This window comes from Nyctibius grandis, chromosome 9 (assembly GCF_013368605.1).
Source record: "Nyctibius grandis isolate bNycGra1 chromosome 9, bNycGra1.pri, whole genome shotgun sequence".
Lineage (NCBI taxonomy): Eukaryota > Metazoa > Chordata > Aves > Nyctibiiformes > Nyctibiidae > Nyctibius > Nyctibius grandis.
In genome coordinates, this window is record NC_090666.1 from 34,118,174 (window position 1) to 34,262,352 (window position 144,179).

Consider the following 144,179-nt stretch of genomic DNA (forward strand, 5'->3'; position numbering starts at 1 on the left):
TCACGGGCTGTGCTCTGAATAACAGTACTAAATGCTCACCAACTAGATCAAAAAAGCAATGATTACTGATTTCTACCTTACTCTACATCCACAAGTCAAATAGCTGGTTAGTATATACGAAGGAAGGAATGACATGTAGATGGAAGCTTTTACTAGCAGGCAATCGACCCCCCCACCTCCAAACTCACCATTGCCAGCTGCCTGCCGATATTGCCCATAGTTATTCCACCAGCAAAAAATATACATGGCAACCAGGAACGAACATAAAGGAAATCTGGAGACGTGTATCTGGAAGAGAACACACATTTTTGAGCTCAACGTTGTGTAATACATAGAGTCCTCCAATCAATAAGACATCCACAAATTTAAATATTAGGACATTTCAACTAAAAAAGACATGTATTATTGAAATTTAATTACTTGCAGTAAATAACAAAGAAAGCTTCTTATCGATTATAATCCCATTTGTTCAACTAAAAAAAGCACGTTACATTGTTGGTAAGGTAGCAATTTTATTGAAATAAGCAACTTCCAACTAAAAGTCTCACTTACCAACACATAAAAGCTTTCATGAATAGTCCAATTTATGTAACACTCAAAATTAAGCACTGGCAGCTTTAAAAATTATGTCAAATTCTACCCTTGCAGGTATTCTGATTTTATAGTATAGCTTCAGGATACTATCATTTAACTTTAAAGGAGTAAATACTTACTGATAGACTCCATTGTAGACCAGAAGTTGTGACACCAGTGTAGCCAGGAAAGCAATTCCTACTCCAAGACCAAAGCCACTTCGCGATCTATCAAACGTCCACCACAGTCCAATTGACAGGGCTGCTAATGTGAGAGACAACTGGATATTGTTGGCAAAATCCACTTTCTGTGTTGACTGTTAAGGATAAGCTTGGAAATACCATATACAAGTGTAAAGCAGTTTTCCTCATTCAGTTTATCATATTTTAGCACAACATAAAAAAAAAAAAAGCACTAGCGGTACCAGTTATAACACAGCTATCAGGTACAAGGAAATAAGCCTTGTAAGTGCTGCCAATACATCAGGAAACACTTATGACACTTCTTCACATTTTTAGGGTCTTGCCACTGCATGAGAGAGAAGAGACTAGACACCTACCAGATAACGCAGGCGTTTTATACAGACGTACAATGCACATGTTACTGTTCAGAGTAAGGACATCTCATCTTTACCTGGTCCTTTATTACACTAAGCATGAAAACATAAATCTAGCATTAGACTCCTCTAAATGACAAGGATTTACTGAAAAAAGATATTTGTCACTCTTACTTAATTTCAATTTTGTTTAATTTACATGCTAGTTTACATTCAGCTAAATATTAAAAATGTTTTCTATAAAACAAAATGTAAATAATACTACCGTGAAAGAATTCATGTAAATCAACATTGAAAATCAGTTTTGTCAACTTTGTGATAAAAGTATGAAGTCACTCAAGATACCTTTGTCGTGTTTCACATTCTTCGATACTAACTCATCCTCACCACTCCTGTCCAAAACAGATTATTAAAAAGGAGGCTGTCAAGTTTCATAAACCTGAAAGCAAATTTATGGTATGACAACATAAAAACACTGCCCTATTTTCTCCCAAAGACCTGGAGAGAGACCTAGAGGAAGTGAGAAAGAAGTTCAACTAACTGAAATAAATAATTGCAGGATAAAAATCAATAGCATCAGAAAAAATGTCAAAGACGACCAAAAAAGACACCAAATATGGTAATGTGCAGAAATAGTAACAAGCTGAAAAGAAAGCAGTCGGGAGAGCTACCAAGGAGGAAATACAGACAGTACATTCATGATGTCCTGGAATATGTGTAACAGTGCTAAAGACTGCAAGAAGGTTTGCTGTAAATAATCTGACCCATGCAGAGAGAAGCTGTCAATCCTCTTGTAATTCTTAAAAGCAGTGAAGTTGCGTGTGCTTACACAATGGGTCCAGCCCAGGTCACTCATAACCACAGGACCAGATTAATGCATCTTTGGCAAGGACAGCAAGGTTTGTGAGGGACAGTGGGAATGACTCTGAACCTTGGCAGCTCCGGCTCATCTGGCCACACTAGATAGGATGGCTGGTGGGAACAAAACCAAACAACAACAAAACCCATCTGAGGGCCAAGCCACCTCAGTAAGAACTCAGCCAGCTCTCACATCTTTCACTTAACTTGCCCTTTTTCCCAGAAATGAGGAGATTCAGCAGCATGTGATCAGAACTTCTTAGCATGGTTTCTGCAAACTGTGTTGGCGCTGACACTGAAGGAGATGCAAGTTCCAGAGATGATCAACTTACTTTCTAATTAGTTTACAAGAACTCAATTTTCACAGACAGATCCTGATTTTACCTGACAGAGGAGGCACTAGGCATGACTACACCAAACCACTAAGACTCACAGCACTGCCAGTCAGTCCACATGAAAAACACCCTGTCCCCCAGCATGTCCCCAGCTGCTTCAGAGGGAACGGACGCCAGTTTTGAGCACACTTGTGCAAGGATGTATCTGAATAGCTACACAATTAGGAGGAGTATAATGTACTGCAACGTGCTCACTGACTTTTGATTGCTCTTACTGAATGACCACAGAACAGTAACTATACTCTCAGCATCAAGGCATTGTTTGCAGAATGGGGTAACATTGCTTACTTGCTTTTTGTAGTCCTGGGTATTACCTGATCCTGAGTTTTCCCCATTCTTTGCAAAGTGCGTGTGCTTCACTGATGACCTCAAGACTGGGCTTCAACCTCTTACTACGGTGTTAAAAGGATATCAACCCTTGGAATGTCTTCAAGCACTCTTCTATAATACCTACCACATAAATATTTTCCTGTGCTTACTTTAATTATTCAAAGAAAATAAAGACTATAAGTAAGACAAACCCCTACATTGAGACATTTCTAATGAAAAGATTTTTCAGAATGAAAAGATGTGAGACTTATCACCTCCAATACCGCTATGACAGTTTAACACTAACACATATTCTGCATTTCCCTTGCAAAAATGCTGCGTGTTACATCTTTAACAACAATTCACCATGACTGACTATGTGAGCTTTGTTTTAGTGGAAACCCATTTGTTATCGCCAATTTCATTAGAATATAGGATACAGCGCTGGCATGATTTATTCCCACAAAGACAGCTACACATCGCATTACACTGGACCATTCTCTCTTAAATTTATGTGGCTCTCCCAGATGTCTGTCCATGCATGGGTACAATAACCCAATCACAGCTGTGGAGACAGGAAACAAAAAAGGCCCAGAAGTTAAAGCACTGGCAATATTTAACTAAAATAAAGACTATCTAGACTTTGACAATTATTGTAACTACAAAAACGGATCTTTTAAGGATAAATAACACAACAGATACATTGTAAAAGAAAAGGAATTTCACACAATTTCATTATTTAAAAAAGCCCTGTAAAACTTCAGCCGCATCTTCAATCACCACAGCAGTAACCTGGCAGAAGTAGCAAAACAGAGACAATGCAAACTAGGGGCAGAGGATAAAAGCGCTCTGCACCCTACCAAAATCTGCAGTCTCACACTGTAGTTCAAAAAGAGCAGCAATAGCTTGCAGGCTGGCACTTTTGAAAATCCCACATATCAAACACACTCATTTAAACAGCTGCAAAACAAACACACCACAGTAAGGGCAGAGTGTGGTTTATAACATCAATATTTTGTGTCTTCTTTTGTTGTTGTTACAAGCAGTTTTTGTTTGGATAATGTTTTTCTCTTCTTCAACATCACTATAAAGGCTCACACAGAAAAGAGAAAGCCAAAAGCCTACTGTAGCTGTTGAATACAGAGAGCAAACAGGACTTTCAACCCCAGGGAACTGCTATGCTCTTTGAATATTTCTTCATAAATTTGTTCTGTACTGCATCTGCAGCTGAAAAGACTGTTACCAACACGGCTGAGGAGTAACACTGGTGCTTAATGTTAAACTGGTGCTGTAGGAGGGGGACAGAGTCTGAGTCACTGGACTCCAGTGCCCTCAGGCTGGCATGCTGGTGGAGGTATGTTATGGCAAATGCTCTTTATTCTGCCGCAGAGGAAACTGATCTCCAGGATTCAGGAAAATAAATCACCAGTAAAACTGGAGAGGAAAAAAAAAACTCCCTGAGCAATTTCCTTGCCAAAGGCATTGGGCCAAACTGATGACTAGTAACAGTGACAGATTAAAGGACTTCTCTGAAAGCAGACGTGATCACCACTGATTATAAACATGCAAAATACCTTTATTCTGTTCATAATAATAAACCATACTGCACAGAAATGTTCGTGTCAGTTCCAGGAAGGCTGCGCAAGAAACGGGTGAATTATCAGCCTTTAACACAGAGGTTCCCTGTATGTAGGCTAGCAGAGAGGATAAGGAAAGAAAATGGAGAAGATAATGAAAAAGAAAGAACTCAAACACCTCATCAGGGGTCACTCCCACTAGGAAAAGCCAATTAAGGCAGTAATATCTTTACATCAGGTGGCTTAAAATCAAATAGTGCAAATACCTAGCAGATGACTGACTACACTTTACAAGCCATACGCAGTCTTTTCATCACAACCACTAACCCATCAGAACCAGAAAGGTCCACAAGTCTCTTCCGAGATGATGGCAAGACCTAGCCTTCACGACTTCCCCACAGGCAGCTGCAGACAGTGTTCTCAGACGGCCTGTAAGAGCACAAGGTGCAGCCTGATGCAAACAGCTGACAGTGCCAACGTTACAGTGAACACTGCAGACCTTATGCGTCGCTGCTCCAAGCTGGGATTCTGTCATTTCAACCCCCACTACTGCGCATACAAAAGATCAAACCTTTACCAGACATGTTTGTTAAGATAATCAGTTTAAAATATGAAAGATAAATACAGCAAATGCAGGATACAATCCAATAACTAATTCACAATCCCAGCACAGGTACAGAAAGAGGACTAAGAGAACTAGCAGATAAAGCAGATATGTAACTGCCACTGTAATACACCAAATACATTTCCACAGTAGAACATAACTGACAGGTTCAGAGAGATATTTGGAGTTTCCTTTCAAATCAAGCTCCTCTATGACATCTGGGGTGTAGTATTTCAACAAGGTATCAAAAAGAAAGCAATTAGACAACTAGGAAAAAAATAGACTTAAATATTATCATTAGTAAAACAGTGATGCCAACTCAAAAGCTAGTTTAGTGACTCATACTAGTACCCAGAAACATGAGCTTCTCAATCTTGTTAGAGCTGACCTCTGGGAAGATACTGCCTTTATGGTAAAGGTTCGCTAAAGCAGAATCCTCCAGTACTGGCTGCTAAGAATATTCCCTTAGTAAAGCATAAAACTGACCCATGGGATCAGTGATCTTCACAGACAAGTAGAAAGCCAAATTCCATCAGGCTTGTAACACAGAATACGCCTTGATACTTGAAGATGAAAGAAGAGGAAAAAGGGATATTTCTTACTACCTACGGTAGACATCTCACTTAAACTAGCTAAGCACGCAAAAGCCTCAACTACCTACGTGGTCACAGGAGAAATGGAACATGTTCATATCATCTGACTTGATACATGAAATCAACCAAGGTGTTCTGTTCTGCAACGCGCACTACAGCTGCAAACTGCGTGCCTTGCCTCAACTCCCTGCGACAGAGTCAGGTCTCCCAGCTTTACAGAGCTAAAGCAACACCTTGAACTGAAAATAGGAGCAAACGGAAAGCTGGACCACAAAAGGGAGCATAACTCAGCTCAAAACAAGGTACCGTGTGCTGCACCGTCTGGCACTTCCAGGGTATTTTCAAGGGCTGTCTGCAGAGCACGCTCCTGTAACCCAGCCTCAAGGTTACAAGTGGCACCACCTTCTAAAGTCTGCTAAACTTGTACTCCAACCCAGCAGAAAAAGCAAAGGTTATGGCTTTGCTAACAACATCACAGTATAACAAGTTAGCAGAACAACAATTTCTGGACACATGCAGGCATATTTGTGTATACACGAGGAGGTCAGGACAGTAATAGCTCGAAAAGGGCAGTTATGCTGGAAGAGAATTTATCTTCACACCTTTCATATAGCTTCTTGTAACTATATAACTAGCTATCCACCCTTTAATCTCCACGTCAGGCATACGTACATGGCTGAACTTACCTGACGCTGTGCCACAGCAAGGTGGTACCCACCAAGCTGAGGAGAAGATGCTTGTGATCACATCAGGGGGGAAGAGAGTAACGTTTCTCTGGATCTGAAGCAAGTTTAATACTAATGCAAGAAATACGCCAATAAAAAACAGCACTATACCACGAATTACCAAATTCATGCCACGGCTGGTTACAGATGAAATGTATGGGCCACACTTTTTTGATAAGGTTGGCATTGCATCATTTTCTGCCATGACGTCTTAGGTTCTCAGAGACATCCAACAGGCTGACTGAGGAGGATTCACTTGCAATCAGTATTTTGACTCTCCTCAATTAGGAGATACCCAAGTCCTGAAAAATAATCAAAAAAGGGTGAAAAATGTAGATATAAGAAACATTAACTATATTTCTCTTAAATAAATTGGCGATTGGGTTAAAAAATATGGCTATTACATTTTTCTGAGGAGGCAATTAGTCATGTGAGAGCAGAACCAACCACAGCTGAAAAAACGCCTTAGAAAGAAAACAAGTTTTACAAATAGCTTTGTCGACTGGCAGACGGGGGAGGAGGAAACATGTGGGATGGGACAGATAGGAATGTGAAACCACAGAGAAAAGGTGAAGAAATAAAACCGGTATCAGATGGAAGAAAGGCTTGCTTTGCAGCAACAATAAATTGTTTTTCTCCCCTCCTTTAAGCAACAACTGGAGATTATGGAATTCAGAAGTAAGTAAACACAGCCCTTAGTTTCACGTCAGCCACTGAGGTTCACAGATGTCTCTTTGTGAAGAGATGCCAGAAAATATTTCTCAACTAGAAAGTGAAATCTGAGAAATATTTTTCAGGATAGAGTCAGAATTTCAGCAATCCCACAGCGCATCCATTTTATAACCCCAGATAAGAGCAAACAACTCAGCAAAAAGTAATCCCCATACAGAAAAATATTTACCAAAGTAACACGCTTTTGGTGAACACCGCCATACATTATTACAAACTGTAATCAGGCACAAAAGAACCTGAAAGGGAAGGGAAAACGGAGCTTCCCCCCCCCCCGTGCACTGGGTAGCATCCTACATGAGCAACTGCCAGCACGACAGGAGTGGCAGAGCTCCCATCCCAATCACTCTATTCAAAAAAACCTGTCCGTCAAGAGCCTTGTTATACATGGATTCAGTGCCACGTTCATGTGTAACAACCACCTTGATCGACGGCTTAGCCACCTGGAACTTAAGAAAAAAGCCCTGACATTGTTTTTAAATTTGAAACTGTCAACTGGTGGTGGCTGTCATTAACTCTTACTTATGGCCACGTGGGCACAAGGGGAGCCAAACCAGTGCATCCGTCCCCCTTCCACCTCTGCTTCAGCAGATCCCGAGGAAGCTCTCTGAAGACGCAGCAGCAGTGCAAAGGACGCAGCATTCACTTTGTCTGATCGAAAGCCAAAAGGGAAGTTAAACACATCCAGGCTAGTTAAGACACTACACGTAATGCCACAGAAGATGCAATGCCACACTGCGGCATCCTCCATCACTCAGAAAAAGTTCCAAGAGTCAAAACAAAAGAAAAAAAAAAGTTCTGATCACATGTAGCTTCCTGCTGGCAGTTCGGGGAGGCAGCAGAGTCCTCCCAAGAATCTCGTAATCACAGAATCAACCAGGCTGGAAGAGACCTCAGGGATCATCGAGTCCAACCGTTGCCCTGACACCACCCTGTCAACTAGACCATGGCACTAAGTGCCATGTCCAGTCTTTTCTTAAACACATCCAGAGATGGTGACTCCACCACCTCCCTGGGCAGCCCCTTCCAATGTCTAATGACCCTTTCTGAGAAGAAATTCTTCCTAATGTCCAACCTGAACCTCCCCTGGTGAAGCTTGAGGCTGTGTCCTCTTGTCCTGTCACTAGTTGCCTGGGAGAAGAGGCCGACTCCCACTCCACTACAACCTCCCTTCAGGCAGTTGCAGACTGCAGTAAGGTCACCTCTGAGCCTCCTCTTCTCCAGGCTAAACAAGCCCAGCTCCCTCAGCCATTCCTCATAGGTCAGACCCTCCAGACCCTTCACCAGCTTGGTCGCCCTCCTCTGGACTCGCTCCAACACCTCAACATCTTTCTTGAAGTGCAGGGCCTCTTCTCTTCTACAATTATTTGTAATCATGAACATGTCTTGGGTGGAACAAGGCCAACCACAGTGTCTGGCTTCTTAGTCAGCTTCCTGACTCACACTGAACACCGAGATGTCTTCGTCAAGGCTGCACTGGCACTGCATACTTCCCTCAAGCAAAAAGGAGGAGCTCCAGATTTTTTTTTCCCTCCTCAGATGGCGTGGCTGTGGAGCTTGGGTAATACATTTTGCCTCCAGGAAAGAAAGCATGGAGTAACAAATACATCACTATTTCAGCTGAGAGTCTCCCCTGTCCCTGGGGGCTTTGCCCACCAGGTGATCACAGGAATACCCAGAATTCACAATAAAGCCTTTTCAATACATGGCATCAGAAACTGTAGGTCCCGCTCACAAACTCTGTAGGAATACTGTATCTAATGGGGGCTTTTGAACTGTCACCTCCCTTCTTAGTTTTAGCTTGTCTAGGGAAACAAGCTAAACTCTTACTCTCCACTTTCTTCACCATCCCAACAGCTCTTGGCACTTCCTGAAGTCTGCACATCCCTTGTGTTTTTTCTTTTTTTAATGCATGACCAGAGCTGATGCATACAATCCCAAATCCAGCTCTCACAGCCTTGTACAACAAAGTTCACATTTTAGTGTCTCTCTTTAAATGAGCTCTTCCACTGCACACCGAGGATTACAATTTCTTTTTTCACTGTTACAAAGGGATTGCTCACGTCCTGTGATCCATTACTACATTCAAGCCTCTCTTCTCTCCTGTTACTGAACTCCTTGTTCTTTGGTACCAGCCCCAAATTTTGCATGCTAAATTTCAGCCCATGGGTATTACTTTGACACTCAACTGTAGGATATCTCAGCCCGAGTCCCTGTCTTTGATGAAATCTATTAATAATTTCCCTGCAGCCATTATTCCCCATTTTATACTATCTCTTGATATGTCCCTCTAACAAGATTCTGCTTCTTATAATTCTTCAAGTACAATAATCTCCAACTTAATTAAGAAACATCAACTGTCCCAACATGGCAATACTGACGTAAACACCAATCAGATCTTGCTGCTTTTTTTTTTTCTAGAAATGCTGATAACCAAAGTCCAATTTTATTCTGGCACATACTACTTTCATAATATAAAACCTGCATTTACTCGATTTCTATTTACTTAATATGCCATTCCACAAATACATGATATTTAATTGTGAAGGCTTACCAAAACGTAACAGGACTCTGCTATGCAAGGAAATCACGCACTGCTTTTATACAACCACTGTAGCTTCAAGTCATTCAAGGCACCAGCAACAGATTTTTACTAGGAGGTAAACAGCCTGACCACAGCAAGGGCACTGGGGCGGGTACACGTCAGTGAACGTTTATAACAAGTAACATGAGGTCCCAAATTAGCATGATGCAGTAGCTTCCATCCTGGCTTCTCACCCTACACATATTGTTCCTCTCTGTTTTAGCTCGGTTTTCAAACTTTCTCCGCTCATTGGCTCCGAGACCTTCTGGCACGCCACAAGCAGAGCAATGAGGGAATGGAGCAAGGTGACCAACACTCACGTAGATTCTTCAGTGCCTCGGGCAGCCTGGGTTCACGATGCTCAGGCACCGCAAAGCTCTTTACTATCATCACCTTTCATGAAAATGGAAATTTAGATCTCTAAGGAAGACATCACCTCCATCTTCTGGACTGGGAGGCTAGGGCCCCGTAGACAGAGGAGATGATGTATCTCTCCTTTTAAGCCTGGCATTTTACTGGGGGTTTCCACTCAGATGGGAATGGTTCACACATTGAACCAACACTACTTCTGAGCCTTCGTCCCTTGGGAATGCACATTCAAAACTGTAACACCACACTGAAAGCTACAGGCTTGGCACTGCCACAATGTCTCAGCTGCACTTTCCCTCCTTGGTGGCACACAGCTTCAACCCAAGCTTTGTCACATACCACGCGAGAGCTTTATATACGATTCGCAAGACAACCACACGATGTCTGGCATTGCGCAAAAAGTTAACAAGTAAATTATCACCCTAGACATTTTCAAAACACTTAGTCACTTAACTGTCTTCTAAGTAGAAGATCCATCCCGCAAGTGCTCCCCAGCGCTCTTCACACTCATGAAAAGCCTTCTGCTGTGTGCGATTTACAACTTCTGACACGATACAGACACATTGGGGACAACAGTGTTGTGGGGGCCAAGAAAGAGAAGATTTATTTAAGCAACACGGCGCAGGAGATGGCAAAAATGGTGAAACGACAAGAAGCCATCTGTCTTCTGCGAGGCGATGCCAAAAGCAAAGCACCCCACTTCTCTGGGGGGCAGGGCGGCTCTCCAGTCGCTCTGCTCCGGATCCCCGGCTCGGAGGAGCCCTACCCGCCGGGGCGTCCAACACTCGCTTCAGGCCAGCGTCAGCGCCTCCAGCCCAGGCCGGGCCCGTTAAACAACCCCCGCGCCGGGCCCGGCCCGCAAGCAGCCGTCCGGGCCCCGCCTGCCCGGGGGGAGCCTCGCCAGGGGCGAGGTTTAACGCTGCCGGGGCAGAACGGCTCCCGCCGTCCCCTCCCTCGCCCAGCCGCTGCTCCCGGGGCACAGCGGGCAGCCGCCGCCGGCCCCCCCGCGGCCCAGGCAGCCGGGCCATACGCTGCCTGCGCCGCGCCCCCAGCACAGCAGCGCGGGCCGCGGCTGGGCCCCGGCGCCACCCCCGCCCCCGAGGCAGCGCGGGCCGCGGCGCTGCCGGGGGCTCAGCCGCCCGCGGGGAAGACGGGGGCCGGGGAACGCCGCTACCCGCCCGGCCCGGCTCGGCCCCCCGCACCTCGCACAGCCCGCGCCCCCCGTGCTGGCTGGCCCGCCCGCCCCCTCCCCACGGGAGCCGCACAGCCCCTTGACTCACTCGGCCTCCGCCATCTTCTCCCTCCCCACGCCAGGCCCCGCCCCGCGCAGCCTCCGCAGCGCCCCGCCGAGCAGCTGACGGGGCCGGGGCCTGGCCGGCCGCGAGGGACGAAGGGCCCGTGAGGTGGCGACCGGGTCCATTCGGGGCGGCTCGGCCCGCACAGCCCGGCGGGGCCGTGCGACTTGGCTCTCAAAGGTGCTGGCCCAAAGCAGCAGATTGGAGTCACTGACAGGAGCTTCGGTGGGAGCCTGTTCGATCAGCACAGCGCTCTGGAAAGGGCCTTGCGCCCAGAACAATAAAAGGACACACGCCCTTAGTCTTTCTGTACCGTGCTTGTGCTTTCAGCTGAGTTGGGTTTAGCGATGTAGGGGTGTGTAATGTCCCCGTTACGCGTTTCAGTCACAGAAGCGCAGAAGATGAAATACTTGTTTCCCAGCTAAAATTGCCAGCCTGGCCCTGGCTCTCCTGGGCACCTGGTTCTGCAAGGGCTTCCACGTGCGCTTCACATTATTGATTGGGGCAAAAATGACACAGCTCGTTACTCCAGAAACCACATTTTCATCACTGGTCTGGGTGAACGTACAATGTGAAGCAGAAAACACTTCGCTTTAACCTGTCTTAACGAGTAGCACAGGCATAGCAAAAAACCACCCCAATATTTATTCTATATATATCACATATGCATTATAACATTATATTCAGTATTCTTCTATTAATGAACTTTTTCCATTCTCATTGCACTGATAATGAATACAATTTATTAAAAATTTTTGCACATTGCATTCCCCCAAGCTTAGTATTTCATTGCAAAGACTTTGACAGAGCTTTCCGTACTACAGGGTCTGCAGTGATTCAGTGCAGATCCTATTACAATTCCCAGAATAATGATTGGATAGGATGGAATTTGTTACTGTATTTACTATAGTGTCATCTTTAGTGATAACTGTGGTTTCTTCATGCTGGTATGTTGTGAACAACAGTGTCACCAAACATGTATAAACTCAGAGGAGAGTATATGGGTCTGTAACAGACATATTAAGAATGGAAAAGGGAGAGTTTTACAGCAGCAGAAACCCATTGTGGTTTAGATGAGCAATAAATGAATTTTCAGATCATTCAACTTTGCTTTTCGTCACACAGAAACAGTCTTTTTATTCTCAGTAATTCCTACTGAGCTGCTTGCCCTGTCTGTGGTTTAGATAGTTACTTTGCTGTGCTCGAACTCCAAATTTTGGGTCGAGAAAGACAAAAGGGTTTTTTAATCAAATAAAATAGTTTTCCCTAATGTCAGATAAATGTCTTTGGCCAGCCACATGCCTGAGGCAGAGCAAAGTGCCCTATCTTTTTATGCCTTAATGACTAGGACCATCAGAAAGCCTGAAAGCAGAAACTTTGTGAACACAAAGTGTGTGCATTAGAGAGGAAAGAGTGGCATAAGTAGATGAAGACTGCAAATGATTGCTTCTAGACACGTGTATATATAGTCAGGTAATCATTTGTCTATAAATAAATTTGGATTAGTTATAGTCAGGTCTGCTGCTGTGTTTGGTACTATAAAATTATAAGAGCTTATTTCCTACAAAAAATAAACTGATCATATGAGAAATATTAGCTATATTAGTAGAGGGGTATTAAGGCTAATGTGTGAGAAAATAAATAGCCTGGTTTTGTGTAAAACAGTGCAACTCCAAGGACTTCATAGGCATTGACAATTTACACCAGATGAAGACTTGGTTCTTACACCCGTCTGGTTATCCTAGAGGGTACAATGTCCTGTTGCACAAAAATGGGAGGAGCATGAGGGAAAAAGCATACAAAAACATATCTGAATTGGAAATTGTCAAAATAAATACATCAGCAAATAGCTTTGCAGACAAAGGAGACAGACATATGACCTGCAGAGAACTGTCACTTGCTCCGACTTTGACTGGAATTGCTATGAAACATCATGGGAGAAGCATTTTTTTTTGAAAGCAACACAGAGTTTTTTCATTGCATTGGCTGCAGAACAAGACAATACAGAATATTCTAGATTTAGTTTTGGGACATAAATATTGCTGTGGATATGATAAATCTGGCAATGAAAAACTCGGCAAATTTCATAGAAAGCAGAGGAGACTAGAGCAGCCACATACTTATAGAAAAAGTGGAATTGTTCTCATGTCCATAACAGTGGCTTTTTAAAAGTTGTATATTGTAAAGGCCTTCATAGCTGCCTGGTACACTGGTTGCATGAGCCAAGGCCAGTCAGCTTAGCTGAATGTGTGTCCATAGCAGGACAATAAAGGAAGGGTGAGAAGATGATGGATAGATGGATGAGAAAGAGAGAGATAGTAAGAGAACAGGTAGAAAAACCTAACCTGAGTCTTTCTGTGGTGATCCATGATAAAATGACCAGGTGTTTCTGAAACTGTATGCATGTGTAACTTGGGAAAAGCCTATATGTATGACAAGAAAAGTGTCATATGTCACTTCTGTAGAAGTCTGGAGCTGATTCCTGGTAGGGCTTCTGGAGTTTATATAGATAAAGTTATTGTTCTTTCCCTAAGCATGCCTTTACTGTGCAGAGTAGTGGGGCAATCACAGAGTGCACTCAGTGTAAGCAGACCATCTGGGCAGGGGTCTTGTTCTCAGCGGTTAGGCCAAGTTTGCTTTCTGTTAAGTGTATGAATGAACGTCAGTAGAGGTCTTCAAGTACAGTCTGCACATCCTGGATATCTTTGGCATCCCTTTAGCAGGAGTTCTGAAGAAGCCTGTTTGTGAACTGTGCTGAAGGATGGCTGATGACCAACAGCCATTTTACAACAAGGAATGCCTGTCCCTTCCTCATTCCACGTCTCAGACAACTACATCAAGTACTTCTGTTATCTGAGGCCTTTAGCTAGTATTGTAAAGAAATATTGTAAATGATAGAATTTTCTTTATCAAAATATTCTTCAGGAATATAAATCTCCTTCAAAGCCTTCTTGGAAGTTCTCCATGCGTACAGAAGGCTTCTGGAAGGCCTTCAGAAAGGAAGAATTATAGAACTGGGCACATTTTACACAAATGCCTTTTATTTCACCAGCTGAGGCTGCTGTCTTGTCTCTTTTATTATAGGCATAGTAGCCATCCTAGTTAGCACACAGGTGGGTCACAGACAAAGATCAGCATGGCTGACAAGTCCTGCAACATATGGGGAGCTTGTCAGGCACAAAGAGGCAGTGTCCTGTGAACGAGTCTGGGGTCTTGGCAAGAGCGTAGTGTGCAGTGGAAGAGTTCTATAAAATTGATTTTCCAATAGAGTTGGCATTTTAGAGAGCGAAGGAAAAAGAGACAGCAGCAATGTGAAACCATCAGATCACATGCATTCTTACACATGAAAAGGGCTTGTGCTTATCTCAGGTTAGCAACAGGATACACAATTCTAGGGCTGATATCAAAGGCATTTTTGTTTATTTGGCCACTTGCAAAAGATGTTGGGTTGTCAGCTCCAGAGGCTAAAGTCCTTTATTTATTTACTGAAAGGTGCTGCTTGGACAATTGTGTGGCTCAGCCCTGATCTAGTTTCCATACTCATTCAGTACTTGCTAAAATAGTTACCTAGGGAGTAAACACTGCCAACCATGGTCGTGGTTTCTGAGATATGGAGTCCAGCCCAGTCAGAAGTTTACCAAGATAACCTCATTGCATCACATGGCAAAGAGCCACAAACAGCTGTAGTACCGAAGGACTATGACATTTAAATAAGATATTGAAAATGCAAGGTAATCATCGTCATGTTAGAATACATCCAAATATGGGATTTAGAAATTAAAGTCTTCCTACTGTATTTTTATAGCGCCGTACAACATCTAGATTCAGTGGACAGACTAAATAGCTGGGACACTGAGCTTCATTAGGGCGTATTTTATTCAGTGATAAATTCTGGTGGGAAGCAAGGACAGTATGGAGCCTGAAGATACACAGAGAATGTATATGAATGCATTCCAGTCCTAGGTGTGTGTGCATGTGTCGTACGTGTGTCACTTGCTAAGAGTCAAAATAAGGTCGCTGCAGATGAATAAGTATTGCGAAAGGGCAGGAATGAAATTCATGTCAAATCAAGCTAAAAATAGGTGGCTGAGTGGATGAGAAGAATGGCATAAGAAATGCAAATGGAAAAACTGCAGTGTCTGAGAAGGAAAGCAGCCTGGTGCAAGAAGTTAAAATATTTTCTGAACTTGACTGAAAATATTTTAAATATATGTGTCATTGAAGATAGAAGGAAGTGGTTTCTCTATTAATATATTAAAGGTTTGGAGGTTCACAATTTCTTTGCTTTTTCTCTCTCTCTCCCTTTCTCCCCTTCTCCCTTTCTTTCTGTCTTTCTTTCTTGCACGCTTTCCCTCTCTCTCTCTTTCATTCCATTTGTGGCATCTCAGATCCACAAGGAAGGAAAAGATACAGAGTGCGAACCTCCTGCAGAGTTTCCAGTCTAGAGAGAGCAGCAGATTCCTCTGCAGGTGGTAGAGAGAAAAGCACATACGGAGTGATCTTCTGCTCATTTGATGTATCTATTTCAAGTTTAAAAAATTGTCTTCTGGAGAAGGCTGTTTCTTTCCTTCACCTGTTGCAGATGGAAAAGATGCCAAACTTCATAGACATCTAGCTTTTAGGGCTCAGAATACAGAGATAATGATGTTATCCTGTGTAATGTGTTCAACAGCACAGGTTATCTGGGTCAGTGTTGAGGAATGTTTGTGTTGCAACGAGTCTCGGACATGGCTGTGTCAGAGCAATCACTGCTGGCATTGACATTGCTGGGAAGGACACGTTACAGAGCAGGCTGAAAAATGTCTGTTTCTCTTAGCCAACGGAAATCTGCAAATTTACAGCGACAATTCAAATACCAGAAGTTCTTGTTTCCAACAAATATTTCCGTTTTGCAGCATTCACCTTCCTCTCGAATTTGACCTTTCCCTCAGAAAGCACACAATGCAAAATACAAAAATAAAGGAACCAAGAACTCACTTAGAAACACAGTTTTAATGAAATCTATTCCATCAGCCTTAGTTGCTTTTGACAGTAAGTAAGTGATGCCTAAACATTGGATTCAGGGTCTATCTTAGAAACACTTCAAGGCATCCAGGACACCTGCATTGGGCTGGGGGTGATAGCCATGTGCAAGACCCTTACCTTCCTGAGGCTGCAGCTGTGGCTGGCGAAGGACACTCTCAGGCATCTACAATAGCATTGCACACCCTCAGTTAGGCAATTAGTCTCTGAATCGCCACAATTTCAAACAATAAAACATCCCATCTGATATTGTTCTTAATGGTCTGTCAGAGCCTGATAAAGGGTTATTACATGCCTGCAATGCCGAGTCCTAGAGCAAGAGGCAGGTCGCAATCCAGGCACCTGTAGCAAGAACCGGTGCTCTCGCTGGGAACCCTCCTAGCACATGCCATGCAGCCCAGCAAGCTTTGACAAGAAAAAAAAGGGAAGCCTGGTGTTTGGCAACCTGATTGTGCAAGGAACATGGGGATAAACGGAGCGATAGCTACCAACCGACTCCACGGAACAATCCCTGAAGCTATAAAAAAAATAGACAAGAAGGATTAATTATTGTCTGAGTCAGCACTATTATTTTTTTGAGTTGCAGTATCACAGAGGCAACACTGGGAAACCATATGCTGGACAAGGAAAGACAGAACATAATATAAAATAATATAAATGGAATTTGTGTTGTAGGGTTCTCCGGCCTAAAAAATGGAAACCCTTTTCCTCCTTCATAAATATTTTACTGCTTTGGCTATAATATTTGTGAAAATACAAAGAATTGCCTCTTTTTTCTATAGTGACCCACCAGTTAGTGTCAGCAAAGAGTTATTAGGCTGTCCTGGGTTTCTGGGCTACTGCTTCAACTTGCCCTTTCCTGATGAAAGCAGGGCTTTAGCTGTGTTGTGTAAGATTTGATGTTACAACCAGAACACGAGGTATGAACCTTCTGAACTTAAATTTTAATGTGATGGCAAATGGATCTGCTAACAGAATTAGTTATCTTCTCTTCTACATATTTTTAAGGTTTAATGAGGAAGATTTTTTTAAATTCTCGTCTGTTTTAGTAGAATTATTGCACACAAGTTGAACCAAAGTACGCAGGACTTTACATGTACTGAGAAACATGTACCAAGGTGCATTGGTGATGTGGATCACTGAACTGTGACCAGCCTAAACCAGCTCCTGGATTTTGTCTTATCCCTTTACTCCTAGGCTACACATTTTGGACCTGACTTTCCGCTGGCATTGTAAAGAATTTGGCTTTCACATTGCAGAGAGACAAATTAAACCTCAGTATTGTGTTTGTGTTTGGATTGTTCCTAGTGGTTTTTCTTTTTTAGTTTTTTTTTTCCCTTTCTTTTTGCTCCAGTGATTCATTTATGAAAAAAGATGATGAGATTCAGGCTTCTGATGGTATTTCCATTACCCAGCAATTGAAGTACTCTGAGCAGGCCAGGACTTGCATAAAGATAAACACAGGTACCCAAAGTGAATGCAAATACTTTAAATACAAAAAAATATTACAACTTGTTCCCCATGCTACTTACCCAGCAGACCTTCTGCTGTGGATTTATGGCTGTTGTCACAAACTTTCTTCTCTGGCTTTTCTCGGAAGAAAGCTTTTCCAAGAACTAAATTAATTAAATTCATAGAGAGTGTTAAAGTAAAAATATTGTCCGTACAGATACGCACATATATACATGCATATACATATAATTATCAGTCAGTTCTTATAGATATTTAATCTAAATCCAGCAGATTAGATTATCTGGTAATTACGGTTTTTTGTGTTTGGATCTCCAGAGTAGATGCTGGATTCCAAATAACATAATTAGTTTGCGAAAGGGCACCAGCTTCTCAGCAGTTCACTGTCGTTTTCTCAAATGTGCTTCCTGAGAGTCGCATGAAGATCTTCCATTCCAAATAAATTCAAAGCCATGTGTTTCCGTTGCCAAATACATTATTAAAAAATAAGGGAATTACATGCACCAGTCTTTTTGAGAGTAATCTGCTTATACAATTTCTTGACTCTTAGCTCAATATTTTCCAGCATTTGTGGTGCAGCAGAATAAAGATCATGTTTTATTCTGGTTATGAAATTTTAGCTATATATTATTAGAGACTTTAGAAGTAGTTTGATGTGCTTGTAACTAGAACACGGGCCAAAATGAGTAAAGTTTTGTCATCAGTGAATTTCTGCTGCTTCAGAAAAAGTGATCTTACCTTCCTAAACAGCAATGGTCTTACATCTTATATCTTCAGATGAAACTTGGTCTCTTGTGGCCGTGCTAGAAAAGTAATACATTTTCTATTTGTTCTGTAAGCAGAACTTCACTTGCCCTGGCTTTCTCTTTTGCTGCATAATAAATAAGGAGTGTTGAGTTCAAGTTTTATTTTTGCTATTCATAAATAAGAAATCTTATTCTCATTTGGTGTAGAGACGCTTCAGATGCTTTACTAACATTTTATTGTCTGCCCTCAGTAACAAATATGCTGTCCTATCCAGAAGCACTGTTGGCTTCCATTAGACTGTTCTATCCATTTGACTCAAGTGGACAATAAAACTTGCTGAATGACAGCGTGTCACTGATGACTACAGAGCTTTTAAAGAAAAACCATTCTGCCTCCTGCCCTTTTCATTGCTTTTTCCTATATCTGAGTGTGGCCCTCGTCGATTGTATTTTAATGGAGGCATGGCCTTGTTGATTATATTTCTATTAATTTTTAGTGATTAGCCCAGTGTAAAGCCTTGTCAGATAAAACTGATTACATTATTTTTTCCAAAGGGGAAAGTGGGTACTAAGATCTCAAAGATTAGTAAGTGCCCTGCTGGTGGGAAATGTTGGTTAAATGTATATTTGGCAAATTATTCTGCAATACTTGAAAAAAATTGGAAAACTGGGTGAGGTCTTTTAAACTAAAGTGTATATATGTCTCTCTGCTCTGGGCATAGGTGGAAGAGATGACTGAGAATCAGTGATAAAAATGGCTTGTCTGGGACTCATATTAGGGGTGTGAATTGGTGGAATATTTGGTATGGTAACAAAAGACATTTCTTCGACTCAGGTTGGAGTTTACCACGTTGCAGAAGCCTGGTACAAAGCCAGCACCACTTATGTTCCCATTTGGCTTACACAATGCATGTCTGTGCTGCACAGGGATGGGGTGTTATTTACATTTACATTTTTTTTTAGTCCTCCTAGTCCAGCAGAAGTATAAGTGATGTAATCCTTCTCTCTATTAACTAGACATGACACTTCAGCAACTTCTGCCTGACATGCATCTGGTTTTGTGGAGTCCATCAGAGGTCCCTTATCCTGAGGGGTCAACTGGACCTTCAGATGCCCTTCAGATATTAGATATCAATATGTGATTTTCAAGGTGACCCAGGAAATATTTCTTTCTGAAATGCAAGTAGAGATTTTTCCTGTTTATCACATATTTCTTCTATGGGGAAGGAGTATTCCAAAGTGTATTGTAGATACTTCCTCCCTCTCTGAATACTTACATTTCATTCCTTAGAGTCAGCAAGTGGCTAGAGGCTGTAACTTGGATGCACTGGCCTTCTTTCAGGAAATCGGTTCTTGGAAACGGCCACAAGCAATCACCTAAGAGGGTTTTCATGTGTGCTTTTTTTAAGATGGAGGACCTAAAGCAACATTATTACAGAAACACACAGTGCTCCAGCGAACACGTCCCTCACACTCTACGTTGTGCGTGCAGCCATGTGGACCCCAGCCTTTACCTTGCGGGGGTAAGATCTGTGGGACAGCAAGCTCTTTGGGGGAGGCAGCATCTTTTCATTACGCGTGAGCGCAAGACATGGCATAATTGTGACATCTAGAAGCCACTGCAACATTTCCAAGACCAGACTGTGAATCTCTTAACTTGTAATAAGCCATTGCTTACCCAAATGGTAACCTCTGTGAAACCAGTACTTGCAATATGGATCATCATAGACAATAATGACAGAAATAATAATAACAGTGCACGTCTGTGGCTGCCTTCCTTTTCTATTACATGGGAGACATTCAGGTACCACAAGATGGATACGGTATAAAATATAGATGTATTGTATTTGGAAGTAGTAATAATGGCAGCACACGCGAGGTAACTAAATGAACTATCTTGGAGAATGATGATAGTCTATGCTCAGAACGTTACATCTGTCCACCTCTTAAAATTACGTTCACTATTTACAACATCTCTTGGTCGAGCAGGGATCTATTTATGTTGCTCCATGTCCAACTAAATGTTAAATATGACGTCATGCAGTACTGCTCCATCTGGTTGAAGGTACGAGTGGAAAGACATACAGAACTTTCTTCTGTGACATTCCCATCTACAGATACGTATGAATTGACAGAAATAACCTTTTGTAATACCCACAATTTTCTGTAGTTCTAATTTTTATTGTGCCTGCTGCCTGAAAGATGATAAGACTTATTCATAGAATTCACACTCCAGTGGTTTGATAAATATATAACAGTCTGAAAAGGAGTTTCTTGGTGCAGTGCATGTTATTCATCAGGTCTCAGTTTTCCTTGGTTTTGGTCCTAAGGTTTATTCTTTTTTTATTATTTTTTTTTTAATTTGACATTTTTGGATGACTCCTCTGATCTTCTTCCTACCAATACCCACAAGGAAAAATTGCACTTGGAACAACTAAAACTAAATATGGTGTGATGAAAAATAAGTTTATATACCTTTATTATATTATCTCTTATTCTTTATCTGACAAATGAGGAGGCGAGAATATTGTAAAGTGATATTCTATAGCAGGCACAATGCTTATCAGTTATTTTCCTTTGACCTTCTGCCTTAGAAAATTAATTCACTTGAACTGTTCCTACACTAGAACATTAGGGAAAAAATAATGTTAGCACTAGTGAATATAATCTCTGCAGGAAAGCTGGGCAATTATTCAATGGTCTAATCTTATCTCTTGTTTCATTTTTATATGGCAAGTCTACATTTAAAGTATTAGATATACTGTGCTTCTGCTCAGTACCATCAAACCACAGTAAATAAACGCCGCTAAGTGCACCATGAGTGAAGGAGCTTATAATGAGAAGTGTGAGTAGACGTGTGCGCCATTCATCATTCTGTTCAGCCCGATATTGGGGCTCTTTTTATCAGCAGTATTCATAGCAGTGTCATCACCTCTGGTATAAATCTTCTGTCAGTGTCTGTCGTCCCCGTGCCCTATTAAACTCCTGCTCTCACATAATCACTGAATGACCTTTGGATGTCTTTCATTAACCTCTGACCTGAACCCTGCTGGCTTCTTGTTGGTAGGTAAATCTATAACATGACATTTGTTTATGACTCAACCTTTATCCTTGCTTAATAGTCGTGCCTTTCAATTTTTTTTTTTGTTCTGGAGCAAAAAAGATAGTTACAATCTTAAAGCACAGCTTGGATTTCAAGGTTGGATCACAATATTCACCTAAGTGTCTCCTAATAGACTTTCTAACATTTTCCACTGCTGCTTACTGAATCTTATAAATTGTAAATTAGTGCAGGACATTAGCCTCACAAATATTTTTGTTTCTGACAGAAGTTTATTTTCTCTCAGATATTTTCTTCTTGCTCTGTTCCCCTAATCAGAGAATAGGGATTGATTAATTAAAATTCAATTATGCAGCTGTGCCACAGCTTAGCCTAAAATTTCTGGTGCTGAAGATGAGGGTAGCTATTACATAGCAATAATAATAATAGTAGTAGTAGTAGTAGTAGTAAAAATAATGCAAGATTTTGTTCTCATGAGGATCAAGTGGGCTGGAAAGTAGTTACTCCAGTGCTCTATGTTGCCGATGTCTTACTGCAAAGCCTTGGTCAAGCTACTTGCTTTTTCTATGACTCATTTACCTCACTTGTAAAACTGGCTGTGGTAAAACTGTGCTCTGCAGAATATAACATGAAAAATGGCTTCTATTTGCCTCTTGTGTGCTCGGGAACCAGACTGATACTCTTATTAATCCTGCTCAGCTAAGTGTGTGTACAGAGTTGAGAGCGTACTGAATTCTATTTCTCCTCCTTCAGCCCTGCCTCCCCCCTGTGAATGTGCCCCTAATTACAGTTAACTATAATTAGTACCAATTAACTAAGATTCTTAGTGGTTGTATTCCTGCAAACCCATGGATGAAAGCGGCTCTCAGCCGCGAACAGGATAGTAAGCGGTTAGGATTTGTGCGGGCATTGGAAGTGGGGGGTTCGTGGGAAATTGCAGGGCTGGCTGGTGCTCCCTGGGCGAGGGGTTGTGGGGATGTGCCCGGTGTCGGCAGGGAAATGGGAGAGAGGGAACAGATACGGCACTGGAGGGAACCGGGGAACGCGAAACGCAGGTATTAACTGTGAGGGAGGTTGTGAGGAGAGAACAGGGTGGATGGGTTTGATGGGGGTCTGTCTGCAAGATACTGTGGTCCTGATTCAGTCTTTTGAGTGACCACAGAAAAGAGCAGGGACTTCCTGCGGGAAAATGAAGGTAAAAGCCTCAGTGAATGTAGGTGGAACGGCTTTTGCATTTTCTGCTAAAGCGCTGTAAATCATCCTGAAGCAATGTTGAAATAAGAAAAGATTGGATGAAGTTATCTTCTCCTCAACTTTATATATACCTTTAATAAGGGTATTTTAGCAGACTTGTGTACTTATAACACTTTCAACTAACTTGTGTAATAGCAACAGTGTTTCCTGAACCACATAACTCACATAGACTCATTAAATCCATGTCTTGATGATTTTGCTATCTGGAAAGCTAAAGCAAAATGCCAGTAGTTTGTCCCTGAGTTGTTCCTCTCTCCATTTCTTTATACTGTGTTCAGGAATGGCAAGTAGCTATACATCTCTTTCCTGTTTCGGTATGAGGCCGTCTCTGCATGGTTGGAGGGCCCATCTCTTCTCACCTTGTGACCAAGCACCATCAAAATAGGGAAAATTTCAGGGAATTGGGAATGCACAGATAAGCAGTTTGTCTCTTCTTTAACTTACTGTGTTTTGATATAGCATTCCTCCCTGTTTTTATCAGTGTTGTCCTCATTTCTCCTTTTTTGCTCCTCATTTTCTTCTATGCTTGGGTATGTCTCTTTTGATATCAAGGGCAAAAAACCTAGTGTTGATATTTTGCACTCATAAAATACCTGGAACAAGTGACATGGATAGCAAAGGAAACTGTAACAAACCACAGATGTCAACACATACCCATCCCTGGTGTTGGCTGACTGCCCGAAGTCCTTTACCTCTCTGGAAAGAGAGATTGTTCTAGGCATCAGCCATCTCCAAGGCATCAGCTATCTCCACCAGAAGGTGACACCACTACATGCGCTTGGGACCAGCATCCTGTGAATGACTTGGACATCGTCTGTAACACAATCAGCGTCCTTGTGGTGTCTGAACTCTGAATACGGGAGATATCGAGGGATGTGGCTGCAGCCCTTTGGCAGGGAGCAGAGATGACAGCATTGGCATGTGCTTCAGTCCTTAGGATGATCTTCCTCATTTTCAGGTCACCGCAGAGAAATCTTCATGTCTTATGAATGTGGAACAACTGAGAACTCATTTCCTGACCCCAGGCTCATTACATGGATGGTGTTATCAAATGTAATATCACTTATCTGTAGATAGTTTGATAACACTATGCCTTTTAGCCAACATGTACTTTTTTTAATCTTCTGTTAAATCAAAATGAGAAAGGATAATGATAGGATAAGGAAAGAAAAGATTTCCATTCATGTGTGATAACCCATACTTGCCCACTCATTTGTAAGCACCTTGCCTTTCCCAGTTTAACAGACAGCTGTTTTGGAGCTCACGGGCAGCAGCATGGGGTAAACCTTGAGCAGTGCGATGGGACTGGTGGTAAGTTAAACCAAGAGATGGTTACATGCCAGTTCCGAGAGAGAGTGTACAAAAATGTCCTGGTAAGAAGCTGTTGCCCAGGCACTGTCTACTTTCACCGACAAAAGGGAAAAAAACAGGGCAACATGCTGTGTTATACTAATCCCTTGGCCCTTAAGGCCTATCAGTGTCCTCAGGGCACTGACACAAAATCCCGCAGTGGCAGGGAGATAGGGGCAGACAGCAGGGAGCCATGGAAAATGTGACGGAAAGGTCTTTTCCCCCAGAAGTGCCTAGTGCCAGTGTTCACTTGGGCCCCAGCATCCCTGGAGGTGTCCGTGATGTGACCTGGTACCTGGGCACACATTCATCATGTTACTGGACAGGGATCTGTTATGTCAGGTTTCGTCAGAGATGAATGTTATTATTATGAATAATGGTAACAATAATGATAATAACAATAAGATACTAGAGTAATCCCAAACTCTAGCTATGGATCAGGACAATATTGTGCTAGGCACAGCAATGCCCTTCCATCACCACTGGAGAGTGAGATGAATAAAGTCACAAAATCATGGGAATAGGATGGGAAAATAAAGAATTGTATGTCTCTACTTTTTATTTGATTTGCAGAATACATTTGGAAAAGATTTTCAGGGTGGAATTTGGCAGTGAAGTTGAGAGCCTTTGTGAAAAAAATGGATTTTGAGGAGAAACATATAGAGCAAGGACCTGTCCCTTAGGCAGCTCAGTCCCACAGATCTGAGTGGGCTTTTTATCTGACTGGGACAGAGCAGAAGATTTTCAACTGATGACGACAACCGAGTGGACTTGGGATGATGGCAGCAAAGAAGCACAAATGGGTGGTTAATTGTGTGACCCGCGGGGAGCCCTGGAAGACATTAATGGGTATAAAGAGGCCATATTTCCATAAATGACCATTAGTCTTCTGCAAATGTTCCTTGAAATGTAAAGGAATGATTTTCTCTCTCCAATTAATCATCCTGGAAATCCTCCTTCGTGTAATCTTGAAAACACGGGAGAGGAATTAGTATCAGCAAATGTTGCCAGGTGTACAAAATGGCAGAGTAATGTGTTGTATAAAATGATTTTGGGTGGCAGAAACTGGATAGGAAGCCAAGAATACTGCACCAATATTTGAGCTTTTCTGCGAGAGGCGTTGCCAGCCTCAGGAGGGAGGCACTGGATAATTTATAGGTTAACATTTCTTTTTATGTGAATAGCATTTTTCTCATTTATAGTTAATTAGGTTAAGCATGCATGGGGAGTGAGGGAGGAAAGACTCTCAGAGAGAATCTAAATGATTAGTAATTGAATGAAGTAAAAGAATCTGCTAAAAGATGTAGCTCTGGAAGTTAAATATGTTGCTATAACAAGTGTAAGTATCAGACAGGAATTTTAAAGGTTCTTACATTAATTATAGCAGCAGCATAAAAAGAGGCAGAGCGTACTTACAGATTTGGCACGTGTATTGTTTTCACAAGTAGCTGCTGTTTCATTTTACTAGAGGAGGGGAAGCTATTTGTCCCATCATTTCATGGGTTTATATCTTTTGCACACATTTCTTGTCTCGGGGTTTTTGGCTCACATACAGGATCAGTTAAGGTGAACTACAAAGTAAAATGAACATTGACTTAACCACTGAGTTTCTTCAAATCTTTTTTCCTGTATAAAATCCTCTTGACACTTCCTGGTTGACTGAACATTTTTTTGGCAGATTCTGTGTGTCCATCTATACACAGGGAGTGGATCAGTTTCACTAAGGCCCATCTAAAAATGCTGCACTGTATCTGGACTGGGGCAAACTTTTATGCAGACATTCAGAATGGTTCAGGGCATTAAAATCACCTGGGCTGCAGTTTTATTAATGGTATCCAACCAGCCGTATCCTGGGCTGCATCAAAAGAAGCATGGCCAGCAGGTTGAGGGAGGGGATTCTGCCCCTTTACTCCGCTCTTGTGAGACCCCACCTGGAGTACTGCATTCAGCTCTGGGGCCCCCCAACATAAGAAGGACATGGAGCTGTTGGAGCGAGTCCAGAGGAGGGTCACGAAGCTGATCAGAGGGCTGGAGCACCTCTGCTATGAAGACAGGCTGAGAGAGTTTGGGGCTCTTCAGCCTGGAGAAGAGAAGGCTCCAGGGAGAAGCTTATAGCAGCCTTCCAGTATCTGAAGGGGCTACAGGAAAGCGGGAGAGGGGCTTTTTACAAGGGCGTGGAGTGACAGGACGAGGGGGGAACGGTTTTACACTGAAAGAGGGTAGATTTAAATTATATATTAGGAGAAATTCTTTTCCTGTGAGGGTGGTGAGACACTGGCACAGGTTGCCCAGAGAAGTTGTGGCTGCCCCCCTCCCTGGCAGTGTTCAAGGCCAGGTTGGATGGGGCTTTGGGTAACCTGGTCTAGAGGAAAGGTGTCCCTGCCTGTGGAAGGGGGTTGGAACTAGATGATCTTTAAGGTCCCTTCCAACCCAAACCATTCTATGATTCTATGATATAGACTTGTTAAATCCCGTATGTTGATAGTGAGGATCACACAGTGTGCTGTCATCTCCCATCTCCCCACCACGAGGGCTGCACATCTCTCATTGCCGGCACTGCACTGCGGGCTCTCTCACCGTCTCTGTGCCCCATCTGCCAGACACAAGCTGGATGGTTTCCCCCACACCACCGGTTTCTTTTGCTCCCTCCCTCCCTCCCCATTGGGTGATACAGCGCATGGCTGTCCGTGGCCAGAGATATCACATTCTGGGACATCTGTGATACGCAAGACAGAATTTTACAAGAAGAAAGACATTTATGAAAAATTAGTTTAAACACATTTCCAGCTGGAATGCCTTCCACTGGGTAATTTTTGAAAATGCTCAGAACTGTTTTAAACTAATTTTCAGTTTCCTTTGCAGATTTACCCTTAAGTGTTGGGTGGGAGTTTTTAAATGTAATCATGTAAGCTCAAATTTAAGCACTTCTATCTGAGGGATTGATGATGCAAGGTTCTCCCAGCTGAAGAGCGTGCAGTACTTCTTGAAAATCAGGCAGGACTTTGAGTTAGATACTAAATATAGATTTAACAGTTTATCCCCTGACACTCAAATAATTCAAGAAGTGAATGATTTATGATTTCAAGAAATGAGTTATTATTTATACTGGAAAACACCACCATTTTTATTGAACATGAGCAGTTCCACATGGAGAGTTATTCAAAGTAGTTTAATGTTTCTGCTGTGCCCATTAAAAAACAGTTTCTTTTTCTAGACAAAAAATAGCCTAGAGGAAATGAATGCTGAGCCCCAGTGAAAGTCAGGGAGAGATAAGCACCTAATTCCCTTACACCTTTTAGAAAATCCCAGTGTCTGTTGGCTTACCCTCAGCTGTAAGTTAAGCCCAAACGCGGCACCGGTTGTGCCACAGCAGTAGTCTGCCGTCCGCTCTGTTAGGTGACTCAAAGGAAAATGCATCCCGGGCTGTTCAGATTTATGTGGGCTGGATGATTTTTTGTTTTTGAAAAGAAGAAAATAGAGTACGCACAGGTTGTGTGTGGCTGTTTCATGTGTGTGATGTGGTCGAGGGGTGCCTGACTCTGGCCAGAAGTAGAGCGAAGCTCAGTGGAGCACAAAGCCCAGACTGGGGGATCCAGGTCCAGAGCCGGCCAGGAACAAATGAGTGCAGCCCTGAACTGCACTGCCTTGTGCTACGCTGCACTGTGCTGACACAACAACCTCTTAGAAGCAATTTTGGGTTCCTCTGACATGACACGTGTGGTGCAATGAGTTTAAATGCCTTGCCTTAGGTCATGTGGTAAAGCAGTAGCAGATGTGGTAGGAGAACAGGGGCGCCTGACTCAGAGCCCGGTCACCTTTTGAACCGCAGGCCTTCTGTCACAAGCCAAAGGGAATGCTTTCACACACGCAAGGAGAAACGTCAGAGAAAACAACAGTTCATCCAAGCTCTTAGTGAACTTGGATACTATTTTGGTCGAGCAGCCAGAGTTGAGGACCAGAGCCCAGAAGTTTGAGTTCGGCTCCTGGCTAACTGCATCTGTGCCTCTGGCAACTCCTGCAAGTCCTTGACTTCCCCACCAGCCCACAAGGCCAGTGCAGAAATGACTTACGGAGTGATTGTGAGAATTAGCGAATGAACACTAGGCAAAAGCTCTGCCAGAGAGCTGCTCTGCCCTCAGTGGAAGAGACTGCGATGTGTGCTCTGTCCAAGGGTCATAGACTGCTCTTGCAGGGTAGGATTTAATTGCATGAGCAAATATCTGTTGCTGCTGTGATCACTGAGAGGTATTTTGACCAATAAAAAGGGCTTTTTTAAAATATATTGGTAGCAAAAGGCAGGCTAGAAGTAACATTGGCCCATTACTCGACGAGCATGGTCACCTCACATACAGGGACATAGATAAAGCAGAGATGTTTAATGCTTTCTTTGCCTTGGTTTTCAACAACAATGATGGGCACTGGGACCCCCAGAGCCCTGTGCCTGAGATCCATGACTGTGAGAATGATACACTCCCAATCAACCCCGAACTTGTGTGAGATTTGCTGCTCCAGCTGGATCCCTACAAGTCAATGGGGCCCGCCGGGATTCATCCAAGGGTACTTAAAGAACAGGCTGACGTCATAGCGAGACCTCTCTCAATGATTTTTCAACGCTCTTGGGAATCTGGGGAGGTCCCAGTTGACTGGAAGTTGGCAAACATTGTCCCAATCTTCAAGAAGGGCAACAGGGATGACCCCGGTAACTACAGGCCTGTTAGTCTCACCTGGGTGCCTGGCAAAATTATGGAGGAAATTATTCTGGGAGTTATTGAAACACATCTCAAAGACAATGCAGTCATTGGTCCCAGCCAGCATGGGTTCATGAGGAGAAAGTCCTGTTTGACGAATTTGATTTCTTTCTATGACAAGGTTACCCACTTAGTTGACCAAGGGAATCTTTTTGGATTTCAGTAAAGCTTTTGATACTGTCTCTCACAGTATCCTCCTGGGCAAAATGTCCAGCATACAGCTGGATAAACACATAATGCAATGGGTGAACAATTGGGTGACAGGTAGGGCTCAAAGAGTTATAGAAAATGGGGTTACATCGGGCTGGAGACCAGTCACTAGTGAGGTTCCTCAGGGATCCATCTTGGGGCCAGTGCTTTTCAATATCTTCATTAATGATTTGGACGCAGGACTTGAAGGACTACTATCCAAGTTTGCTGATGACACAAAACTTGGAGGAGCTGTTGACACTCCCGAGGGCAGAGAGGCCCTGCAAAGAGACCTAGATAAATTAGAAAGGTGGGCGATCACCAACCGCATGAAGTTTAACAAGGGAAATTGATGGATTTTGCACCTGGGACATGGCAACCCTGGAATATATACAGACTGGGGAACGAGAGGCTGGAGAGCAGCCCTGTGGAAAGGGATCTGGTGGGGTCCTTTCAAGACCTGGACCCCACCATTGTCAGGTGAAACACTTCTCCTTGGACCAGTTGGTTTTCCCATATTTGGGAAAGGCTCTTTCCCTTGCACCTGGGCTGTGTCTCTTCTCCAGTCCTCTACCTGACCATCAGGGCAGTGGGAGGTGCTGGGGCGCAGTAACGTACTGCCTGGAGAACGGCATAGCTCTGCACAGCTTCTGCTGTTTCCTTGTGGTATCAATCCTGGAGCCTCTGCCAGTGGATGTACCAAGGCTTGGCTCATAGTAACGTTTCCTTGAGAAATAATGATTTCACTGGAAGCAGTTGCCAGTATGTTAAAAATGTAAGAAGGACGGCATTTATCATGCAAAAACTTGCTATCAATATGGATAATGAGCTATCTGCTGCTAGTTTCCTTCTTTTTGGGGTGGGAGGCAAAGAAGGAGAACTGGACTTTGTGCTGAATGGATGGTTGTGAGAAGCCGGTACTATTTCAGCCAATTTGCGAGCAGCTTGCAGACATCGGGAGTAAAGGTTTGTTACATCTCTCATTTTTTTTCTTCCTTTGGGCAGGTGGCCTAACAGCCCAGCAGCTGATCCTACTTTTAAATTTAATTTTAATTGAATGCACTGCTAGAGATCCTTAAAATTGACTCTTTTTGTTTGAATTTCTTAAGGGAGTTTGCCCCAAAACCTCTATCCTAGTGATAACTTATTCTGGCCAATGGAGCCGGTGTGTATTTATTGTATATCTCTCTGTCCCTTCTCTGGCTTCTGCTACCATGAACACTGCAGTTGCTGATGACTAGAAAATTACTCAAGTGTGAACTGTTTCACTGTCTGTCACTTTCCTCATTAGGCTAGTGAGAAAATGTATCTACGACTCTGTCACACACAGCCCTCATTAGGTTAGCAGCACATTGAGATCATTGCCTTTTTTAAAGATGGCTGCAGGAAAATGGCTGGGTAGTTTGATGCTCCTCAGTAATAAGTGGAAGTAAAAAACTAGGGCTGACTGCACTCTCCTCTGAAATAATTGCATTGTTTGCAGAGTCTGATCAATGGGATGAAGTGTTACTGCTGGGGAAGTCAGATGGCAGTGCATAATCTTACTTCTTACTCTGAGCAGAGGGGGCAGAAGATGCTCGAGGTAAGGCTAATTCATTGCGCAAAAGAGATTTAGGACAAGAACACTATCCATTTTTGGCATCTGCTTCTCCTTGTGCCTGTTAAATTGGAGGAACTCTTATCGAAGGTGGTGTATTTTCTCTTATGTGTCAGTATGAGCAAATTTAAGTCTATCAGCTATAGCTCTAACTGGTAGCAATGCGGGCTACCAGTGTGTTCCTAATTCCTACCTCGAGCAGTTGGCCAAAGTAGCACTGATCAATACAGGCCCGTTTTAGACATTCCCAGAAGGCTGGATTTAGACACTATCACTGCCAAATGGCCAGGCTGAGCTTCTGCTAGAAAAGATGTGCTAAATGACTGCATGCCTTCTCTCTAACTAGTGCTACTTTCTTTTTAGTTCACTCCTTCTTTTCCTAAGCAAAGAGTGCCACTGCCTTCCACATTGGCATTTCCCCTGAAATTGGTCCATTAACTCCCATATGCTCTAGAAAGACAGGTAGCTACTATCATGCCTGGATTTCTTTATTTGAAGAAAGCAAAAAAAAAAAGAGCAAGAGTAGCAATAGTAGCTATAATATACTCCAACAACCAGAGCAGCTACATAATCCTACTTGCAGTAGGGCCAAAGTCTTGAATGGAACCATGGTATTGATGGGAACTGCTACTTGCTTTGCTGGAAAGGGTGCTGCTGAAAATTGCCGTACAGCCGAGTCTGCTATGGCTGTTACATGCTTGAATTGGTGCAGTCCACTAGTGCACCAGTTTGGTGCGGACATAGTTTAGCTCACCTACTTGCTAGATGTTGTTGGCATTGGTAGGTGAAAGTTTGCATGTCATACCACATATAAAATTGCTCAGAAAAGTAATTTAACAGGAGGAACTTCTTTTATGCTCTCATTATAATGTATTTCTACTGATGTTTGCTTCTGCAGAGTGATCCCAAAGACCTGAACGACAGTTAACACAAAAACTTTTGTGCCCACTGCATCTGGATAGAAATGTGTAGGGCAATGTCTGGTAGCCACATCAGACCTGCAGTGCTGATGCTCCATCTCCATTCTGCCATGTAAATGTTCATTCATTAGCACTGGTGTAGAGGATCTGTGATGTCCTGCCGTTGATTAGGTTCATAGCAGATATGTATCCCCTAAGGATACAATGATGAAAAAAAACTTATGGCCTTTTTGCTTATTTAAAGTTGATATCCAACTCCAAGTTAAATTGGATATCAAGTACTTGACTTGCTCTGCAAATATTCTTTTCAATTCCATATACATATGAGTCTTCTCATTATCTGCATTTACACATTCAAAGGCAATTAGCCCTGAAATAGCTAGAAATGTAGAGAAAGAAATGTTTGAATTTATATTTCCCATAAAGTTCATATTTTCTTTTTCATTTAAGTGGGACTTTAATTTCTTTTGAAGACGAGAAAACAAATTTAAAAAAAAAAGAAGAAAGTCCCTCAAGGGACTGGAGGCTGAAAAGGACTGTTATCATGAAGTAGAATATTTAATTCCTAGACTGGTGATTCAAATATTTTTTGAGAGGCTGAGTCTACACTGGCAGGTAGAAAGCAGCCCCTGATCTGCCATCCACATGTCGAGACTGCCAGTGCTGGGATGGCTGGGCTCTGGTGTTGTGGTTCTTTTTCTCTGGGCAGCTGAAGCTCGGGCTGTGTACAATGCTGAGTATTTCTAGAAGGTAGTCTGTTTTTTCTGCTCGATACAAGCCTGCAATGTCACTACAAAGCGTTGACAAACCTGCACCACACCATCTGTTGTGTCCAGCCTGTCTCTGCGGTGGGCTGGCACGCAGCTGGCTCCACACTCAGTAGTAGGAGCTCAGATTTTCATCCAAGCCAAGCTTTGGAGCTACTTATACAGGAGCATCTGAGTGGATGTTAAAGAACACGTGAACTCAAGAAAAGGCTCAGACTTGCATTTAAAACATAATCCTGGTGTAGCCTGTGTGAAATAAGCCATTACAATTCCAAAGGAATAGTTGCCCTCATACTACGAATGAGCAGACTGAGAAGGGTCGGCTCTCTTAAAATCCAGTCACCGAGCAGCCATAGGATAGGAGCCAACTTCTTGGATTTTGTTCCAGAATCGCACCACTTTGGCCAACAGGAAAGCCTGAGTCGTGACTGCAGTGCCTGGTTAGGAGGGCAGCTCTGGGAACCTCTCTCCAGCTCTCTTTGCCATCCGTATATTCACTGCAGACCAGGCTCTACACCCCTACGCCCCAAACCAGGCAGTATTTCACATGGCTCGTCCCAGCTTACCAGTGTGAATAACTCTGCGTTAGCTTCATAATTGCCTTCAGTTTTATACTAGCAATTAAGTTTCCTTTCCACATATAACTCGGCTTCAGACACACCAACTTTTCAGGCAAATACTTCATTTACAGCGATATTACTTAGTTCATCCAGCTTGCTGGTTGTGCCTTATTAATGCCTAGGTACAAGACTGGGTTTTTTCTTCATTCTGACAGGGATTCTTGGAGTCTCAATGAGCAATTAGTATAAAAAAGCTGTCCTGGGGAGACAGAATTCATATTAAAAAAGCCCAAGCCCAAACCTGTAAATCTTCAACATGCCTGGAATTTTGCATTTTTTTTTATTCATTAAAGTATACATTATTAACTAACAATCTTCCCCAAAATACATATCAGCTGTTAAAAAAAAAAAAGACTAATAGCTTTTTCGTAAAGGTTTTACAAGTTAATTTTAATAATTTTCATTTAAAGTAAAAATACAATGTCATATTCCAAGAGACCAAAGAGTGTCCTGTTTAACAGATGATGCTTCAAGAGCTGTTGGTTTCTGTTTGTGTTGGTTGGGGTTTTTTCTGTAGAATGACATTTTCATAAAGAAATTTCCCAAAGCATTATTATGACAGGAGTTTCCATTTGGACTTTTGAAGAACTGTTGGCGGCATCAGTTTCTTCTTTTTATGAGAGCTGTTGGAAGCCAAAAGTAGATTATTGGGTTTTTAACATCTGTAAACTATGCAATACCTTCTGCAGTAGGAGAAATAAATAAGTAACAGCAATGCATGAAGACATTCTATGTTACATGGCCCAAACTAGTATCTCACTAATGTGTATATAACCTGCTTTATAGAACCATATCTTAACCAGGCTAAGGGCTTAATTATTATTGATTAGTTCTGCCCACTGTTCCAATATCAGTCGTTATTGAAGTAATCTCCATATCCCTCATTAAACATGCGTCTGTTTCCATGGGGATGCATTTTTAAATAAGAAGTGCTATTTGAATATTCCTGGTTTCACTGGTTGTTCAGGCACTTGGTACTGCGGTCGCCCAATCTGTCATAGTTAATCAACTCTCATCTCTTAACACTGGCTGCAGTTATCAATGAGTTGAGGATTAATATTCTGGGCGAAGCAGATGATAAATCATTTGTATATAATTAGTGTACAGCAAGGTTACAGCTGACATGAATTTTTATCTTAATTATGAGAGAAATTTGTTCCATTAATTTAATTTAGTTTGCATGAGTGGCTACACACCTAACAAAGTTAATCTTACACCTGTCATTACAACATTAAGGAGAGTCTCATTTTCAAGCTGTAGACACAGATACTCCAGCATATAAGGATAATGTTGCTCATTCTGATGTGAAAATAGATGACCGTAGACAGAAGATAGAGAGCCTACTCTTTTTCAAGTCTTCCCAAAGGATTTATGTGCGAATATTACAGAGCTTCAAATCGGTTGCCACTGTACTGAGTAGACTAATTTTCCTTCAATCTTCCTTCTGTACTTCCTCACGAAAGAAGCATGCAGTACTCACAGACAAAGGGAAGGATTTTCCCTTTATTTTTATAGATATGTATTTTAATTACTTTAACTATATACATATAGTTAACATGTGACAATGCCATAGCTCTTGTATGACATGATATCTGCATTAATGGCAATGGGTGAGGAAATATGCGCTGCCTGCAATCCAGCCTTCATATTTCCGTGAAAAAGAATTATTCATAACTTCATCTACAACACAAATGGCAATTATGCAGGCTTTTCTGAGGTTTCAGCACACTGAGTAAACCTAAATTCTGTGTTAATTATCCAAGCAATTATCAAGTCTGATAAATCATACATGATTGATAGATAAGGTGGGGCTGTTTGGGTAACAGGATATGGTGTTAGTTATTTTGCTGATAATTAACCAAGCACCTAAATGAAAGAAGACTATTTGTGGCATCCCTTATAAAAATGTTTATCTTTATAGATTTGTTGATTATAGTTATTTTATTCTGGTAGGATGACTTCGGAAAAAGAAAAACCAATACCCGAGTCTTTTTACAGCTAATGAGATGAGACTGAATACAGTGGAGACAGAAATATAACTGAAAATTGCATTCTGCACTAGCTCAAGTCCAAATACATATTTGTAATACAAGCCACAGTCTCCTTCACATTTGTGGCGTAAAAATAACCCTCGAACAGAAACATTAATTGAACAGTAACTCAGATTAATGTTTTGTAATATTAGTTCACAATTATTACTCTCATCTAGGGTCAAGAAGTATATAGTAGGATATTCACAAAGAAATGACTGATTTAAAAACAAAGAGCTCTAATGGAATTCAATAGTGCTTTTCAGTCATTCCAGTTGGCATCTCTATTACCTGAAATGATTCACAGTCCATTATGGGAGCTTCCATGCTAATAGAATGTCTATCTTCTGTAATACAGACACATCAGGGCGCTAACTGAGAATCTGTCACAATGAATTTCATCTAGATTTCACTTCATCTCTTCATGGACTGTAAAATTTGCTCTTGTACAATGCCTAAATTTACTGTGGGTAATTGAGAGAGATCTATAGATGCAGCACACGGTAAAAAGCGGTTTTCCAAAGATGTATTGTAAATTGTGCAGATTTGGTTCAGCTGGGAAAAGATTATGAGGTGCTGAACACCAATCTCTGCTAATTAAATGTTTTCGGTGAGCTCTGAAAATATTTTGAATGGATCACAGTGAATAGAAAAGTGAAAACAGCAGCCTGGTTAAAATGCCTCTCTTGCAGTTAGAAAGGCAATGAAAAAGCTTTTGAAATTTAAGAAACCCCAAAAAGAGGTAGGCAAATGAGTGAAAGTAGGCTCCATTACCCCTGGTAAGACTTATGGATCATATCAAGTAGACCTACGATATTTTTTATCAGTCTTGTGTTTACATAGTGCAAAGTGGGATATTACCCACTTCATCTGACTTCCTCTAGTTCTTTAGAAAATCCTCCTTAAACAGTGCAGGTAACTCCATTTTATTTTTGCGACTGAGATTATTCATCCTAACTGAAAACGTTGCTGTTAAGTTCTATGCATGAACTGTTGATAAAAAATTAAAATAACGTTTAATGCGTGGCTCATTTTTTTCCCCAGCTGAATACTTACTGCTCTGCTCATGAAATAGATATGCTGAGCATTTTCAACCATTTATTTCTTTTCTCTCTTTTTTTTTTTTAATTTTACTTGTTCCCATTAAAAGCTAAAAGAAATTATTGGTGTCCTTACCCATCACAGACTTTAATATTTGTTAGCCAATTGCAATTGTGATATATTCTATAGCTTTTTTCCTAAGCCACAAACAGAATAATAGCATCACGCTCCACTGCAAGTGAAGTGATCTCAGCCATTACATTAGGAGAAAATCAGAATGGTATGACTGCAGTTCATTACTGAAATAGGTAACTGATGAACTGAAAAGACAAAGGGCATTGTTAAATGAAATGTCATTATTAGAGCTGCTCATGTTTAACAAATGTACTGTAAGTTAATTCAGTGGTGTTTTCTCCAAAGTTCTCTGTAGGACGTTCACCATTCATGCTTATGTTCTTTACATGTTCAAAGTATTTTCATTTTCTTCATGGAAACAATGCTAACTAAACCTTAAATAAACACCACTTAAATTGTTATAAAAAATGTTACATCAACATTTGTCCAAGGTTTACCTTCGGAGCTATTGCTCACCCAGTGATCTCTGAAAGAGAAGTTTTTCAAATGTTTTTAAGTGTTTATTTATATCATGTTTTAATAAATGCCTTGTTTTCCTTGAAGGAAAATGGAAGGTAAATTTTGAGTTTCATGGGAAAAAACCTTCAGCCTTTAGGCTCCGATTCAGCAATCTATGACTATGCAACAACGCACTTTGGCACGTGTTTAATGTCAGGACCTGAAGCATCTGTTTAAATATGTTGCTGAATTGGGGCCTTAGAGTACGAGCAGAATCTTGGACCTCATATTTTAAAATCTGTGTAAAAGTGGTGTTCTGATATTAAATAAAAAACATATCATACTTTCAGCATCTGTGGGAAACTGTTTGCATTGCCCCAGAGGTGATAAAAATAATTTATGGACCTCAGTATTTTTCACAAGGAAATGACCTCAGCTTTGGCAATCTGAGGTAGTTAGTGAAGCTTTTCTGCTACATTTATGGATTTACTTGCGCTACATATTCTTTGACCGGTATTTTAGATTTATTGGCAGATACATAAGTCACAGTAAATAACCTAAAAAGGAATTGATGCTCTTTGCATTTTGTGCATGGACTGATTGACAGATTAAGAAGCGCTGCTTCTTCACAAGTGATTGAAACTTGTGCCCTTGCTTGTTATAAATGTGTCTACTGGGGTGTCATGCACATTTTTTAACCAAAAATTCTAATATAACTGGAACATTAAAAGCATATTCAGACTATAGTACGTGTAAATACGAGCTTGAAAAGAAAATATGTAGTTATGGATGCTACGATAAGGGCAATCAAACTCTTGAGAGCAGCCCTGAAGCCCTTTCTTCTCTGAGCATTCCTACTGGCTTGATACCTCTCTTAGGAACAGGGCTGCAGAGTCCACATCTGCGTTGTAGAGCTTCAATGGTCCAAAAGAGGGGGACAAGAAAGGTTCCTCTCCTTCTGCTGTCACAGTATTGACATTCAGGTCAGCACCATTAACAGCTGAGGACTTCAGCCAGAGCTTGCTAATGTCTTGAACAGGTTTTGAAATGAAGACCTGGGCCTTGAGTGCCTATGCAAGGCACTCTTGAGTGCTTTGCATAATCATACAGGATTGAGTAATTATCTAGGTATGTGATGGAGGGAGAGCCTTGCTGGGTTTCCTCAGGTGGATCAAGCACTGAGCAGTAAATAAGGGAAACAGATACTGTATTTGATGGTCAAGCATCTGACTGGAAATCACAAACCACACAAGCATGTTTTTTTCATGATAGTCCTATGGAACTAAGATATTAATGATATTAAGTAGACATTCCTAGTATCTTTTCATCCCTTTTTAATTTAGGTAAGGAACTTAAAAGTTGCAATCAAATATCTGTACTGATATCTCCATCACTTGCCTGCTGGAAATTGGAAAACAAACATCCCCCTCTCTCATCTTTCCACCAGAAATCAGATTAATTTAAAGTGCGAGGCAGGGCTGCAGAAGTTTACTCTCAGTCTCTTCGTTCTTGAGGCTTTAAACTGAGATCTTATTAACCCTTTCACACAGTTTTTTTGAGGTAAAAAAGAAATATTGGCATTATAAAAGTTTTAAAGCAACCCATGGTGATACATCTTAATTCTCTCAGATGTAGCACAAGATAGGTAATAAAGAATAACAGTTTACTCACTTGCAGCTGAGCTTCATCCTCATCTGTTCAGCTATGCATAGGTTTTAAATACGGATGTAAGAAAGAAATGATAACAGAGTCTATCTGTTCTACTGTTTCTCTGACCAAAGACATCACAAACAAAATAAACGTGACTTGGATTACAAACAGCTACGGATGAATTAATATTTTCTGCTACCTGAATGTGCCACGGGTGATCTGTGCACTGGAAATGAACCTTGCACTGTCTGAATATGCACGGAGCTCTAGAAGCTCTCTGCAGCAACACCATCCAGCAGGCAAAACGCATCTTCTCCGTTTATTTCCATCCATTTGTTTAACTTCACTGCCACCTGCTGTTAAAGGAGGGAGCCCGTACCGCCGGCCCGGGAGAGCTCGCTGATGTGCACAGGTATTGCCACAGCACTTCTAGCTCTTACACATTTTAATGTGCTGTAAAGGACAGGAGGGAAATGTTTGCCCATAAGGCTTGTGTCCCACAGGACACTACGTTACCGCTACCATTGCCAGGAGTTCTTCTGATAGACTAGAAGATGCTGTGTTCCTACTAAATTAAGTGTTAAAATGGCCACTGATTAAATCAGAAGCAAGCCTCGTCCCTAGTACAGACTGTTGCTTGATGCCTTCCTGTGCATGCTTAGACCCTGCTCAAGGGAGCATTTTAATCACATCAAGACTCCAGCAACACCAGCCTAAGTCATGCCATCATTCATTGTGCACATTCCCCCTTCAGCATCTTCCTCCCACTTCTGCTCTAGAGAGAAAGCCTTCCTCATGTTCCTTTTCCCAGCACTATTGCACTAAGTTCGTTCAGACAGATCCTGGAAAATCTTGTCTTTTCCACCTAGCTTAAAAGAACCTCTAAGAAGAGCTTGAAAAGTAATCAGTAATTATAACGTCTCTCATTCTGCGCCATGGAAGCACCAGCAGTTTATTAGGCAGAGAGGATGGGAGCAGATGGATCATCAGCTCTTGTCATTCAGTATGTCAGGTAGTTCCTTCCAGTCTAATTACTCAATGCTGGCGTTTTCACTGTATTTAACAAATAGAAGTACACTCAGTATGGGTAATGGCATGCACCCAGCAAAAAACAAGGGCTCTATGTAAAGACTATGAATTCAAACAATAGAGTTCGATTATGGAAAAGATGATAAAAGTGGAAAATATTCTGTCATTGCTGGGTGCAGTTAGAGGTAGGAAGTCTGTAAAAGCATGGCATTTTCTATTACTTCCTATGTATGCTTATCCAGCTTTGACTCAATGGCTTAATTTTTGTCCTGATTCAATATAAAGCAACAGAAAACTTTACTTTGACCTCAGTAGGCTTTGGCTGAGATTGTCAGTAAAACTACTGTGCAAGCTAAAGTGATATTTGAAGATTAACCTAAATATTGTTTAGATAGTTAATCACATGGCCTTGAAAGGTAAATGATGATATTACACAGTTATATACATTTATTACAAATAGTTTAGTTTTCCTCTGCAGTGCCAGGGATAAGCTATTGTCAGAAGCAGGTTACTACTCTAGTATTAACTCTTTCCCCATGGCAACACCTACAATCTCCTTGCTTTTCTAATTTTTTTTTTATTACTAAAAAGCTTGATAAACAATATAGTTGTAGAAAAAGAAAGATACAGTCTATCTCCCCATATGCTTTAGCAATAAAACTGCAGTTCAGTCCTGATCTCAAAATATTTGTTGCTATCAAAGCTAAGTTATGGACCATATGGCAGAAAAAAAAAAATGTATCTTGATTTTCAGATACTCTGTTAAGTGCAGACATAGCAGTTAGAAAAATCTTATTTTGCCTTATGAATGGAGGGAATTTGATATGGAATTCAGTGAAAAAGCATCAGAATGGACCACCAACATGCCAGTTCCCAAGTAGAATAACATCCCTTGGGGCAACCAGCTTTGTATTAAAAAGTATTATCCAGCATTGAGTTACCTGTTAGCACCGGAGTGTGTTCTGGTGGACAGACTATACTAACAGTCACGCTCACATCCAGATCTCCTGAAAAACCTCTGTATGAAACATGGAACAAAATACTCTTAAAATGAAAGAGTTAAGTAAAACACTTTGGAAAGAGTTTGGTCTAGAGCTGACCGAGGTCAAAGACCAGAGATGTGGTGTTTTTTTCTTAATGTCTTATTTCTCTATAAAGTGTTTAAAATAATTTTTCTGACCCTCACCCTTTCCCCATGCTGTTCTTCTTTTCTTTGGTTTCTCCTATGAAACAAGTGGATGTTCTCCTATGAACATCCACTGTTGCACAACCATCCAGCATATATAGAGACAGACTTGCGTAAACCAGAATCTCTTCAGAACTGACTCAACATTTGAAATTCTGCCTCTGATGGCAAGTTCGTGGGAAATCACTGGTACTTCTGACTTACTGCATGGCATGAGAATCACTGCTTGCCAGCTTACTTTGGAACCCCAGTTCACTTTGTCTTACTGAAAGCAGACTTGGCTTTTCTCTCTCTCACAGATCAGCACAGACCTGTTTTCTCTGAGCAACCATGAAGCATGCTGCTTCACTTCATATACACTTCCAAAAATAAAGGCAGGCAAATCCCGGTGTCATATTCTGATATAGTATATGCAGCTCATTTCATCCTACTTTCTAAATTGAAAAATTGCAGGATATTTTCTGCTATACAAAGGGAGAAGTATAGCAGAAGGACTTACTACAAGGCAGCCAGATAGGGAAGCAGAGACTGACAAAAAAGAAAATGCATTGTCAGGTTTTTCTTTAAATCTGCAGTAGAAAGGGAGCCAGCAGAGAGTCTATCCAGAAGAGGTGAAGACAGAGAAGTGTCTAAGCTCAGCAGAACAACAGTCAAGGTAAAAGGTTAGTTATTCTCTCTGTGGAAGTTACAGTCACTGAATTAAAGGGGCAACTGCATTTCCCCTTAGAAGCAGTTACTGGATTTGGTCATTTTTGCTCCACATGGATTATGCTGAACTGCCAATTTACCGCATTGCTCAGTGCTCACTGCTCAGCTTCCCACCAGCCCTGGGCTTCCCGAAGTGAAAGGAAGGAATTTCTGCTCAGTCCACATGCAGGGAATGGACAGTTGTATAGGATGGCATTTTAGTTTACAAACAGTGTGAATAAGAGAAGCAACATGTCTCTGCAGTCACAGGTAATCACAGCCAGGGGTGTGGTGCTAAAGGAGTACCAGTAAGTTCTAAGAGTGGGGCCAAGAAACAGGAAACTGGAAGAGGTTATATTCCCTATGCAGAAGCAGATTTAGGAGAGAAGAGGTAGTTGCACATCTACTTTTTGTACTAAGCAAAAGTAATATGGATCCCAAGAAAGAGGGCAGCAGCAATGGGAGGCAGGTCTTGCTGGAGCTTTTCATGCTTGCTTTGTGAATAAGCTGGGATTTTAACAGCTAATCTGAACAAACTAGACTGGACATCCTATGACATAGCCCAGGTGTTTGTGTACTTGTAGGAACTTTCTTCCTAATTTCAAAAGTCATGGAAGTTAGAAGGTATCCTTTTCCTTCTTTGGTTTCGAGAAGGCATAGTCACTGATAAGAGGGCATTCTTTGGGGATACGCAGTATAACTCCTAACACGTACTTCCAGCCTTTCAAACTCACAAGAATATGAACTACTGGAGACAGTGGAGAAATTGCTAGGAGAATTCTACAACAAAAAGACCTCATTAGCTTTGAACTATAAAAAAATCCAGCAGAGTCACTGGAGTCAGCCAAACTGCTGCTTTTGAGTTGACTGATAAGAAAAATGCTAACAATCTTGGAGGTAAATCATTGTCCTAAGTGGCCCTGCACAAAGGATGTGAAGATGTGCAATAAGGCATTGCCAGTTCTCCCTGTTTTTATTATGGGCCTTGCAATATTCAATGTTTGTTTAAAGCCCAGCTCCCCGAATCAAGAGATTAGGTGAAAGTCTCTGGTTTAATTAAGAAACAAACAAGAAAGGTTTTCTTCATTTTGCAGTTGCTGGAAAAAAAAAACAAACTCTCCAAGGGTGCAAAAGCCAAAAAAAGCAGATAGAAAAACCTTCATATTGATATATGATTTAGATATATTAAATCACCTGATTTAAGTTGATTACATTATTTATGGAGACTGAATTTTTAATGGTCATTGTTTAGTAACACTGATGATGCCAAATGCAAGAGGAGGTTTCTTTTTTAAATGACGCATCCTTTAATTAGCAACAAAACAGCTTCAGAGAGGAAAAAAAACCCCAGGTAGCACTGATAGCTGATGTTGCCTGTATGACTGCAACTAAGCAGGATATGCAGTATAAATGATAGAGCATGCATCCATGGCTGTTTCCAAACCGAGTTGTCACATGACTGACATTAGATGCACAAGATAATGGCAATAGCATCGCTCTGTGGCACACAGAAAAGGAAACAATCTTATCTGGAACACGTAAATCTGCCAAAGAGGAATCTTCCCCTCCTGGTATGTAACCTTAGATCTTTGGCAAGACTGAACTGCAGATATCTGATTCTAAAAGCAAGAGTTAGCACATTTAGGTTCAATTTGTGCTGAAATTAGCTATGATTTGCAAATAATAGTCATGTTAAGATCCATCCTTTTTTCCTTACCTCTGAAGAATTAGAATTGAAAAAGATAATTCATTTTTCTCAATAATTGTTTCTGTGGAAAAAGAAAATCTTTGAAAAGACAGCTAAGCCAGGTTTCTTGAACACTGTAAGAAAATACTTGGATCACACACAGAAAAACCTTGAAATGTCCAGTGCAATAAAACCTGGGACTGCATTTCATGGTGCCCATGAAATCTGCTCTAAATCCTCATAAAAAAATGTCTCAGAACAATTCAGAAAATGTTTGATTCAAATTACAAGAACTTCTCAGTGATTTAAGGGACAGTAGAGATAGGGTCACTGTCAGCTCAGATTGGTTTGCAGGAAGTTCACTCTTGTACTCATGCATAACTGAATAATGGATTAAAACATTAAAAATCATTGAGACAGGCTTTCCAAAACACAGGCTGTACACCACGAATGTATTTTTCTAATGGCAGCAGAATAGTGATGTGCCTGGTGTCACCAGATGGTGCTCTTCCTCCATTTCTCAAAGTGTTTGCCTTGGTGTAAGCAAGATTTGATTCTTAAAAAGGTATGTTGTTCTCTTGGCAGTTCTGGATTATGCTAGAATCCACTGCACAGAAGTAGCTGGAAGATGGAGGGAATGAATGGTAGCAAAGGTTGCTTTCATTTAGGGTTAAATTGCTGTCAGGCTAAGATTCCTAAAAACATTGCTCTGTAGGACCATTTCATTTCAGAACAGATTAATCAAGTTAAACTTGATGTCCACCCAGACAGTGTACAGCTAATTTCTTCTGCAGGGAAGCTGCATTGTAAAGCAGCTGGTAAGTGGTCCTGGATATCTTAAAGGTGTGCTATTAGTGTCATAATGAGATATTAGTGTAAGAAGAAGATGGGGGATTTATAAATGTTAACTTTTTTCATACAGATTTTTTCATCAAGAAAGGCTGTAGATTATTTTAAAGTCCACGAAGTGAAATAATTGGTGATGCAATGCTTATAATTCACAGAAAAGGCAAAGTCCTATTTACTTGAATAAAACAGGAATCAGATAAGTGGGACTGTCTTTGTTCAGTGCTTCACATACCTTTCCACTCACTCTTCAGCCTATTTTCCTTTTTGGTTAGCTCTGTTCAAGGGTACACTTCAAGTGCTCGCCTTGTATCTTTACCTTTCTCTCTTTTCTACCTCTACATCACCGAGATTTTCTCTTGCACCTCTTACTACTTCTCTGCCTCTTCAATTCTCTTTCACAAAAATTGACATTAAAGAAGAAAACCCAAAGACCCTCCACCTTAGATCGTCTTTCTCTTGGGAGTGAGATGTACCTGTGAGAAGTCTGTTAACAGTTTCAGATTATCTGACTCCATCGGAGAACTTAACTGTTCATTCTTACAACTATTTTAAGTGAAGGATGTGCCATACTATTATGACACGTAGAAGGTAAAGTCTAAAACCATATATTTTGCCTAAAAAAGCCACAGTGAAAATATGTAACTCTCTGCCCCTTTGTAAGGATTTGTTCCAAGACAGCCAGTAATCCAACAACCTATATTCTTCTGTTCTTTGAACATCATATAAATCTTAAAGCGTGATTCTGTTTGGAAAAGTTTTATCTTTTAAAAGTATATTATAAGCTCCTGGGCTTTTTGTTTTCCAACAATTCCAAATCAGATTTGCTCAGTCTAAATATAAAACCAAAACAGAACGTTTCTTCCCAGTGCCAGCATCACAGACACAGCTGCGATCTGAAATTTAATATCCTGGCCCAAATCGAAGGCTGTGTGACGCACTTACAGTGCAATTGTTCTCATTTTCTTTGTACCTTCTCAGGTAAAGGCTCGATGACTCAGTCTTAATTAGTTGTTCCATGGATAATACATGAGTCAGAAAACCCCACTTCATTCTCCTGTAGATTAATTTCTCTTGACTGTAACAGCTACAGATGCCCCGAGACTTTTGGAAGAGATGATGTGTTAACAGCACTGTCCCAAACAAACTTCACTATGGGTAATTACTCTGTGTCAGGGTGTACTGTGCCTGCCCTTGCCTGGACTTTGCGATGTGTACCCACGTAGAAACCAAGAAACTCCTCGGTAGCCTGAATTTCAAAGAGGACACAGGAGGCACCCTCTGAAAATCAAGTCCCTCATGAAGTTTCTCAAAAATCCAAGTACCCAAAATGATTAGTTACTTGAATATTCTGACCACAGTCTTTGAGTGATGTGACCAAAATCATGACACTGCAAAAGAGAAGTCTGGTAAAAACTTTAGTATTGATCAGATACTTAGTTATGATACTCTCTTGTTCTCCAGACAGGCTGCTATGAGAGATCTTTCATGGATGAAATTGTAGAGAGGATCAGCCACCAATTTTACCAACGTCTGTCATGTAGACCATGAGGGAGCTGTGGGTTTTTTTCTTACCACATCAGCATTTTCACCATTGGACTGTCTTGTCCGCTACAAATTCCACAGGCCATAAATTATTTCCTCTTCCTCTTGCTTAAAAAAGGAACTATTCTGTGGCCCTTTGCTAACTACATCACCAAGAAGGTGACCATAAACAGGTGCTTCTTCTGTTTTCTCATCCAATACTCCCACCTGTTTTACCTGTGTTTCCCTTGGGTTTGGTTGGGATGAACTAACGTCTTGGTAAGTAAGCTAAAAACGTTCATGTTAACTTTGCCAATCTTAATAAAACATATTAAAAATTACACAAATATAATTTTCAAGAAAAATGTTTTCCTGTCTCCCTGTACGTTTTAAACTATTAAATGCTGAGAATAGGAGTCATTCAGAGGAGAGAATGAATAGGATTTTGGCTAGACTGTACCTTCTAGATGTATGTGATAGTGGGCATGTTTAAAACATCACTATTTAACGTCATATGTGATTGCTGAAAGGGCACTATACCTTGCAAAACATATCAGGCTGTTTGATGGGATGTAATGGTCTGCTGCAGCCTCTAATGCCACGGCTACTGTAACAGGTCTGTGACTTTTTCATTTCACAGTGCACAGAGTCTCACTTCCACTGATGATAATTGGGAATTTGAATTTCCTACTGAATGGTTCCTCATGCCTACTATATCTCAAGCAATAGATGAAGGGGGGCTGAATAACTGTAAGGAGGTGGTATACAACCAAGACAACAAATAAAAAAAGAAGACTAAATGCATACAAAGGAAGATACTGCTGCTGTGCCTGGCAGTCTTGCTAATTCCAGAAATCTAGATGAAAACCTTCATGGCAGGAATCATTTCATTATGGATCAGGATGGAAGTGATCTCTGTGCTGGAGCTGCCAGGCAACAAAATGGGTTGAAAACAGAGCTCATCCAAGGTGTGAGCCACAGAAAACAATGCATTAATCGCTACTGACTTCGGAAGGCTTGGGCTAGTCCCCTACAGTTGGCTTCAGCTTCTCCTGAAATTAGGAATACAACTCAGAAGATGCAGTCATGGCATTATTAAGGTCCATAGGCCAATGCAATCACTGGGATCCTTTCCATTTACTCCAAGATCTGATCATGACACTTTGTTTTATGGTACACATAAAAGAACACTGTACACTAACAAAAAGACCCTGTACAACGGACCATTACGCAGGGAGTCATACTTATTTTATCTTTATTTTATGTATCACGCAGAATTTATGGAAATAACTCTCTTTTAGGCCTCCTCAGCATAGAGAGCATGGGAAAATTACCTAAGTCTATCCATTTATTTATCTAACTGTGCCTGCCCAACAAAGAGTGGATCCCTTGCTCTTGCTGTTATAACCCCATCTCACATTTTAATTCTTGTTACGAGAAAAACCAAATATGCACTAAAAGATACAGTGAAACCTATGGCTACATTTTCAGTGGTGACCAAGTCTGATGTTGTCAGAAGTCCAGGCTGACCAGTGAAATAAATCATGTGGTTACAAAAATGGAGGAAGCTCTTTAGGTCAGCTTCATGGGGTCAAGATTAATGAAACTGAAAAAATCAAGACAGGGTTGTTCAAAGCAGCTGCACCAAGAGCAAGAGCTTGCTTACCTTCACAGAGCAGAAGAGAGCAGGGAAAGGGAAAACGAAGACTGAAGCTGAACCTGCTCGAGATTTGCAACACAAAATCTAAATATCTGAGGGAAGGGAGGTTTTTCTTTTTGTGATGGTATCCCTCTTGGGACTTTTTTAAACCTAATTGGTATTTAGAAGATTGATTATCCAAATGTCATAGGGGACAACAGCTCTGACTGGGTAACTGGGTGAATTTGCATCACAATTAGGTATTGGGAAGCAATGCCTTTGTGGAGTATTTTATTGAGGTTCAAGTCATCAAATATGAGTTGTAATGACAACAGAGATACATTTCTGTATTTTCATGCCTTGCCTTTTCATTTCCTAACCATATACCAGGTGAAGGAAAATTCCAGCCTTCACTGTAAAGGAGAAAAATGTTTCCCATCCATGAGGTCGCATAGACATAAAGCAAATTAAAAGAAGCTATTACATTTCTGTAAGTATATAATTTCAAGCCAGCTTTGTGATTTTGGGCGCCAGTTGCGTGAGTTTTAAAATCCATAGAGTTAATTAGCCCTGTCTCCCTCCTTTCCTTTACTATGCTTTAAAAAGCCAGAGAAACAATTTAAGATTTCCAGGGTTTGATCTCTCCCTTGTCTTTTTTATTTATACTTTTACTTCAACCTGTTTCTTTGAAAAGGAATTTTATGACCATATGATGGCTCAGGAAGTTTTTTCCAAGTTGATGTTTCTTTTCAGTAGTTATCTTACAACCTGCACTGGCCACTGCCTCTCAAGGTCACGTACATCCCTTCCTAACACTCTTCTGTTTCAACCCTTCTTCTTGCCCCTGTTTTTTGTTTGTTTGTTTCAATCATCCTCTCCATGACAATCACATTAGAGCCGACCAGTTCTCCGTGAGGAGAAGGCAGACAAAAAGCAGAAAGCCTGTATTGCTCTGGTGAGCACGTTAGCCTCTGGGGCTGCATAACAGTTTTCTGCAACTCTAATTAAGACGTGGCCTGTGGTTACACCAGTACGTGGCCTGAGCCAGTCTGGCTTATTTTTGCTTTTATTATTATTGTTTTGAACACTCTGTCAGGGCAGCAGTTGGTACGGACTGGCTCGTGTATGCTCTGCTGCCCTCCAATGGATGGAGATGATGCTCTCATGTGGCTTTTCTTCATCTCCGAGATGTCTCCAGTTGCAGCCTAATATAGAGTTTATTTTTTATAATGCTCTGTGTACCGCAAAGAGCCTAGAAACTGAATGCCTGGGGTAGACTTGAAAAGAGGCCACTCTTAGGTATTTCCAAAGCCATCGTCAACAAGAAAGGCTGCCCAGCCTCCAAGCTGCGGATTAGTTTACCACCAGGCTGCTATCACCCAGTAAATCCTTGTGCATCGGTGCAATTTTATTCACGAGTCTGAAGTGTGTTAGCGACCAACCGGTGTCTGGGCACAGCTTTCCAGCCCCTGGCCCTGCCAACACATCCCCACTGTGCTGCGGGGCCTGTCTGGTGCTGGCAAACCCGGGATGGCAGGCCAGGCTCCGGCACACACAGCCCTGCCGGCAAACAGCCGCCCGCCTTCCCAACAGGGCTGCGCTTAGACATGGCCCCACGGCGCGCCCGCTGCCAGGAGGCAGAGGTAGCACCGGATTTAAGGGGTGCAAAGGTTCCCGAGCGTGGGGCCCGTGTGCAGGCCTGAAAATATACGGGTAGATCCCCTTCGGGTGTTAGGTCCCCAAACGAGACCCAGCTGTTAATGAGCAGTGTCAGTGGGGCAGGAGAGGCAGCGAGGCACCTCTCAGGTCATGGCACACTGAGTGCATCGTCCTCCATGCTGGTGCGAGGCCTCAGGTCCCCTTGCGAAAGGAAAAAAAAAAAAGAAGAAGAAAAGAGAAGGGCGAACACCAGTAAAGCAGAGGGGAAGTGCCCGCCACCAGCGGGTGCGGGCAGGGAGGAGGCCGTGCGTGAGGGGACGCCTCGGCGGCCCACGCCGCGGTCCGTGAGGAGACGCCGCCGCCCACCCCGCGGCCCAGGCGCGGCCGTGGGCACAGAGGCACCCGGGGGGACCCCCAGGGGCGCCGCCCGCGGGCACTGGCGGGCGGGGCGTGACGGCGGTTGCGCTCCGTGCAGTCAGTCACATGAGGCGCCGGGGCGCCGCGCAGCCCCCGCCCTCCTTCCCCCTCACCCCTTTGGCCGCGAATGGCACGGCCCGGATGCGCTTGTACGCAAGGAGGGTGCGGGCGAACCATTGAGCGGGGGCGGGGGAACCCGGCAGCCGCTGGCTGGGAACACCCCTTCGCCCGGGCGTTGCGGCGGGGGGAGCGGACGTGACAGGCTGAGCGGCTGGGCGCAGGCTGCCGGAGGCGGAGGGCGATGGTCGTCCCCAGGGGACAGGAGTACCAGGCTCCCCAGGAGGTACCGTAACGGCGTCTCTCCCAGTCCCCTCCACCCCGGGCAGAGCGGCGTTGGCGAGGCGCGGCCGCCCGCTGTTCCCCCGGCCCCGCTGCACTGGCTTCCCCGGGCTCCCTGCCTGTTCCTTCCGCCCCTCGCCTGCCCGTGGGCTGCGGCGCTGACCGCCCCTCGCCACCGCTCTGGGGCCGCGCCGGGAGCCGGGGGGTGGCTGATGTGCGGCGGGCTCGGCCCTGCAGCCTCCCCCGCCCGCAGCCCCGTGAGGCGGGGTTCCTCGGGGCGCGGGGAGCCGGGCCCCTCACCGCCCCGCTGCCGGGGGAGGCCCCGTGGGGCTGCAGGCAGGTCACCTTCTGTGCACCATCGCGTTTCCGTGTCCCTTCTCCTTGCGAGGCTTTTCAGGTTTCCGTGGGAGGGAGAGGAGAGGAGAGGAGAGGGCTGTGGAAAAGATTTTGGGGAAGAGGGAGGTGGGGAGGGTGTGTCGGTGGGTCCCTGCAGCCCCTGAGGGGGCGGCCTGAAGCCCTGTTAGCCGTCCCTCAGGCCTAGGTCTGGGGTGTTCGGGTGCTCTCTGCCTCTGTTAAGGATGTATAATCTTGGAGCTGTGGGGTTTCATCCCATCACATGGGGACAAAAGCGCTTTTAAAAGGGTGCTGTGCTGATGAGGCTTTGGAGCACTGAAACTATCCAGGCTGCCCATCGGAGTTTACTTGTTACTGCCGTGCTTTGTGTTACCTGAAAAGTGGAACTCGACAAGAATTTCTCCTCCTGTTTTTGTAAAAAAGATTACAGAAGTGTTAATGTGAAGTGTACGATTTTGTGAACCCTGAAATTGAAAGAAATGTGCAAAATGGAGAATAAATCAACTGTCTTCTGGCAATAGGAGCAATCTGTCTAGCTGGTGGCAAGCAGTGGACCAGGAGTTTGAACAGCAGAAGCAGATTAAAGTATTTAACTGAGTGAAAAAAAAAGTGTCATGTTAAATCCATGTAGAAATGCATTACCTATTTCTTTAATGTCTTTCAAATTAACAGCCAAGTTGCTAGTAACGGAAGTCATGGTTTCTCCTGACATGTGGTCTACGTTAACATAAAGTTTGAAAAACGTTCATTTGAAGAATGAAAGAAAAACACTGAATTGGTGTGTTGTTCATTTGTCAGGTTGAAACACGAGAAGATGAGGAGCAAAACATCAAGTTGACTGAAATTTTGGAACTGTTGGTGGCTGCTGGGTATTTTCGAGCAAGAATCAAGGGGTTATCACCCTTTGACAAGGTGAGACCAATACAATATTCTTAAAAACCTTTTTTTAAGTATATGAGGATTACATATTTTTTGCTAGTTAGTTTAGCAGTTCTAGGTGACTTTAAAAAAGAAAAAGACACTTGCAACACATGAGGCTTTCCTATGTAAATACTTCTGCAAATGACCCAGTTTCAGACGGATAGGACCTCCTCAGTCTTGAAAAATGATTTTATGCAGCAAGGCCTGTTTTAAAGGAGGCGATTGGATGTAAGCTAATTGCTGGTGTGCTTTTTTTGTGGGTGTTATGGCCCAAGTTAGAGTCATATATTTTCCCTCTCTCAACTGCAGTTAGAATAGCTAGAAAGACTTGATACTTGGAGATAGCATAGTAATTTTAAAAAGAAGTATTCATTCATGAGAAATGCAGAAATATTTGTCTTGAGATGCCCTGTGTAAGAATGGAACAGTTAGCCTAGTGAGATTATTTTGGAGCTGTTTTTACATATCTTTAGAATGTCATGTATGTTAACCTTCTGTTGTCCTGGACAGGAAGTAGGTGATACTGACAGTGAGCAAAGTTCAGGTTGAAAAAAAACTTCTGAATTGTTTCAGTGCTGACTCTGTGAGAAATTCCTGAACCAAGGTTTGAAAACACAGGGCTACGGCAGTCTTGAAATGGACTCTTCTATTTTCTGTTGTTTCTTTGATCATAGCACAGCCCGACTTTGCAGTACAGTTTTAGTTTCTTCGGACTGCTTGGTGTTACTGACCTTTAGCTGTTCAGGAGGGTGTGCACACAGACACAGGGTGGTTTTAAGGAGACTGCCTTAGGATGTAGTATTGTTGCATTTATGTGTAGAAATGGATGCATCAGGTTTATACTTGCCTAAATACAATTGCAAAGTTACCATTTCATGACAATGCTCAGCCTTTACAAAAGTGAGCATTACTATTGAAAATGATCTAGCTGCTAGTGTAAAAGGGATACTGGTTAACTGTTTCAGAGGGGAATGTGAGAGGAGTAATGTGTTAGAAAACCTTGTGTAGAACACCCTAGTTTGCTGTGTGATGTTGGTAAGTTATTCCACATTTTAATCCCTTTTTTCTGTTCTTTGCCTTTGCATACATTTAGGTTATCTTGCGTATGTTTATGCAAGGTTGTCTTTAAATATTTATGTTTAAATATGCCTAAGTATCTGAAGGAATAGGGCCTGAAACAGAAATTTCTACAGAGCTGGGGATTTCCATTACTATGTTGATACTGTGCCTAGCACTTGGTGCCTATAGCATATGTCAGCAAGTAAAGAATAACAGTAGCAAAGGTATATGTAAAGGTAAATGTATGAATACAGAAATTATGATCCTTGATAAAATTTTGATATGGTCAATTTTTAAAAATCATGGCATTTAACATACTGTCATGGGTTATCTATTGTTTGTTTTTAATTTGAGAGCTGTTTCAAAACTAATATATAAAGCTAAGAGAGGTATTTAGAATGTCACTAACTGCTCTGGGCTTTTTTCTCTTCTTGTGTATGTGTATTGTATGTAGAAGTTGATATATGTATTCTGTTGATAGGTATTTTAGTCTCTATGTAAGAATACTGAGGATGGAGAAAATACTAAGCTGTAGTTTCTAAAATAAATAAAGCCTTTAAGATGTGTTTGGTTTTATCTCTTCAAATTAAAATGGAACTAACCATGCTGTTTCTTCTTTGCTAGGTGGTAGGTGGCATGACATGGTGTATCACTACTTGCAGCTTTGATATCGATGTTGACTTGTTGTTTCAGGAAAACTCTACTATTGGTCAAAAAATGTAAGTTGATTAAATGGCAGGTGGTATTTTTTTTTTCTTCTTAGCAAAGAAGAAGCAGATGGGGATGGGGGGAAGTTACGTGATATTTGCTTGTTTATAAGAAGGATTTTTATTCCAAGTTTTCTGCTTTTCAAGACCACCTGTTTGCAAAACATTTCACTGGTTTCTGGGTTTCTCAGACTGTAGTTCCAGAAACTCTAAAACCAGAAAGCAGCTCACTCCAAAAACGGCAGCGCACTTACCTCTGGGCTGCCGTGTTCTTATATCCCTTCTAAGCAGTGAAAGCGTTTGTGTGGCTCCACATTGAACTGGATTGGGAACTGATCGAGATCAAAACCTACCAAAAGGAAAAAAAAAAAAAAAAAAAAAAAAAAAAGGAATAGTTTTAAGATGAATCAGGTCCTGGACCCAGTTCTCTATGCAGCTGCACAGATGCTTGTGCTGGCACAAGGGGATGATGCAGAGGCCAAAACAAAGGGTAGAGGGAGACCACGCTGCTGGAAACTGGAGTGCAACATTAGAAGGCCTTCCTTGAGTTCTGTGTCTGCAGTTTTGCTGTGTAAATAACGTCTGATTCTCCTTTATGGTTCTGGGTTGGAATTGCAGGCATCAGCAAACAGAATTTAAAGCATGACACTGTTGCTGAAACAGTTACCTGCCCCGTGCTGAGGAGGAGTTCCTTCCTGATAGTGACCCAGTGAGACATTTTGGTTTGAGTCATTTCTTATGCATGGAATTTGCTCATAAGCCAGCTAATTCCTGTATTAGGGAGGTTGTAAAAATTGTTTATGCTGAGAAAAGGAGTACATTCTAAACTACAGTATTTCTTTATGCATTTCTGAGATAAAAGAGCCATAATTCAAATTTGCAGGAAGTAAGAATAGCCTGTCAAGTTACAGTTGCGTGAAGAGACTTGTTTTCTCAATGGAGTTGAACATCTTTCTGTGCTGTTTTCTTGAAAGTCATTTAGCATCGGCAAGACTGTAACGCATTTAAATATAAAGATTTGTGGCTATTGCCATTACATTTGGAGATGCTCAAATCATCATAGATAGCTAACTACAAAAAGCATTGTTAAGTGCACAGAATTAAGTAGAGACTAGGAGTGAAGATGGTGGTGCCAGTTTTTATAATTGCCATCTTTGTTATCCTTAATAAGAGCAGGTTAGGAAATAGTTAAGTTGTTCTGAAAATGTTCTGTCATCTTTCCAGCTGACTGGATGCAAAACTGGCAAAACATAAACCAGGCTTCTCTCCCAAAACAACAACAGTGATTTGTTTGTAAATCTAAAGGGTTCAGAGTCACACAAGCATAGGCTGTTTTAATGTCCATGTAATGTTTATATTGGTGGTGGCTCAGTGCTTCTGTGATGTTCTTAAGATAAGGAAAAGTTAAGTTGTGTTTTCTCAATATATTCTGCAGGCATTTTGATGAAGTCCTATTATTTAATTCATGGATTGAAATAAGCTTGAAAACATACATTAGGAAAGGATCTCGCATCTGTCGGATAAATAACTTTTTTTTTTTTTAAATTGAATTTGCTTTGATTGTGCTGAGAGATGCTGCTATTTTCATGTTGTAGAATATTAGTACGGTGCCATAGTGGAAATTGCCTTAGAATAATTATGTCAAAGTTTTCACTTCTCTGAAGAAGTGTAACTTTTCAGGCTCTGTTCCCCGACTTTGGTCTCTTGTCATATATCTCATGTTCCACTTCTGTTCTTCCAGAATATCAGTTGTCCATTTGGGCAGTACTGAATATCACTGAGGTCAGTAGTGGACCACTTATTTGTTTTTCTTCATGGAAAAATAGCTTTAGTTTTCCCAGTACAGTGTTCATCCTCAGTGCTGACACCTGCTTTAAAAATGTGCTTGACAGCATTGGCAGCAAAAAAATACCTTGCCCTAAAATAAGGCATTCAGTGGAAGCAGGATGATGGTCTTGTAGGTAAATCCCTTGTGTTAGGGTAATCCTTTCACTTTACCAGCTCTTACCTGAGCTGTAGAACGAGATGGTTGCCAGCAAACTCAGTTTTACTCACTTCAAAATCATGTGACGTATACTGTGTATTTAGCTTTTAGGTGTAGTATATGTTTAAACTCATGAAGTTTCAGTAGTCTTGTCAAGATACATTTTGGGAGTTCTGCTAAGCGAATTTTTAAGTCCTTACATTTGACTCTGAACTTTCTTTGAGTGCATATCTTTTACTTAGTGTAACTATTCTTAAAGCTAGTATTTCTTCATGTGTACGTATATTATAATATGCAAAAGTGTTTGTAGATAGATCTTACATGGGCATTTCATCTGAGCAGACATGCAAATCTTAAAATTTTATGTGTAGTATAGATGAAATCACAAGCTAGGAGCCTGCAAGAGGGATTTAATCACCTCTTCACAGGCTAATAATATATATAGTACAATGTAAAAGCTCTTTTGTAAATGAATGTTCGATTGCTTTTCACAGCTGTATACAATGGAAGCCACTAGAAGGAATCTTCTAACTACTGTGTTTGCAAAAATAATTCGCAATTTACAAAAGAAAATTGTAGCATAAATACATGTATGTTTTTGTTTTATAATAGTGCCTTAACTGAAAAAATTGTGTCAGTATTACCAAAAATGAAGTGTCCTCATCGTTTGGAACCACATCAGATCCAGGGACTGGATTTCATTCATATATTTCCTGTTGTACAGGTAATAATTTTGTGATATATCTGTACTTTGCTAAAAAAGGCCATAAAACTTGCATAAAAATTTTGACAAATATCTGTGTTACTGCTTGGCTCTATTTAACTTGGGAACGAATAGTCACAGAGAAGTAGTTTAAATGAATGTTTTTAAAGAATTGAGTGACATTACAGATGATAGAATTCTTAAGTATTGTTTGATCCACATTTAAAAAAAACACAAAACAAACTCTAATTTCTTTGAAATGGAGTCACATTCTTCCTTTTGTGGAATTCGTCTGCTTAAAGAAACTAAAGTTTAAGCTTGTTTCAGAATCTGATAATCTGCTTTGGCAGACTAGGAAATAGAACAAATATCTTAGGAGTCTATGCTTAAGTTTATGGAGCAAGTTCTGCAGGTAGTCAATCAAAAGGATATGAATAAGGTGAAAGCCGGTTGGGGTTGTTTCTTTTAAGCTTAATTCATCCTTCATTCCTATCACTTAAAAACTATATGGGTAGAAAAATAAATTGCTCTGATGTGTTATCCGGTTACTGTGTATTTGTTGAGGAACACTGACCATGTGCATGCTTATAGTTCTCCATTTTATTAGGGTTTAAGCTAACACGTGATGTGTTCCAGTTACGTGTGGTATCTTGAGAATCCTTGGTATGTTGTTACCCTTTTTTGATTTTACTTTCTTCTGCATAAATCTTTGATAAATAGGGAAAATGAAGACTGTTAAGCATGCTTCTTTTTCAGTAAATATCTCCTTACCTCCTGTCTGTGAAAGAATTTAGCAAGAGTTTAATCTAAACTCCACTTTGTAAGAAGTGGGGAAAACCTTCCTGTTGTCTCTTTCTTGTTACCTCCTAGTAGGAGGCTCTTGAGGAAAACCACACTTAACTGCACTCCCCACAAAAAGTTGTGTGGTGTGTGCTACTGTTATACAGCTTTCAAGCTATGCTTGTGCTGCCTAAGGTGGAAAGTTTGTGTCTTGTTAATGTGAGTTTTTACTTCTGAACTTGTATTTTGCTACCAAAAAAAAAAAACTCCCAACCCAGGTTAATTTCTTGCCCTGGTCACTTGATGATGATGGTAATGATAATGAATGGTTACATTTATCAAATATAAGACTTATCTCACAGGAAAAATAATGCCTCTCCTAAAGTGAGAACATATACTATTACTCCTGCTGTAAAAACTATAGCACTAGGTATTCTTTGCTCTGATCGGCTTTATCCAAAATCCTGATTTGGGATATTACCTCTGAAAAGGAGAAACATTAATTCTAAGCAGGGAGGAAATTGGCTTCTAGATTTCTCTGAGAGCAGTGATTCTCACTACTAGTAGTTGGCCAGTAGATGGTATGTCTAATCCATACTTGGTGAAGAAGTCTTTCTTGATGAGCTTAGTTTTTTCCATGTAAAGGATCTTTTTTAAAAATAGTGGCTTTCTGTCAGGTCCCTGTGAAGTTCTGCCCGTTCCAGATACTGTTGGTTCTTCATTTTGTCCCAACCAAGACACGCTTTCAAGAAAACTTCTGTTGATGTCACAGTATACTGTGTTCTGAAAAAGACCATGTAAGAGCTATAATAGGCTGACCACACTATGGCATGTAGGAATTATGTGTTTGGTAATGACACTCTACTCAATGCCCTGTTAAATTCAAGATTTCACTTGCTATCCATAAATCTCAAATCAGTAACCAAATAATAGAGAAGCTCTTTCCTCCACCTGACATTGTGTCCCAATAGCTCTTGTATTGTGCAAGCTAGTCTGGTGAACTGGATGGGAGGAATTCAGATGAATCCTTACCTACAGGAAGAAATTAGATTGATTTGGCTTACTGCCGTAGACTGTAGCAGAACTTTAAAAAAAGAAAAAAAAAAAAAGAAAAATACTAAAAAAGATTCAAGTGGGCAGAAATGGCACTGTTCTTCCTAGCAAATTCCTGCTTATGTTCACAGAGAAAAGTGTGTACACAATCTTGTGTTGAGATGTGCTTTGCAATTAGTAGTCTGCATTTTTGTCTCGGTGTCATCGTCTTCCCCTCACTTTCCAGGGGTTCATGGTTATAGCACAGAAAACTCTTGCTGGTTCAAACTTGGATCCCAAGATTGATCTGATCTCTTATGTGACCTCCTGCACAGGCTGTCAACAGCCCACAAGATTTGCCTTCTCCAGCATTATTTAAAATATACTTCAGTCTCTTGTGGCTTTTTGTGTGGTCTTGTAAATGTCAGAAGAAGTCTTTTTTCTTATATGGGCATGTGGTTTTTCTTGAACACTTCATAGGCTTGAAGATGTGTCTATTCACAGTGGAGCTGTAGTTTTTGAAAACAGTAAGTGATCTATAGTAGGAAGATTTGGTAGAAATGCATATAACCTAGCTGTAATGGCTTCTGCCTGGGGTACAGCCAAGATTAACGAGATGAGGTTGTGCTCCAAGTGGTGTCTTCTGTCAAAGTATAATGGACTAATGATACAAGACAGGTTCGGTGTTGGGTCCCGGCATTGAGAGCCCAGAACATTTTCTGTTCAGTTTCTAATTGCTTCAAATTCCAGCAGAGCTCCAGCCCATCTCATCCTGCTCAGACTAATAGAGATGGGTGCTGTGAACAGATCAAGCTTGCTTTATAGAAGGATGACCGTACCATAGCCCACAGATTGTATAAAAGCCACCTGGACTATCCGTTTGTTTTAAAGTATGCTGCCAAGGGCTTCTTTGGAGTAGAGAGGGTTGAACCTGTATGTGGACAGAGGATAAATCAAATTTTTGTACATGTGCTGTAAATCCAACGCTTCCTAGAACTGAAGAGATTTATTATTTATTCAGTATGGCCTGCTTAGTAGCAGGACAACATTGATAGCTTTTAGAGTACAGTAGAGTTTTGAGTTTTTTGAACGTAGAATAGGATGTATGTTGTGCAGGCTGGTGCAGCTGAGCTCTTGATCTGGTGAGTGATGAGGTGTGCTGGCTATTCCATGGTACAGATGAAAACAAAAAGCCAGAAAATTAATGTTCCTTTGTTTCGTGAACCGCTGCTGTGTATTTTTCTGTATTATGTGTTATTCTGTATTTTGATAGCATACTGTTATTAATATTTAACAAGTAATAACAATGAATAATATAGATAATATAACTACTTAGCGTGGTGAAATGTACTTTGTTAAAATGTATTTTTAGCTTAATTAGTAGATTTCTTCTGCGAGGATGTAGGGTTTATGCAACTCGAATATCTTTTTGGGAGGGTACTTTAGGGATTGTTTTTTGGAGAGGGGGTGTATTTTTTTTTTCTCCTTAAAGATGCAAGCCGAAAGAATAATTTTTAAAGTGGCCCACATCATTTCTATTCCACAGATGCTCTTCATTTTCCTTTTTGGAATGATTTTATTGAAGATACAAATATTTGGATTACAGAAATTCATTTGGCAAAATTCCAATGAACTTTGCTTGTGCTTGTGAAGATTTCTGGTTTTGTTTATAAATGAATTTGGCAACTAAGAATTCCTAATACTTGAAATTTGCAATACAATTTTCTTTCCATACTTACTATAAGAAATTAATCAGAATATAAAAGCAATTCAGCATATGAGAAGTTACAGTGCAAGCTAAATAAAGGAGAAATCATGCAACAAAATAACTAATTTTGCAAACACTATTTACAAAACATTCAGAAAAGTGGCTTTTTGGGATATCAGGCTCTGCTCCAAGGAGCTTATAAGGGAAGGCAGTTTGACCTTCTGTGGACTATTAAATCCCACTGTAGGCTGAACAGTGTGGCTCACTGAAGTTTGGATGGTTCAATATAGTTCAACAGGATGAAGAATATTTAGGTTTTTATATGTAAAACTTTGATTATAAGGAAAGCCATGTGGTTTCTTAGCTTATGCGTTATCTGATTGCTCTACTGAGCTTTTTAGTACACAGAAGGAAGAGCAAATGTGAAGTTCATAAAATAGCTAATGTTGAATCATTTTGTTAGGAGGAGGTCCCTGAGTTACCATGTTTACAAATAAATGTTCTTGTTTGTGTGCTTAAAATGTGCTTTTAGCTTTTATCATGTATTAAAACTAATTATGCAGTAGTTTGGTGTTATTCTTCCCCTTTCCACCGATACAACCTTTTTTTTTTCCAGTGGCTGGTGAAACGTGCAATAGAAACAAGGGAAGAAATGGGAGACTATATCCGTTCTTACTCTATATCACAGTTTCAGAAAAGCCATAGACTACCGGAGGTAAGATCAAGCCAGTTCTTGTTTCTGTTATAATGTGCCAAATGCTCAGGTACAGTACCAGCTTCACAGCTCTGCAATCAGCACAATATAACAGAGTTGCCTTTGCTATCATTTTATTAATCAGTCCTAGAGGAATTCATGTACAAATTCAGCTGGGAAAAAAATCAAAACATTATTATGACAGAGATAGTTCATGCATACTGGTTAACTTTTGCTTAATAGTTACCTTAGTTTTTCTGCAATATTTGGTACTTCTCTGTCAGTCTGGCTTGCCAGGTGGCTTGCTTCTGGAGGGAATGTAGAGCTCTGTGCAGTGTATCCAGGCTAACCATGTGACTGGAGCTACATTGCCTGAAATGTGTCCAAACACGCGCGGCGTGCTGTGGAGAAGCTGATCTAGCTAAATGAGAATTGATATGCTCTTAATGCTTTATAACTTGGGTTTTGTTTTAGAGTGCTCAAAGTCAGCTCTTGTCTCCCTGTATCCAAACCCCAAAATTTGTTCTTGAAAACTAGATACCTAAAAAACTTCATTCAGAAACTGAAATTGGGGAAAGACAGAGGGACAGGTTTGGGTTAAAAGCAAATACATTTGTCTCTGTAAAATACGCTTGCCAGAGGAGCAAGAGGTGCAGTTTTATCTGGAAGTGTAGTGGTACGGGTACTTTTGCACTATTTGGGATACCTTGATCACATTCCTTCTCCTCCTGATAATAGCCAAATGCTGCCCACTTTGAAGCTGCATGCTTAGAACAGTGTTGTGGTTGTCTCTTCTTCCTGTTCTGCAGTAGTGATATGAAGTTTCCTTGGTGTAGGAGGAGAGCTGGAATGAGCTTGGATTTGTGCCTATAGTGCAGAGCCATCAGTTCTGTTCACACTCATCCCAAGGCAATTCCATATTTAAAAAGTAGAACCTAAGTTTTGTCTCTAATTCAGTAACAGCATTAAAGGTGGATGTCCCTAGTGTTGGGAAAGAGATGGATTTTATTAGCTTGGGGTGGTTTGGATTTTGTTTTGGTTATTTTGGTTGTCTGTAATGCTTAGAAACTAAAGTAACAGTAGGGGAAACTTCTCTTTTCCACATTAAGGCCATCCCAACTTCATTTCTTCAAAGTGTAGTAATGATTGGAGAACCCAGTAGTGGGCTGGGATTGCATTTGCATTAGGTACTGTATAAGCAGAGAGCAGAAAGACTGCTAATCTGGCTACAGTTTTAAAGACCTACGTACCTATCTGATGAGAGAAGCAAATACTTTTCTGTGTTTTCTGTTTACTAACACTTCACCAAATAATTGGGCAGCTCAGTTAGAAACTATTTGACAACTTTGTCAACTAAACTCATTACAGGGGTTGAGATTTAATCTCCATTCCTGGTATTTTTAATCACCTCTGTTAATGTCTTGCAGGATGATGAATTTATGCAAAGAAAAGAGAAGGCTGTCAAAACTGTTACTGATATCTATGTAAGTATGTTAGATTTTTGTGATCAAGAAGCAAGTGGTTTTAGTAATGAAATAGTGGTGGTTAATTCTGTTTAATGCAGCCAGTCCTGGGTTTTCTCATGAGAAGATACCAATGAAGTTACATGTTGAGCTTCATTCTTAGAACAGGTCTCAAATGTCAACATACCAGATTGAAAGACTTTTAGGTGTGCACCGTATGAGTAGATAAACCATATCAACTGTCTGCACAGAGAGTGTGGAGTTCCATGCTGTCAAACAAAAGTCACAAGGTAGCTTACAGGCTATTAAACCCTCCGCACACTAAGTGTTTGTTTGAAGCTATCGGCAGTTGGACTATTTATCTTGAAATAATCAAACTGGCGAGGATCTCAATTTAAATGTCTGCATTTCAGAACTTGTCTTTTTAGTTCTTGTAATTAGCAATGAAAATACACACCTTACTTCAGAAATGTTTTCTTCAAGTAGCAAATGTTGGTGGGGAAAGGTGGTATCACTTGTGTTCTCCCTCTTCAGATGCAGATCTTCTAACTCTTGGATAAACTGTTTCTTTATATTTTTTGAAAGCTTGCTCATGAACGCTACCAGGAGTGACATGTAAAACGCATAGGCTATATCACTGTCTCAGATGCCTTGCTAGCAACTTGAGTTTCTGTCCTTGCTTTCTCTCTAGTTTCCCTGTTTGCTTGTGACTGTCAGTTCACCATTTCTGACTCCAACAGTTCCCTACCTTTTTTTTTTTTTTTTTTTTTTTTTTTGGAGCATCTTGATAAATTCACAGGCCAGCATTTGAGAAGGGATGAGAAATCTGGGTATGCTTTGAATAGGACAATTCCAAGGCTCTTGAATAGATGGTGAAACCCTACTCTTATGAGAAAGTCAGTGCTGTTTCAGGGAGCTCTAGCCAGACATCCTAAACTCTTCATCTATGGACAGAGGTGTTAAGTGCCAGTATAACAAGCTATGTGATAGCTTGCATAACGGACCAGACGAGTCATCTTACTCATGTCATGTTTTGGACGTAGTTGTTTTTCCATATTCGGCCTCAGTGCTGCTGAGCCTAATATATGTGGTTGAATTACATTGTATGTTTATAGAAAGACATTGCTATGAAAGTCTCCAGGTGATGACGAATGCAAATCCCTTGTTAATCTATCTGAATAATTACTCTTGCTTTGAAAATTTCAATTACAGTCTCTCATTGTTGTTCACCATGGTTTGGTGTGTTTTTTTTTTTTAATTATTAGCAGACTTACAATGAGTCTTGTACTCCAACCAGCAATACCTATCTTTCCAGTGAGATCTGTTTTCCATTTAACAAGTAAGCTCCCCTTGTAAATGGATATTGTTTTTTTTTTTGTTTGTGCACTGGTATAACCCTTATTGAGAGAGAATACAAACCTGTGTAAGAAAGCAAAATCCCAATCTGTGTTGTATCAAGTAGCACTTGAAATTCATTGAGCTTCTGCTTATTTTCAATTTTCAGAATAATTGTGCTAATTTTTTAAGTGTTTCAAGTGTGGCCATTTTCTACCTGCATTGTCTTTAAATAGCACTAAAGATTCTGTATCCAAGTGGCTGATACCAACTGTGTCACTGAAGAGACAGTAACGAAGTAATCACGATGCTGTTAGGAGACACCGGTACCTAGTGTCATTTTTAGTGTCATTTAAAAAAAAACAGAAGATATTTGATTAACAGTGATGAAGGGATCCCTTTGGTTGCTGAGCAACAGAGATGGTTTCAAGGCTTAGTTTTTATGTTCTAATAATTTGGGTTTTAAATTTTATTCTGTTTCACTAATGCATTTATTTGGGAGAACTCTGAAAAGAAGGAATGCAATCTACTCTCAGTGTGCAGTTACCTAGTAAATGTCAGGTCCATTCAAGTGCCTTGTCCAAAGTCCCATGGTGCTTGGTTGAATTTCTTTTACGTATCTACTTGCATGTTTTCTGAAATTGCTTTTTAGAGCTTGAAGAAAATGACATGGCAAAGGTGAAACAGGTACATGTATTACAGGTCAGGTGTTTCTTTGCTAGTTGAAGGCAGGGAACTGGTTTTCGCTTGCCTACTGTATTAGAGCTATTACTTTAAAATTCATAGGTTGTGGTCCTGGAATCAGATATGCATGTGTCGACTTGTGCAGCTAAGGGAATAGTTCCATATTCAGGGTCCAAGAATTAAACAGATAATGGAAGGCAAGGAAAACAAGGTACAGTCTTTAAAGTGTGATAGTTTTTCGCACCATTCAGCTCGCCTGTCTGAATATCTCTGAATATCTCTATCTGCAGGGCTGATAAAGGTGTATTCTGTCTTCTCCTCTGGATCACATATCTCTAGTTTTTAGATGCATGTTCATGGTAGATAAAGTTTTGACATTTGTTTATCACTGCTCAGGGTATCAGTCGACAGACACCTCTTCCTTAAATGTATGAGCGCTGTCAGGTTTATATCCTCTACAGCTGGCACCTGATCTTCTTAATGGAAGATTAGTTCGTGAGATCTCTTAAGGCATCAAGGCATGAGTGCAGTCTTGAAGAACACAGAGTGAATTTTCAGGGGAGACAGTGCACAAGCTTTCTTATCTATCCATAGGAACTGGAAGAAGGAGAAGGCAGCTATTAGATGAAGGCTCATTTGCAGGTCACCTTTAAATCATTATGCATTGGAATTGGAAGAGAAACCCACTGTCCTAAAAGAGGACCAGCAAGTGTGAAAAATTAGTCTGTTGTTTGAATTCGTTATTGTAGCTCTGGTCTCTACCCTGCTCTTGTCAAGGGGACAATATGATGAGTTTTATGGTCACGATCAGGCCTAAAGGTTAGAAAAGGGAATATTAAATATCAGTAATGGTTATTGGCATAAGAACTATTGCAGCTGAAAGGTGACTACCGACTGAATTGAGATTATATTGCTGTGGTTTTGTTCAGCTACTCAATTACCTGATGCCAAGACTAATGTTTATGGTATGATACCTACACTTTATGTAGCACAGGTATAATATAGAATGCCACCATAAAAGCTGTAATTACTTTTATGACTTACATTGCTTTTCTGTAGATGTGAAAGTACATTTTGTGGGACATTCTTGGTCATAAAAAGCTTTTTCATGTGACAGGCAAAAATGTAGCAAGATTTAATAGCTGGAAACAAAGATGACAGAAACTGAGGTTAGAAATGAAGTAAAAATTGCAAAGGGTAACTGTCAAATTTGGGAGAAACTTGCCAAGGAATACTGTCTATTTTCACTTGTTTGAAATCTGTGGTTTGGAATTACACATCTCTGAAAAAGATTGAAAGCCGTTTCGGCAATGTTATGGTGCAGGAATTGCTTGTTGAAAATAATAGTTTGTGTCGTACAAAAAGTCAGATCAAGCAAAAAATAATCTTCCTTTTTTATTTTCTTTTCGAATCTTTGCAACTTCTTGTATTGAATCTTTTGTCCCACGTGAACAGGGTTTTCTGAAGTTAAGGGTGTATATGGAAAGCCCAGGCTTGGATATCAACTTTTGGTTTTGTGGCGTATTTGTTCGAAGCATTCTGAGCCTGGCCCTCAAAAGGATGAAAAAGATGAATGTAAAACAGACCAGAAGAGGGAGGGGTGTTCCTTTTTGATGTTGATTATTTGGTGATGATTATTTCTCTGCTGTGATGAGGGTTGGAATTTCATTCCAGACAAGGAAGAGAAAATGTCATCGAATTGATTAGGGGGGGGACACTTTATCAATTAGAGAAAAAAAAATCTTTGAGATCACAGGTTCTTGGTTAGTTTTTTTTAAGTATCCTTGCTAGCAGGGTAGCACTAAATACGAGGCTTCAATTAACTTCAAAATCTTTGTTCCAGTGACAGAAATGTTGCATTACAGACTCACTGCACCCTCATCTTTCACCAAACAACAGCAAAAATAGTTCCAGGCAAAGTAAATGTTATCTTGGTTCCAGTTTACAATTTGGGGAAAGCTGAGGATCTCGTGATTATTTTTGGTTGGTTTTTGGTTTTGTTTTGTTTGTGTTTGAGGTAGAATAATCTTTCTAGTGTTGTTATATAGACTTTTCTAGTGGTATAGTTGATCTATATGGAAAGAGGAAGAAAAAAGGTACTTTAATATAGGCCAGATCTACAGTGCTGTAACAGTTGTGTCTATGTTAACAGTCAGGATAGCGGCTCTGTCCTTTCGTTTCCATTTTGTTTTTGAATTGGAAGTAGCTCTATCAGCACAAAATAGTACTTGTGAATCCTTCTTTTGTTTGGTGGCCTGTTGTCCAGCTATAGGATCCCATTGGGACAGCATGAGATTGAATGATTTTCGTACCAAACTTCTTAAGATATTTTTGTTCCTTAAATTGCAATAAAATCCGCTTTAATTCCATTGTAACCTGTGATCACGGAGTAGATAATAATTACATTTAATTATCTAATAAGAGATTAAAAATAGAATTAACTCACAAAGGAGGTAACATTTCTAGACACTGGCATTATCCGCCAGTGGACTGATAAATCATAAGGCCTTTTTTTAGTAGATGTTGATTGTTTTATTTTTGACTCTTTGAAACGTGACGGAGGAGATGGATGAAGAAATCATGTTTGTCATTAAATACCCATTTATAATTTTTTAAAACCTGGAAAGACAGGTCCTATAGCAAATTATTTAGAAGTAAATTCAGTAAGGTTTTATCATGTAATTCCAAAAAGAGAAAGTGAAGGATGTTTATTTAGGTATCTATATTGAGTTGGAAAGCAAATGGTGGTACCTATCACTCTAGATAACAATTCTTGATTTATTTTAGAAAAGCCTTTTACAAGCTTTGAATTCATTCACTGTCTTACAGGAGGTTTACAAACCCCAGAGAAGATATAAACGTCAGAAGGGAGCTGAAGAACTGCTAGACGAGGAGTCAAAGGTTCATGCTACGCTTCTAGAATATGGAAGGTGAAAAGCTTCATTTAACTGTCAGGGGGTTTTGTATTGTGTGTATTTAGAAGCATTCCGTATAAAATTTGGATTGTGAGGTTTTTTCCTACTACTTGAGAATCAAACTGTTTCAGATTTGCTCCTGTTTGGTTTCAGATTTTGCTTACCCTGTAGATTCTCTAGGGACTGGACAGTCCCCATATGTGTGAACAATGTTTTTTACAATGGGAGCCCAAGTTCTCACTTTATGCTGCTAGTAGGGTATGTTTATTTAACATACTTGTTCTTGGCTTCATAAAAATGGCTTAAATTCATGATGCTTCTAGGTAGTGTCTGTCAATCAATAGTGCCTCTTTGCAAGCAATCCCCAGAAAGTGAGAAAAAAGGAGCTGAAGTTGTTACTGCTTCTTTTTGTAGTTCTAATGTGGTTGCTACATCAGGGGGCTGAATCATGGTTTAGTGCTTTCTCTTCTTTCTGCAAACTTCCGTATAGAGATGAAGTTGCCAAGGTTTGCACTCAGCCATTACCTTTGGGAGTCCCTCTGGTTTTCCGAGAACTCTCCAAACACATAAAAATAATGTTACAGATTTTCTGTTTCTAGTTCCAGTTTTCTTTTCATAGTTCAGTAATACGGACAGCTTGTCTGCTGTCTGAGCTCTTGATACTTAATCAGAGCAAATGACATTTGAATTCGTTTTTGTATCTTCTGTGGCTTCTCCCCCAAAGACATGGTTTGGTGTGGTTTTTTTTTTCGGTCTCATCATTTTGAGTGCCTTACTTTTACCCTTTCTGTGCAATTGTCTTGACACACAGTTGAAATCGGCAAGTGTCCTGGTTGCAGATCGCTTATAATCTTCCCCTTTCATTCATGGTGGTATTTTGTGAGGGCAGCATGGACAAATTAACATCTTTCAGCTTGTTTTCCATTAAAGTGGGATGAAATCCTCTGTGTGTTCCTAATGGAATGAAACTACTAGGAGACATCTGGGTGTCCTGTTACTCGGCAGAGCTCTTCTGATGTTGCATAAATTTCATATACAAATGGTTAACTGTAGAACTTCTCCCTTCTTTCCACCACCAGTGGAGTTCAGTGCTGTTATCTGAAGTATAACAAGCTGATTTAAAAGCCTAAAATGACTGGCTGCTCTCATGAGCTGAATCTGTTCTAAACACAGAGAGGGACGAGGAAATACAGGACCTCTTCTATATATATTAAACAGTTAATTTTATTAACACAGTTAGCATTCACAAATTCTGTGGGCTGTAGTCTTGAATGAGTTTTATTGTTTTTCTAATGCTAGTAAGGAGTTAGGCTTGATTTACCTCCTCCGTCTTGGAGTCCAATTCCTCCCTCCCCAATAAAAACTGAATTTGCAAGTTGGTGACACTGTCAGGGATCATTCTACTTGGCATGTGGATTTCTTCCATCACTTTTCAGGGGAAGACATGCATGCCAAAATTTTTAGACTTAGATGAGGTCATTGAGACCTCATCAGTGCTCACAATGGGAATTGAAAGAGCTGGTATGGAAAAATGAAGTCCTATTCTGTCCATTTATAGTTTCTTGTACTGTTTCAGTGTCATTACTACATATTGGTGTCAATAGACATTTCCTAATAAATAAGAGTATCAAATAGTTTATTCAGTTTAGGGGAATTGTTGTGTATGATTTTTCTAGAGTAATTTTAATTTCTTAAAGGAAAACTGGAAGTCAGTATATAGCTTGAAAACTGAAATAAATAGAAAACGTTTTCTATAGATCCTCACAAATTGTTTTCGCTTTAGGTATTGTGGAACAGTTGAGACCTAAGTAAAGCTCATATCTGTTTTTCCAGCAGAAAAATCTTTAATATAAAAACCAATGAAAATGGATGATGGGGAAAGTTTAAATACAGAGAGAGGAAATAAGAACAGAAAGGTAGGAGGTGTTGAAGATATAAGGGAACTGCTCTTCTCTTGTATCGTATGCATCAGTACATAGATCTGAGGATTGATGTAGGATTAATAAGAAAGACGACCAAGAACTTGTGAGCTTTTGGGAAGGAAAATACCTCTTCAAAACAGTGTTTGTTGAGGTGATCTTGATGGTATTTCAGACCCCTAGCTCTGCAAAGGGAACAAAGGGAGAAGAGGTATTTGGTGTTTGAAGGGCATGTATTTAAATTGGTGATATGAAGGAAGGACAGTACTTACTAAAAGACAAATACAATTAGCTATTTGATATGAAGAGCTTAACATGAACTGAATGGAAGTGGGAGAAGATTAGGATAGTTGCAGGATTTGAATGTATTCTGGTAATGATTTCTTAATGAATTCTCAAAGCATGAAACTCTTGATCGGAAACCTATTTTTGATATAGTGCAAAAATAAAAAACGTCTGAGAAAATGACAGTAGTGAGACACACAAATATCTGCTTCATGTGTTTTGATAGAGAAAGAAACTTAAGGAAGGTGATAGTATGTCTACTCTGAACGTAGTAATAAACAAACGAGTACAAGGAATCCAAGATACATACAGAAATCTGTGGGGGCAGTAGGGATTACTGTCCACTCTTCAACATTGTTAGGGGAAATAGAACACTGCTGAAAAAGGCAAATAGCAAATTTTTGGTAGATTTAGGAATAGACTTGAATGTTTTTAGAATTCAAATAGTTAAAGTGAACCTTTCATTCTTTTACTGCATGTAGATGGCAGTTGTAGAAAATAGTGAGTAGAGAATTTTTTCTTTCCTCCTAAATGCCCCTTGGTTGTCATAAAAATGGCTCCTTTCAGAGCACACTAATCATAAAAGTTAATTTTCTCAGTCCAACAAATAGTATAGGGTCTTGTAATGTCCTGATGCCAAATGCAGCATTATTCAGATACAGCCAATGATAGTGCCGTGTTCTAAATTCTTTTTTGATCCTGTGGCCTCCAGCTTAGAGGTTATCACAAATGAGCTTGGATGGGGTAGGCCAGAGTCTGGCTTGAGAGTGGAGTGATGCTGGTGAGCGTCTTTCCACAGAGCTGCATAGTCTGTTTTAGCTGAGGGCTTTCATTGCCACATCTTTGCATATTATTGATCAGTTTTCAGCAAAGTACAAAGTCAGTTTCTGTAAGAGATGTGAAGTGTTAAGCCTGGGAGGTATCTGGGTTCTCTGTTGATATAACTGATGATGAAGTTTTTGTTATTACTGTTCTGGTGCAGTTCATTACTTGGATGCAGTTATCTGTGTGAAAATAGAATTGTGCTCCTAAAAAAGCAAGACCAGATACACAATAATGGCAATACTACTTACAAATGCTTTTATACTAATACAACTTCATGCGTATTCTGTGGGAGGGTAGAGCTCTGCCACATTTTGTATACTGCTAAGCTTTAAAATGCAGAGTGAACTTAATGTTGGGGAATTCCTGAAAACTTGGTGTTGTGGTGTAATGGAATATGACTGAGTTTGCCTCTGAAGTATGGGTGTTGAGTAAATGGAGAACTGGTGACAATTGGTACTGCTGCTGAGGATTAAGGAATTAAACAGTTGTAGCTATAAGTTAGTCAGTCAGGAACATCAGTTCTTTTCATATCTTTGTACATGCTGGGTTTGATGCTTTATAATACTGAAGGTTGCTTACTCATATCTAAAATATCTTTCTACCTGTTTTTTCTTTAAGATAATATTTCCAAACTAGCAGGGTAACTCAAATGCCAATTTTTCCTCTCCCTCAAAAAAAAAAACCCAGAAGTAAAAAAGTTTATTTGAGTGTATATTTAAAAAGAAATTGAAGATTCGTCAAAGCACACAAGCATGGATATTTTCTTGGGAGTAGAGATTGCACTGACAATTTCCTAAGGCCTTTCCAGAATTCCGAATTATATAGCTAGTAGCTGAGGATTAACTTCCAAATGGAAAGAGAGCATTGCTTTTTCCTTTTATGAGCTTTACATGACAATATTTTATGAACAGTCTAGACTTGCAAATCATAATGGAAGGAGTAGATGGAGCTGAAATTATTCTGTAAATATCCTGCAGTACCTGCTTATTTAGTTTGTCTGAAGCATTCCGAAATTAACCTGAACCTGGCTGGTGGTTTTGTTAAATGATTCACTTTGTAGTGCGTTTCTTGTGTTTAAAAGCTGATATAAACTTAATTTATTTGTGGAAGTTTTAAACAACTATTTATTTCTTTCATGTTACTATTGTTCTTTTAGGAGGTATGGATTTAGCAGACAAGCAGGGAAAACAGAACAGGTAAAAATATACTAGTTTTAAATACTCATATTGTGGGAAGAATTGCATTGTTTTTGTTGGAGTGTTGGTTACTGTAAGATCTTAAAGGAACGCAACAGAATAAATAGCTATAACTTCTGTTACTACCACCTCTTAAAAATGGCTAACCAGAACTAGATATCTGCATGCCATGAAAGATGCAATTGATTACTATCTCCTTTTTTTAAAGCATTTCCTTCATCTGTACTTAAAGATCACATTTTGCAAACGTTTTTCACTTAAAGGGTGTTTGGGTGTTTTGTTTGTTTCATTTTTTACTGTGAGAGAATGAACATATCCTATCTGTTTAATGAGTGTCTTTTAACTAAGTGTTCCGTGGTGTGATCACTAAAGAGTTTTTTCCTTTGCTTTTTAAAGAACCATTCAGCTTGGTAAGAAATTTTGTAGGCATTTATTACATAACAGGTTATTTAATGAGGTAGAGAAACATGATACCATGCCATAAATAAATCAGAATGCCTCTTGAAAAGTAGCATCCTTGCTGTGCTCTTGATGATTATGGAATCATAAAATGTCCTTGTCAGAGTATTTGCAGTTTTATTATTTCAGTGCAGATATTAACTTTGGCTGCAAGTTTTTATTACAGACCGAGATAATGAAGAAATGCATTAAGCATGTCATGAACCCAGCAATACATTGAGTATGTTAAGGTTGCCCTTCTTCATTATCTCAGTACTCTGCAGGCAAATTTGGCATTTAAATTTTATAAATGGACATGTTTCCAAATCTAGCCATACCTATTTTTCCCCCCAAAGTAACTGCCAGGCTGCAGTCATGTTTACTGAGTTCATTTTGTTTCCTTAAAAATTTTACTGACTTTGGAATATTGTATATTAGAAGGTCATCATGTTTCTTGTGTGAATTGAGTCACCAGTAAGGCAGAAGTGGAAGATTAAATAGTCAGGTTAGTGGTGCAATAGAGTGACCTAGAAATTTTGTCTCTCTGTCAGCAGTTCTCATTATTTTAGTGGTGCAAATTCCTCTGACTGAACTGGGCAATTTTACACTTTTTTTATGTTGTATGTTTGTATGTTTGTTATACCCATGTTAAATTACATTAAGTTATACAAAATAATTTATGTAAAAAAAAAAAAAAAAAAATCAGCTTTCTCTTATATAGCGAACATCATATTGTGGGGTAGCTAGTTGTCTTGTGAGGTTGGTAGTTCTTAGAAGGTTGTGGAATAAGGGATCTTTGTGCCAGATGTGTCTGTAGCAAGCCAGAGACACTGTCTTCAACAGCTGGAGTACTTACGAGGTCAGTGAGGGTTACACCTCAGTTGGCATGAACTGGAGTGTGAGGATGTTCCAGTAGGTAACATGTATTCACAAAAACAGAACAGCTATATTCCAATTTTCTCCTTGTCTTTCCAAATACTTTAGATTATTGGAACTAGATACAATATTTTCTTTATTTTTCTTTAAAAGGATGAAGATAAAAAAATAGTGCTACCTCCAGGGCTTGCAGCAGCAGGAAAAGCTGAGCCTTGTGATGAAGATGACCTTCAGGCTGCTGAAGAGGTGTGCCACATACATAGTAGGCATGGCTGTTACTAACTTGGGGGGAGGGCAGCGGTTATCACTGCCTAGTCATTCTCTCCAAGAAGGGGAATTTCCATGCTTAGCTGAAATGAGAGTTGCTTCCCCCAGGAGAATATGGAACCTGAAACTGATGCATAAAATGTAATGTTTTTTGACATTTAATACCAAAAAATTCAACTTCTGTTTTGGAATCCAAGCATTTTTAAAAGGTCAGTTTTCAGTTGACAGTGGGAGCTGAATACTCTAAGTGAACCTGCACTGTTATAAGGAATTTTCCTTGGAATTGTTAACTTCAGCCACTTCTTTAACTTTCATAGACTTACTGTCCCTTTAAATGTGTTAAAATACACGTTATGTAATACATGTAGTTGTATACATGCATCCCTGTCACTAGGCAGAAGTAAGTTAAATAATGAAATATAAATTGTTATGTGTAATTCCTCCTATTTTGCCATAGATTCGCATTAAAACCCTGATGACTGGAATGGCTGCAATGGCAACAGAAGAGGTAAGCAGCATTTAAAACTGATACAGCTTTGTTTAAATTATGACTGATTGTGGCAGTTATTCCTAAAATTGTGTTAAGGGTGAGATTGAAGTCTTGGAATTACTGTGTTTAAATTTTTGTGTAGGGAGTGCAAGAAAAGATGGTTGAATTAGGAAGACAGTAATTTTTGCAAGGCTGATGAGTTAATCGTTTGCCTTTAAATAATAAAATCGATATAACTACGTGACTCTCTCAAATGATTTCTAGAAGGAGAATTTCAGGGGAAAGACATCCCAGTGCAGCTACCCAAGATGCAGTGTGATCTTACTTTATTCATCTTGTGAAGATATCCAGAGGAGTAATCATTTTACTGGAGAGAGTGGAGGAAAATTGTATACGTTTCAAGGTGTTTTTCAGGGCACTGATAAATATTTATAAACAACACCATTAAATTAAGACACTGAAAATACTGGATATTTATCTTGTTTTCTTAATCTGTTGAAGTTAATGATATAATGGAACTGTTGTAATTTTGAAAGTTCTTACATTTTGATTTCTGGGTGAGAGGACTGGGAAGAAATTCAGCTGTTAAACATTGTTTCTGTTTATGCTGAAGTCACAGAAGAAAAGGTAGTAATTAGTCTAGCCTCAAAGTTGATTGACATGCTTTCTACTGAAATCCACTGTAGAATTCAGTTCTACTTGAAGATTGGTTTTGTACATGCATCCAATTTGAAAGGTGCATTCTTTCACACATCTACATTGTTATAGTTTGGCTCAAAATGTGGTCTAACAGTTTTATTACTGCGCATGCAAAATTCAGTATACAGAATACAATTGAAGTAAGTTTTTTAAAATCAGAATTCAAATTTGCTGAAAGGTTGTAAGTGAGAAATTTCCATCAGTGAAGTTTTTTTGGGGGTCAATGTTTCTTGGTCTTTTTTTATGATTGGAGATTTTTACCCAGTGTAAAGGTTTTGTACATTTCTGATAAAATTAGAGCTTGGGGAAATTGCCATGTAAAAAGCACAGGTGGTTCCAAAACTCCCAACATTTTCTTGACACAATTGCAGGGCAAATTGACAGCAAGCACAGTTGGCCAGATTGTTGGACTCCAGTCAGATGAGATCAAGCAAATAGTGTCAGAATACGCTGAAAAGGTAAGTGCGTTACCTAATTGTGTTTTACCGAGTCATGTTTGATAGCTTGTTAATTTAGGCCTTAAGCTTCCAACTTAATTTCTATGATTCTCTTGAAACAACACTGTTTCATATATGCTGTAGATAGCAGCAGTCAGGATTTTAATTAATTAATAAAAAAATAATTAAATTAATAATTAAAAATTAATTAAAAAGGTATTTTAATGAGATGTAAACATGCACAAGCATTTGGTGTGATAGTACATATTCCTGAATTGCGTTCGTGAGTAGCTTGGGTTTAAGCACCTGCTGAAGTGGTTTCATGAATAAAGGAAGGGCCTGAGTTGATAATCTATTCAAACTAGAGGCCTGCGCTCCTAATGCATTTTAAAACGTTCAGTGTTAAGCACAAAAATACAGTTCTGTGTGCCTGCTCAGAGAAAAATCTAGGTCTTCTCCACTCAGATTTTCAGACACTGGGATCTTACTTGCACTGGGCTCCAATTCTCAGTCGTGCCCTCAATCTCTAGTTCTGAATCTAGTATCATCAAAACCAAACCTTTGTTGCTTTTAGAAGTCAAGGCAATTAAATGTTATTTAGCTGCATTTGTTGTGTTCAACTGTGATTGTTTTTACAGTAATGTGAAAAGAAAATCTGGCTCTTCAAGCAATTAATACGTACAATAAATCACTGCCAGATATGAGTTATAGGTCGCTCTTATTTGTCCAATAGTCTTCTCATATTTCTTCCTTTTTGTTGACACATATGAGGTATGGAGCTTTCCCCTTTGGGAGATAAACCCTATAACTCAACAGAGTCTATAGCAAATTCTTGGCCTTTCTTTATTATAAAGTATTAGAAGAACAGAAGCCCAAGGGTCATATTTCAATGTTACATTTCTTCTGTTCTGAGAGAAGGCAGCAGGACCTTGACTATTATAGTAGAACAATGATTAATAGTCTGGAAAGTAAGAACTGATTGAAGTCAAACCGAAAATATATCGCTTTTCAAATCTATTGGATGTGACAAAAAAAAAAAAATTCTGTGTGTGCATGCATGCATTGGGAAAAGAGAATTAAGGATGTTATCACAGAGTTTATTGAAGCATCAGCAATGTTTGGATATAGTTCTAGTAGTTTTAACCGCTTGTAACTATACATAATCTGAAGAACACAGTAGTGCTCGTTTGTCTACCAGAGTCTTAACAGAATCCACAGGCCCAGTGGAGGTAGCTGGCAAACAAAATTCTAGATCTGATGTTGCCATGTGCCAGGACCTTTCTTATAAGATGGCATTTTTGCAGGAGATCAATGCATACAGTTTTCTGCATTTGCCTCTCCTTTCTGCTGCTGTGTTAACTTGCTGGTAAACTGGAAGGAAGATTCTAGTGTCATTCCTCAGTTTCTAAAAATCCTGGCAGAAAATTATTAACATGGCTTTTATCTGTCTATTCATCACCAGCTTTCTAAGGCAAATTATTCAAAGCAGCTTTGATTTTACTGTGTTTGAAAGATTCTTCCTCTGAGAATTTACAAGTATTGTCATATATGACAAGTGGTTTTTCTAGGAGTAAAACAGGAGGAAAAAAATTGATCCCTGATAAAATGAGAGAATGACTAAAACTAGAGAAGTGCTGTTTCAAAACTACCCCCTTCAAAAATGCCTGAAGAAGACTCCTCTTCGACAGTTTTAAATGTTGTTTGCAACTTGCTTATATCTTGATAAGTTGACTCAGAATATTTTTGAACTTCTAGAATCCTGTATCAGAGATTACTGTGCACCCTACACAGTCAGTTGAAGTAGCATACAATAAGCATTTCGACAATTTAGTATGGTTAGGGGTTGTCATTCAAGGAAGATACTAAATTGGATATTTTTATATATTTTGGTTTGAGGAAACCCTCAAAGTGAGAGGCAGTGATTTTTATCTTTGGGTTCCTGAGCCTCGGGAAAGTGTCAAGGAAAAATGACGGCAAATTACATTGAAATGACTGCCAAAGGTCTACATGGAACTTGACTGAAAACAGATTTGAACTCTTACGGGGCTGGAGACTGGTTTTTTTTTCCCCCAGTGAGCTTCAGACAGTGGACTTCAAGTTGAGGCAACTGTGATGGAGTTAGTTACAGATCTAAACCTCTGAAGTCTGTTTGCTAGTAGGAAATGGTTGAACATGAAGAGATAAACAAAATTATTTACTGCTACAAAGTTTGTATTTTTGTACAGACTCCTCTTTATTTTTTAAGAATGTGAAGTTCTGTAGAATAATGATTGAATTCTCTTTAATATTCGAAAGTTTATAGCACTAATATGTGTGAGAGAATCTTATTACAAAGAATAACATTAATTGCATGTATTTCCTTCCTCCTTCCCATTTAAAACTTGTACATGTGAACAGTGGGAGGCAGGCTCTTAAAGTCTAGAATTAGCCATTTATTTTGGCTAGCAGTTTTTGAACTGCCATAGATTAGTGATCATCATGCATAACTAATATGGTGTTTTAACTGAACAAATTCTGTGATAGAAAATGAGGCTACTAACACTTCATGTTTAACTTGTTTATTTGAATTGGCTAAATCTTTTTGGGGCAGTTGAGCAGTTGCAGGGAATGGGGAAGAATGCAGAAGTGAGTCTGCACCTGTTTGTGGTGGGGATAAGGTGTCTTAACAGAAAAGTTGAAGGATGTATCCACATACCCCTTATTGTCACGTGTAATTGAAGTTCTTGATTTGAGATAGAGTGGCAAATTGATAAACAGTCAGACACACTAGTGCTCAGATACAGCTTTCTTAAATTGTGTTCAAAAGGCAACTGCTGTTCCAGTTTAGTAAGAGACCAGGTAACAACAATAGCGTCAGAAGCAAAGTAACTTCTATACTTTGTGCTTTCTTCTTTCTATGCAGAAAGATGCATGTTTCTCCACAAACTGGAACACAGTTTGTCAGTAACTTTAAAGCTGTAGTGTTGCTGCAGAGCAGATCTGTAGCCCACTTTGACTGTACGAGGTTTAACCCTAGCTTTTTCATTTGCACTCCGGAAGGATTTTTCTGCAGAAACCTTTGTATTACAGTGATGGTTATTTCCCATTTTCAAAAAGCAAGCTTTAACAGTCCACTTCTTGAGACATGACCTGTTCTTTATGCCAAAGCTGTATGTATGGATTTTTACTATTTTTGCAAAATCAGTCGCAGACTGGTTTACCTCGTGTTTCTTTCTCTTGCATTTCCAGTTTTCCTGATTTGCATGTTATGCATATTAGATAGGCTAATCATATGGTGACAAGGCTGGGGCCTTAAAATGCATGACATGATGAGGGAACGCGATTTAGCTAAATAATAAGAGGAATAAGTAAATCTGAGTGTGTCTGTTGAATAGTTCACTGTTACAGGTGTTGCTTAGAGACGTTTTTCCTTTCCTAACAAAAGGAAAGAAAGTCTGTGAATTGTTGGGTTAAGATGTCAGAATTGGTCTTTTCTTCTTGTGGATGTGAAAGTATAACAAATCATTAAGCTGCTCTTCAATATGAATAACATAGAAAATGGAGAGAAGGGAGACAGGTTTTGCCTCTTACTTTCATTTAATTAAGCTGTTAATGAAGACCTGCTTACCCATCTGCCTCGAGTGGATACCAGAAGCAAGTATGAGGAGTGTTTCATACTTGTAACATTTTTGGTGATTATACATTGTAGTGGTTGTCAATGTTTGGTAATTATTCAGAAGCACTTAGTATTGAAGTCTTTGACAGACTCTGCAAATTAGCACCTGAAGTACTTGAAAATTAACTTTTTCTAATGAAATATTGGAGAATGGATTAACTGGAAAAAGAAGTCTGAGTGTATGAAGCAAATTACCAAAACAGATGGATGTAAGTATTAAAGTGAGGACTTTCAAAAGGTACAAGTAATATTTAGGCAAATAATTACTTAGACATCTAGCTATCACTGATTTTTAATCATTCTGTCTACTGCAAATATACAATTTTTATTATAAGTGCTAGTAATAAATTCCTGGTAAGGAATGTTCCTGGCAGCTTTCCTTTCACAATTCAGAGAGAACAGGAGACTGGATTGAGATTGCTGTCTTCATTATGTACTTATGAGACACTTTCTTGGCAATGCATGCTGGATTGAGTAGTTTTCAAAAACTGGTGCCCACAGTACACACACAGAAAAATATGCTTAGAGTTGTAAATGTATCTACCACACTGAGTACGTCATTGGCATTCAGCATAAAGATGCATCCAAGCCAGTATTTCAGAAACTAAATACACAATTGTTCAAGACTTTCTGGAGCTACTTATTGGGGTGTGGAGCATCTCTGATTCAACAAGTTCAGTAAATACCACTGCTTAAGGTGGTTTTTAGCATGTTTGTATTTTTTTTTCTGTTTAAGAACTCTGCCAGGTTTAACTGTAATGCTGATGCAAAAAATTATTTCTTTCTTCTAGTATACTGTAGTATTTTCCACCTTTCCCAGGGCACCTGACTTTATTTTTACCTTACTTTACCTATTAACCTTTGGGATATAATTCAGTTGTTCAGCCACTTCCTTATCTTGATGCGAGATAAATTGGTAAGTTGTTCTTTCTGTTGGATAGTGGGACACAGTTCTTGATAAGGAATATCACAGATGTGTCCCACTTCGGCATTTCCTGAGGTACTGAAGAAGCAAAAAGTAATGGCGTGAAGTCCAACAGGCTGTTGTTATTGTTTATTTTAGCAATCTGAGCTTTCTGCTGAGGAGCGACCAGAAAGGCTTGGAGCTGCTCAGCAACATAGAAGGAAGGTGGCATCTCTGAATAAGCAGATTTTGCAAAAAAACAAACTCCTGGAAGAGGTAAGTATTCTGTGTGTAATATTAAAGAAGAAAACATTGATAAATGTGGTTGATCACAAAGTTTTTGTCATCCAGAAAAGATTTGCAAGCTATCTTCTGTACCAGCAGTTGTCATGATGAACATTCATTTCAGTATCTCTGAATGTCTTGCTTGCACATTTATTACTAAGACAGTGTGGCTGGTTTTATATTAAAAAATTGTATAGCCCTGTCTGTGAGGAGGGGGCTAGCTAATCAAAACGTGCTTTTCCTTTTTTTTTTTGGATACCTCTCTTGGAGAAAAACAGAGATACTATCTCCATTTGACTTGTTAGCTATAGTGTTGAATGGGCTGTTTTCACAGTTTCAAGAAACAATTTAGGAAGTTAATCTAAAATATGCTACAAATTACTTTTTATCACTTCATGTCCTTTATATGAGCCAGCTTATCTCACCGGCTAAGGTGGGGTTTTTGCTAATTTGTTTGTTTGGGGGTGTTTTTGCACAGTCACTTCTTGGTTTGCATCTTCACATTTGTTTTAGGGGGGAAAGGCTCTTGAATTTGTGGCTGATGTTCTGTTTGTATCTATAAGAGCAAGAACCACTATTCGTGTATTTCAACCTACTTACGCTATTGCCATTTAAACACAGAAAAGTGTAAAAGTGGAAAAGCTATGCCATTAATGAAATTATGCTTTTAATTATGCATACTGCTGTAATGAGCACCATGGGATCTTTAGCTTGCAGAATCTGATGAAAACATATTGCATCAGAGTGAGTAATTGGAAGAGCTTGCCAAAAACCAATAGTACTTGAAGAAAAACTGTTGCTGATGACTTCTGTGGTTGATAACTCGGTCAAGTACAGCACTGCTCCAGCAGCTTTCATCTGTTTTTTTTTTGTTTTAGTTTGCCCTTGTCAGTAGCATCTTAATGCCTTACGTCTTAACTAGTTTTACCTAGTTGAGGTGTTGGGGGTATAGGGACTTTGAAAGGTAGGTGTCTGTGTGGCACATTTTATGAGACAGTGATACGTCCAGTCTTACAAAACACAGAGGTAAAAGAATGGTAGCTTTGAAAGCTTTACCTACTATGGTATAACTATGGGAGCGCTAGATTTTAAATCTTCCTGCTCAGCCACTTACTGGACCTGACTTTTATTAATTAAATATTCAGTCAGAATTCTTGTAGTCAAATGCTGTCAGAGTAGATGACAAGAAAAAACAGTGTTTGTGATAGATGGCCTATTGTTTAATAGACAACTACTAACTATTAACAGCTCAGATATTGCTGTTCTCCATTACAGGTGTAATTAGCGTGAATGTAGAATCAAATTGTTTTCTTTCTCTTTCATAATAGTTGCAAGCTAAATGTGCTGATCTGCAGGCAAAATGTACCGAAGCAAAAAAGACGTTATCCGAGGTAATCTTTCTTTTTCTGTGCACTGATTCTAGCTGAATCATTTCTGAGAAGTTCAGTGTGTGGAGGGGTGTATTAAATGGTGAAGCTGTTTGACAACTTACGTGTCTGAACCCATGGTGTGGGAAAGCTGAGTACCAGGAATCACTTTATGTGTAGAAGTGTATTTCAATTTATTATTAATTGCAACCCTTAGGTTAAGAGTTACGGTGAAAAGCTGGACAAGGAATTGGCAGCCCTGGAAACAATAGAGTCCCAAGCAGATTCTAGGTAAATTTCTTCTTTGTGACCTTTGAAATTCTGAAAAATTATGGTTTTAAAATGAATCATTCAATGTTTCTTGTTTTGTCAATCTAAACAAATAACTAGAATTTAAAAATTAAACAACTCTCTAGCTTGCTTTCCAATGACAGGAAAATATTACCATAGTATTTGGTCAGAATGACAAGTATCAATCTGTATTTGAAAATAAGTGTAAGTGTTTAAAGGAGAAGAATCCTAGACACATTTGACAAGATTTTATTGGAAATTTATTTAGAACTAAGCTTGTTCTAATGTCTTTTAGTTCTCCATCTGTTTAAATTAGAAATTAAAATTCTAATGTGGTTTACTGGATCTTCAAATTTAGCATATTACAGAGTCTGCGAGCACTGGTGGCCATGAATGAAAACCTAAAAAGCCAGGAGCAAGAGTTCAAAGCACATTGTAGGGTAAGTTTTCGTTTCTTATATAAGGATTCATATAAAACTTGGTAAATAAGCGTTATATTTCTTCCTTATTTGTCATCGTGATGTGTGTCCCTGTTGTCACCACCCCCCATCCCCCATTTACTGATATTTCCAGGTTCATATTAAATATTGCTGCCAGCTTGTTTCATGGCAGAATTATGGACAGTTGTCCAGTTCTTCAGTGCATTGTATCTGCAACAAGGCTGACCACCAAGAAGGTTGGAACTGGATTAACCAGAAGGATTTGCCCCCTGCCCTGAGGCAGGGAGGTGTAAGGAAGGCTGCTGAGGCATCCAAATTAGTGTGGCCTTCAATATTCTGTTGTGCCTGGGACTCTTTAATAAAGGGCAGTTCTTAGACATATAATGTCAGATCAGCCTTGTACTGGTCACAGCTGTGGCTCTTCTTGTTCCTATTACCATTCTGCTGAGAGTAACTTGGGGTGGGTTGACAGGGAGCACTAAAATGTAGGTTTGAGATTGGGCTGTACTAGATACCCACCTGTGCTCTTCCCCACCTGAAATGGGTTGTCTCTTCATGGATAATGCAGCCAACAGTGACCTGAGGAGAGGGACAGTGCCAAAGAGGAGGGCTTCATGAGGGCCCCTAGCTTCGGAGCAACCCACCAAAAGAGACAAGACTGAGATGAAGCTATTGCAGTTTTCAGAGCATGTTTCAGTTTTATTGCTATGTTTTGCTGTCCTGTTTACTGCTGTGTTTATAGACTGCCTAGATACATGATCAGACAGAATTGTTTTCGTTCTATTTAAACAGTAATGGATAGGATTTAATAGAATGAAAAGAAGTAAAAAGAAATAGTGCCCCGAGGCATAGGCTGAGCATAGGAATCTCATTTTCCCATACAGACTCCTTTGGAAAGCTCTAAAGGGTTGTAATGGAAACTGCCTTGCAAGTAACTTTAGGTTCATTCATTTTTACGAGTGCTGTATGTTGCAGTCCTGTGTCACACCATTGCTATTGTAATATTCCTTTGCTTCCTCAGTTTCAGTTTCCTTGTCGCTCATTAGTTGTCTTAGCTGGATCTAGTATATTTGCAAGTAAGAAATAAATTTGTTCTTGTGTTCGATAAAAGCAGACAGTTTTATGTCATGAGTAATAATGGATGCCTTACCCTTAAGTGGAGAATGCTGTTCAGTGTTACAAATTTAACTATAAAGTGTGTGGTCAGCTCCACAATTTTGTTAGAGGTGTATGTTGTCAAGTTTTCTGCTCTCCCCTGTTAAGAGGGAAGGTCTCTGTTAAAAGCAACATAAAATTTTTTTGTTTTAAAGGAAGAAATGGAGAGACTTCAACAAAATATTGAGAATTTGAAAGCTGAGGCAGTGGAAAATGGAGAGGAACAGGTAACAGCAAATGTCTAAGTTTTTATTTTCAATTTGTGTTTTAAAATATTCATTTAGGTCCTTCTGACTTGTGGCACATTCTTGTAAACATTAAAGTATCTGTTGCAATCTCTGAAAAATTCTATTCTCCCCCACTGGTAAAGCCACAGTTCAGGCTAATAATCATAGAAATACAGTAGGCTGAAAATAGCTGCAGTATTCTTCGTTATTCTTGCAGAATCCATGGGGTTAACTCAGATGCTTTCATGCCTTTCACTTCTTTCTTTGTAGTTACAGAGAAGAATCTCTGGCTGTTGTGTTAAGAGCAGTGCATACCTCTGACAAAAACACTTCTTCCTCAGAAAGCATGTTTGGTTTGGTTGTTTTTTTCTTAAAAGTGGATTTATTTGAAGAATGGAAGCACAAGTTTTCAGTGGCTCAGTACATTGCATGCCATGAGCAGCTGCCAGAAGTTAGGCTTTAACACAAGTGCATCCAGACTGATGGCAATGAATAATCAATGAACAGAAAAGGCAAAGCTTGCATTCCCTGTATTTTCAGTGGGTAAACATTTGATACACTTATGCCTCTGAAATGAGGTAGACTACAGGTTCCTTGATGCTGCTGTTCTTCCGAACACAGCATGAAAAAATTAAAATGCAAGCCTAAATCATAACATTTTTAAACAAGAAAAAATTATCTGAAAGTCCAGAATCCAGGAAATCTAGAATATGTGTCAGAGGGTTTATGTTCTGTCCTGGGCCATGTTTATCCTTAACCCTGCCACTGAAACAAAGTATAAACATTCAGACAAGGAGTGTGGACAATCTTCTGATACATATCTTCATTTAAAGTGTGACTGTTGTAAAGCAGTGGGAAAACTATTGACAAATCTTAAAACTAAAATATCAAAGGCTTAAAAGGTAGCAAAAATGAACTTGTTTACAGTAAAAGTTGTCAGTTTTTTTTAATGCAGATTATGAATAATTGTTAAAAAAAAAACCAGCAAATGGTGGTGTTATTGTGGGAGCCATTAAATGGAAGATAGACAAACACAGAAAACAAACCCAGTCTGCACATTTTTGCTACTGCAATACACAATTGTTTTGGGTTCTCAATTTCTAGGAGCTGAATAAGGTTATAGAACAGCAGTACAAAACTGAGAAAGATAAACTTCAAAAGATCCGGCTGTTATTGGTGAGTAACCCTTTGAAAATTTACTTGTACAGAATTATTGACGTTTTTCTTACCTTGTAACTTCTAATACTTCTTTTTGTTCTTCTAAAAGTTTCTTTGTCACAACTCAATTACAAAAAAAATTGAGCCTCAGCCAACGTTTTCTTTTTTAATTAATTATTTAATAACAAAATATTGCTGGGGGGGCTTCATCGATTTTAAGAAGAGAACAAGAAGAGGCTTTGTTTTCTCCCCTCCTAACTTTCTATTCAGGCACGAAGAAACAGAGAAATAGCCATTTTACAACGCAAGATTGATGAAGTACCCAGCCGAGCTGAGCTAACACAGTATCAGAAGAGATTTATTGAACTTTACAGCCAGGGTATGTATATCAAGCAGGAATATCCTGCTGAAGGCTAAAGCCCTGGAAGGAGGGCAATTGCATTTTAAGCATAAGGCATGTAACAACAGCACTTCCTAATTTTGTGGTATTTTAAGGGTCTTTTGATATTCATGTTACACACCTTACTTTCAAGGCTGGCTGTAAGAACTTTGCTGAGGGTGAAACTTGATGCACAAGACCTCCGGTGTAAATTATGTCTGCAACAGGTTCGCTCATTTAGGTTAATGACCAGTGTGTTTAGAAAGTCCTTAATTCACCATTTACAAATGAGGTTGCTGTAAATTTGAGTTGTGTTTAATTAGTTGCTCTTAACATTAGATTGCTTTCATTATTTTCATTGATGTGAGATACCTGGTTTTGAACCAAACTACGTCAAGAACTACAAAGTAAAGGCACTTTCTTGAAGGAATTGTTTTCTTTCATTTTTGATTTATAAATATTCTGCGGTATCTTGGTAGGATCAGAGAACAAATTGTCTTGAACTTTTTTTATGATAAGAAGTTATAAAATGGGGAAGTGTGCTCGGTTGACTTTTTGGATAGTTATGTATTTGCTGTGTATGGATGGTATGGAGCATGCAAACTGAATAAAATTTTAAAGTTGTTCCATTAAACCAGTATACTTACTGGTGTATATTTAATGTAGCATGTGTATTAGCATAAGCTAAAATAAGTTTCTCCAGGAAGAATGAGCTAAATATGTGTGTGAAACAAGCTCTTGAAGGCTGAGCAGTTCTAAAATTATCTAACTTTGATTCAGATCCCTTGCCCTGATGAGGCATCTCTACTGACAGCCATCTGCTGTCTCTTCCATGTGTGTTGTCTAACTCAGTGCGTGGAATAGATGTACTTCTTTAGTGAGTGCAAATCCAATACTTCCTTCCCCTCCTTTGCTTCTTATGTGCCACCTGCTTTATTTAATCAAGTCCAGCTATAAAGACAACCTTGTTGTCTTTCATTAAATTTTCTACAGATTGTTTTCTTTGTCAAGTCTAAGTGAATTCAGACAATCTGTGGTCAGAGCATCTACCTGTTCAGAAGATGAGGGCTTCATTTGCATATGAGGTACAGAAAGATTAAGGTCAAAGAGACTTGTGCAGCTTTGAGTGTAGATTTAAGATGCTTTGAATTTTATGGGACTTGTTTTTTTATTGCACAGAATATGTGTAGTAACTATAGATAACACACTGCTTAGTCATGGCTGGGAGCCTGCATTGTACAAGCTAACTTTTTGGAAAAATGAGTGAAAATCTCTAGCAAGTCTTTCTGTGTTTTGTGGCATTTTTTAGAAGCTTTTCATTTAGCCAGATTCAAGTGATCTTCAGAGCTGCCAAAACCTGTTTTTTTTAACTTTGATCCAAGGTGTATTGGACAAGACAATCTTCAGTGTTGCCTTCCAACCTCAGTGATTCTGTGATTCTCCACTAGGATGGTTTTTAAGTTCCAGTATTCCCTGCTTTATTTTTGACCTGACTGAAGCCTCTTCCCTTGAAAACACTAATCTGTGGTTTCAAGAGAATCAATGAGCCAGTTGGCTCCTTCTTCCTCTTCTTTCTTTGTCTGTCTTACCTTCCATGGGCTCTGGTGTGTGCCCATAAGGCTCCATGAGCTGGTACGACTTTCTAACCCAGTGGAAATCCTGAAAAGTTATCTTCTGGGTTGGTATGTGGAATCCACTCATAAAAGACCTGTGACTAGCAGAGCTGCTGCAAGAAAGGGAAGAGCTGCAGGAAGGAAATGGTTTGGGAAAGGCCTGTTCCCTTTGGCAGCACTCCTGCAAAAACCAAAGTAATTAAGAGAGCACACCTGAAGTAAGCTGTTGTTGATCCTTGTGTTTGTACAGTTTTTCAAGCAGCAGCCTGATTTCAGCATTTGGAAAAATCTTTGTGGAACATGCTGAATAACTCTTATTAATAACTCTTATTAATTTATCAACCTATCCCAGGCTTTCCTGAATTCCTCAATGCTTTCAGGCTCCCAGTACTCAATATGCTTCTCGAGGCTACAGCATGTGCAGAACATATGTCACAATCATACTGTGGCAATGAGAAAGCTCTTGATCCTGAACATCTCGCTGCTGCAGAAGTAGCCCCTGCTGGATTTCTGTCACTAGAACATTCGGCTTTGAGCTGTGGGTTGCTGTTGGGCTTCAGCTGGAGAACAGAACTGTACAAATCAAAAGCTGGACTTCCTTTACAAATTCGGATGTTTAATGACATTGTGACATGGGAGGGAAGTCATGCTGTCTGTAAATGGTTCTGTTCAAAAGCTTAGTCCAGTGTACCAGTTCAGTAAAGGTTGGCAACTCGTTAGCCTTTAGAGTTTAATGCAATAAGCATGATTTCACTCAGGTTTGTCTGACTTACTCATGACCTCTGAAATAATTTTCGTTATCAAATCATTTGATCTTTTTTAACCCATATGTTTTTTCCTGGTTCAGGATTTGAGATGGTGCTTCATATATTAACCATAATAATTTTTGCCAACTGTCCTTCTCTGTTGAACTCTTTTCTTGGGAATCACAAGTATCTTAAGTTTCCTTAGGCACTGAAGAACTAAAGAATAGCGGAACACTTAGCAGATTTGAGTATCAGTCATCATCTTGTAGGCCCAAAGGGAATGCATGTCTGAGCCTTACCTTCGCCACTGAGCTATGACCAACATCTGCTATAATCACCTAAACCTGAAAGTATTATTTCAAAAAGAAAGTATTATTTAATCCTATCAGCATGGATAAATTGTAAGAAGAGAAAAAAAGCTTTAAAACAGTAAAAGCTTTCTTGGGCATCTTGCATATGTGTTGCTTGAAATATATAGTATAATGCACTTTTTTCCCCACACAGTGCTATCAGATTATCTGTTTCCTATCTGTCCCTGCCTAACCTCTGCCTCCCCGCCACCACGGGCCAGCTATGCGAGGGCAACCGTTAGCAGCACAGCAGCCTGTATGGTGTGAGGGTAAGGCTTACGAAGGAAGGGTGAACAGACGGTGGTAAGGAAGCACAGCTGACAGTGCCAACATATGTTTGCATAAAGGACTGTCGGTGGTTGAGGCTTAGTTTAAACACTGAGCTGTGTTGTTCTCATAAAATCTGATATCTGCAAACCCTGCTGGAGATTTACATGCAGAGGGAATATTGTTCCAGAATGTATTAAAGAGTGTGTTCTACTATTGGTAGTGGAAAGTGTGTTATATAAAGCCTACAAAGTATTTTTACAGATTCCATTTCATTATTCTACCCTTTTTTTGTTTGCAGTCTCAGCAACTCACAAAGAAACGAAGCAGTTCTTTACTCTTTATAATACACTGGATGATAAGAAAGTATATTTGGAAAAGGAGGTAAGAAAATGTTATTACTGCTTTATAAATATTCAGTCTGTGGAGAAGGAGATAAGAGTTTTTACTTGGCTTTCACCGTATTCAGTCATGTCAGAGCAGAGTTAACAGTCTTTGTAAGTAAAAATGCAAGAACTGATTCATAAGAATATTTCTAATGTTGAGGGGGAAATGGTCTATGTTGCAAAAGAAGTGCTAGTAGTATAGCATGTTTAAACTACTCACTGTGTTCACAAAACATGAGTAACATTTAATTAGTAAATATCTCTATCTTGGTATCACAGGACTAAATTACCCTCTCTTTCTCTTTTTGGTCAATATCTTTTATTATGAACCAATACTACAGTCAGTAACTTTGGAGAGGAAATTCTAGCTGCTGTCAGCAACATCAGAGATAGTTCTCAGGGTCTGAGCCTGCCTACACTGAGGTCACTGGTGATTTTACTGGATCAGGATCCCAAGAGTAGTTTTCATGAAAGCAACTAGGTTTTTTTCGTCCCCTCTCTCCCTGGTATGTAGAGTTTGTCTCTTTCTTGGAGATGACTTAATTGAGTGGTTTCCATTTTCTTTTTTTGCATTGACAAGCATGTGACTTCAGTAAAGGTGGAGAAATAGGAGCAGTCAAGACAAGATAAAAATGATGACATTACTTTAAAAGTATATAATATTTTGATACTTCAGGCTTCTCTGTTTAATAAAATAAGAACAGATTAGTTTTGCATTACTTGATATATTTGTTTAGTTTGTGAGACAGACAGTAGTGAAATTTCTGACTGTGTTAAGACACTTTGTCTCCTGGTTTTGAAGATGATGAGTAACCATTTCCTTAAGCAGCTGATTCTAATGCACGCGTTAGATAGTTTTCAGTTTTTCAATTCAGAGAAGTCAATAATTTATCTACCTTTTTTAGGGGGCACTGACCATTGCTTGCTATACAACACAACGGAAGGAATAGGTTTAAATACAGAAATATTTTTAACAGTTAACCTATGCTGCATGTAGTACACCTGTGATAAAACTGCGAGGAGAGGTAGTTGGGGGAACTTTTGGCAAACAGCAGCCCTTCAGGCTAGAATAACGTTAGGCATGTCCAAGAGCATGTTAACTGTGGGGGACAAAAGCCAACTTAATCCCTTCCTGATTCTCCTACTTAGTTCTACAGTAACTGAGTACAGTTCACCTGCCTTCGTTTTGATAACCTTAAAAGTGCTCCATGTGAGTCTGCTGGAGAGCTCACCGATGTTCTACTTCTGTGCAGAACTTAGAGATGTATGTTTGCCAAAGGGAGAAGATATAAGACTGGGCTTCCTTACAGATTTTCAGGAGGACAGGATGATGAAAAAAAAAAACCCACCCAGAATACTGTTTACACTCTACCATTCTAAACTTTAATTTTCTCTGAGTAGTTCAAGGCATGACTGCGGTGTCAGGGTAGATCTGGCCCTTTCTGTTGCAGAAAAGTATTACACTTCTCTATGAACGTTGTCAGAATCCAAGCTACATCGCAATAAATTTAAAAGTAACTTCTGTGTCTAGGTGATTTAACAACACATGTAAATAATATATGTAAAAACATCTCAAGTTCTGTGCTGAATTGAGTCTTATGGCTTTTTTATTGATGTGTATATATATTTTTTTTTTTTTGAGTAAGGTCAGTGATCATTACAAAGCAGGATCTTACCAAAGTTTAACCTGCAGTGATTGTCATGTGCTCTAGAAATACCTAATTTCTGTGAGAGGTTTCAGTTTGGCATGAGAGAATGCTGTTTCTAAAACTCATTCTACCTAATGGTCCCTAAGATCCTCAAATAATTATCTTGGAATCAGTGGTGTAACTTACCTTTTCATTTCCTGAAAACATCATTAAGAATTTTCCTTGAAAGTTTTTCAAACATCAGCTTCTTACAAACCAGCAATGACGATACCATGTAATGTCAGTTACATATTGAATATCCAGGAACCCTGGCTGTAAAACTTCCATCCCTGTGCAAGAGTGGGTGGTGTAATGGCTGCCAGTCCTGGCAAATGCCTTACCTAAGTCTCTAAGATTATCACATGCTTTGTATGTCTGTGGTCTTTCATTGTTTTTATTTTCTTATTCCAAATGGTGAAATGTATTCATAATATATGATACAACAAGTTGCAGATAACAATATACCAGATTTAAAATACTATGTTAAGTAGCAGCTATGGAATTCATATTACTTGAACTTCTCCCTAGGTTAGAGTTTAATACAGATGGATTTTTTTTTTTCTTTTTTTATTTTGAGGGCAAGCCTGCAAATCTAAAAAGCATACAGAGATATTTTTTTTTTTTAAATGGGCACATAAAAACAGTCGACATAATACAGAGCAGATGTATTTCATTGTTGTATACATTGGGACTACTCTTGCCAATATAATTCAATGCCTTTTTGGGGGGTTTTGCTTGGTTGCTTTTTTTTTTTTCCTCTTCAGTTCCAAGCTTCACTTACATGGATATGATTTCAAAAGAAAAATAAATTGATCAAGGGTTGCTTTTATCTTGATGTCGATCACAAGAGACAGACGTCTGAACGTCTTCTGTTGCAGTCTTAACTTTGTTACGTGTACAGTATAGTTCAGGTTTCCTTGTGTTGCTTTTAATACTAGAACCAAGGTTTCAGCAAGTAAATATTGTCTGGTAATGTATAAAGATGCCTTTGGTGTCTGTGCCTCACAGAGATTTCTGGAATATGCTTGTGCTTTTTCTCCCCTCACCCCTCCCAGCTTTTTTACCTTTCTCCCCCCAATACGCTGAGCTTTAAAATAACAATAGCAGGAATTGTTATACAGTGGAATTTTGGCTATAAAGGTTATAGTTCTGCCATATTCTGTGAATATGGTTGATATCTTAATCATACTTTGTGAAAGATTCATTTTTAAAATGCTTTTAAATTTATTTTTTCATAACATCTTTGACTTTTGGGGTTTATACACTGATTCTACTGTTTGTAATGTAACACATCAGCACTCTCACTATATTCACTATATTCAATATATAGTTTAATTATTTGAGGGAGTTTGTACCAAGAGCAACAAAATATTCCTGTGGTATTGGTATAAATTTCTATTTCTGTCTTGATGCAGTGCAGTGTTAGTATCTTACAGAAGCCATGCATGTGAGATGCCATTCCGTACTTTTTAGAAGTTCATCTTTTAACAGCCTGTAAAATACATATAAGCAAAGCAAGTAACAATGCATGGCTTGTTTGGAAACCTGTAAAACTCATCTGCACCATGAAAGCAGTGCAGAAATTCACCTGCTGTTCCTGCACTGCGTGGTGAGTCTTCACAGTGTAGTATGGAGATACTGGTTCCAGTCTCAGAAGCAAAAGTGAGGGGGTTTTGGGGGAGTTTTTTGTTGGGTGGTTGTTTTTTTGCTGTAGTTTTTTTTTGCTGATGCAATGCTCTGCTTAGGCTGGTGAGCGAAGTTGCAGCTTCTTGACAGAGCTGTGCTGCTAATAGCTTCAAAGCTAGCGTCTGCGGTACTGTTAATAAAGTTAGGGGTTTTTTGTTTGAGGGTGGGGGATTATTGCTTGGGTTTGTTTTTGTTTGGTGGGGTTTTTTTTTAAAGGTATTTCTTCATTTGCTATCCTGTCTGGCTTGCAGGCATAGTCAGGGGTATGCGTAAGTGAAAGTGTTTGTTCTGCTTTATCACTACAAGTTAGACTAATTGTGCAGATCTAACATAGCCACAACATATGCTTGTGCACCGTCACTGCGAGTGCTGAATAAGTACATGTATGTTACTTATATGTCAAGTTTCAGCATGTGTTGAGCACATGTATACACCGTTTTACTTCATTGCTTTAGTTTGGAAAGTCATCATGCTGGAAAATTCTCAGCGGTATAACTGGGTATCAGTAAAACTAAAAATCTGAGTTGTGGTCCAGGACTTGCTTCTGCTTTCTGAGGCTCCTCCACTGGGATAGATTTTACTGGTACAGAGGGATCATGGTTTCTCTTCAAAAAGAAAGCTCGTGGTGATTTTCATACAGCTGACTGCTTGTCAGGGCAACATCTATATAGTCAATTTTTTTAACTTGAATTTCATTTTATTGTTCATGAAAACTCATACCAGAAAGGACAAATATATATTTTCTTCTTATTTTCTTCTTTTTATTTTTCTTTTTTCCTAATTCACAGGTTAACTTACTGAATTCTATTCATGACAACTTTCATCAGTAAGTAATGGTCAATTTTTCTTTTGATAATTGTAATGAGTATCATGGTTCGTTGAAAAAATGAGAGCAGGCATGAGTTATAGAGTCTAAAAATTTGTTAGAATTTTTTATGAACTAAAACTGTTGTATAAAATAGTTTATTAATTCTGTTTAAACCAATGTTTGGGGAGTCAAAGACTTGGAATTACCTAACTTTTATAGCCAACGTATGTTTTTAATATCTGGCTCTTCAGTTGCAGTTGTGGAAAGAAACTATTCAGTCATAATTTTCCTGGCATTAATTTAAATATTTCTCTCCATTTTGTGAAGTTGTGGTGATTACGTTATGTACAAAACATTAGACTGGGACATATTTCAGACATGTTTATTATAGATTAACTCTGTATTTAAATGTTTTGATGAAGTGTGAAGTGTTTAGGTAAAATCATGTTTCCCTTGGAAGTTTGAGGTCAAATATCAGACTGTGATGCAGCTGGCATTTATTTTTTTCCAAGTTTTTTTTTTACTTCAGGAAAAAAAAGTCCAGTGTGAATTTTGTCACAGCGGTACTGTTCAGTAGGAGTCATGGGGAAGGAGATGGCTATTTAATAGTTTTAAGCAATTCTTCCTATTATATTCTTTTTATAATTTTGTTGTGAAAATTAGTCATCTTTTTTTTTTCCCCAGAGTAATTAATTATCTCTACTTGCTTTTATACACTTGTGTCCTTTTGTGTTTGGTCAGAAGTTTTGATTTTTTAATGATTTTTTTTTTTTCCATATTGGGATATCCAAAGCTTTCAATGACAACAAAACCCAGGAATTAAGTATTTCAGATGTTTTCCCTTGCAGCAGGGATTGTAGATCTGTTTTGCCTAGTGATGAGATCCTTTTTGATTCTGTCCAGACGTAGAAACCAATGCTGTAATGGACAGCTGGGAGTTGGATTTTTTTATTTTGTTGGGTGGTTGTGGGGAGGGGATTGTGTTTTCTTTGGTTTATTTTTCTTAATCTGTTTAAGATATGTTACAAGCCTAAAATTACTGCTGGGCTTTCCCTATTGGGGCGTGAAATTATTTTTTAGAATGTTTACTGATCTTAGGCTTCTACTCGCCTTCGTAACATTCACAACAGATGCTTTTCTTAAAAGTTTGTGCTTTTGGTTAGTTAATAGCAATTTATTTCTGTACAACACATGAGAGAAAGGAACAGACTTGAACCGACAGGGAGAACACCGGTGATGAGCTCTGTGGTCTCTCTTCCCATGTCTTTGATAGTTTATACCAGCTGAAGAGCTGCACCATTACCTGACATCAGTGATTAGAAAGATGAATTTTTGCATAGGACACTAAGCAATGTGAATTCTTGGACCACAGGTAAATACACCAGACAACTGTAGATGAGACACAGTGTCCCACGTCCCTGTCAGTTGTTTTCTTTTTTCTTTCCAGAGCAATGGCATCTTCTGGTTCTCGTGAGCAGTTTTTACGGCAGATGGAGCAGATTGTAGAAGGCATCAAGCAGAATCGAATGAAGGTCTGAGACTCTTCTCACTTTCTTTGCTAGAACCTGGGAATTATTTCAGAAAAACCTCTTGGATAATACTGTGCATGGAGAAATCCGTTACATGAGGTGCAAATTAAGCAAGCAACTAACAAGTGTTATTTGCTTTCACATCCATGAGAAACTGCTCACCGCTGAAATGTTAATGAATAGAGTAGAACAGAGTAGAACAGAGGTATTATAACACCTCTCCAGGTGGGAAGCTTATACCCCTTAACTTTGTCATTGGCAGTGTAGTAAATTAGATGCTTTAAGCAGCTGTATGTCACTGAAGTCAGAATTCTTCCATTTGGATTGCATGGGCACAGTCAGATTGATGTCTCAGGCACAGTTTCTGAGGCAGCTGGAGCTGATTGAAGCTGCTTTCTGGTGCTGAAGAGAGTCAGCAGCACCTCACAGTCCCAGCCAACAGGTTCCCTTGTCCCAGTCGCAGTGCTCATCTGACACTTCGTTGAATCCACTCGGGTGTTTTTTTTTGTTGTTTTTGTTTTTAACCTGATTTAGAAAAGACTCAGCATTGCTGATGTGTTTTGTGTCCACATCACAAGTGAAAGGGGTTTGTGAGTGAGCAAAGCCCCAGTGCTCATTCAGAGAAGACAAAACTGCTTCTGGTAACATTTGGGGGCTCAGTGGACTTGTGTTAAGTGGTCTTGGGGCAATGCAAGCATGAGGTCCAACAGTGGCTCCAAGTAAAGCTGTCAACAGATATATTTGCATACAATGGGGGTAGGCTTAAGTACTTCTTGATAATGATAGTTACTAACTTGTAGCTATTGTGTTGTTTTAATCTTTTATTTTCATATGTGAACATATTCATATTTTCCTAAGTCACATAAAGGGGTTTTGAGATTCTTTTTTCTATAGAGCCAGAAAATTATTGGTAGTGGATTATAGCTGTTCTTTATTTGAGTTTAAAAGGAAGTATGATAGACTGTAAATCATGATATACTAGTATGTGTACTGAAAATGTCTGTCTGAAAATGAAATTCTGAAATGAAAATGAAAAAAAAAAAACTGAAAATGCAAGTCTGTCCAGGTGCTGGGCTATTTTATCTCGATAGCTAAATAGAAACCAAGTACAAAATATGATAGGCATGTATATAGAAAAAACAGAACGGGATGCAACTCAAGCTGTAATAAAGCTCTTTTGCACTAATAAACTCTACTATAAAAATATCTGACATTTTACTGTAGACTGCTGTGTTCGAAGAGGTGGCTAGTTCATTGCTTTTTTTTGCAATGAATTATTTTTATTTGCTTGACTTCTTATTTTCAGAGAGGACAAAATGACAGCATAAAGAATAGTGATATTGGTGGTTTATGTATTGGTCATCTTTCTGTCTTCAAGGCTGTTGACATAATGAGTGACTCAGCATCAAATTGAGATGATGAAAATACTTTAGAAGAGTGCAATTCTGACTAGTGAAGATGAGCTTGAAGATAGTTACATTTCTTTCTTTTGGAAGAACGACATTATTTTAGTTGCTGCAGCAGGCAACTGCCCAAAATTGAAACTGTCCAGGAGTTCAGTGTTTTGTTTTCTGTCTTATTCTCCATTATGCACACAGAAATGGGTAACAGCACAGCACACGCAAGGATGTGAAAGCAAGACTGAGCGCTCTGCTGTGACTTACTGCAGGCTCTTGCAATTGAACTGTTAAATCTTTGAAGTCCATAAAATCAGTCTGGACTCTCTTACTATATTCTCAAATGGAATCAAAAGTTTCAGCTGCTTCATGTACAGATAAGGAAGTGGATGGGAGCTATCATGTCAGATGGCTCATTATTTGGGGGCAAAATACAGTTTCGGCATCTCTGGTTGCTGAAAGCAATGGCAACTCACGTCACTTGTGCTGTATTTCTGCACTGGCAGTTTGGCCATTGGTGTGTTGTGAGAGAGTTCACAAGTAACATTTCCTTCCTAGGTGTAGGTGTCTGGAATCAGCAGGAGGTGGGCAGTTACAACTAATGGAGAGAAAAACAAGTTTCTCAATGAAAAGGCTAAGCTTATCTTGCTTTACAGAAAAAACCTGATTGTTGGTGTTGGAGTAGATAATTATTTGGTACCTTCTAATAGTTGATTTCTCAATGCCAGTGAAGATACTAATAACAAATGGATGCTAAGAGAGTTTTAATAATTCACATAGTTCCTTGGGGAACAGCTCTGCAGCAAAAGGGAAGGTTTTCTTATTCTTCACCTAGGAAATGTCTGTTGGATGACTTTTTCAGCAGACAGGCTAGTTGTACGCTGCAAGGGTTATTCATCCCTGTGATGGGTTAGTCTTCTCTGTTTGACTTCTGTCTGCAGTGCATTAGAAGTGCTCACAGTCAGTTTCCCGATTCGCTCTTAAAGTACATCCACTTTAGTTGTTTTCTGTACAGCCCTGAAGACCTTATACCTGAAGAGAAATTCTGGTTTTCAAAGCCCATAATATTGTAACTGCATGGTAATAAGAGGCCTAAGGAGAAATCAGACATACTTGTTACCAAGAATGAGTAACTTGCAAACAAGCATTTCAGTGTGATAACAGATATTCATAAGACTTTCTACTCAGGCCAGTTTCTACTGAGAGGAGTGTGTAGAGAGATTTGTCATGGTCATGCTTAAAGGAAGCAATTTATCAAAGGATAGTAATAGGGCCTTACCTCTTCACAAGGATCTAGTTCCTAGATGTTTTAGGAGTGCTGCTTTTAGCCTCATCCTAAAGGAATGGGGCGCATGTGATAATGCTTTTTTCTGCATTAATGCATTTGATGCTTTTTCCGTTCTCAAGCATAACTTTAAAAACCTGCTGGCCCTGATAAGTTATGTTAGGAGAGGTTCCCTGATGTCTTGGACAGCAGCTGGCTTTGTAAAGGACATGTACCTTGCTGGCAGTGTTCATACTCAGGGGAAGTTTGGGATCTGCTCACTCCTTCTAGGCATAAGAATCGGTAAGATCAATGTTGACAGGTAAATCTAGAAATGCAGCAAGTTCTGCTGCTGTGGAATTACCTGCTTGTTTGGGCTTTAGGGGATTCGTGCAGTTTTTGGAATTGCAATTTTCCCTGTCAAAATTTAGGAGGTGAAAGCCTGTCAGAGAGAATGCAAAAATAGATTTTGGGGAGAGGAATACAGTAGGGCTTTTTTAATGTGGTTGTGCCCTAGCACCAGAGGGAGGGAAAATTTTTAGACTAGCAGCAAACTTGTCTGTGATGCTGTGATGGAAGAGCTTCATTAGAACTACCACTGAGAGGAAGACGGTCTGTTCTGTTAATAAGAACCAATCCTCTTCACGTTTAGGGTCTTATGTTTGTCACAACTTTGGCACAAAGAGCAAAGAGATTTCTAATATATGGGTATTAAGTACAGCATTGCATAGGTAGGCAAAGGTGTCTCCTGCTCTCCCCATTTGATACAACTAACATAAACAACCAAATCAAGATCTCAGTGGTGCAACAAAAACCTTCTTTTTTTTTTTTTCTTTTTTTCTCTTGTTAATTAATTTAACTGTGTCATCGTTGAGGTAGGACTGTTCAGTGAGCAAGATTCCTGGCTTGCAGAGATGTGAACCTTAGTTTAATTCTGAATGCTACCTATAGTGCCGCTGGTACTGAGACTTAAGCATTAACTTTTTAATTTTTTTTTTTAAGAGCTGGCCTAGATGTTCATTGCATTTAAAGCACAAGCCAGGTGTATCATTTATGAAGCATCTGTCTCCCATTGTCTATTATAGATAGTTGTTCGTTATACAGTATATATGTGTGTGTGTGTATTCCTTATACAGTGTATGACCTCTGTTCCTTCCTGTATACCAACAGATGGAAAAGAAGAAGCAAGAAAACAAAATGCGAAGAGACCAGTTGAATGATGAATACTTAGAGCTTCTAGAGAAACAGAGGCTTTACTTTAAAACAGTGAAAGAATTTAAAGAGGTAAGAACGTTTTTGCTAATGTAAACTGGCAAGTGTTCAGTGACCCATTTTGGCTTGACTTGTGCATTAATGTATGCACAAGAGTTCCTAATATGATGCTTATCACACCGTGTTCACGATATGTTTTGGTGGTTATCTCCACGTGATTCTTGGACTTGAATTTGATTTTGGAAATATTTTTTTTCACTGATAGACTAGTACCTCTCCATGTTACGGGGGAAGGATTAATTTGTTACCGAGCAAGCTGTATATTTGGATTTCCAGATGGATTCTCTTGAAGATCTATGGTTAGGCAGTTAGGTATTGGAGCAAAGAGGGTTGTGGAAATGTGTGTGAATACGGGAGGGAATCCAGAGTCTCAATAGCTGTAAATACCTTTAGGAACCAGCCTTGTTTTCTAACCACTGTGAAAGCACTTCATTGATTTAGCCTTTCCCAAGCTTTTCATCACAATGTGCTTCTGTTAATTATTGTCTCCATGATAATGAATGACAAAGTAATGCTGCCAGGCAAAATTGTCATTTGGCTTCAGATGTTTGAGGAAAAACATGGTTCTGTAATTTGTCCTGCTTTGTCCTGAGACAGTTCCTTACTGTTTTGGACAACGTACTCTGAGAGAATGACAGGGACTATTCAGCTACTTTTCTGACATACAGAATTTTATGTCATAGTTGCAGAAGTCAGGTGGATTTATTTTTTTTTTTTGGTGGAAGCATAAATAAGCCATTTTTCTTCCACTGTCTTGTGAGGGACCTTCTACTCAACCTTGCTATCCTTAAAAATAAATGAAGTCATGGTTGTGGTGTTGAAAACAGGTGGTATGTACTTATGTAAATATATTTCTTGATCTAGAGTTGTTCCCTGAACACTGACTTTTTTTGCAAACAGTCTTATGAAGTTACAGATCACCTAAAAGTAATTTCAATTTTGGATTTATTCAATTTATAAGTAAAAAGGTGGATTTGCATTAGCTACTTGTAGCAACTTTAGACAATGGTCAAGCAGCATTCCTTTTGGCTTGAATGTCATAAGGTTTAATGACTATTACCATTGGAATAACATTATGTATGAATCAGAATTATTTTCAACTCATCACTCACTCCAGACTATGGATTTTGGCGATCTTTCAAAAATAGAAGGGTTTAGTTTTGCTGATGTGAAGATATAACTGGTAGAGTTAAGAGCAACTACCTCTGTATCTGTTTGCTTTCTGTTAACAGGAATGCCGTAAGAATGAAATGCTGCTGTCCAAGCTGAAAGCTAGTTCTTCCTGAAGAATTCCAGCCCGTGAAGTTTATAGATGATTGTTCAGTCCATTGAATCTCTTTTGTGAGGTGACAGTTATAACTGCAATGTAGATATATAGAGATATATATATAAAAATATATATATATACACACAGCTGTAAAAGTCTGGTTTTTTTCCCCAGTATGTATTCAGTTTTACATTCCTTCATCACATGGCTGTATTATTCATTATTGCCTCCACTACACAGTAAAGAGTTAACACAGTACAGCAAAATAGAAATATTGTCTAATTTTATTTATTTGGGTTTGTTTTTTTCCCCCAGTAAGGACAATGGGGATGTTTGGTTTTTTTTATTTGGGTTTTAACACTGAATTAGGTCAAGATTGTGGAATAAGTAGGTATGTACTGTGTAATATGTCCAGTACCACAAGATGAGCACTGCAGAATGCAGTGGTTTGTTAATTTTGGCAAAAAAAACCCCACAGAATGAGATTCTTGAAACTCTCTTCACCAGCTAATAACTTCACATTATTTTAATTTACACTCTAGCCATAGATAAGATTCCAAAGGATAAAAATTAATTTCTAATGGTTAAGACGTAAGAAAATGGAAAATTACCTTGGATAATTCCTGGTGTAAAATTATAGATCTATATTTTTATAAAGTCTAGCTGTTGTATAAATTTATTTGAAATTTAATTTTTATATATAGAGAGTGTGCTTGTTAAATTAATACTCCAAGAAAAAACACCTAAATCACTAGGACCATCGTGTTATCCCTGGCTGGGATGAAAATCAAAGTCTGTATCACCTGTAATATAGGAAGATAAAGATTCAGACATTCTGCTCCAATGAACTGATGCTCACCTTTGAAGACAACAACCTATTTACCCTGCTGAAGATTTACCCTTGAAAGTTTAGAAACTTTGTGGAACACTTTCTGAAACATTTTTATATCTGTATATACAGTATTTTATAATTCAGACAGTTGCTTTTTCTACTTAACATCAGGATTTTGGACTGGTTTGTTAATGTACATCACATCTTCAGGAGAAGAAAACCCACATTCTTTTTCCCCCAGTAACGCTGATGACAGTGCTGTTTGATTACGTTCTGTGGCAGCGAATATAAAATAAAGAATGTTTGGAACCCAGTGACCTTCTGCTATTATGTTTTTAAGGTGGCACTTGCTTTAGAAGCCTTAATATGCTTTTGAATTATGAGTGCATTAAAAGATGGATTGTGTCAATACTCACTCCTAAGGATGTTTTCATGTGTCACATGGCAATCGGTAACATTTTGGTTCTCTTGCTGCTTTTGGTAAGCTTGGTGTTTTGGTATTCGGCATAAAATATCAAACCTGGCATATGCAAAGGAGGCCCATGGAAGGTTGTATTTGTCTTCCACAGGCACCCGCTTAAGATACAGAATTTTCAGTGGAGACGGTGCAAGTTCCTCCTACTACAATACCTGATTCCACTCCTTTTGAATACAGTGGAAGGTTTGATACTAGCATGTGAATTTATGCAAACTCGGTAGCATTGAAAATGGAGAAGCGTAGGCATTTGTTAAGCCTTGCATAAGGAGATTGTTGATGTTCTGTCCAGGTAAAATGCAGTGAGCTACCAGAACTGGGGTAGATGAGGTTCAATGAGATGTACCTTCTCATAAACGAGACTGTTTTTGTGACAACCTGGAACACTTTTCCTGTTCCTTCAGTACAAAGAGAAAGCAAGCCTTTCTATTGAGCCAGCTTGTACCTTACTCCCCCACACTAGTTAGTGACTGAATATATACAGGCTGCTTCTCTTGTATGTATGCAAAAAGTCAGTCTTCTAGAGCTAGTGAAATAATGAAGGCGACATTACATTCAGAGTTCCTTCAAAGAAGGAAATTTCCATTAAATGCTACTTGCAGATTTTCTCTATTCAGCTTTGATAGTATGAGACATTATTTATGTCTACAAACTTTGTCCTCTATAAAAATTATAATTCTCTTTATTTCTAATTTGTAAATTGAATAACTTAACTTTGGCACCAAGATAACCGTTTGTGAGTTCAAGGTGTGATGTATTTGCATACCATGCATTTCTAAAAAAAATAACTTGAATGGACATTTCAATTTGGGTTTTATGATTTTCATCAAAATTGATTTAGTATCAAGCAAAATTTCCTATGATATAGGGTAAGTAATGATCTTACATGTAAAATAAATGATGTGATTATTTGTTAGTATAACATTAAACTTCATGCTTATCTGTTACAAACATGGTAACCTGGAAACTTCACCATGGAATATAACAAACATTAGTTCCATTGCTCTGGCTAGGAGCTAGTGATTTTGATTAAGATGTAGATGTGGGGTTTGTGAAGATCCAGTTATTGCTCATAAAATCAGAGTCCAGATTATAATTTACTGTAACAACTCAATATCTTTCTACAATAGATTGAAATCCAGGGCAGACGGGCACTATCTTTGCTTTCAGACTCCACTGTGAAAGCGAGAGGAAAGAAGCTGGAGAGGTACGGAAAAAGTTACGTTGGCTGTTCCTTGCTTTCTGTCGCAGGTGGTGGTATGTTGGGGGTACCATTTCTTCTCATACCTGGGGACGAATCAAAATGAAAGAGGCACATCTACAAACAGCCAACTTCGTTCCTCCTCCTGCTTAACTTGGTGACTGTCAGGCTTAACCATTACATCAGGCAGTTGTAGTATGGAGGAACAAGTACACATCATGCTGTGGCTACTCACGGGAAGGTAATTTTTTGGAACCGTATCCAAGATCCTTTGACACTATAAACATGACAATCCTGCTAAACAGAAACAACTGAGTTAAATTTGGCTTCCAGTAAAATTATGACAGCTATTTGTCGAAATGAAGGGCAGTGTCAGGAGGTAACTTCTAAGACGAGTTTTCAAAGAACGGAGAGCCATGCTTTTAAAGTAGTTATTTCCTTTAAGTCAGTACGCTTCAATGTGTACCATGACTTTGATGGAGATTTAAGGTCTTTTTGTATAATTATTGATTTTTTTCATCTACAGAATTAGAAATATTTTTAATGCCCACAGTTTGGCGATTGGAGCTCTGCAGCTGAGGCACTAAATTCTGAGAGTGTAGATGCGTGTACGCAAAGGGCTATACAAACCTGTAGCAAGCAGAATCTGTCTTAATTCTCTGTTTCAGCTGGTTGCAAAGGAGGAGCTAAGAGTTTCTCAGAGGTTTCCCTCAGCATTGCTGGATTTCTTTGACTGTTCACAGAGAAAGATCTTGCTGTGAATTCATTTGGTATTACCAGGCTTGTAGAATAACATTTACAGGACTTATATCAAAACTTCTTTTTTTATTTGATAGAACCTACTCAGAGCTTTAATTTGCATTTCAATAAATTAATTATTTTGAAATGCTGATGAATGAACTGCTGTAAGGTAGTCTGCTCTTTGTTTCAGAAGCTGAGACAGTCTCTGTACTTAAGGCATACACTTACCTTTTAGACTGTGACAGCTTTCTTTAAATGCAGTTCCACAGGTGCCCTTGTAAAATATCTTTTGAGAGTGAAATCAGTGACATACACCTAATCCAAGCATGACAAAATCCAGACAATCTTTTTGTTACAGTATATCAAAACGAATGCAATACTGCACCAAGTCACTATTGATTTGAATAAAAGCAAGTCTTGGAAGGTAAGTTAAAATGTGACTAATATTTTCTTTAAGGTTTCTTCCCTTTTTCCTCTTTATTTCATGAAAAACCTGCTTATTGAAGTGTGACCTTAGTGTGTAGGTTCCTGAACCAAACAGTATTTGATGGGGGAGAAATGTATGACATGCAGTATTTTTCTGTATGACAAAGTAGCACGTTGCACTCTTTATTCTCCAGGGATGCTATGGTACAGGTATACCCAGCCATATAGGAGATAGATAGCAAAACTTCGCTGAAATTTCTTTAGAAACATAAGAATATTTGCACAAGAGAAAGGGTATTACTACTTTTAGGTCGCAGTTTGTGTAGCTGCTGGTGCTCAGCAAAACAGGCAGCTGGAGATCTGTGCTTTGCTGGTACGCCCACCTCCTTAGCACCAGCTTTGCTAAATTATGTGTGTAAGTAGGGCAGATGTACAAGGCGATATACAGATCTTACTCGTTTGGGTGGTGGATGACATACTCTTAGGATAGTCTTTAGATAAAAAACTTTATGAACACAAGCCTGTTTATTCATGCAGTGTCTACACAGCCACGGCTGCCGCCTACGCCACCTCAGCCAGCTGGCATCAGAGCTGCTGCGGCCTTGGTCCCTGGAGCTTGAGGCAGGCGCTGCCCCTTCACCCAACTCATCAGGCAGGGTTGGTGGCCACTTGGCACCCAGCAGCACGTTCCTATAATCAGCTGCTGCTCATACCTAGTGTCTTGGTGACTGTGGTACAGACTAGCTTATGAGGTGCTGCTCACAGGGGTTTGTCAACGTGTGTTGCTAGGTCGAAACCTTTAGTTTCTTCTTACATCAATCTTCATGTAGGAATTGCTTGGGAATTCACATGTAAACCAGCTATATAGAAGCAGAGACTGAAGTACGGCTGAAAGATCAGGAGCTACCGGGTACAATAAGAAGTTACTGAAGAGCTTTCATTGTGGGAGCTGTAGCATGAATGTGAGTTTCATGGAGCGAGGAGGAGCGTCAAAAGTTGTTAGCATTTTTGATTCACATTCATCTTCCAAAGCTCTTCGATTTCTGCACAATCTGTGGATTCCAACAGCACAGGAAACCAAGGCCTTAATTGCAGTTTAGCTGCAGGGTTCTCAGAGCCTTGCTGCAGGGCACAGCAATGCTTTTCTGCTGAGCAATAGTCTCCAGTGAGTTTTTCTAGGAAGAGATTCAGTGTCAGGAAATAAAACCAGTAGTCTGCTGTGTACAAGCGGACATGACCTGTGTACTCCAACTTGGTAACTTCTGTTTGGGGAAATGAATGACCATATGTCTAAGCACTGCCAAGTGATGTTTCTTTAGAATAGCTGATTTTATTTTTTTTCTATTTGGATATTCAAGATACTGTATCATTTATCTTGGTTCACATGGGAGTTATATCTTCTGTATTTTCTTTGGTCCATCTTGAAGCCAAGGATAACAGCACAGTAATAACATAAGATCTAACTCTAATGCTCAAAGTGCCAGAAAGAGGAATGCTTGCCTGCCTGATTTTACGGTTTCCTCTTTTTTTCAATTAAAATAAAGTCGCAAGTTTTAATAATGAGAGTAATTAATCACAGAAGTAAAGTACCAAGGGAGGTAGAAAAATATCCACAGATCCAACTGTTTTCAATCAAGGTTGATGATTATTCAACACTTACACTCCCGTTGCACCGAGTTACTGGGTTTGGCACACAGATACATGGGTAAAAGGCTGTGCTTGCTGTGCAGAAGGGCAGGGGAAGGTAGTGCCTCTTCTGGCTTTGGGCAGGAAGCAGCATGTAGCACATTAGGCCATAACCCCAGATAATGTATTTCTTCCCCCCATACTAAGCTCAGATTCCATGTGATTAAAATTTAGGATTTTAAATCATGAGTATGTGCTGCTGCTCTTCTAAACGCAGACATGCACAGAGCCAGCGTGGGAAGCTGATCTTATTAGGAGCTTTCTAAAACTGGACTGTAGTGAAATGAATGCTCCGCTTGTTTCTCGTCGCCTCTGGGTGAGTGTGAAGCCAGGCTGCGTTCAGTGGAAGCCTGTCATTCTGTAACAACTCACTGCTGTCACAGATGCTTGGGTGGGCAGAGCACTAAACTGGTTATCTTGAGAACTTCTCACAGTAAAATTACAGAGGTTAAGATTCCCCTCCTGAGGAAGCTAAATTCATCTCTGAGGAGGTGGAGGGCTACGCTGTATGCTATAGCGGTAGCCCTGATACCAGTTCTCAAGCTCGCTGAAGGTAGCCCTGCTTCATCTTCAGCATTTGCAGTGATACCAGTGCCTTGTACAGCTACACTGAACTGCACGGTGCTCTTCTGGCTTTATGGTGTTTTCTCAAGTTGCAGATGCCAAGCCATGGTAAAACGTACCTTCAAAATCTGTGTTGCTACTTGGACAGGTTCCCACACCAGAACCAGAGCCTGGTGTTCCTCCAGTCAGCTGGCACCTACAGTTGGAACAAATATCTCTGCTGCTGCAGCCACAGACTGTGATGGGCCTTAACTTCAGTGCAGCAGGGTTGGTATTAGATCTGCATGCTAGTAACTCCTGGTCTTACAGGCACTAAAATTTGGCCATAGTGTGATTATTGGAAACTTCAGGAGATTTGTATGCTCATCAACAACCAGCTTAAGATGACCTCTTCATTTTCTCCTTCCATGTCATCTGTTTGGATTTTAAGGTTTTTAGAGCAGTGACTATCTTAGGTGAAAAATTCAATTCACTTGAAAAATTCATCAATGGTTCTGAATAAGGCCTGCAGGTTTTAGTAACTCTTATATATGTGTCTTCCTTCTGGTTTAATAAAGCCTCCAACCACTAGTTTGAACTGTAGCTATTTGATATGCAGGCAAATTGAGATTCACAAGGGAAAGTAACTTAAGTTGGCATTTAAAAATCTGAGCCACTGTCTAATGACTTTTTAAAATTCTAGGTTATTAAAATTTCTTTCTAATTGAGAGGAGAAGCATCCTCTGCAGGTATATAAGGTATACAGGTGGCTGTGGCTGCAGACACAGCAGGTCACAGGGAATTTCACAGTACTGCAGGGTGCGAAGTGCTGCAGTGCCGTGCTAGTGAGATGAGGCCAGGCAGTTCTCACAAGGAACTGGAGGGATGTGCGCTGTGACAGCATTTGTTTAAATTGCTTATTTAGAAAGGAGCTGGAACTTGCCTTGGTCTGAGTTTCCCATAGACCTGACATTAAGCGCAATTTGACCTCACCAGGTACATGAATTGTTTCAGGCTGCACTGCAGTAAATTCTGCTTTAAAGTTAAGCAAGTAAAAGCTGCATCATTTTCTTGTTTTTCAGAATACACAAGCTACTTGATAATACCTCTCTGACGTGGCTGTTAAGTACGTCAGTCCCTAGCTGACGGAAATACACCTAGCTGCCGTTGCCTGTGAGAAACTACCAGGATACCAAGACTTTGGTAGGAGCTTCGCGGTCAGCACTTGCGTTGGTGCGATGCCCGTGAGCTTGGTAACTGTCACAGATGAGGCTGAGTGCGATGCACTGCAGTGAGATCAAGATGCCAGTGGTGTAGTGTTGCTGGAGCTGAAATTTGTGACTTTTAGTCTTTCTGTGCAGTTTTGTGGTGTTTGCCTGAGGGTACACCTTAAATCAAAGGGTTGCTTAAGCAGTAGAAAACACAAAACTGGCAGAGAAAGGCAGTGTAAAAGGTTAAACCTCAGCTTCAAGAGGAGTTGTGATGTTGCCCGGGCCCATCAGAGCTATGATGTTTTGCCCTTACAGTACCTAAAGAAGCTTTAGGAAGAGATGGGAGAGGATGCTGGGACTCTGTCAGTAAAAAGCTGCCATGCTAGAAGTACTCAGAGATGCTGTCAGCATTCCCTCTCAGGGAGCGGGAGGAAGTAAAGCCCACTAGAGGAACAAATATGGAGAGAGACTGGGCAGTATGCATGGAAATACTTACCTTTTCACTTATTTATGTATATATTGTTGGGACAGGGGTGTTTGTTAGATCATGGAAAAAAAATTTAAGGCTTGGTTTTGAGTCACTTTGGAGTTTTTGGAGTCACTCTAGACCTGATGGCATCAATACCTTTCTTACAGTAGGGGAAAGTTGATGCAAGCTGACAAATTGTGGACTTCACTCAGGTAGGGGGATAAGCACAATGTTCATGGTGCAAGGAACCCAGACAGTGCAGTGCCAGATACTCACCTACCACTGACAAGCGGCCACATATTGCTGTCAGCAAACCTGGTGATTGAATACAGCATGTTTGGTGTCTGTAACACAAAGGCACGCTGAGTTTTATGGTAGCATGCCATAATAGTGCATACAGTCCCCCTGCACTTGGAGGTATCGGGTGTCTACCCTGAGCTCACCTGGGTTTCAGAAAACAGGGAGAGCCTGAGCCCTGAGGAGTGAGAGAGTACAAGCCAGGTGAAAACTACACTAGATCCTCCTCCTGTGCAAGCGGGTGCAAGCACATTCTCAGTAGCTCTGAATAATTTTACACTTGTCTCTAAAATGTCACTTAACCCCAGGGTACATAACTGACTTGTATTTCGGCAAGACTGCTCATCAAGGACTGCTGCTTGCTAGAGAACTCGCAGCCCTTCAATCATCCTAGGGCGTGGTTTTTAGCTGCTTAGTCATCCATTTTAATTTCACATCAATTCAACAACTGATTGAATACAGCTTGTTTATTCCCTTCCAAATAAATCTCAAACGTGAAGCCAGCATCCTGCCCGTATCACAAACATTTCAGTATTGCTCAATTAGCAGTTCCCACTGATGCCTTCGCTAATGATGAGAGCGCTACAGAATGGCACCTGTAGCTGGTGAGATGAGATCAGTCCAGTTAGATTTGACAGTCATGGTGCTAGACACGTGCAGCGCTTCGCTTGCAGACCTTAACCCATGGTGATTCAAAGAGCAAGCAGGAGGTATTCACTGCTTCGACGTTCTTTGCCAAACTCTGGAGCAGCATATATATATTTCCAAGGGGGAACTGTAAAGTGTCAGTAGGTTTATATCCAAACATCTTCCATCTTCTCTTTCATTGTTCCTAAATCCTCTCAAGTAGCTCTTGTGCATGAAAACTGTACATATCACCGGCATGTTTCCCTCAAGAAATCTCTGTTATGCAATACAAGAATCATTGTCTCCTCTGTGTCCCCTTTTACCTCTGCTTTACAAAAAGGTTCTTGAAGGCGTTGTTGTAATTTTTGTTAAATGCTGTATAAATGAGAGGATTAAAGAAAGAATTGGAGTAGCCAAGCCAAAGAAAGATGCTTTTCCAGACAGGTGGGATGTTGCAGGAACAGAGGGGACTTATTAATTCTGTGATGAAGAAAGGGATCCAGCACAGTACAAAAACTCCAATTAAGATGCCAACCATCAGAGCTGCTTTTCTCTCTTTCTGTTCTCTCCATGTTTCTCCATCTGTCTGGAAAGTGATAGCTGCACGACGAGCTGTAAACACCATCTGTGGTTCATGTGAAGCTTCCTTCACCTCAAAACAAAAGCAAACATGGATTCTTACCAAGACAATTTGTTTGAGTGAAGTATTACTTTTAAATGACAGCACGACATCTGTGCACCTACCACAAAAGGCCCCAACTCCGTTCCCTCCATGCTAAAAGAAAATACCCCAGAGTGCCAAAATTACCAGACATCTCATTATGTTGGAAAAGCTGCTGAGTGTGACTGACAAAGCTAAATAAAGAGTGACTGATGCCATGTGTGTTGTAGGCATTCTTTTTCAGTTTATTTTACTGGATGCCTTGATACCTAGTGGGAAAGCAGGCTGTTAAGGAAGGCTAACGAAGGCATGTGCCTTCCGCAGACCCTTCTACCCTGCCACCTGACATTTAGTGTTTCTCAGGCCTGAACTGTAAATGAATTTCATTCCGTTGGAGGCCCTTGGGGTCATTTACCCAAGGTATTAGGGAGGGACCTGCAACACATGCCCGCCCATCGACTACAAGATATAAGGCTATTTCCTTCAGCCTAGCTGCTTGGATGCAAAGCTCAAAATCCCATCCCTGGTGGGTGCAGGAGCTTGGCCCTACCACTTGTTCTGCAGGAGGGACAGAGCATACCCCAAAAAACTCAGCTAAATTTGCAGAATTTTTCCATCAGAACCTTTTTTAATGAAAGAAATTTTCAGTTAGAAGAAAGTTTTAAGGAACGTGTCTGATCTTTGGAAAACGCTGGTTTTTCATTACCCCCAAAACCCATAAATACCTGAAATAAAATTGAATGCTTTGGAAATATTTCAGTGGAAAGTAAATCCATCAAGGAGAGTCCTTTATGAAAGACAGAACTCGGGCGCCTTCTGCTCTTCCTTGACAGAGGCTATCTCATCACAGGCACTTCTCCCTCCTGCTGAGGGACAGAGCAGTGTATCGCACCAGCTGCAGCCTGGTCACAGTGCCAACACCGTAGATGACAATGGGAGCATAAGGATGCACCTGAAATCCCATACCCTCAGGCACTGTGCCACCATTTTGAATTAGCTTATAAAATACTCTGGTAGTAATCAAAGAAAAGCTTTGCTGGAGAAGCAGCATTTTCTTGTCCTCATTTTCTCCCTTCTGTCACCTGTCCTTTATTTCACCCAGATCTACTTGGTATTCTCACAAAAACTACTCCATTGCCAGAAAAACACCTCAATCAACCTTCAGTTCAAACTCTGGCTTCAACAGAAGTTACACAAGAGAGGAGAAAATGTCAGCTACTCCAGGCTGCCGACGGTGCTTCTTGTCTCCTCTCTCGCTAAGGGCAAGACATTCATCTGTGCAGTGAGTACTGCACAGAGCTCCAGATAGCAGCGAGACTGGGGCAAACAGGTTCTGGGCACAAGTTATTAGTGTGCTTAGGGTCTAACCAGAAAAAGATACTCCTTTTGATTTTAATCTGAATATTAAAGTATCTGCGAGTTAAAGTTCTAGGCACTACAGTTATAAAGACAGTGCAATAAAATAAACAGTTTAAGGATGCAACCTGAGGCTCTAAAATTTGCCTAAGTGGTAATTCATGGGCACTGCAAGACTTTGACACCACTCCAGAGATGGTTTGTTGTTAAATTAGCTACATATTCCACGTGCATATGCTACCTTTGTGCAAGCTTTGTAATAGATGGAGGGCTGCTACTTAATATGAGCGCAGCAACTCAGAGAGGGAAGCACTGGCAGTGGCTAGACAATCACTCTTCAAGATGGATATCCCTGTCTTCACCCTCAGTCATGAGACATGGCTACAGAATGGGAGAGCAGCAGATTATGGGCGCAGGCAAATAATGGAGGAAAATGAAAACCACATCTGTCCTGACAATTAAAATGGGACACCCCTCATGTAGCAAGGATCACACCATTTGTCTGCAGAAGGACTTGCTCTGCACATCCTTAATCATGCTCTGCAGAAAGGGATGAATGTATGACACGAAGACAAATTTGTGACAAGCAACCCTGAAAGATTATGTCTGAGGAATAGCTACATAAGTATGCCTCTTGGGAAGAGCCACACGAAGGACTTTGTCACTAGCATCGGGCATAGTTTGGTGCTATATTTAACCTTTAACTCTTACTCAAAAGATAGAGCTTGCAGCGTGCCATCATCAAATCAGAGCCTTTTTGGTACATCAGGTTTTAGAAGGCTTGTGCCTGAACTGCAGAATTTACTAGTAGTGGCTCTTCCATCACTTAATTTCATATTGTGAGCAAAGTTATTTAATTAATTTTGGTAGATGATACCACAGTCCTCAAGTGTTTTCCCTAATGAAGCACGCATTTACAGCCCAGTCAGGCTCCTACTGAAATCAAAGGAGTTTCCACAAACTCCACTGGTTGTTAGATCCCGCCTCTGAACAGTAAACAGCAAGTGAAAATGGATCATGGTATTTTTTGTAAATTAGAGGGCAGCAGTTGTCTTATCTACATAATTTCTACCTTCTTTGTTGTCATAGTTGTTTTTTCAGTTATTTTTTAGTAGTTCTGCCTGGGAATTCTGAATAATGTCGTAATAACACTAATAATAATAAAAGTGCAAATAGCAGGCTGGTTCTTTAGGAAAAATAATGGAATCTTTAATGGAACCTTTCATTAGGTAAACTGTGTAAATATCCCTGGCAGACCGGAGATATTTTGCTCACTTTTCTGTAAGAAATCCTTTGAAAAGGATACACAAAATGTTCTTGAAAAGGTAACTAGTATCCCTGCTCGGCAAGGTCCTTTAGCCTGTGCCTTCAACAGGACTTACACAAGCATTTAAGCCTTGGAAGCTGTATGAAAGCTGGCTGAGGCCAGATTTAGGTTCTGAATTCATGGAATCAGCTATTTCCAGGACAACAGGCTCTGAGAAGTGCAGAGACTACTGCTTTCCAGTGAGAGTATCATAAAGAGAGTTAAATGAAGGAGAAGAGCTCTCGAGTACAAATTCTTCTACAGACACAAAGGATTTTGGTTTTAGTTTCGGAATTCATTCTTTTGTACATTGATCGGCACTTACAGTTCTCTGTTATTTGTCTGACCCCACTAAATTACTACTACTGAATGGCTGTATATTCCTAGAGCTGTATGTTCCCAATTCCCGTGTTCCTAGCAGTGTTATAAAAAAACATGCCTCCAAGGAGCTTCTGATGAAATCCCTTGATTTAAAATGTTCCTTAGAGCTTTAATGATTATTGTTACTGGTCCTTCGTGGCAGGTACTGTCTATGTGTTTGTACTGTACCTCCAGGGTCTGCAATCACAAAACAACAGTAAAGATGAGAAACATCAATCAAATCTGGCACACTACCACAAATGGAGAGTTTTGCCTATTACAGTGTGATTCAGCAAAGACCATTACTGCCTCAGGGCAGCTTTGGCATGCTTCTTGCTCTTTGAACAAGAACACAAGAAACCGAAATGCACAGCGAAGGATCAAAACATAGGAATGTCTACACTATCTTGGATGCTCCACCAATGTGACAAAAAGTACATCTGATAGGGAAAAGAACACCTGCTTTCTCTCACAGGATTTTCTTCTGCTGCAAGCAGGAATAGCTCTGCATTTCTCCCAGGAAATCACTAGCCATTCCACTTCGCTTCCTGCCTCACCCTTCTCCTATCTGACATCTTCTGCCACTCTTCTGGACAGTTGCACTTCGTTTCCTGACCCATCTCTTCTCCTTCAGAGAAGGAGAGTCTGTTTTCTTTCCCATATTACCCTGACTGGTTACATGGGTTGGAGAGGCTGAATGGGCCCAAGGTGCAAAACAACACTGCACCGTTGGAGCTCTGGGGCCTGAGATTAAGTGGTGGGAAGGACTCTCACAAAACTGATAAGGTTGGGATCAGGCCTAATTACTCATATACAAGGTATTTTGAGAGGGAAGAAAGAAAAAAAAAAAACACCAAAAAAAACCCAACCATCAATGGAACTTGATTTGTAACTCCTTACATGGAAATTTAATCCTGACCCTGTGTGGTGGGTTGACCCCGGCTGGATGCCAGGTGCCCACCCAAGCCACTCTATCACTCCTCTCCTCAGCTGGACAGGGGGAGAGAAAATATGAGAAAATATAATGAAAGGCTCATGGGTCGAGATAAGGACAGGGAGATCACTCAGCAGTTACTGTCACGGGCAAAACAGACTCGACTTGGGGAAAATGAATTTAATTTATTACCAATCAAATCAGAGTAGGATAATGAGAAATAAAACCCAAATCTTAAAACACCTCCCCCCCCACCCCTCCCTTCTTCCCAAGCTCAACTTCACTCCTGATTTTCCCAACCTCCTCCCCACCAGTAGCGCAGGGGTACAGGGAATGGGGGTTTCGGTCATTTCATCACACGCTGTCTCTGCCGCTCCTTCCTCCTCAGGAGCAGGACTCCTCACACTCTTCCCCTGCTCCAGCGTGGGGTCTCTCCCACAGGAGACAGTCCTCCACGAACTTCTCCAACGTGAGTCCTTCCCACAGGCTGCAGTTCTTCATGAACTGCTCCAGTGTGGATCCTTTCTACGGGGTGCAGTCCTTCAGGAACAGACTGCTCCAGCATGGGTCCCTGCAGGGTCACAAGTCCTGCCAGCAAACCTGCTCCAGTGCGGGCTCCTTTCTCCACGAGGCCACATGTCCTGCCAGGAGCCTGCTCCACTGCGGTCTTCCCACAGGACCACAGCCTCCTTTGGGCAGATCCACCTGCTCCAGCATAGGGTCCTTCATGGGCTGCAGGTGGATATCTGCTCCACCGTGGACCTCCATGGGCTGCAAGGGGACAGCCTACCTCACCATGGTCTTCACCACAGGCTGCAGGGGAATCTCTGCTCCAGCACTTGGAGCACATCCTCCCCCTCCTTCTTCACTGACCTTGGTGTCTGCAGAGTTGTTTCTCTCACATATTCTCACTCCTCTCTCTGGCTGCAATTGCTGTTGTGCAGTAACTTTTTCCCCTTCTTAACTATGTTATCCCGGAGGCGCTACCACCGTTGCTGATGGGCTCGGCCTTGGCCAGTGGCGGGTCTGACTTGGAGCCAGCTGGCACTAGCTCTGTTGGATATGGGGAAGCTTCTGCCCTTTCTCTGTGTGTGTATATATATGTAGATATACACAGTGGCAACCTTCAAAGCACACTGGCACCTGGCTCTGTTGGCTGAAAAACACTCTACAAAAACATCAAGGTATCATCATAATTGTTCCACTTAGTGCATCAGTTTCTTTACAGCATTTCTACTGGCTTGTGAGTACTATGACCTCAAATCTTTTCCTCTTTAAATTAACGTGCTAGCATTAACCAGCCACACTGCTGGGTATACCTCAGGCCATAAACCACAGCCCCGGCACGCAGTTCCAACTTAGCACTACCTGTCAGCTAATTCCAGAGTGCAACACAGATGTCTCTCCCAGCAGGGATCACTGCTGTGGCTACTCACCTCCAGCCTTTGGCATTGGCTGCTGAAAGCCCCTCTGATGTTACTCAGATCAACTAGTGGAAGGCAGCTGGGGTGAGACCTGACATAGATGTAGAGAGCACTTCACACCCAGAGTAACAGTGACAAAAGGAAAACATCGCATCTGAAGATTCTTCTCCAGAATTCTCTGGAGAGAATTGTGTTCCTGTGGACACGACGGACCCTGCTTCTGTAAGCTTAAATGGGATCAGGATGAAAGTCAGTGAGTAAGTCTCAGTCTCTTAGAAAGAAAACTGAGAAGAAATGCATCCTGAATGCCAGCTCCCTTGATCCATGGGTTCATTTAATGTACACGTGTGCACGTTGATCATTGACCAGGTGCATCTTTACAAGGATATATCTGATGCTATTAGAGATGTACATGTGAAAGGAGTGATGTACAAATGGATTGAAATGATTTGGAACAGTATATTCTGCACGGGGATGAAATCTATGCTGTGCTAAACCGACTGGTAAACCACAAGAAGAAACTCTTCCTCATTTGATCATTTACTGATCATTGATGATCAGTAAAGGTTTGCATGTGCATCACAAAATTCTTTTTATTTAAGCCAGCAAACAAAGCTGCTGGGATAATGGGGAAGGTTGCCACTATATACCAACTGCAGATTCAAGAATCACTGTTATAAAAGGAGAAGTCAATATGTCCATCACTGCAGGTATAAGAAAGATGAAGAACTGCTGGCTTGAGCACTTGCTGGTATTGCAGTAACAGCTATACTGGCAACCCCTTCAGCTCACACTGACAAGAGCTCCTTTGTCAGTATAGCCTAAACCAGCTCCCAGACACTGCATCAGCAAAAGCACTTACCTGCCAGCCTAGCTGTGCCCACACAAGGGCTTTTGCAGACAGAACTATGACAATTAGGAGCCAGACATTTTTCATGTTACAGCTGACATACCAACAACGTGCCGCTGTGTAGGTTAAAACTTAAAGCAGCAATGCCTCAGCTCATTTAGCTTCCCAGATTTTAGATTCCAAACAACTAGTCGTGTGGAGTATGTATGTATGGAAAGGATAAAGCATGCAATACCACTACAAAGATTCAGTTAGCTGTTGTGCTTGGAAAGATTATACATTAACTCCAAGCAATGCGTTCATCATACTTACAACAACTTGGAAAGAAATTTGGTGCAAACCTGGGATGAAGGCTGTAGGAAAAAAAAAGAATGCCACTAGAGGAGACATGCTGATCTTTTCTAACACATTTTATGCTTTTGCATAGAAGAGAGCTTCATAAATCAATTTATATTAAAAACGTCTTCAAGACATTACGATCCAAATCTGCAATTTTTAATCGCCAGTTCTGTCATCTCTGGCTAGAATCAGGGGTCACAACCTACAGACTTTTATTTGTTACCATAATAACATGTTTCCTACTATGACTCCAAATCAAAGTTAGAGGGATTTAGCAGAGGAGTGAGGCTCTGCAGGATTAGCCCCAGCTGAACAGAAATGTTCCATGTCTCTTTAGGTATCTCTCTGTAACATCCACACAGCTCATCTTTTGTTATTGGGAAAGAACTGGACTTAGCAAGTACAACATGCAATCACAAAAACATACTATAAAGAATCATTTCCACAGGTAGGAGTGAGAGTAAGAGTATGTGACAGAAAGCAGAGAGAGTTTACAGACAGCACTACTGAGCACCTTGGCGACATGGCGTGGGTGACAGTGTCGTCATGCAGAGAGCCTGACTTAACGGGACGCAAGGGGCCAAACCCAACCCTTCTGCAGGGACACAGCTTTCCTGTCAGCTAGGTGTAGCCCTGAAATTAATGAGACCTCCCACATGACGAGGGCTTTGCGGGATTACAGGCAATGTTTGGGATAAGGAGGAGGAGGAGGACGTGTTTTTTAAGAGAGCTGGTGATTTTAAAATAGAAACAATTCATTGCTTCAATACTATGCAGTGAGCAGTATGTTCCCAGTATTAAAGGCAAAATAGCCCAAAAGTGTGTAATTTGCTTATTAAAATCTATTCAGACACTGATAGATCCCACACGAAGTCTGTGCTGGTAGATAAATGTGCATGCTTTTACTCCATACATGACCTAGGCATCTGTTTACGTCTTTGTTTACCCCAACATCTCTGTAAAAAAATAAAAAGGAAAAAGCCCCAAGGAATGGCAAATTCAGACTAAAGAGATGATTTTTAAATGGCTCTCCAGACTGGCAGTGAATGCACCTCTCACTTACTCTTATGGCACACTTAAGAAAAAAAATGAGAATAAAACTCTTCTCCAAGAATGGCGCTTGTTGACTGGCTAATTACCACTTACGTCCTGTCTGTTACAGAGCTAAATTCATGTGAGAGCCCCAGGGCACGTCTCAAGTCTTCTCGCTGCGCCAAAGCCACCCATGCAGGGGTGATGGCTGGGAGCAGATGAGAAGCAGGAGTGCAGGTGCCTGCGGGAGGCAGTGGGAGCTCTCCTCCCTGTCCCCCACCCTTACCTGGGCAGCCTCAGGCAGGGGCGCCACAGCGTTCCTCCTGCGGCCCCCCACACGGAACCTGGCCGCCTTGTAGATCTTCCAGTAGACGAAGAGCACCACGCAGAGGGGCAGGTAGAAAGCCCCACTGGTGGAGACGATGGTGTAGGATGGCTCCTGGCTGACCTGACAGCGCTCCTGCTCAGGGCTGTAGGTCTCCCCCCAGCCGAAGAGGGGGGCGAGGGAGATGGCTGCGGAGAGCGCCCAGGTGAGGGCAATCATGACGTTGGAGATGCGGCGGCGGGTGAGCAGCGTGTACTCCAGATGGCGAGTGATGGACCAGTAGCGGTCCAGGGCGATGGCGGTCACGTTCCAGATGCTGGCAGTGCAGCACAGCACATCGAAGCAGACCCACACGAGGCACAGCTCCCGGCCCAGCCGCCACCGCCTCCCGGCCGACAGCTCCTTCACCAAGCTCAGCGGCATCACCAGGGCTGCCACCAGCACGTCTGACACCGCTGTGGAGGCCACGAGGTTGTGGGGCACCCGGTGGAAAGCCTTCACTCGCAGGATGGTCGCCAGCACCAGCAGGTTCCAGAGGAAGGTGGCCACGGTCAGGAGCACCAGCAGGGTGAGGATGAGGACGGTGAAGATGGAGAAGGGCTCCCGGCCCCTCCACGTGCTGCCGCCCACCAGCACGGAGGCAGCCGAGGAGGCGTTGGCATCCACGCTGCCCGACGAGGTGTTGGCGCCCATGTTGGCCTGACACTGGCCCCGTGGGGTGCAGGGGCTCAGGGTCTCCGCCATGCCCGGGACCGGGGCTCAGCCCCTCAATACTCCAGCCCACGAGCGCTCTCCCCCTTCCCAGGGCGCCTGCAGCCCCGGCACCGTCCCCAGCCCCGCTGCCGGCGAGCGGGAGCCCACACCGAGCCCACCCTCAGCGCCCGCCCGCCATGTGCCGCCGCCTCAACGCAGCCCGCGCCCCCCCTGCGGCGCCGCCGGGCACCCGCTGCCGCCCGCGCCCGCCGCTCCTCACGCCCATAGCGGTCGGCGGCGGCGCCGAGGAAGAGGCTCGCCGGGACCGCGGCGAGGGGCAGGCACGGGGAGGGCGGCACCGCCGCTCCCGCCCCGCCCCAGCGGCCGCCTCGGGGGCGGTGGCGGAGGCCCTGCGCGGCGTCCGGCCGCCGCCGCTGTGGCGGGAGGCGCCGCCTCCGCCGCCTTCTCCCCGTAGTAACCGTGAAGCGGCCGGACACCCCCTTCTCCTCACAGAGCCTGGGAGGCGGCCGGGCACCCCCCTCTCCCCACAGACCCCATGAGGCGGCCGGGCACCTCCTCCCCACAGACCCCGTGAGGCGGCGGGACGCCCCTCCTGTCCCCACAGACCCCATGGGGCGGCGGGACACCCCTTCTCCCCACGGCCCCTGTCAGGGGCGGTTCGCCCCCTCTTCTCACGGCCCCTGCCCGCCGTGTTCCCCTCAGCGCTCCCCCCACAGCGTCGCCTCGCCCCGAGCGAGCGGCCCCTTCCCGCCGAGCAGCGCTGGCGGGCGCAGGCCGCCAGGTTGGTGACGGTTTTAGTACTGAACACGAGTTATTTCTAGGCTGCAGCATTTAAACGGGAATTTCTCTAGTTAAAAAAAAAAAATCTCTGAAATTCTCCTAAAATTTTAAGCGTCCGGGAACATCTCCATCGTTACGTCTGTTTCAGGGCAGGTTCATGGCACGGTTTCTTTACCAAGGGCACGTGCCCAGGCCCTGAAAACACACCCTTCTCCTGGCTCTTTCCAGTAACTACCCTCAAAATCAAGATGTTTCAAAAATAATTTTAAAGCTGTTACACTACGTCTTTTAAAGTCTGCAATAGATGCTAACAGGGTGATACGCATAAAGGAGACTCAGCGATGAGCTTTGTCACTTTCTGAGTAATAAATGGTGACAAGTAGTGTGACAGGATCATATAGCAACCTGGGTATTATATTTAAGGTGTGTTTAAGGTATTATAATTAAGGTCTTTGGGAGGTATCCTTTATCCCAGCCTGCTTTTATTCCTGGGGTCCTTTACAACCCATAACCAGCATTTCCACCCCGTTTGTTTCCCCTTAGTCCATTACCCGGAGAATTTCAATTGGAGTTACTGGACAAAACATGGGATCTTTTCTCTTACCAGGTCATACGGTGCCATCAAGGGATCTCCAAAGGGGTTTGAAGTTGTTGAGGATCAGAAGATAAGATCAAAGAAGGTCAGTGAAGTTTGTTTCCTTGCAAATAGCAGCACACATCCCATCACAGAGGTAACGGGGCAGAGTTTGGGGACAGGAGGTTGGTTGCTCGTTTTTGAGGTAGAGAAGGAGTATTTTCTGGGTCAGAATAGTCCTGTCTAAACGAATGCTGCTCAAATCAATATTCTTCACTTCCATTCACATCCACTGAAGAAAAAGCACCATCTGACAATACACAATCCTCTCACAGCACCACTATGTTACCCACAGCGAGCAGAGTCCAGCTTGCCTTACTCAGGGGTCCTGACTTCAAAAGCTGGAACGATGATGAAATATTACAGAAATTAAAGACAATGACTGTAGTCAGAATAACCAAGCTGTTTCATTGGTTAACTTTTGGATGCCACTTCACTCATCAGATGAACAATAAAGCAAATAAATCCTTTTGCAGCCTCTTAATGCAGACATGATTTTAGTTGTTCTTTCGTATAGTGATTCTAACTAGTGCTCCAGTGTAAGCCAGCAGCAAAGAGGAACTTATCTATCTGCATTACTTACCAGCTTTTATTATTAGGAGAAAAGGACTTCTGAGTGCTAAATATCTCACATTTTGCCACTTGAGCTTCCAATAGGCAGAATCTGAGAGAATTTGTCAAGGAAAGCTTTTTCACAATACTGCTGCAAGTTAAGCGTAGAGCAGCATCTGAAACAATTAGACACTGGTAAAAATCTGTCAGGATTGGCAGACAGCATGTGACTGCTTCACAAGCAGCTTTGCATACTCTGTCTTTATATTGCTCCTTTCTAATATGTGTCTCATTTTGTTAGTTAATGCCACTTTTAAAATGCCAGCTAAAGAATTACTGAACAACACTTTATTCCTTTAAAAGGTACCCAGACATAAAAGCAGTAAGGGAAACGAGCAGATAAAAAAGCCCTTTCACTTCTAAATGTTTCAACAATTGTTAGTCCAATTCTGTGAACTTAATAAAGGAATAAAAGAATCTCATCACAACTTGAATAACTCAGCTATTAAAGAAAGACTGCAAACAAACAAAACTCAGAGTAACTGCAAAAGTTTCATGTTTCATGGGCCAGGATATGATCCGTTTGTTCCTGCTACTGCAGGAAATAAAGTTGTCTTTTTCATGTGCGAGGGTACTTCATCTGTGGGTTGCGGACCATGTGTGGGCCCCATTAAAGCAGCCCAGATGATCTCAAAATCTTCCTTTCTCAGAAGCCGTGTGTCCCATCCTTCTACTCCTATTTATTATGTGTACATTATGTCCCACATCTGGATAGTTACATTCCAGTTCACACATCAAATGCATTGAAATCTCCCACTTTTTCCTCATGCTTGGCTGAAATAACCTAGTCCTATAATACAGAGGCTTGAATAAAGTCTCAAAGGGATTTATTTTTTCTTGATGATTACCCTACTGCTGTCTTGTCCTGTGAATGCAAAGGCTTAGTGCTCCTCAAAGATTGCTATGGCAACACATTACAATGTCTCAGAAACCAGGGTATGCTTTGAAAAAGAGAAGAGGGAATTTTAAAAAATGAGGGGCTTGCATGTATTCATGTATTCTAAATACATGCAAAAAAGCCACAAATAAATATTGCATGAAATGATAAAATTAAAAAAATAAAAAGACAAAACTAAACCAGTTTTCTTCTTCTACTGAAACTAAAGGAGGACCTAGTTTACTTTTATGTACAGTTACAGTATTACAAGTTGCTGTCATGTCAAAATGCAATGAAAACAATGAAAATCCTTTGTTTCATTCACTGATACTTTTCAATGACTTCAGAAACTACAGTCTGCATCTTCAGTTTCTTCTTTCAATGAAGTAGGGCAGTTTGTATCCTCAAACAATAACGGATATCACCAACTGTTTCATTGCTCTTACAATAAGCAAAGAAATATGTGACTAAGGACTTCGAGCTAGATGATAGGATTAATAGCAAATACAAAATAACATCATCTTTGCCTCTGGATGTTTGGAGCTTTGTGGGCTGAGAAGTCTGAGGGATGCAAAACACAAAAGGGTGGAAAATAGTAGTCTGCTTATAAGTCGAAGAGTAGAAATACTTCACATCTTCCTTTGCATCCGTTCTCACTTTTCCCTGGTGACCTGAGAATTACTAAGAAAAGGACTTGTGCAGAGGTGAGGAATTGCAAAACGTATTTCCTTGTCCTTACCACACACCACCTGCAAAACTTCGGGCTGCCAACGTTGAAATGAATCTCCTCAGACTCAGTCTTGTCATAATTTTATTTTTTTTCTGTCAGTCTGGAAGTTCTTAACTTAGCTTAACCCTCCCCGCCTCCTTGTAACTCCTGTCCAAACTCCCCTTTGTACAGTTGTGCGAAGGAAGCGGCTGTCTTCACCAGACAGCAGATACTCAGGCCAGCTTCATTACAGCTCTGTTTTCAAGCACTTTCAAGGACAGCTTTGGGGGATGATGATTCATCCAGATAACAGAATTGCAGCTCATTATGTGAAGTGATGCTGTATTTTTATAGCAAATATATAAAATTTAAATACAGTCTGCATTTTTCAGAAGTTTGCTTTTATCTGTTAGAGACAGAAGCAGTATATTTTTAGACCATTATAAAGGAGCTACACTGAACTTGACTGTTTTGACTCATTTCCCTTTTTTTGTTTTAGATACGAAAGTCCTATGAGAGCTTCTAGTAGATGCAGTTTTATTCCATCCTGTGTTCTCTGCTAGCTCTTTAATGGAAAACCAGCCTCCTTTATAAAGCATTTTTCAGAAAACTCAGTTACATAAATCCTGCAATTAATTTGATAAATATCTAGAAAAAAATTCACCTCAAGGGGAAAACAAATCCTCGTAAGCCCTTTGACAGCTGGTTCCTTATTTTTATGATTGAAAATGTGATGGAGAATCTAGATGTCACATAAATGCTAGGTAGTATTGATTTTATTAATAATAATGAGCAAATCTTTGACAGAACAATTTCCATTCAAATATCAGTTTTATGTAACCTATGGGGATGCCAGCCACTAAGCACAAGGTTCTCAAACAGAAGGGGCAGTCAGCAAAGATCTGTATACCTGCATGAATCAGGTTTGCCCCAGGGGTGTGTGCATGTATGTTAACAGGTAATGAGCCCTAGCACAGCTGAGGCAGACACATGAATACGAAGGGGATTATATAGGAGCAGATTTGCTAACATTAGGCTTTCCTCCTGTTAGTGTGGCCACATAAAAAAAACCCTCAACTAATAACTGAGTAAATCTATTTTTTTGCTTTTGACTATTGGCTTCTACTACTGCCAATAATCTTGAGGAGGAGCCAGAATTTTATTTTTGTTGGTTTTAATTATTATTCTGACTATGTACAAGACATGGGCTTTCTGCTTGAGGATTTTAATATTTTTAAGTCAGATTCACAGTTATTTAGGAGTCCACATCCACTGATTTCTATTTTAATTGGTGTCTGAGAAAGTTGCGGTGCTCAAACGCCTTTGATTCTCGTTCTAGTTCACTTCAAACCTGTGCAGCAACTCTCTTCACATTTGTCTTAAGTTTGGTTTGGTAGAAACAGCCTTATTTCCTTGGACAGTGTTCACAAAACATTCTCCACATGGGCTACCTATTACTACTAATTAACTCCACTGCCATTATAATGTGGAGTGAATGTAAAGCAAGGCCTTTGTATGAATTTATCATGAGTACAAGTCTGGAATGTGTGTGTGTGTGGTTTATTTCTCTGTGCAATACTTTCAAATACACAAATTTCATACCCATATTCAAAGAAATAATTATTTGAATGAGTTTAAGATTAATTAAAACCTGTGTACCTTACTGCTTAGTTTGCACCTGAAATAGCATTGGTGCAGCCTCACATTGGGTAGATGATCAGCGTAGGTCCCTTCCAACTGCAAATTATTCTATATTCTATTCTAGTATATTCTATATCCTTATTTACAAATAATCCCTTGCTGAATCTATGTAGAAAGTGGGACAAAAAAATTATGTAAACTCTCCATAAAGTTATAGTAGCACATACTTGCACAGCACCAGTAGATTCATAACATTTTGCAATGAAGTGGAAAATACAATGTTTAAATAACCATTTCGCACTTCATATAGTTTTGTTACAGGCCATCTGCAGCTAGGGCTTAGTACAGGTCAAGGATTCTTTTTCTAGTATTAAAGAATTACCTTTTTTAGTACTACAAGCCATTTGGCTAACTTTTCTTCTGCAAGAGAGGAATGTAAAGATATCAGTGAATACAATTTCTATGGAAAAATGAAGTTGCTTTATGTTTTTTTTGGTTTGTTTTGGAAAGCAATGTCATTTTAGGGTTACATTTATGCTCTCAAATTACATTTTGTAGGTATTACTGTTACTCTGTATCTTTATAAATTAATTCTCAGGTCTCTTAATGACAATTAGAGAAAGGTGCCAGGCAGAACTTACCTGCTATTCACATGTTTTCTCTTCCCATACAGAAAGGCTTTTATTAATTAGAAGTGACAATATATCAAGAACACTTATCCAGAGCTTATAAGGAAGACTCAATAGCTCCTACAAATTCACATGATCTGTCAACCCCTATGAGTTAACATCCAGGTTTAGTTATGTAGAGTAACACATTAAATATTCCTGTAGTTCTCAGCATTCATAGGTGATTGCAGCCACTCATAGAAGAGCTGAGAGCCCCGAGTGGCTGAACAGCTTCAGATGACAGCCAAAACAGAGAGAAGTGTTTGCAAGAAGTTTTGGAACTGTTATACAAGATTTTGCAGAACCTATGATTTTCTTCTTTTTAATTCTGACCAACTGGGAAAGAATAGTAGATTGTTATGTTTTTCCATGGTGTAGCTTACAACAGTGTTTGGGAAGATGGACTGCTACTGCAGAGTATGCTCAGACGTTTTTTTGAACGGTGAATGCAGTTCCTAAGCTGGATGACACTGATATAACAAAATGAGTGTGTGTCTAGACAGCACCCCGATTTTCCATTTGTCTTCCATTCTCTTACTGGCATCCTTCCTCTACCTCTCCTCACAACTCCATATCAAAAGTTTATTGTGGTAGCTAAGAGGAGGAAAAAAAAGGTAATCTCTTCCCCACGTGGCTGTGCAATAAAGAGATTTGACACAAGCAACATTATAGTATTTATGACCGATGCAAGCCAGCAGATTTTTTAGAAGCAAAGAGCATTCCAGTTCAAGAGGCTGGATTCTTATTGTCACGGCTCAACGTCTTCTATAAATCTAGAGCAAACAAAGGCATCGGAACAGTTGCATGAATTCTCCTGTCAAGCCAAGCAGCTAAAATCCTAAGGAAAACAAGCTAGTAGAATGGAAGTTAAGAGCAAAGACAGATCTTATTCTGCATGCCTAGTGAGTTGATTCTAGGCTTCTTTCAGCATTGTTATTTGAGTTTGGAAAAAAACCCACCAACCCACCTTTTAAGGGCTAGTAACTGTCTCTTCTCTAGCTGTTAGATTTTTAGATCTCTGTAAAATCCCTTGTAAGTTTTGAGAGGTTGAAGTAACTGGACAACTACCTCCTAAACAGGACAGTGGCAGAACTAAAAACAAGTCACAGATGGGTCCTGTATCCTGTCAGCACCCTGCCTTCCTTCACAGTGGGAAGAAATTGGAGACCTCTACTAAAATGTTTTTTTTTTAATCACATAGTTCTTTTCACCCTTCCTGTGAGAGCTTGCTTCCCCTGAGCCTTCGATTACTGGCTTGAAAGCAAAGCATTAGTGTATCTAAAGCTTTGGTAGCTTACATAAATTGAGTCATCAACTCGTACATGAAACAAAAAGGCTAATTACTGCCAAAATATAAACATACTTCTTATTTACAACAGACCTAAGTAGGAAATATCTTATCCAGTTCTCAAGTATTCTTGCTCTACGCTATCAATAAATGTGCCCTCTACCTGTGACATTCACCCTGAAAAATCTGATGGCAACACTTTCTGACTAGTTTTGTGCTTGTCTATAACTCGGCAGTGTTATGGCACAGGAAACTCACATCATGACAAGATTTTTCATGATTATGAGCAGTAGCTCAGCAATGGAATTCTCCTTTATTGGCCTGTTCTAAGAACCGTCAAAAAAAAAATCTTCCAGTTCAAGCAGGACAGTTTTGATCACCCCCCTTAAGTGGTTTAAAGAGTCCAATTTCTTTGTCAAGGTTCTCAGAGAAAGAAGGCAATTTCTCAAGGCACACAATATTAGTCCCCAACCCATCAGTCACTGTTACGAGGCAAGCCTTGAGACTCTGATGGCTGAGGTCTATTAACTGCTCACAAGATTGATAACAGGGTAAGTTGCAAAGGAAACGTTAGATTTCCAATCAGTTTGACAATCTTTTAAACTTCTTGCAACACCATAGTAGAACAGATGCTGCTTCATACACACAGGTATTTCATCAGAAACTATTTTTTCATTTATGATTCCATAAACAAAGAGAAAGGTAACTGCATCTGCACCAGCCAGGAAGCTGAAGCCCTTCTTTTTCAATTCCCACTTAGTCTCAGCTCGGGAATTTCTCTTCCGCTTAATCAGGAAATTACAGTGTGAAATAGCAGACTATGTAGTTACTACAGACTACGCAGCCATTATACATCTATAACGTTTGAGTGTTAACTTTTTTTTTTTAGGGTAAGCTAGTTCTACTCTAGAGCAATACTATCCAGTCTTTTCATCTCCTAGATAAGATTATTTCAAAGATTTCTCTGTATTAGGGTATATAAGAAAATGCAAACTAAATATACCAGGGGGGAGTCGTGCAGATTCCTGTCAAACCCCTCTTTTTCAGTTGTCCTCCTGTCAGACTTCAGAAATTGACAGTGCCTCCAGTCTTCCAAAGAAAAAATTAGGTGGAGCTGGAGGTTGTCTAGCTGCCAGGAAAGCAGTCAGCCTTCTGCTCGCAGAACGATGAGGACTGACAGAAAAAAGCAGTTCTCTGTGAAACAGATTTTTGCCTATGTAGTGGCAGGAATTCTGATGCAGTTTAAGCCCAGCCAGTTCTGGCTATGCAGCACATGGTCAGACAGGTGATCACGGACTGTGCCCATCATCTCAGCTCTTTTCCTGTCCCAAACGAATACTCCACACTACTTCATTCACACTGCTTGTGCCCACATAACCACGGTCTGATCTTTACAGTGGTTTACTGCGGCTTTGCTTACATCTCTTCCCAAGTAATTAATTTTGCAGTTCACCTAATGAGTCCCTCAGAGTTAATTTCACTATAATGTAAGTTAATTCCTATACTGTAACTGCACAGCTTGCAGGTGTAGACAGAACCCTTCAACTGTATGATGCTGTAGATCTCAGTGTTAATTCTTAAAATGTGCTATTAATAAACAGACATCTATTATTTATAAATATATAAGCAAACCCATCATCAAAAATCGGAACTCAATGAGCCAGGCATCACGTATTTAGTGTTCCCTACCCTTCAGAGCAGATCTTGCTTTTTCCTTTCAACCCTGGAAGCATGAGACATTCAAGTCCTAGTAACAAAATTAATCTACTTAAATATTTTGACATATCAGAAGTTCTTAATATCTGACCAATGTTAATTAAGAGTCTTGAAAAGTCCATTAGGGCTTGAAGTCAGCTGTTTCACAAAAAAAAGGAAAAAAAAGGCAACATACTCAGTTCTGAATGGTGGAAGCACTAGCAACAGAATGGTCATACTATTTCCCAAAAAAAGGATCTGTTTTCTCTAAGGGTGAAAAGAAAGTTCGCCAGTGTTTTTCTGCAATACCTCGATGCACATACCATGGTTTTAAATCTGACATGCTACTTCAAAACACCTATGGAATAACAGTCCATTTTATATTGGAATAACTACATATACTTTTGTATTCACAATTGGTCCTGGGTTACATTTTAGATGTAAATTAAAAGCTGTTTTACTGTAATCACACAGGGCCAGTTTCTGGCTTCTGTGATATTTTAGTCTTTCCCTGCATTGACGGATGTACATTTTTGAAATACTATTGCCCAGCACCACTGTAGCCTCATAAGAAGTTACCTACTTCTACAATGGTAGAGATATGAAAATAATGTATGTAACAGTTACTTTACTTTTGCCCAACTTGTGTATTCTTTTTTTAGTCTCCATGTTTGTTCTGTTTGCTATGTGTATTCCACCCTCTTCCATTTTAGTCTTTTACATTTCTCCTTCAAAATATCCTTCTATATATAAGTGTATTTATACCCCACTTCACTTTTTCACTTACCAAATCTCTCCACCCCCTCAATCCTGTGGTAGTATCTTCGACTCTGCCCATCACTGATCTGATAAACTAAGACTAAAAAGCAATTCGCTTTTGTAATTTACAAGATACAACTCCAAAAATTCTCACTGCATCAAGGTTATGGAGCATTTTAAAAAACTTTAGCTGGGCTGAGTGCTTCTATTTATGTAATCTGATTTTCTTAATTTTCTTTACGTATTCATAAGAGAGTACACTTGACATTACCAGATGGATAAATTCAGATTTAAAGAGGACACGAAGGAAAACCAAACATTTCACTAGAATGTTACCATTTTATCACAACATTAAAAGAAACAGTATTAAGCACGTCCCAGATTTGGTATAAGATTTTTTTTTTTTTTAATCTTGGACGCTGTACCTATTAAACAGATACCATGACTGAAACTAAGCACAAGCTTATACAGCCTTAATTATTTGTAAGTATGTTTTGGTCTAAAGGAATCTTCCTATATTCTTCAGCATATTTAACGGACAAAGCAGAGTTCTGTAGCACTAAACACCCTTGCAATGATTCATGTGAACAAAATTCTTTTTATCTCACAGTTATCTGTCCTTGCCTTCTGTTTACTCCCACAATTTTCAGAGGTGTGCACAGAAAAAAAGTGTAAATGTAAAGCAAATTCTTCTATAAAACCTAAAAGTATTTTTTCTTTCTTTAATAAAAAACTCTGTAGTATTGACTTAAGATAATTATATTCAGCTATCTTCTTCCTTACAAGAAGCATGGCAGAATTAGCTGGCCATATTCTCCCTTTTTATCTTTAGTCTCCCTTCCAAAGACTCTTCCTGAACTGAGACATAAAAGATGTTCCCAGAAACAAAACTATAAAGACCTGTAAAAATGTGAATAGAGCAGTTTAAATTGGAAGTAACTGTCAGATGGTTTTGATCAAGGTAGTCTGTTCCAATGCCACAAGCCATTTTAGTGAACACGTGATTAACGAGAAAACTGCCGACTGTCAGATTTCTTGCTAATGTGTTTGAAGATTTTAGCTTTGTGGACGTTCTTCGTTTTCTGGTAACCAAATCCCCCACCTCCACCTCTTTTCTGTAGTCTTCTGCCATGGTTGCTGTTGACGTCTGGAATTTTATTGGTTAAAGAACTTTAAAAGAAATAATTTGAAATGTTGCTTTTTAGGTATTGCAAGAGTTATTAATATGAGGAAAAAACAGCAGCATTATACAAGAAGTTGAGTTGCCTACCTACAGACCAAACTAGAACTTTGTGCCTGGGGTTCTAAATAATGCCTTTTTTTCCTACAGTTGTCCAATTCAGTTGGCCAAAGAACTAGTGCTTCGAATTCCATCCACTGGCAGGTTTGACAGTAATCTAGATAGAGTCTTCTATTTCATGCTCTTGCCCCTCTTTTTCAATACTCCACGATTATTAAACTTAAGCACACATCTTTCAAAGAAAATAATTTTGCATGGAGGAGAACAGTACTCTAGAACATGTATGCATGTATGCATTCCAGTATCTGCTACCCGGCAGCAACTGAAGCACATACAGCATGTGCATGCACTAAAACATGGATGTTTGTAGACAATTTTTGCAGTTTTAATATTTGCTATTTAACATTTTCTTTGATAAACTACTGTTGGGGCATGATACATGTATGTGATTAACAGCAAAAAAAAAAAAAGAAATTAGAATTTGAAGTAGCACAGGAACTTCAGCAAGTTGCATTTAACATTTATAAAGCAGAAATTCAGCTTTGAAACACTGCAGTAAAAGGATACTGAGGTCAACGAACGGAGGAACTTTAAAACCAAATGAAAGGCTGACTTTGGGAAGATCCAAGTTATTGACATTGTAGATCTGCTTCAGAGAATGGGAGTCATAAGCTCTAATGTAAGCTTTGTACGCTTCCTGGGCTGACTTGTGAAGGAAGTAGTTCTTTTCAATCAGTTTCTCCAGCTGGTGAGGGGAAAAAAACAAAACAAAGGCAAAAGACATATCCAACTATAGCTGTAAAAAAATGTATAAATTACATTCAAGCAAATTATTTATTGTTAATTGCAGTGACACTCACTATTCACTTCAGCAAAATCGCCCTGTGATGGGACAGTGCACATACATATATCAGAGTGCTTTTATAAACAAACAGAGGGACAAAAAAGCCTGAAGCTGAATTACAGTACAAAGCCTCAGCAATATGAAAATTTACAGAAATATTAAATTGGGTTGCCCCAAACAAGTTAATCGAGAAGGAGTATACAACTGCAGCCACACCACAGCTGGCCATATTCTCTCTTTCTATCTTTAGTCTCCCTTCCAAAGAGTCTTCTCTTAAAGTAGCACAGGAACTTCAGCAAGTTGCATTTAACATTTATAAAGCAGAAATTCAGCTTTGAATCACTGCAGTAAAAGCATACTGAGGTCAACAAACAGAGGAACTTTAAAACCAAATGAAAGGCTGACTTTGGGAAGATCCAAGTTATTGACATTATAGATCTGCATCAGAGAATGGGATCTATTGTTTGCCCTGTATTGAGAATTAATGGACAACGACAGTATACTTTCCAGTCAGACTTCTAAACTGTACCATTCCGTGTAATTCTACACGTAGTCTTATCTATTATGGTGCAAATGCATTGCAAAATAAGCAGTATTAATTCTAAGACAAAAATGCAGATGCAGTAGTGTAGATTGAGATGTTTTATTTGTTGCAGGCTAAGTTCCCAATACTCTTTAGATCCAAGTGTCTCATTTGATATTTAACATACATTAATTCAGCATACTAAAAATAAGTTACATTAGACATCCTTGTTTCCTGATTATTCTTGACTAGGAAGCTCTTTCTGTAAGGACTGTCTTCACTGCTTCTTGTACTTGCTCTTTCAAATTTAAGTTACTGCAAAGAAGCTTTATGAGCTCTTATCAAAAGAATGATTCACAGAACTAAATAACAACAGAAAATCACAGCAACAGAACTATCTATGCTGTTCTATTCAACTTTGTGTTCTATGGCTTTTTTTTGTAGCACTGGAGCATAAAACAGGTTTAGCTGATGCTGGGCTTTATTAACACCAGCTAGTTAAAAATACATCTGGAGTATATACTAGCATTTCTAAGTGTTGGTACTGGATCTCCTTCTGCACACTGAAGTCAGTAAATCATCTTATAAGACATATGTTACTTGCAATTAATCCAAACATATCTAACTATTCAATAAAAGCTACAGAACCCCTGTTTGCTACGCTAGACAAGATCATTCTGTTCAAAAGTTGAAAGCAGGTTTACATTACTGTGGTTTTCCCAAGTAATGTGAAAAAAACAATTCTTAAAAGCAAATTCGTACCGTATAATGATGACAATTTAGTACTAGATACTAAAATTCACCTTTAATTTCTAAAAATTCTATCACTTTACTGTCATCAAGGGACAATACGGCAGGAGGATTTACTGCACAGTACTCATCTACAGGAACTTTTCCAAACAAGCATACATATTTTTAAACTGCAGTCGTTATAGACTAACATTCTCCATGAAAATTATTATACAGAAAGAGTAGCTGTAGTATGAAGTCATTTCATACCTGAGACTGGATGTCTGAAATTTTTGACCAAGAAAATTCAAATTCACTTAGTGGTACCTTAAAAACAAAGAAGAAAATATAAAAATTATTTATACTGTCTAAATAGTGAATGTGTTTAAGACCTAAGACAAATAGAAAAAGACCTGCTAGGGAACAGAAGACTTTTTTTTTTTTTAATACCACAGCTGTATCTGTGAAGTGACTTTACATCAATATGCCCGTATTATCACTTCCTTTAAGGGAAGAGTAATAAAGATGCTCAATATGACACTTTTACCACTTTAGCTTTTGCTTTAGACGCTGTATCACTTCAGTTACAAGTGGCAAAACTCTAGTGTAAACAAGCCCATAAGTAGAGCAACCAAGAAACTATGTGCAGTTCTATCATGTTAAAAGGATTACATTTAGAAGGCGGCTACACTTCCTTTGGAATTGAATAAAATGCAGTTGACTCTTTGAATAGAAAAAAATAAAACTGCACAAGCAACATCTGGGTTTTAATTTTCTCCGGATGGTCAAGCTCTCAGTATACTTCCACAGAGAGGTCACAGGAAATTTATTTATTTATCAACAACACAAGTTGCACAGTTGCAAGGCAACTATAAATACACTCAGTATTTACCTTTGTGCTGCTGACTTCAAAGTCAGATGTTCAGTTAAATATTTTCTAAGCAACAGAATGTTTTTTGCTTAAAAAATTAAAATGTTTGATTAATCATTACAGTTTTTGCCTTTAAAAACCTGTTGCACAGTAACAACAACAACAAAAAACAAAACTAGACATCAGTTTACCCTGGCTTGTTTTAGGTAACGAAGAAAGCCCAGTTCTTCTGGTCGTAAAATGAGCAGAGCATGTCCTCTACCATTTATGCCTCTGGCAGTTCTACCAACACGATGAATATATTCCTTTTGGAAAGAATAAGAAACAGCAAGTCCGATCTGTCTTTCAAACATGTGATAATTAAACAGCTTCACAAAAAAGCCCCAAATTTAACATTAATATAGTGTAACGCATCATCCCTTTTTTTAAAGACTTTTTCTTAGCACTGACACATGGATGAGGGAAACAAAGTGCTGAAGATGCAAAGCGTAATTAGGCCGAGACAGAACCCTTGACTAAAAGTATTTTACCTTTTACTGAAGAAAAAAAATCGTAGTCCGCTGTAACTGAAAATTAAACTTTGCTTTTGGTATATTTGTTCTGTATATTTCTCAAAACTTCTGAGTTTTTTGAGTTTTGCTTGTTTACACTGGACATTTATTCCAATAAAAATACTTCTAAATAAAAATCAGATTTCCACTGGAAGAGCTGTTAGGAGACTCAGGGATGCATATATACTCCTCCTGAGAAGTGTTTTGTTGTTTAGCTGATTAGATTTTAAATTGGTTTAACAGCACAAAGAATAATGTTTTAAAAAGCAACTCTTAAAAAGTAACAAAGGTCTCAGCTAGGTGCAGCATTTCCTAGGAGCTGGTAGAGGGAAGCAGAAGAAATCAGCTGCTAGATATGAACATGGCTGAATCCTGACCTCTGTCAAGCAGCAGTTTCAGCTTTTCTCTGCAACTATGTTTGAAGCTAGGATTTGATTTGTTGCTGGGAAGTTTCTCTATTTCCTTAATTTACCTTTGGATCATCTGGAGGGTCATACTGGACAATCCAGTCAACTTCAGGAATATCCAATCCTCTGGCAGCTACATCAGTACACAACAGTATTCCAGATTCTGCATTACAGAACTGGAAAAATGTTGTGGTACGTTTGGTTTGTTTCTGCTTGCCCTAAAAGGAACAAACACATTAAGGATGAAATATTAACTAAAAAAAAATAATCTGCCAACTTGAAAGCTTAAATGTAATTTCCCATTTCACATATTATATCACTGCCAAAAATATAAAATAATTTGGGGCATCTTTCTGTATCACATACTTTTACAGACCAAGCAGGACCATTTCACAGTGAAGAAACAATGCTATCACAGTCAACAGCATAGGGCTACATGAAACAGCATCTCTTAGAGGTTACACTGTGTCTTCCAAAGCATGAAACATTTGGTTGCATAAGCATTCTTTTCAGGAGGGCTGCGTAAGTGCCTGAAGTTCAGAAAAAGAACATTTTCAAGTCTATCAATATGTTAGATAGACTACAAGTTTAAAAAAAAAATAAATACTTGTAATAGTTCTATCAAAGTATAGCAAAAAAATCCCCAAAGGAACAAAACAAAAAAGGACATTTGTGGTCAGTTACAACTGTTTCGTAAACTTTCAGTCAATTCTTTCTCCTAAACTAGGCATTTTGTGGTTTTGATAGAAATTTACAATACTCATCCAAATGGTAAGAATTGGCATAGTAAAACCAAACATCACCCTGGCCTTAGAAAAAGCACCCAGCACTCCAGGGATGAGAGTGTTTGGATTCCTCTGACAATAGCTTTGCTCCACAAATTGAGTTTTAGTGCTCATGAAAGGCAACCCCTTAGAAGAACACAGAAAGCTTTCTACACACAGAAAACAAATTAACATCAGTGTTGAGCCCTAGTTTGGTAAATAGCAAGATTAACAATGTTGAAGTGTTGTTATTACATAGCCTTTGCTTTATCTCCTTCCTCTACAGACTCATCAAGATAATAATCAGTTTTGTGAGCTGGGTATCTGTTTATTAGAAACCGGACTGAAATAAACAAGGCAAATGTAAGGTCAGTAACAACTTACAGGTACTATCAGGTTAATTAATCAATGAATTAAATACTTACATGAATGGCCAAAACAGGCAGATCAATATAGTTGAGTAATTCATAGTGGTACTTCACTGACATACATGAAGAAAAAAATACCATTAGTTTCTTCTTCCGGTTCTTCTTGAGGAATGTGAAGAGCAAAAGGAATCTTTTTTCAGATGGACACACTACATACCCCTGCAAAATTTTTACATACTGTTAAATAGTGTGGAACAAACACTTGTTTCAGAAATACAATTAAATCAGGCAAGTGTTATGTTGTGAAACAAGTATGCTAAATAGTTAATTTTTCCAGCTGTACTGGGCCAAACTATTCGATTTATTGTCTGTCACTGACCTTGGTATATGAAACTCCTGAAGATGATGAACTTGGCAAGAAATTTACTGTACTAACTTGAAATATGAAGAAGTAATTTTTAATTAGTTCTCTAAACTAATTTAAATTCAGTGAAAAGTAATTAGTTTATACAATAAAAATTCATTTCAAGAACTTGGAATTACTGACATTAGGCATGAAAAAACTGCAGAGGGTTCTTAACATTTTTTTATGATTTTAATAATTTTATTTTATGGAATTCTTGCTACTGGTTTACTCTTTTAAGGTAATACAGGTAATACATAGCTACTGGTAATTTTATAACAACACTTATCATGTCAACTGCACAAACAGAAACTGCTGTGCAACTCCATTTAGCTATTACCTGAAGCAGCAACAATGAAATAGACCTGAAGTATATGTATCTCTAGTCAGTAACATGGAAAATACAGTTAGAAAGACAACTGGGGCTTAAGTATGTAATATAGACAGGAACAAATAGGTGTAAGTAACTATATTACTATTTCATGAGGTTTTATATCATCTGTCCTGCAAACCTTGACTAGATGCATATAACTTACTATAGTTAGCAGACTGAATACAGCCCTTCAAGAACTGACAGCTTTTGCCCACTAGGATGGTAAACACCCTTTAAGACAGTGTTTGTACAACCCAGCTAAAAACACATAGGGCTTGTTATGTTGACAGATCATAGCCCTTTTAATAACATTTGTGTTTTACCTGTTCAAGACCATCTACTGTTGCTGTCTCCTTGTTATCATCAACTCCAACGTATAGTGGCTCTTTCTTCAGAGAGATCTTTGCCAGATCTTCAACCTTTCTGGTTTGTGTAGCAGAAAAAAGCATCGTCTGTCTGCGCTCTGAAAAAAGTTTTATTTTGAAAGACAGAATCATTTCAAATAGCAAGTCCATAAAATCTCTAGCTGCAAGCTTCCCTGAGCAAGTCTCCTACCTTTTTCAATTAAATCCTAATTCAAACACACTGCTACTAACAAAGACAGGTGTCGTTGTATTACGGATTGTACAGGATGTTTACTTAGGCTGCCCCCTGCCAAAATCCTAACAGCTATCAAAACACAATATTCTTTCTCTCTGGGAAAAGGTTAATCATTCGCACTCCAATTTAGATACAAAACAATGATTTAAATAGAGACAGACCTTCTAATTCTAACTATAAATTGATTTCATTCCCATGAATATTAAAATGTTTTTGTTTAAAAAAAAATCACGCTAGAGATTGTGCAAGAAAAGACTTAGCAAAGCTAAAGTGCATTGCTACTGTTTGTCTTGCAAAATCAGTTCAGAACATCACATTTGTGCATGCTAGTCACACGGCAGTACGCTGCACTGAGCCTCAACGACTTCCATGGTCTTAGAGCAGGTATAGGAAACCTCCTGCCTGCCTACCTCTCAGCTCAAATACACATCCCCATCCCATAACATTTTCTTGTTACACGAGTACATGGCAAATGCAGACTTAGTCTGTTCCACTTCACAACTGCAAGAACAGCAGCAATTGTTCTTGCGGAACAACTGGTGCCACCATGCTTGAATTTCTTTTTTCTATTTTGAAGTATCTTTTAAAATATAATTTCCTTCCTAACCGAAAAGAAACCAAATTAAACTCATGCAAAGCTAACGTTTCTTTTATCTATCATTTTCCACTTCATGAAGAACATGTCATTTTCCCACTCTTCCTTCCCTTTCTGTTTTTAGCGCTGTTTATTAACATTCTTCACAGGATGTTATTTATTAGATTTATGTATCTGCATTTTAAACATGCAGATCTGAATTTTAAGATGTGGAACCTCAGAACATTTATCACTGATTTTTTATATACTATTTCCATGGGGTTTTTTTTCTGCATTTTGAAAGTTAAAGGGAGAGCCTTGTTGACTCCGAGAATGTGTTTAATACATCAATTACAAGGAATAACTAAGTGAAAAATTAGGAAAAGAAAATTTTAAGGTAAATACTTAAACTTCCTTAAGATACTGTTCTTGGAGGTATGAAGAAAATTCAAACTGCAACTCAGAAGACCTTTTCCCTTATATTTAAGCCTTGTTAGGAAATAATGAATTGTAGGAAATAAACGGGCAGAGGAAGATGAATGCGAGAATGTAGATGTTAAACTAAAAGGATCTTATTTGAAGAAAATTATATCCCTAAAGTGCATATGAAAACTCTGTCCTTCAGATAAATGATGTTAAATAAGGTAATACATACTAGCTATCAGAAAAAAAGGAAAGAGTAAGACAATCACTCTGAAGTGCATTTACAGAACTATAAAAATTAATGACTTCTCTTACAATAATTGAGTCATAAAGAAGACCTAATGTTAGTCAAGTGATTTCCAGGAAAGACAGATTTTTCTCCTTACTTGGTAGAAGTTTTATGATCTGTTTCATTTCTTCTTCAAATCCAACCTCCAAGATACGATCCGCCTCATCAATTACCAAACACTGCAAGTTCTTGTACATGAAACCTGGAGTGTTCTAGAATATTAACAAATTCAGAATCAGACAGGGGCAGGAGTTTTATTATGTTTTAGTAACACAGATTAGACATCAATATTCTATCTACCTGCATATGATCCAGCAGTCTTCCTGGTGTTGCTACAATGATGTTGATTCCATTTCCAAGTTTCTGTGCTTCTGCTGATCTGTTACTGCCCCCCATTATCAGACCGTAAGTGTGAACATGATGATTCATAAGTTCTTTAAGAACTCCGTAGGTTTGCATAGCAAGCTCTCGAGTAGGAGAGAGAATAATAACACCCGTTCCTAAAAAAATACATTAGTCCAACAAGAATAAGTTACAAATCGTCCAATCCCCCTCCTAGCCACATCCCTAAATGGCTGCGCCACAGTAAAATTCAACTGTGAAATGAAGAGCCTTACCATTTCTAGGCATGAATTTTAGCTTGTAGATGAGCTCTACTGCAGGAATAAGAAACGCAAGTGTTTTGCCACTGCCTGTTTTTGCAGCTGCTAAAATGTCCCTGTATGCAGCAAAGTTAGAAAAAGAAATAGTTAAGCATACAGAGAAAAGAACAATCCTATTTTGAACAATGTTGACAAAGTAATAATATAACATGGCTTAAAGGAAACCAGTAGAGTTGGCATTAAGAGCTCGGTGGCAGATGCAGTGCACAGCAATTGGTCACCATGTCTCTAGTGAAAGTGTCAGTGTCTTTGAAACACAGACAAGACTAGTGAAAACAGACTTCCCTGCTTTCAAAGCCAAATGCAAAGCAGTTTCCATGAGCTTACCCTAAGTATTTGTTCACACGCAACACAGATATACTTTGTTAACCTGTAATCACGGCTATACACAAAATATATAAAACATATGAGAACATATTGAAAAAAAACAGTTTAGCTGCAGAAAAAAATACATTTCATGTATTTAGCTTGCTAGCAAAATTTATACAAGATCTGGGGTCAATATAGTGATTAAAAAGACTCATTTCTTACCTGCCTTCCAGAAGCGGCTTAATACTTTTATGCTGAATTTCGGTCATGTGCGTAAAACCCATGTCACTTACGCCTTTCAGTGTATTCTCACTGACAACACCAGCCAGGGAGGTAAAAGAATTGTCTTCAAAAGCACCTGAAGTGAGGGGGGAAAATAAAAAATACTCAAAAACTTATTTCTTCAATTCTATCTGTTCTCTGAGATTACACAGTTAAAATTGATCTAAATGAAAAAAAAAAAACAAACCAAAACAAAGGACTTTTTCATATTCCTTTCTACCATAAAATCTGAAGACATTGACAAAATGCTCTGTATTAATGTGTTCCTAGGAATACCACACAGAGCTGTTAAACATGAACATGAATGCAGTGCTTCTCCTGCCAAGTTTACTAGTTGTACACCTCCATCTTCCTCTTCATTGACTTTTGCCCCTACAGTTAAACATATGTGTGTATACATTTTAAAACAGATTTTCACTAGCAAAGACTAATAGGAGCGTGTATGTAACGCAAATTCCACAGAACAGTAACTGAATAACAGCTGTGCAGTTGCCAGTGTCCTGTCACCTATATTCAAACACCTGACTTATAAAACTAATTTGAAAACTGCAGCTGGCTGTGGAAGAAAGCGTTAGACCTTGGCTTTTTGCACACATATGAAAAAGAGGACACAAGATACCTGTTACACCCAGTGGTAAACTGGGCACTTCATCCTCCTCCCCCTCCTCCTCCTCCACATCTTTCTCTCCAGAATCCTGCTTATCTTCATGCTCTACCTCCACATATTCATCTTCTTCAGTTTTCGCTTTTTTAGTTTCTGTATCTAAAGCGTTATTTTACAGAAGACAAGTCAGTTACAGATACGAAGGAGATGTTGATCATGAAAAGTTGTTCCACAGAGCAAATTTCTTTAGTCTGTAAACCACGTACAAATGTCATGCTTTTTTCATGGGGTGGGAGGGGGGGCAGGAGAAGGGGAGGCAAGGTGTCTGCGTAACAAACATAGTTTGTGCTTAGGACATGTGAAACATAATGTCCCAAATCCTCAAGGCATGAAAGCACCTCTTTAGTTGCATAACCATAACAAGTGTCACAAAGATCAAATACATAAGAGATAGAAACTTCAAATAGGGATGTGTATACGTGTATCTATATGTATCAAAATATATACCAATTCAGCAATATTTGCAGGATGCAATTTTTTGGGTAGTTTCCCGGCATACTTTAGCTTCATAATACAAAGATGTTGCAAGGGCTGGACGTGTTGCTAAAAAGCCGTACTGGCTGGACATTCAAGCACAGAAAGCATCCGTCTGCAGAGCTCTACTTTGAAAGACAATATATATATTTGTATAATAAACAAGCAAAACAGCCAAGCTTAGTCTTACAAAGCAGAACCCTATGCAACAAATAAATCGGTTGCTACCGGTTTAATACATACTAGGGTTCAAATGTTACAGGTGGAATAAGAAAACAGCTAATACTGGAGACCCCCAGGGCTTTACAACGTACACGAGGACAACACTGGGTACTGCTCTCCCCGCCCAGCCTAAATCCGCTCCGACAGGGCAGAAAACTAAAGTAGGGGCTTTTTGGGGTCTCCAGGAAGAACTCAGCCCTGGCAGACAAGCTGCTTGCTAAGATAACGTACCATCTTCCGCATTAGCCGCCGCTTTCCTCTTTTTCTTCTTTTTTTTCTTCTCTCCGCCACGGGGGCCGGCAGCCTCCGCAACCTCCGCAGCCGCTCCGGCCGCCGCCACATCTACCTCAGGAGCCGCCGCCGCGGCCGCCTCCTCCTCCACCTCCTCCGGGGGACCCTGAGAGGCCTCCTCGCCGGGCGGAGGCACTGCACGGCGCCCAGACACGTTTCGAAAAGAGAGGAAAAAAGAAAACCCACAAAGTCAGCGACGGCTCCGCAAGCGCTCAGCCGGGGACACGCTCCGCAAGGCCGCCCGGTCCCGGTCCCGGTCCCGGTCCCGGCCCGGCCCCGCCCCACCGTACCTGCCCCCTCGGCCGCCCGCAGCTTCAGGTTGCGCTGCCGCAGCTTCAGGTTGCGCTTGTGGATCTTCCTGCGGAGCAGCCGCATGGGCAGGTTGCCCGCGGCCACCGACACCGACATCTCCGCCGCTGCCCCCGCTCAGCTCAGCAGCCACACGTGCGGAGGGCGGCGCGGCGCACCCGGGCCCCGCCGGAACCGCCCCCCCGCCGCCCGCGAGGCCTGACGGGCGGCCCGCAGCGGCCTCCGGCGGCCCGGCGGAGACAGCGCCGCGCAGCCGGGCGGGACACGCGCCTCGCCGGCAGCAGCCTCCGGGTGCTCGCCCCTCGCGGGAGCGTCCTCCGGTGGTGGCTGCGGTGTTGGACTCCAGCGGGAGAAGGAGACACTCCCGGGCAGCCGCTTGCCCGCTCCCGCACTTAGCACCTCCGCGAGAGGTGGTGGTGGGGGCACCCCGCATGCTCCCACGTACAGGGCTGGAAGTGCCATTGTGTGCCCCGCAGTGCCACCAGCCCGCAGGTGATCCTCACCGGCTGTAGCTCCGCTGACATCCCCCGGGGGTGCAGCACAGGGCCGTGCAAACTTTCAGTGCCAGCTTTCAGCACTACAGCTGGCAAAACTTTCAGGTTTGCGGAATCCCCAGCACCGACCCGGGGGATAAAGGACAAAGCTGTGCCTTCAGTGAAGTCCTGCATCTTCGGTAACCACCTGGTCCGCTGTCCCCTCTGGTGGGTGCAAAGAACATGGAAATCCCCTGGACTTTCACCGGCCTGGCAGTGCTATTGAGTGGACCAAATCTGGGAGCCCGTTATTTCCAGGGCACGGTTTCTTAGAGCTCTAGTAGACAGTGCTTTCCAGCTGACCAGCTGGAGCTCCCAGCTGCTCCTCGATTCTGGTAATAAGCAGCATGACCTTTTCTTCTAGTGTCCTCCTGCTTTTTTGGGTCTGCATCCTCTTCCAAAGAGTGATCCTCGCCGGCTGAAGTGCAGCGCCCTCCAGATCCTTCTGGACCAGCAGGTGGCACAAACAGTACAGGAATTCACAGCTGTGCTGCCTTAAACCAGTAACCACGGTGTTCTCAGACATCTGAATGATTACAAACTGTGTAAGGTTCAGCCTGCAATACCTTGCGGTAATGCAGATTAAACTGCAGAACTATTACTATATTAATTTCAAAGTGTTTATTGCATAAAACATTTTTTTTAAAGCTACTGATGTTAGAGATGAAACAAAAGTAATTTTTCACCATCCATAATTGTTGTCTTGCAGAGGTCATACGAATCATCAGGATGAGAATTAAATTTGTTTTGCCAGAACTTCAGAACATGAACCACGTGATCTTATCCAGACTTTCACAGACTGGATAACACTTCTGGCCATTGGCTTGTTATGTTGAAAGGATAACTGCCATCCCCATCCGCTGCATTGGAATATAAATTGAACCATCCTCAGCAAGACAGGCTGTTGGTACAAAACTCCAGGTTCTGGACTTATTTTCTTCCTGGCTACCTTACATTGCGTCTGTATATTTTTAAGTAGATACAGGTTTGCTCTTCCTAGTCTGTCTAGGTTTACTGTTTGGATCCAGATTTAACCCAGACAGTGCTCCTTTCTGGAATATGGTCATTGTACACATAGAGTGAATTAAAAACCTGGGCAGGAGGGAGCTGACACTAATACTTGCATTGAGGGAGGAGAACATTATGTCCTTTGGGCATGGCATGGTCCACATGTTCCTATTTTAACCACTAGTGCCAGGATCATCACTATTTTGCCTTCACCTGTGTCATCACACCCCTAGCCCTGCCAAGAATTAGGACCTGGAAACCCTGGTCAGGTAAAACCCTAAATAAAGAATTCACCTCAGTGTCCGTGTTAGGCCCTGGCTGACTTGGCATGTTTTTGTGAAATTGCATTAGTGTGGCACAAGGCCAAATTGATAAAGTGTCCTGAGAAGCTGTGTTAGATCCCGCTGAGCAGAATATATTGGCTATGCCAGTTGGCTATTATCAGCATGGTGCACGAAGAAAACTTTGTTGTGTTTGTAGATAAATGATGATCTTGCATCTGTGTAAACAGATGTCATGGCATTATGTACAGGAATTCAGAAATTAAAGATTCATTAGGTGACAAAATATCATGTGCTTCAATATTCCTTTGTCTCAATGTCTTGTAAAAGATGTTGTTTAGAGATAGCAAAGAAATGTGCTTCTCTGGAAACTTCAAAACATGTTTTATGAGCTTCTTTCTTTTTGTCTTTGGTTTTTCTTCAAGCAGCGATTGTGGAAAGTCACAAACAGGAAGACTCAGAAGTCAATAATGATAATTTCTTTGTGACATGTCCAGACAATAGTTTAAACCACTAGCTCTTGTTAATAGTTTTTCTCTGAAGTTTGGCATTTCTTAGATATCATATGAATTCCCCCTGGTACATGTCTCATTTCTGTCCAATAGCTTCATTCCTAATTGCTTGACTTCTCAGGCAATCGTTACTAACAATAGGATTTTCTCAAATGGTTATTGAGTTGTTGTCAAAATGTCTCAAATTCTCTACACATGATCTTGCAGGAAGGTTTGTAGGGTTTGGGTTTAGCAAAGCCTTTATAGAGCTGGAGAAGTCCATATTAGAGACAGAATTTATCTCTGAAGATGATGAATGTTTTTAATGGGATGCCGATGTCAGTATTTTGTCTCCCAGAGTAAATCACAGAATCACAGAATCAATCAGGTTGGAAGAGACCTCTGGGATCATCAAGTCCAACCATTGCCCTGACACCACCATGTCAACTAGGCCATGGCACTAAGTGCCATGTCCAGTCTTTTCTTAAACACATCCAGAGATGGTGACTCCACCACCTCCCTGGGCAGCCCCTTCCAATGTCTAATGACCCTTTCTGAGAAGAACTACTTCCTAATGTCCAACCTGAACCTCCCCTGGCAAAGCTTGAGGCTGTGTCCTCTTGTCCTATCGCTAGTTGCCTGGGAGAAGAGGCCAACTCCCACTCCACTACAACCTCCCTTCAGGTAGTTGTAGACTGCACTAAGGTCACCTCTGAGCCTCCTCTTCTCCAGGCTAAACAATCCCAGCTCCCTCAGCCGTTCCTCATAGGTCAGACCCTCCAGACCCTTCACCAGCTTGGTCGCCCTCCTCTGGACTCGCTCCAACACCTCAACATCTTTCTTGAAGTGCGGGGCCCAGAACTGGACACAGTATTCAAGGTGCGGCCTCACCAGTGCCGAGTACAGAGGGACAATCACTTCCCTAGACCGGCTGGCTACACTATTCCTAATAGAGGCCAGGATGCCATTGGCCTTCTTGGCCACCTGGGCGCACTGCTGGCTCATGTTTAGCCGGCTGTCGATCAGCACCCCCAGGTCTCTTTCCACCGGGCCGCTCTCTAACCACTTTTCCCCCAGCCTGAATCGTTAAAGCCAAATTGAAAATCTTTGCTGCCACTTACCGTTAACTAACTTGTGTTGATTAACAATGTAACACAAAAGTAGTCATTGACTTCAGTTGTATCATTTCAGGTAGACAGTGATCATTTATACAAAAGGTATCAAAGTCCCATATAGAAAGGATCATGAAACAAAAGTGTATAGTCATTTTTGGATACTAGAGTTGGGGTACAGAGCTGAGTTAAGGCAGACAGGTTTTATTTCCAGGAAGCAGAATTACTGAAAAGGCGCTTTTTTGATGTCTTAGGTTGGACATGAAAAAAAACACCACTGATATAACTTATGAACATCTACACTATTAAACTAAAAGTTTTGAACTAAAAAACTAGAGCTTTTGTTGCTTACAGCCACAAATCAGAAAAACTTTCAGAGCCATCTTTTCATTTTTAATAGATTATAATTTTCCCCGTTAGATCAAATTTATCTGTCAGACAGTAACAGGTCCTGGATAGGGACTCGGTTTAAAATCGAGTATCAGATACAAATTTGTTTTCAAATGTATCTTAACTTATGTAAGAAAAAATCTGTATATGTATGCAAGTTATGGATACAAAGGTATCTGCAGAAGTAATCAATTTTCCAGTTTAATTGAGGTATATAATTCTGAAATCTGGACTTTGGAAAAGTTACCCACACCTGAACTGATGTAAATGGTGTAGATACAGGTAGATCAAGACGTAACACATAGAGAATTGACAACTTGATTTATAGAACATGTTAATGTTAAGGGGAGTTAGAAATCGCTGGTGCAAATTGTATCTCCATAGAGTATCACTGAATTTCACTGAACCTCTGTGGGAATTTAAAGTATGCCTTTGAGTTTAAGACAAGGAGAGTAACATATCTATGTTTGGAAAAGCAAGCTAGGCTATCATAATCACATTTTTTGGTTTAATATTGCTTCCAAATAATGTTTCCCTTGTGTCACATGGGGGTATTGTCTCAGTTATAACATCATGAACACTTTGTGTAGCATGCAGAATACAGCTGGCTTCAAACCACATTTGTGAATTTTTCAGGAAATTTCTCATTTACCCCATATTTTACAACTGAAGCTATTCAATGTGTCAGTTGTAAATGCAGATGGACATGTACCTGCATGTGTTCCAAATCAAAACCAGTGCAGACCTGCAGCTGGGATGAGAAAGTGGAGATGGGTTGAATTGCATTTTATAGAAGACCTTGTAGATTTTCACAGAATCACAGAATCACAGAATGTTAGGGATTGGAAGGGACCTCGAAAGATCATCTAGTCCAATCCCCCTGCCGGGGCAGGACTGCCTAGACCATATCACACAGGAACGCGTCCAGGCGGGTTTTGAATGTCTCCAGAGAAGGAGACTCCACAAAATGCACAATTTTGCATAGTTCTTGTGGATTTTCCAGAATTTACAACTGCTCAGGTGTTTCTGAGAAGCAGTTTAATACTGCGAAGTGTTAGGCCACCACCATTGCCCTTATTAGTTCATTAAAGGGAAGCCAATATTCTAGAGTTGGAATAATCTGGATCATGCCAGGGGAAGAAACGGAAACAAACATAATTGTTCTAATGAGGGATCTCTTTTATACACATAGAGGACCAAAGTCTAATCTCACTCTTTTAGACCTCTCTGCAGAGTTTAGCATAGTTGATCATGAAATCCTGGTGTGTCGTATGAGCAGGATGTCAGGAGTCTGGGTGACTGTACTCGTCTGAGCCCTTCCTGAAGTGATGCATCCAACAGATAGTGATGATCAGCTGCATGCCTATCCCACTTGATCTTAATGTCTGGAAACCCACAAAAACCAATTTCCCTGTGTCATTTTCTAGCAATGGAATGCAACCACATTGGCAGCTGGACTCAGAGGCTAGCAATTTGCGAATAATACCTATCCATATGTATTTGTTACCATCTGTGACTACATCATCAACTCTGCTACTACCAAGGTGATCAGCTAATTATGTGAGATTAGCTTAATTAAACTAAAGTGAGCTATATGGATGTGACTAGAGCTAGATTATGTGATGTTTATGGGCAAAAAATCTTCAGTGTTTAGGAAATGCCACCTAATATAAGATGCTGCAGTTCTTCCCTGCAGTAAAGTGAGATTATGCATTGGTTTGACACAGAAATTTATGCTACAGTCAGTGTTTTGGTCCTTATCTCCAAAATACACCATCACTAGAGCGCAGCTCATCTAAGATATTGCTTAAATCTCTTTGAAATGAAGACAACACTTGAAATCGTAGAATCCCGGAATGGTTGAGGTTGCAAGGCACCTCTGGAGATTGCCTAGTCCAACTCCCCTGCTCAAGCAGGGTCAGCTAGAGCAGGTTGCTCAGGGCCTTGTCCACTCAGGTTTTGTGTGCCTCCACGGATGGAGACTCCACAGAAGACTGTTTTCTTTACTCCCTCTCATCAGGTGTTGATACACATTGAACCTTCTCTTCTCCAGGCTGAAGAGTCCCAGCTTTCTCAGTTTCTTCTTGTATGCCAGGTGCTCCAATCCCTTTATCATCTTTGTGGCCATTTGCTGAGCTCGCTTCAGTATGTCCCTGTCCTTGTACTGGGGAGCCCAGAGCTGGACACAGTACTCCACATATGTCTCACCAGTGCTGAGCAGAGGGAAGGATCACTTCCCTTTTGTTTGTTACAGTTGTCACAGTGCAACTTTCTGTTATAATTGTATAACCCATTTTTGCTAAGAAAACTTTGCCGTTTCCAAGATAAATATATAGTTATTTTATATTTAACACCTACACACTGCAAACCAAACAAAACCTCTAGGAAAACAAGGTGCTGTACACATTTGTATCCTCACAGAGGCAATGAGAGAACAAATAATACATAATACAAAAACAGTGCACAATTTGTAATGTGCTACTGACAGGCAGGAGGGTACCGTGAGGATAACTGTAGTGCAGAAGCATGCATGGAATACAGCTGAATAGTTAAGATTCTATTTTATTTTATCAATGCAGAACAAGTTGTTTCTGACATTTGTAATTTAAACTTACAGAATATTTTGGGGTGCTCAGAACCTATCTGCGTTTCTGAATTGGATTAAATAACCAAACATTTCCTGGTTTATTTTAGGAGGCTGTTTACAGCTCTTTGCTTCAGCTGTTCCACAATCCCTTGTAAGTGTTGATATATAGCCTGTTTTGCACACAACAGTAAGGTACAGTCACTTTTATTAAGATAGCATTTAAATTCACAATATTCTTTCTTTACATACAAAGATCCATTTTTTAATGTTTTCCTGTTTTTTAAAAAAACTTAGTGAAGGTTTTTCAAAATACTACAAAGGCTACAAGTAGGATCAAGAGATTAATTAACAGACTAATCAAACTGCAGGTGTAGCAGCTAGCTTATAACTTACAGACTGACAGGTTCATAATCTTTAGAATAATAATTTTCTCAGGCATAAAAGACTTTCCTTTTACAGTGCCCTCATTAATTTAAAGAATCCTAGTAAATATATTACTGTCTCCTTTTCAGAAGGGGTGTGTCTTTTATATTGCCTTATCATTTACATATCTTCATTTAAAATAGCTCTGTTCAAATAATATAAAGTCACAATTAAAGAGATTATGAAATCTGAGACAGTAAGTGAAATACATAGGGTCAGCTAAGATTCTTTGCAACTATTTTGAAGATAAAATTTGAAGGGGAGGGATAGAGCTTTGGACATTCTGGGTGCATGGCAGCTGGCTGGAGACAGATCTGTGGCATTTTGTGGATGGAATGAACACAAGATGTCACCCGAGCTGTGAGATAGCTCCAACACAAAAATGCCATTAGTCAAAGAGGAAAGGGAGTGAAGGATTGAGGTTACTTTTTGAGGTTGTCTATCACATGTCTTCATTTAACTGTCACAGAACACAAAGTTTCTTTCGCTACAAAGTTTTCTATGCATTGCTGAATATTTTCAGTTCAATTCTGTCATGCCATTTATGATTTTTTAAAATTAGTGTTTTAAAGTAGGTTCTTGAAATT

The 144,179-nt window shown here is 40.2% G+C and overlaps 4 protein-coding genes across 7 annotated transcripts in view; 1 reads left to right on the forward strand and 3 right to left on the reverse strand.

Moving 5' to 3' along the window:
* The window catches only part of INSIG2 (insulin induced gene 2), a 14,435-nt gene extending 3,244 nt beyond the window's left edge, over nt 1-11,191 (reverse strand). Inside the window, exons 1-6 of one of the 4 annotated variants that reach the window (XM_068407989.1) lie at nt 11,153-11,191; nt 6,152-6,492; nt 4,266-4,385; nt 3,132-3,256; nt 714-880; nt 189-288 (exon numbers count right to left, since the gene is read on the reverse strand). In XM_068407989.1, coding sequence (XP_068264090.1) covers nt 189-288; nt 714-880; nt 3,132-3,256; nt 4,266-4,385; nt 6,152-6,395 — 756 coding nt within the window. In that variant the 5' untranslated portion in view covers nt 6,396-6,492; nt 11,153-11,191. Of the gene's footprint in view, nt 1-188; nt 289-713; nt 890-3,131; nt 3,257-4,265; nt 4,386-6,151; nt 6,493-11,152 lie in introns of all 4 variants that reach the window. The other 3 variants (XM_068407988.1, XM_068407991.1, XM_068407990.1) reach the window with 3 other exon arrangements.
* A 37,882-nt stretch (nt 11,192-49,073) lies between these two features.
* CCDC93 (coiled-coil domain containing 93) lies at nt 49,074-98,268 on the forward strand. The gene is made up of 23 exons (XM_068407675.1): nt 49,074-49,222; nt 50,371-50,484; nt 52,177-52,271; nt 54,856-54,967; nt 59,083-59,181; nt 60,588-60,644; nt 65,472-65,572; nt 69,743-69,782; nt 71,250-71,342; nt 71,821-71,871; nt 72,924-73,010; nt 77,708-77,824; nt 79,162-79,224; nt 79,418-79,491; nt 79,850-79,931; nt 81,242-81,313; nt 82,418-82,489; nt 82,742-82,850; nt 86,128-86,210; nt 90,375-90,412; nt 91,842-91,926; nt 95,755-95,868; nt 97,089-98,268. Exons 1-23 carry the CDS (start codon nt 49,181-49,183, stop codon nt 97,140-97,142), a joined length of 1,854 nt encoding a protein of 617 aa, XP_068263776.1. The 5' UTR covers nt 49,074-49,180; the 3' UTR covers nt 97,143-98,268.
* A 7,682-nt stretch (nt 98,269-105,950) lies between these two features.
* On the reverse strand, nt 105,951-114,962 carry LOC137667402 (5-hydroxytryptamine receptor 5A-like). The gene is made up of 2 exons (XM_068408138.1): nt 114,180-114,962; nt 105,951-106,283 (listed from the first exon to the last, which is right to left on the reverse strand). Exons 1-2 carry the CDS (start codon nt 114,960-114,962, stop codon nt 105,951-105,953), a joined length of 1,116 nt encoding a protein of 371 aa, XP_068264239.1.
* Nucleotides 114,963-122,435: 7,473 nt separating this feature from the next.
* On the reverse strand, nt 122,436-136,940 carry DDX18 (DEAD-box helicase 18). Its single transcript, XM_068408002.1, has 14 exons — nt 136,749-136,940; nt 136,399-136,593; nt 135,427-135,570; nt 134,748-134,883; nt 134,172-134,272; nt 133,855-134,054; nt 133,652-133,766; nt 131,992-132,131; nt 130,950-131,111; nt 129,826-129,978; nt 128,994-129,107; nt 128,202-128,258; nt 126,403-126,580; nt 122,436-125,742 (listed from the first exon to the last, which is right to left on the reverse strand). Exons 1-14 carry the CDS (start codon nt 136,864-136,866, stop codon nt 125,600-125,602), a joined length of 1,956 nt encoding a protein of 651 aa, XP_068264103.1. The 5' UTR covers nt 136,867-136,940; the 3' UTR covers nt 122,436-125,599.
* Nucleotides 136,941-144,179: the final 7,239 nt, after the last annotated feature.

Coding starts and splice junctions, on each gene's coding strand:
- CCDC93 (XM_068407675.1), top strand. CDS start 49,181: ATGGTCGTCCCCAGGGGACAGGAGTACCAGGCTCCCCAGGAG. Junction 65,573..69,742: donor ACGCTTCTAGAATATGGAAG/GTGAAAAGCTTC, acceptor TTGTTCTTTTAG/GAGGTATGGATTTAGCAGAC. Junction 82,851..86,127: donor TATTGAACTTTACAGCCAGG/GTATGTATATCA, acceptor TTTTGTTTGCAG/TCTCAGCAACTCACAAAGAA.
- LOC137667402 (XM_068408138.1), bottom strand. CDS start 114,962: ATGGCGGAGACCCTGAGCCCCTGCACCCCACGGGGCCAGTGTCAGGCC. Junction 106,284..114,179: donor CCCTGCCTGAGGCTGCCCAG/GTAAGGGTGGGG, acceptor TTTTGTTTTGAG/GTGAAGGAAGCTTCACATGA.
- DDX18 (XM_068408002.1), bottom strand. CDS start 136,866: ATGTCGGTGTCGGTGGCCGCGGGCAACCTGCCCATGCGGCTGCTCCGC. Junction 134,884..135,426: donor TTTACCACTGGGTGTAACAG/GTATCTTGTGTC, acceptor CCCTCACTTCAG/GTGCTTTTGAAGACAATTCT. Junction 131,112..131,991: donor CAGTAGATGGTCTTGAACAG/GTAAAACACAAA, acceptor AAAATTTTGCAG/GGGTATGTAGTGTGTCCATC.